Raw genomic sequence first — 144,179 nt, 5'->3', positions numbered from 1 at the left:
TCATACAATCTTTTATTATTTAAACAAAGCATTTTAGTGAATTGAGTTACTTTATTTTTTGGGGTAAGATGTCTTGTTATGTTGGTTGGCCTAAAAACAAATACAAATGAAATAAGAATGCCAATCCTTATACCAAGTCTATGTAGATTATATTTAGCTAAAATTATTATAATGATAAATTATTTATCTGTTGGTATATTATTATAATGATAAATTATTGTTACTTTCATATAAAATATAATTTTAAATAACATTTTATTGTCATTATTGGTACTAATAGAGAAAAAAGGCACTTCGTGCTTTTAAAGTTTTAAAAACTATAAATAAAATAAAAAATAGATAAATTGAATACGTGATTGTGAGTGATTATGTAACGATCTACTATAATCCATATACTCTAGTAGTAGTGAAAAAACATGCATACCTACCAAAGACTAACACAACATTTATTGAATATGCAAAAGATAATATGTACATATATGTGAACAATTAAATATACATATGTGTATGTGTGTGTTTATACAATAATCTAAAAACTATAAAATATAAGCTTAGGTTGTTGGTCAAGCTACTCAACAAAACCCAAATAAAAGTAGTCTCTAGCTGCACTGCCATCCAACAAAATGAATATGCCAAACTCTTTAAGCATATCCCTACCCTACTCTCATTGAAACATGATCATTACAGTCTAACCATCAAGAAAATATGCAAAGGTAAGCTAGAGTAAAAAAAATACAAGATGATACAAGTATAAAATAAGAGTATCACCAACATGTAAACCATACATAACATCATATAGCATATGAACAATCACAAAAAAATATCATATGCATCTACCTTAACTAATACATCATCACATATTCACTTGTAAAGATCTCTTACACCAAGGTGGCTCTTAATGATTTGATCCTACCAAACCATTCGATCTTTTTACACCTATTAGATTAACAACCAAATGAGATACCAATCCCTACAACATGATTTCTCTGATATCGCTACTAAAATTAGGAAAGCTCAATACCACCGTCAAGTATACCATAACTTGGGTATAGGCGTACCACAATCTTGACATGCATAAACCAAGTCATCTATGAAATTAGTCCGCTAACTATCATTGCGATACCAAACACTTCTCCAATAATCAGTTAAGAGTTTTAGTTGTTAATTTCGTACCTTACTCCAACTTTAACTAAGAACTTAGAAGAGACTTAACGACCCATTCTAAGAGATACGCCTGCTCAATGAGAGTTTTTTAACAATTGGACTCATAAAACACCATACCAATATTCACACAATGAGATAACCAACTTTCCAAAACATTCTCTCCTTTAACCCTAAGTCAGTTAACATATCAAAATGTCTATAATATTCTCAACATCAATACCTCAACACGTCAACAATCATTCAACATATGATGCCTAAATTCCTTAAGTATTCTCACCATCAACAATCATTCTCAACATTTTCAGCATCAACACCTCAATAGTTCAATAATCATTCAACATATCATGCATAAATGCCTAAAGCATTCTCAACATCAACACATCAACAATTCAACAATCATAAACATATGATAAACATCTATATATATATATATACATATATAACTAATAACATAAATCAACATATAACATGCAATAGATTCATCTAACATATTCATGTTCACCATTTTATCAATCAAACAACAAGAATTTCCCAAACAAACTATGTTCGACATCATACACCTAATGCTCAATAGCATTGAGGAAAGGAGTCTTTTGCCTCGTCCACACCCAACACTATTAAACCCATGCTCGATGTGGATGAGGTAGGGAACCCCTAGGCCTTCATGTCTAGTGTGACAAAGTCTATGCTCGATCTCATTTTAGGCCAAGATGAGTCTCTCTCCTCATGCCCGATGTCACAACATTGACGCCCGACACCAATTTAGGCATATCCAATTCTCTCACCTCACACCTAGTACCATTCAAATCACGCCTCACCTGACCAAGTCAGAGGCTATTCTCTCTCCTCACATCCAACGTCACCAATCCTATGCCCAACACGAGTAAGACAGAGATCCTTGAGTTAAACCACACCTGATGCTATGATAAGTTTTGCATTTGCAAACTCACGAATTTGGCGTAATCCACTTGAAAATCCAGAAAATCTCAAGCATGCAATCCAATATATTACATATATTCATCATCAACAACTCATTTTCAACAACAAAATCAACATGCAACCAAGATTGATCAACAATCACCTAAATCACCCAAACATACTCAAGTGACCCAAAAACCCCACCATGTAAGAATCTAATCTTCAAACCACCAACACAACCCACAACTTAGATACAATTCAACACATTTCACAACCAACTCAATTCAATGTTCAAATTCTACCTTCTCTTACCTCAAGTCTAAAGAAAACCAAGGAAGAAGAAGTGGAAGTCAAACTCTAAGCAACTCCAAGACTCTACACCAATACCAATCCTCAACTTCAACAACTTCAAATCAATACTCAGCTGATCAACAATAGCTTCGAGGAGGGAATTAGAGGTTTGCTATGGAATTAGAAGGAAGAAAGGTTACCTTGGGCTCCTAAGCATCTTTCTCAAGCTCTATTTCTAAGTTCTCTAAGAAAATGAGTCTATAAAACTCAAGTCTAAAAATAAACCTTATATATCTCTCCTTAAGATTAATTGGATCCCAAGTAAGATAAATTCTCAAAATCATCCAAAAACTTCTCGGCAATTTTTTAACTCTCAATATCTCTCAACTTCACCTCAAAACACTATACACCGCATAATTACAGATAAAAAACAATAATTAAAAAAGCAAAACACAATATTACATGTTACTTTAAAAATATGAACAATTATTTTATTTATGTATTTTAATAAATAAAAATATAATAATCTACTAAAAGTAGAGATAAAAACGATTATTCATAATATATCTCATAAGTATAGATACATATTTGTGTATTATATAATAACTCCATAGGGAAAAAATAAATAACTCGAGGGATAATGCTTCTTACCTAAGAATAACATGGTTCATGCGTTGGAAAGGTACATGATGCACGCCTTTATCTTAATTTGAACCCTAGTATATTTAATTATGTACGGGTTTACAAATTATTCATTATTCTCTAGCCAAACCCTTCTGTTGCGTTCCTATCAATCTATTAGTATTAGCAGTATCTTCTTTATTAGTCACGTCAATTGGGCAAGTGAAAACTAAAATATGGTAAATATAACTACTATAATTATTTAAATATAACTACTTACTAGCTACGTGCATCAAAGATATTTTGCTCACCAAATTAAAGATTGCTTTTGTCAGATATTGAATATGGACACAAACACACTCTCTCTCTCCTTTTTTCTTTTCTTTATAGTTATAAAAAGAGGAGAGGATTTGTAAGAGAAATAAAAGAAACTATTTATTTTAACTAAAAATAATAAACATCATGATTGATCATCACGACAAATCTTATACAGAAATTGTATTGATTTCTCTTTTTTTTACATCTACATTAAAACACATTTGGTATACAATTTTTTTTAATTTCACATTAAAAATATTAATTTCTTGCATTTAATATGTTATTTAAAAAATAAAATTTTAAGAAATATTGTTTCCCAAAAAATTATTTTTATATAGATTTTCCACATAATTATTTTCATAAAAGAGATGAGAAACTAACTTTCTCAAGATAAAAGTAAAATTTTAATACAGTAAAAATGTCATGTCATCTTTATTAACTTATTTAGTGCAGTAAATTTTCTTGATTCTCATGTAATATTTAAAAATATTTCCAAACACATTAATAACTAATCAAATAGATTTTCGCAATTCTTAAAAATCATGATTCTTAAGCATGAAAAAGTTTGTCATGTACAAAATGTTCCTTAAGGATATTCCTTAGTTGATAGTTAAAGATTGAAATTATCACAATGAATACAACTATATATTCTCTTGATTTTCTTCCTCAATATACATGGTTAAACATCAAATTTAAATTGATATATATTAAAAATCTCACATCAACTAATGGTGTAGTCATAATAGTATATATAAGTGAAAAATAATTTTTACCTTATAAGCTAGATTTGAAAGATTGAGTTAGGTTCCAATTTTATTTTCTTAAGATAGAATTAAAGTCTATCATAATAATTATTGATTAATTATTATTGGGCTTATCAGACTATTCATTATTAAATCGTTATTGGATTACTTGTAGATGTCCAAATTTGCAAACTTCACACTCAAGAAGCTTAGTCCTCGCTCGACATGATAGGTATGTGGTGGAGATCTCACATCAACTAACAATATTATAATAATAATGTATATATAAGTGAGAAACAATCTTCACATTATAAATAAATGTTCAAACTTGCGAACTTCATGCTCAATAAGTTCAATCTTCAATATGAGAGACATGCGTTAGAAGTCTCACATTGACTAAAAGTATTACAATAATAATATAGATATAATTGAGGAACAATTCTCTCATTATAAGTAAATTTTATATGATTGAATTAGATTTCAATTTTACTGTCTAAAAAAAATATTTAAGAATTTAACTATTTTGAAACCATTTTATTTTACTTGATTCTTTAAGATTATAATAATTATGTAGCACAACTATTTAGAAATCATCTTGTTTTAATTGTTCCTTTATTATAATAATTATGTAGTAGAGGAGCACTACAAGAAAAATACTGATTTTTAACGGAAATTTTGGACAGAAACAAGTAAATTTTCGACGGTTTTTTTTCTCGACGAATTTAAATCCGTCGGAAAAAGTGGCGTTGAAAAAAAAAATCGTCGGAAATAATTTAACCCGTCGGAAATTTCTGATGGAAAATTTCGTCAGAAATTTCTAACGTAAATATCCGTCGAAAAATTCTGTCGAAATTTTCCGACGAACATTTCTGACAGAAATTTCTGTCGGAATTTTCCTTCAGAAATTATAATTTTTTTTTAATTTTAATAAATTTATTAATGTAACAACCTTCATATTTGGCCTCTCAAGGGTTCTATTTCACGACATTTCACTGTTTAGCATGTTTTATCCTTACTTGTGCAATTTCTAGAAAATTTCCCAGATGAGTAAGCTACCGAAATGTATATGTATGTTGTCGGTATAACTTGTACAAATTAATTCATTTAAGTCATCCTCAAATAGATAATCTCACACTTGTACTATAATAATAATATATAATAATTTTATATTACGAATAATAATAATAATAATATATTTAATTATTCTTTATTTATATGTACTTACTTTTATAATTAACATGTACTTATTTCTATTTAAAATTATAATTTAAATTATTTAATTTTATAATTTATAATGATAATATAATTTATAAAATTATAAATATTTATTTATTACATACTTATAAATTAAATTTTAAAATTTTAAGTAAATTATTAATTAATTTAATATATTTATTTACCTTAAATCAAACATATAGAATTCAAAAAGTATTTATCCTTGTTTTATTTTCTAATTATCAACCATTAATAAAATACTAACTTAAAATCTTATATAATTATATCATAATATTCTCATATCAAATTTAAAACCAGATATTAGTTATACAAAAATATTAAGATTATATAGTAAATTGTCAATAAGATTTTAGTTAAATATTTTAAAATAATTAATGTTTCAATTATATTGTTAATTAGCAAATAATTTATTCCAAAGCTAATTAATTTTTTATATATTAATTATTAGTAAAATTTAATAACTTTTAATTTAAAAATTAATTGGATCGATAAAATTCAACACACACCATGAGTTATTGAGCAGAATAACTTTACCAAGAGTTATTTTGTAAGTTATCTTAAATCAAACATATAATCAAAAAATGTATTTATCCTTGTTTTATTTTTTAATTATCAACCATTAATAAAATATTAACTTAAAATCTTATCTAATTATATCATAATATTTTCATATCAAATTTAAAATCAGTTCTTATATTTTCGACAAATATAAATTTGTCTGAAATATTTCATCAATAATATAGCTTTTCTTACAAAATTTTTCTCATCGAAAATATAATTTTTTCTCATCGAAAATATAAATTTTTCGACAAATTTAATTTTGTTTTATAAGAAATCATCTTCGATTAATATAACATTTTGTATATATGATTTAAGAGTAAAAAATTTTCAATTTAACGGTTGGATTTACAAAATTCACATTTAATATAAAGTTATTGAGCGGTGTAATACTTAATAAAATTTACACCCGTGTAATTATAACCCCCTCATATATATATATATATATATATATATATATATAATTTACACCGATGTAATTATAACCCCCCTCATATATATATATATATATATATATATATATATATTAAATGTGACTTTTACTAAGTATTACACCGCTCAATAACTTTATATTAAATGTGAATTTGGTAAATCCAACCGTTATATTGAAATTTCATATCTCTTAGATTATATATACAAAATTTTATATTAATCTAAGATGATTTGATACTTCATTTTTATAAAACAAAATTGATGTAATATATTCATTTCAAAATACACTAAAATATGAATACTTTGATTACCTTTCAGTTGTTGTTCAATTTTAACAAAATTTGATATACACGTATAAAGTGATATGAACTTTCAATTTAACGGTTGGATTTACAAAATTCACATTTAATATAAAGTTATTGAGCGGCATAATACTTAGTAAAAGTTACACCGGTATAATTATAACCTCATATATATATATATGTGTGTGTGTGTAATTTTAAGCTTATTACTTCTAGAATATAAATTTTTTTTTCTTCTAAAATATAAAACTACTATTTATGTTAAATAAACTAATATATTCACTAATTATTTAATAGAAAACTCGTGAAACACACAAATATGAAAATATTCACACTTGAACTTGCTTACTATAATTTTAAAGACAATATACTAACATCTCTAAGTAGTTTATAAATATTTAAAAATAAATATTATTTATTTAAAATAATTGTTAAGATCGAACATATTAATTTTAGAAGGTTTAAATATATTTTAGTCCGTATAAGATGGGTGATTTTGATTTTGGTTTTTGTAAATTTTTTTCTTTATTTTTCAATTTTGTAAAATTTATAAAGTTTGTGTCGTACTTGTAAAATGAGTAAAATATTTTTCTTTGATTTTCATCCCTCTAAAATATAAATTTACTAGTTTGATTATTTTAAGGTAGATAAATAATATTTATTTTAAAAAACTAATTTTTTTTTAGAGGTGTTAAATATCAATACGATAATAGAACATAATTGTTGTAGGTGACACCTAAGATAATTATTTATCTTTTTTAAAAAAAATAAAAAGTAGTTAAAAATGATTACATAAAAAATAAGAATTAAAAATAAAAATTCCAATTTTAAAAATGAAAATAAGAAATAAAAAAAAAATAAGAAATTTTCGACGGATTTATATTTTCGTTAGAAATTTTCAACGAAATATTGCATCAAAAATTTTTGACGATTTATTTTCTGACAGAATTTTTTGTAGAAAAGTTTTCGACGAATTTATATTTCTGTCAGGAATTTTTGACAGAACCGACGAAAAATTCTGCCAAAAAATTCTGACAAAAATATAAATCTGTCTGAAATTTTTGACAAAAATATCTGTCAAAAATTTTCCGTCGAAAAATATAAATTTTCCAACAAATATAGATCCATCCGAAATTTTCTGTTGAAAATTTGCTTTTTTCAGTAGAGAGGGGAGGGCGATATCATGGCTTTATATATATTTGTTGCAAGCATGCATGTGGACAACTATTTCAACTAACGTAAAACATGGAGGCACTCAGTCATTCTTTATAAGTTGACAAGGTGGCTTTTAAATAGTTAAAAAAAAGTAAATTGTTTTTTTTAAATCTATAAAATATATTCCTTTTGGACTTATATATATTTTTTTTAACTGTAATATAAATAAATTTCAATTAAATAAATCTTATGGTAATGAATGAGAGAATTATCTATTATAAATAAGGTGTTTTTTTATGGATATGATTTACAAGATGTCCCAAAACTAATAACCTATAATTAATCCTTACTCGTAAGAATATTTTAAGAAATATAATACATATTTTATATAAAATTGTAAAAGTTAAATAAATTTAATTATTTTTCTTAATATATATGAAATTAATTATTTTTATTTATATATAAGTTCAAAGGAATATAATTTTTAGTGTCTATATTTTATAAGACATTTATATTCTTATATTATATTTCATAAGATTGAATATTGTTTTATTAATATTGATCAAATAAAAAAAAAATTACATGTATCATATGATATGACATCTATTAAGTAATAATATGAATATCAATAATTGAGATCAACATACACAATCACATAACAAACAAGACTTAATCCTAAAAACTCATTAAAAAAAAGAAAAAAACTTACCTTGCTTTTACGGTTTTTTTCAACACACGGAGTGGGTAAGCTTATAAAGTCAAGTAATTATTGATTTGCTACTTTATAATATGATATGAATCCACATTTTAAAGCATGCAACCTTTGACACCCGGTTGAGTTTTTGAAATCAAGAGAACTAAGATCAATTTTCTACTTGACTAAACAAAAATACCCGAATCCATTAAATGTGCTGGTGTTAGGCGTTAGCAGTCATTGGCAATGAAACCCATACATTAATGTTATTTTGTGGGTACAAGGAGCAAGAAGGGTGTGTGACAGACAAAGAGGGTGAAGGAGGGTTGGTTTGGGTGATTTGTCTCTCCAAAGGTGTGGCACAAAACAAAACAAAACAAGACAATGGTATCTATGGATGCCTCAGATACTACTTTGTGGTTGAACAAATCGTTAAGCAGCCTTGTCCCAAGCTATGTTCCCTGCTACGAAGCAGACAAATTTGAGTTGTCAATTAAACAACATATGCACAATTCCTTATATATCAAGGGCGAACATTGATGACTATAATGGACTCTTGGTTTTTGGTTTACTCACAAAAACGAATCCTTGTATAACTGTCCAAGGATATCCTTTGTCCGAGAGCAACATTGCCCCTTAATACAACAGAAACCGTGAAGTCTCAACTTGGATCACTCTCTCTCCCCCCTGTCCTTTAGCATACACATATAAGTTAGAATTTAAACAAAAAAACAACCGGGTTTTACTTTGATTGGACTTGCTTTTGATCTTCCAAGAAACAAAAGAACTAACAAATCTCCAACCTCTGAATCTTTACTCTTCCACAATGGATATGGTCCTCTTTACAGCAATATAATCTTTAGGCCGGTCGAAGGTCGACGCTTCCACCCCTCCAAAAGTGCCTTTAATATACTCGTAATGTTTTTTAGGGACTAATTTCTTAAAATATAAATATCTATTAAAAAGAATGGACAAAGAAATTACGTGTTTTAGATACGGTATGAAATTTAAAGGCCAAATTCCCACCCAAAATCCCCTATAAAAGGCAGCACACATGAGTTTGCACAACCCCCTTCCCCTCTTCTCTCTCTCTTTCTCTCTCTTGCTCTGTTAAACTTTCACGTGTTTTGTAAACTAAACTCTCACGGACAAGAAAAAGTGAAACTATGTGCCATATAGCCTCCCACCTGCCCTGCAAATGCAACTGCAACTGCAACGAGGAGACAGAGAATCAGCCGGACACGATGATCACGAACCCGTTGATCCAAAAGGATGAGCCAAGAAGAATGCGAACCCAGGTCATGAAAGAAGTAATCTCCATATCCAAAATAGCTCTCCCCATGATCCTCACGGGTCTATTACTATACTGCCGCTCAATGATCTCCATGCTCTTCCTGGGGCACCTCGGGGAACTCGCCCTCGCCGGCGGCTCCCTCGCCGTGGGGTTCGCCAACATCACTGGCTACTCCATCCTCTCGGGCCTCGCCGTCGGAATGGAGCCCATTTGCGGCCAAGCCTTCGGCGCCAAAAGATTCAGCCTTCTCGGCCTCTGCCTACAGAGAACCGTTGTTTTGCTTCTCTTCACTTCCATCCCAATCTCCCTCCTTTGGCTCTACATGAAGCACATCCTTCTCTTGTGTGGCCAGAACCAGGCCATAGCCACGCAAGCCCAAAAATATCTTCTTTTCTCCATCCCCGACCTCATAACACAATCCTTCCTACACCCCTTACGAATCTACCTTCGAACACAATCCATTACTCTGCCTCTCACCCTCTGCGCCGTTTTCTCCATTCTCCTCCACCTCCCCATCAACTACCTCCTCGTTTCCCACCTCAATTGGGGAATCAAAGGGGTCGCTCTCGCTGGAGTCTGGACTAATCTCAACCTTGTTGCTTCCTTAATTCTCTACATAGTCCTCTCTGGCACTCATAAGAAAACATGGGGAGGTTTTTCCTTCGAGTGTTTTACTCAGTGGAACTCGCTTCTCAATTTGGCTATTCCGAGTTGCATTTCCGTGTGCCTGGAATGGTGGTGGTATGAGATCATGATTCTGTTGTGTGGCTTGTTGGTGAATCCTAGAGCCACCGTGGCTTCCATGGGGATTTTGATCCAAACCACTTCTTTGCTCTACATTTTCCCTTCTTCAATAAGCTTCAGCGTCTCAACTAGAGTTGGGAACAAACTCGGCGCGCAGAAGCCCTCAAAGGCCAAACTTTCTGCTATAGTTGGCCTCTCTTGCAGCTTCGTGTTGGGTGTTTTGGCTTTGGTTTTCACCATTGTGGTTAGGAATGTTTGGGCCAGCATGTTTACAAATGACCAAGAGATAGTGAATTTGACATCATTGGTGTTGCCGATTATAGGACTTTGCGAACTCGGAAACTGTCCTCAAACAACGGGGTGCGGGGTGTTAAGAGGCACAGCGAGACCCAAAGTGGGTGCCAACATTAATTTAGGTTGTTTCTACCTCGTGGGAATGCCTGTTGCGGTTTGGCTTGGCTTCTACGCAGGGTTTGATTTTCAAGGCTTGTGGCTTGGGTTACTTGCTGCTCAGGGCTCTTGTGCTGTGACCATGTTGGTGGTTCTGAGTCAAACGGATTGGGATGGTGAGGCTCTGAGGGCTAAGACACTAACAAGTGTTGTTGTTGTTGTTGATAACAGCAAGGAGATTGGTCCAGAGAAGCCGCACAAAGCTGAAATCAAGGAAGATTCTTTATCATTAGCGGATTCGGATCAAGATAAATAATCGTGGGTTTAACTTTTAGTAATCTTGGTGTTTTGACAAAAACGAAAACCAAAAGGCAAAAAAAATGAAGACAAATAGTGTGGGAGAGAGATTGATAGAAAGAGAAATCTATCAGGAATTTGTCTTTAGCTGTATAGGGAAGGAGAGGGTAGTGACACAGGATGACTTTTTTGTTTTTATATAATTTAGGTCACATGGCTGGATCGAGGATTTTATTTTAACTACAATAATGTTAAAATTTTTCACGTAATTATCGTCGTTACCGTTTTTGTTCTCTTCTATCGTCAATTCAAATCACGATCGTCTGCTTCAGTTAAATTAACTTGCACGTTATATACAACTAATATTACTTGTTTAACTCATGCTGTTTCCTAAATGTTTTGTCCTCTTTCCTCTGTTCGGGTAAAAGAAGGCACTATACAGCTACAAGCAGGTTATATATTCTATTTAGCAAATTCCAATAATAAAAACATAAATATTTCGAGCAAGAAAACCCATATATACTCAAGACATATACCTTTCACTCCAGACAATATAAGAATTTATTATTGTCCTAAAATTGACTTGGGAGTTTTCCATTTCTTTTTATTGATTAGATTAGAGCAATCTCAATTACTGCGTAAGGTATATGTTTGGTAGAGACAAGAGTATATTAATTATAGCCATGTAAGCTAAGCTATTGTGCATACACATTTTTCTATTTATTCATGACACTAGCAGCCACCAATTTTGGGCATGAATCACTCTTTATTGTAACTCTGCACGTCATAGTGCATTACCTTACCCATGTATGTTTCAAGTTTTTGTTTCACTATTCTCAGTTTGACTCCATCCAACTACTACTACTGATAAAATTATGCTATAAACTAAAAGGAAAATGAGCCTTTCACACTCTTTCTCCGTTTCGCTTCATTTTCATTCATATAAATGACTTGTGATTTAAAGCAATGATGTGATGTGATTGAAATTTGAAAGAGAGGAGTGACATAAAAAAAAAGTATAAAGTCGGTCTAAAATAAGTGTGAAAGAATTAGAACTCCAAACTAAAATCTTTAGTCCTACCATCACTATGCCATGAAACTTTAAGCTTCAACCGATTAGTGCATTATTACGTGTAAGACTATTGAGAAAACTTTGCACGTATACACATGATCCATGACGGGAACACATAGAAAGCACACCAAAAAAGAAATGATATAGACAGAGAATTCACATGATTCGGTACCTCGTGTTTACTATCACAGAAATACTCCAACAATAAAGATTTATTATCTCAAATAAGACTACAAATATGTGAAATCTTGAAAATACTTTTCCCAAGTATGCAACACTCGAACTCGAGTATTCTTAGTCAAGAGATATAATGAATGGTAAATACTTCCCACTCCACAAGAGACACTTCAATACTCAGGTGATTTTTCTTGTAGATTCTTCACTTTTATATTTATTGTGTTTAATGCTTGTATACAAGCTCCTTCTATATTTGAAAATTGCCAACTCTTAAATTCTTTCAAGAATCGAAAGTATTAATTCTAAGAATGCAGTAACAATTTACCTATGTATGAGAAAAGCAACACAACGATTAATATCTCCTCCTTTTATTTTTTATTTAGAATACAATTGTTTTTTACTCCACAGAGATTGAAGTCAAACAGATTATTATGAAATATGAATCATTTCTGATTCCACAAATATCTCATCTGCAGAATCTTGTAGCCAAAATAAGATGGGGATCATTGCCAAAGTGGACTCACTGACAATTTAGACAGCTTGATCACTCATGGGGTAGAGTGCAGAGAGTTTGACTAATTGATGTAAGAATTTTCTATTTGTTCAAGGCTCACATTCCGGACGAGGATACGAAAATGACATTAAATGAAGTACAATATGAAAATCTATGTTTCAATGCTCAAGGGGAAAATTTTTTGTCACCTAGTTGGCAAGTCCAAGTAGTCTCTCTGAGTCATTTGAGAGAGAAACATTGTTTTTGGAGTATAAAATGTTTAGAACTTGAAATTCAAATCTACCTCATGGGTAGGTCAGCAACCAACAGAGTATTCAAAGAACAAAATCGGGTTGTAACTGCCGGACGCCGGCATGTAAAGTGACCTCTGATGACTTGGTTGTCTTATCCTCCTTCTATGATTAATGTGCCTTATATGTGTGATCTGGGTTTATTTATTATTAATATATAGAATAAGATGGACATGATTTGCAGTTTCATTATTAATATATATATATATATATATATATATATATATATATATATATATATATATATATATATATATATATATATATATATATATAGAATAAGATGCATCAGAAAACCATTTATCATGCACGAGGGATGGAAACTTTGTGGCGATAGTGGTTTCACAATGATGATACCGAAGAGTGTAAGCTGCAGGTCAAGTTGCAAACTGATAATGGTTAATCTGAATCAGCTGCAACACTTATATGCAGAAAACAATATTTTTCTAACAAATTCTTAGCTTTGTTGCTTTCATTATTAGATGGCATAATAAGGAAGACAGTTTGGGGTTTTAATTTTGGTTGGAGATCTAGTGATCTACGTATATAATCTTGGAATACGGGAATCAAATTAAGTTTAACTTTCTTTCCTCTGTTACTTTCTCAAAAAGACAATGAAGACGATTTGCAATATTTGATGTGCAATTATGCTAATTCCTTTTCTACGGAGCTAATGCGAAAGGACAAGTATATGCTTTCAATATACATTGACATGTTACACGATCGTGATCATTTGGTTTTGTTTTTTGTCCCATCCCATGTTGTAACGCTTTTTTGTGCACCAATTACGTACAAAGCATCTCAATTATGGATAATAAAAATTTAGGCAAGTAAATGTCCACAATTTTATTATACGGAATTGGCTAGAGCTAAAGATTAAGTTTGGTCAGTGCTAGTGGTTACTGGACCATGTGCGATAAAAACAGTTTTCTTTTTTTTCTTTCACCCAATTCATTTTCATATTATATGGACTTGGTCCGGCATCAAACGACAGCACTAACCTGATAATCACAAGTTTATGAGTAACATGAGACCGATAAGGTAGTGACGTGGACATTTTAGGATACCAAACTTCATAACCAGAAAGCAGAGTAAACAACACGCAAACGTTAACAATTTGGAGCCCCATATTAGGGAGGGTAGAGTGACAATAGTATATTCTTTAATATATTTTTTTTAAATATATGAGAATCAAACTCCATATTAAAAAAATTATAATAATTTACATACTCTATTCAATTCACTGATTTATATTTTTGTAATATTCTATTATTAGTTAAATTTTATTAAAATTACACGAGTATGAGCAAGATTTATTAAATAAAATTTAAAATTTATAAAAATGTATTTTTTAATAAATGTCAACTAATAATAAAAAAAAGTATGTTGCTAACATACTTCATTAGGAAGATTATAAATCACGTAGAAATATTTTATATATTGACTTCTTTTGGTGCAATTTAATATATTAAATAACTAGTAAAAAAATAATCTGCGGTGCTTACGTATTTAAAAGTCAACATATTTATTGGATTAAACGACAAAGAAATTTATCAAATGATTGCTTTGAACTGGAATGGTTGAAAATTTACAAATTGACTTTTGGATTATTTGTTTTATCATACGCATCATGTTAGTCATTTGGCATGCTTGTATTGAAATTAAAACGGCTTCCAATTGAAATTAGGAGCATTGTGGTGTTCAATGAACACCGCATTTTTTCTCTCGTTACAATAAGATGTACACCGTATCTTAATTAAAATACTTCATTTAAAATAAAATAAAATAAAGGAAAGGAAAATAAGTTGAATAACTATTATGCACATGATCTAACTATGTACTCCAACATTCAGCTAAGAGGAAAAACATGCAGAAGTTTGGCAAGCGAGAACGAAATGTTTATTCAAATTCAATAACAAGGTGTAAGAGATTAACTTTTATTTACGATAAATGTAAAAAAAATTTACATTAACAACAAACTAAAAGATAATTTTATTCCGGTAAGAAAGACACTTTAGAAAATTTTAGTGGTTGTTTAGTTTAAAATATTAAAAAAAAAAAAGAGTAACATATCATCTTAACCTTAAATCTAAGTCTTATATATGTTAGGTTGGGGAGTTTTACATCAAATAGTATTTTGTACAATGAGTAATGAGTAAATCGCATAAGTAAATTTGACACCACAATATAATCTAAAACTTTAAGGAATTATGTATGTGAGTTTTTTTTCACTTATATATATATATATATATATATATATATATTACTCAACATACTTAACTTTAACTGATATAGGAATCATTTCACACTTGAACTTTAATACACTCTCAAATGTGACTCTCTTCCACATGGTTATGCTCCTACTGAAGCGTAAGTCTTTTTTTCATCCACAAGTATTCAATGGTGGCCTTACTTACATTGTCGTTGTACACCTCTAAGGAGACTTGGGAGACTTTTGGTACAAGGGTTGCGTGATCCCCCTCTTAGATCTTCTTCCAATTTTATTATTCAAGATCTCACTCTTGGACCCATTCGTTGCCAATTCTATTGGTTAATACTCGTCTAAATTGGTCACTAGTCATGAGTAAACTACATAAGTGAGCTTAACATCAAAACATAATCTAAAATCTTAAGACATTAGGTAGGTAGATCTTTCTTACTTATATACTACTCAATATGTCTAACTCTAATTGATATAGAATTCACTTCACACTTAAACTCCAACAATATACATTCCTTTATATATATATGTCAGAGTTCAAACATTTTTAGAGACGATTTTTTAAAATCTCATACTAACCTACTTTATATTTTGGTAAATAATTTGCATATATATATGAGGCCAACCTAAGAGGTCCTTTATTCTTGTGAGATCGACTTGGAACTAATTACTGTGAGCTCAATCTAGAACCAATCATGCTACTATCATGATATTGACTTCTCTTAGTTTTAGATCAAATATCCAATAATATCGAATTAGGCCCTTACCTCAATAAGATCAATATGAAAATGACTATCCAATCAACATGAATCAATGACCTAATCAGAGTCTAATCCCTGGGGGAGCACATGGTTTAGCCTTCACTTAAGTGAGGTCAATTGGTAACCAACTACTTGGCCAACATTGATCAACAATCCTAATCGAAATCCTATACTAAAAAGTACATAAGTTCACTATCTTTGAGCATAAGAAAAAACTACAAGACTAATGATCCTAATCAGAATCCAATTCTAATCTAAGAGTACAAATTATAAATATGAATTTATTGTAATTATTATGAAAGCGATCAATCTTATTATAAATAACAATCAATTTTTTTTGTTACAATTATAAATAAAAATTTATGGTTAAATAATAGTATAAATTTTTTTGTGTAATTAAATCAAATTGTAAGAAAAAATTGCAAATGAAGGCATATCATGCAAAAATAAATAAATAAATAAAAGAAAAGATATTCAAGTTAGAAATTTAATCGGGATTGTTATTGTTTCGTTGAGTAGTTATGCATCTTAATATTTGTTTATTAATAAAAATCACGATAACAATAATAAAATTCGAACACAAAATTTTGTACATATCACTCTAATTTCGGTCACTAAATTAACTTTGGTGGCTCAGCTTCAGTTAGACTAGACAAATATGGGAAGTCTAAACAACTCCTTATCAGATTTTAAATAAAACTATATTCATTATTTTAAAAGAATTGAATGAAATTACTATATAAGATGGGTTAAGCATATATATAGTAAGATAAGATAGAGCGCGACCCGTAATAATATAACACGGTATCCATGTATAGCAATTAAAACTTGGGAGTTGCTACTGTACCCCTGATAAATGAGGGGTTTTGGTACTGTAGCTAATGTGTATATGTACACATCATCTAAATACCATGTCAAATGCCATGTCAACCTTTTAAATAAAAATTATTTTATATTTAAATTTTTACATTATTTATTTTTAAGTTTTTATTAATATTTTTATAATTATACGATCTCCTCTCCCCTCCCTCCGTCTCCCACCTCTCCCCTGCGTCCGTCTCCCACCTCTCCCTCTCCCCTCCGTCTCCCACCTCTCCCTTGCCCCTCCGTCTCCCACTCCCCTCCCCTCCCCTCCGCCTCAACCCCTCTCCCTACTTCTTGAACTCCCTCGCCACAACCATTTACCACTCCTCCCTCCCCTCCTCCTCCGCCCTCCACTATTCTCTCCTCTCCACCGTCGACCATGACTCCTCCAAGGTTACCTTTGTCTCTGACGACATCCTCGTCCTCCGCGGCACCATCGGCGTCAACCTCGGCTCCTCCGACGCCGACGCCGTCAACCAGAATCTCGTGGAGGAGACCAACCGCATCCTGGCCGAGATCCGCTCCGACGCCGACCCCAACGACCCCGACGAGCAAGCCCCCTTGAACCCTAACGTGACCTACAGCCTGGGCCCCAAGATCCGCAATTGGGACGAAGAACGCAAGGCTTGGCTCCTCCAAAACCCCGAATACCCTAATTTCGTGAGAGGTAAACCCCGCATCTTGCTCCTCACTGGTTCCCCTCCCAAGCCATGTGATAACCCTATTGGGGACCATTACCGCTGAGAGGAAGAAACACGAAGCAAACACTCCGAAAAAATATTAAAAAACGTGAATTTCATTATAATTGACGTGGATATTAAATTGTAAATAATTATAAAATTATAAGTGATTTGGATCACACATCATCGACACGTCATCGACAGTACCGGTACCCTTCTTTTACAGAGGGTACCGTAGAAATTCTCTTAAAACTTTGATTAAAAACAGTGATTGATCACAGATTCAACGTTTTTATATAAATTTTTTTCAAAAAAGAAAACGTTTATATATAATATTTTAGTAACAAGTTGTAAATTATATATACTGAAAATGAAAATTTATACTACTCTTTTTTAATTAGTGCAATATAAGAGCTGTAGCTTATTACTTTTATTTATTTATTATTATTTCCGTCTTATTAATCTATGGTTCACTTCAGAAGGACTATTTCCGATGAAACAGCATTTTTTTAGTGTTATCATGAATAACAGGACGGCTTTTGATGTTTTCCAGCTACCAAAAATAGACATTGAACTTTTAAATTCATTCATTTCTTGTATCGACTATTATTTGTATAATCAATTTTTTTCGGTGGATTAAATAACTTATTTTATAAGTAAATGTTCAATTTAGTCATTGAAGTTGTATCGCATTGTCATTTAGTTCTTAAATTAGAAAATTTCAAATAAATTTATAATTGTTTTAGTATTTCATTAAAAAAAAAAAAAGGTGTCGTTTCATAATTTAAAAATTGTTCATACTAACTTTTAAATAAAGAAGAAGTTACATCGATTTCATATGTATAGAAAATAATCAATAAAAAAATTCTTTAACCAGTGTGATCTTATCACTAACATTCTCACCAAAATATTTTTTTATAGATCAAATGTTTGTTTATGAAATTAAATTATATACTAATTTAATATGTTTTTTTTGGATGAGATTAATATGAAAATTTTGATATTTTTTCGGATGAGAATGAGATCAACAAAGAAAGGTAGATAAAGTCCAAAATAGATACAAAAGTTATTTTTTCTCTCGATTTTTTTTACACTTTTCTTGATCTTTAAAATAAATAACAAGATTACACTTATATAACTTACATTACATGTTTTTGAGAGAGTACGTGTAATCTTACATAATAAAAATAATATAATAAATTTATATTACATCATAATAAAAAATTATCACTTAATAATAAAAAATAAGAAAAATATTTAATTAGAACCTAAAACAACCGTACTTCTTAAAAAAAAAAACCGTTATGGTCTTGCAGTTGCAGGGCCCTGGTTCTCAAAAAATTGTTGTGACAACCAATTAGTACTTTGCATGGCAGCAAATTCTATTCTTTACAAACGACCAAACGCGTTGATATTTACCATTTTGTCAAAGAACATATTAAATAATTATTTGTCCACCAAGAAACAGCTAACAAATATATATAGAGGAGAGAAGAGAAAAATTTATTTATTTTAAGAGGATGTCTACATAGATTTACTTTGTTTAATAACTTATATTTTATATTAAATTTTAATATCAAATCTCAATGATTCAATTATTGAATTTAAAGTTGTTAATGTACAAATCAAATATGTAAATTTTAAAAAAGTTTAAAAATTATTTGATATTTTTTTTTATTAATTCAAATTAACGGATAATCATAAAAATATATCATTCTTCAATTTAAATTAATGAAACGAAATATCAAATGATGTTAAAAATTTACAGATTTGATTTATATATTAAGAACTTTAAATTTAACAGTCAGATAGTTAAGATTTAATATAAAATATAAATTATTGAACAGACTGAAATAAATGAATCCCTCCTCATATATATATATATATATATATATATATATATATAGAGAGAGAGAGAGAGAGAGAGAATGAATCATTTTACTCTAGGATCCAACCGTTCAATTTAAAGTTCTTAATGCATAGATCAAATCTGCAAATTTTTAGAAAATTTGAAAATTATTTTATACTTTATTTCATTAATTCAAATTGACAGATAATCATAAAATTATTTTATACATTAATTCGAATTAATGAAACGAAATATCAAATAATTTTTAAATTTTTAAAAAATTTACATATTTGATTTATGTATTAAGAACTTTAAATTGAACACTTAAATTGTTAAAATTTAATGTAAAATATGAGTTATTAAACGAAATAAATCTACCTAAACTTACTCTTAGAATAAATAAATAAATATATATATATATATATATATATATATATATATATATATATATATATATATATATATATATATATATATATATATATATATATATATATATATATATATACACACACACAAAGCTAGGAATAAGGATTAGGATGACAACTGAATTATCCGCCTAGTTTTGCGTAATGACTTTGACCGATAATTAAGAGACACTTCTGCTAGCTTTTGTGCAACTTTCTTAATTTGAATATCTGTTATACAATAGGATTAGTTCTTTGTTTAGTTCTTTGTTGTTGCACCCAATGTCTATGTGTATTTACTTAAATGTACAATGATAAAAGCATTTCTTTTTTTTTTTTTAATCCATATTTTATAATTTGGACACTAATTCTAAGAGTTTAACTATACAGAGAATATACTAACATTGGTTGAGATAAATAATTGCAACTTATATTTTTTAATTAAAATTTTTCATTTTAAGTATGAAATAGATTATATTAAAAAAAAAATATTTATTGTTCTTACCAGAGATCTGCTGTAGAGGTGATCCGTCGAGTAAGATTGGTGAGCCTCCTTCGCGGGTACGTTAGTGTTCCAAGATGGGGGTGGTACTTGCAAAAGAGACTCCGATGCTAAAGTTAGGGTTTGTATGAGTATGAATCTCGTATAAATAATGCACGTACCTTAGTGTGAATTAGGGTTGCATTGGGCCTTTGGCCTAAGATCAGTTATGATCTAATTAGATAGCGGATCTCGTCCGGACCAAGATCTCCTAAGATCAGTTATGATCTGGTTGGATTGCGGATCTCGTTTAGACCGAGGTCTCCAAATACGTGTTCCGAGGTCATTCCACGCAGCGATGCCGAGCTCGAGCTCGGCATGGCGGTACGGATAGTACACTAGCCCCCCGAGCTCCAAAGACCGTGGGTCGAGGAGTTTAAGACCGAGCTCGTCAGGGAGCAGTGACCTTTCACGTACACCTGCCTGACAAGGTGCCATGTGTCATATTTGTCGCTTCGTTCTTGAGAACGTGTGGGGTGCGTTAATGAGGAGTGGCGGTTATGTAATGATGGTCGTGCTTGCCATAGTGGGGCTCATTAAATGAGTTGCTAGTTATGCTTTCTCTCTTCGACACGTGGCATGACCGTTTGAATTTAGGGAGTCTTTTTTTCTCTTTCTCTCGCACCTCTTCATTCACTTTACTCTTTTCGTTTCTTCTTCCTCCTTAGCTCCTTGCGCATGCTGCTCCCTGGGTTTTCGCTCTTGCTATTCTCGTTCTCGTTTCCGGTAACCCCGTTGTCGTTAGGGTTGTTTTCTGAGGGAGAGTACTAGGTACTTCCTTTCTGTAATCTTCTTTCTCCTTCTTGTCAAATCTTCTCTCTTTCTTGATGGCTGGAGAGGGTGGTGCTGGATCCTCCGCGCCTGCCAAGGGCAAAGGTAGGGCGCGGGGCAAGGCGGCGGCCACCGGAACGGCCACCGCTGAGAAGAAGAAGGTGGAGAACCCGCCTAAGGACCTCGTTCCAGGAATTCCTGGGTACGATTGGGTTCGGCGTGAGATGGGTGAAGCCCAGAGTGTGTTCCGATCTTTTTTTGAGGTCAATGCGATTTGGAAATCGTATAGAATTTGTGACCATTCCATCTCCTGAATGATCCGGCTTAAGCCTTGTCGGGCCGGAGAGGGTGTGTACATGGGGAAGTCTACTGACCCTCCCTATTTTTATGTCTTCCAATGCTTCTTTAGAGATTTAGGTGTCTGCCTTCCCTTCACTCAATTCGAGTGTGATTTTTTGAATTTTATCAACTCGGCTCTTTGCCAGTTGCACCCAAACAGTTGGGGTTTTTTGAGGGCTTTTCAGGTCTTGTGTTCAGCTCTAGGGATAGAGGTGTCTCTTCCCGTCTTTCTTCATTTTTACCAGCTAAAGATAGGCGTTCCGCCTTACGGCATACTGTCTCTGAGTGGGAGTAGGGATGAAGGTTTATTCACTCTTTACTCCCAGTCATACAAAAATTTTAAACAAGAGTTTTTCCGGGTTGCTCTTGTGGACGTCGACCCGTTGGAGGACGGGGGCATTCTATTTCGGCGGGCTGCCGAAATTCCCCTTCTATTGGTGCCCCAAACCATCTAGGTTTCGCGGGGTGGGCCAATTGAAATTGACGGCTTCGGAGGCAGCCGCCATTGAAAGTCTTGTAGCGCTTCCTCACCCGCTGGATTGCAAGCTCGTCTTGTCGCTTGCGAATTCGGCGTACAAGGAGAGGGGCCTGGAGAATGAGTATCTCGTCCTCTTTAGATTGTTAGGGTTTGTGAGATCCTCTTTTGATGATGTGCTTTTTTTTGTGCTTGTAGGTATAATGGGCAGGAACAAGTGGCGTGAGCTGAAGCACCGCTACAACATTGCCGAGATCGAGGTCCCCGAGCCTCAAGAGGAGGAGATTTCCCCCTGAAGATTAACCGAAAAAGAAAGAGGGACGAGAAAGAGGTCGGGGGGATCTCTGCCCCTCGTGGCACGGAGGAGGTGACTTCCAAGGCTGCTGACGCCGATGCAGTCGACCTTACTGGGAGTCCAACGCCTGGGGAGGCTCCCCAAATGGCCGCCACGGCGACTGCTGAGCAAGTTGCTCCCTCTGCCGAGGTAAGTGTCTTGTTTTCTTTAGCTTTTCTTCTATGTTGATTTTGCTTGGTTTATTGAGGTGCTATTGCTCTTTGCAGGTTGGGATAGCTGCCGAGGTGGGGGCTCAGGTTGCTGAGGAAGTCGCACAGGCCGTCGTGGTGAGTGCCTCGTTTTTCGTCTTTCCCTCTATCTTGTATGCTGTTCTTTTTTTTTTGACATGGGGCCGATTTTTGCAGGCAAGGGACGCTGCCGAGGCTCAGGTGCCCCCAAGGTCGGAGGTGCCAGACGTGGACCCTCCCATTTCCGAGCAGGGGACGCCTGTTTCTCCCTCTGTCGAGGCTCGCGGCAAGGGGTCGAGTTTCGAGGTCCCCACAACTATGCCTGCAGCTTCAGCGCCGGCGTCTGGTTCATCGCAGGGGGCTTCCCGGAGTCAATATATAGCTCACCGCTTCGGGAAGGGCCGCTCGCAGGTGCGATTGGACCATGTGAGTGCCTCCGCTGATATGAATTTGCTGTGGAGCGCGGGGGTGACTGCCGAGAAGTTCTTCCACCAAGGTTCGTTGAGCTTGGACGACCAGGGGCTGATAGACGAGGTCGGGCCCGTGAAAGGCTTTGACGCCGCCCAGGTCTTTCTGCAGAGGACAATGGCGATTGTGGACCACTGGAAGCGTAAGTGGTCCAAGCAGCAGGAGGACCTGGTTAGGCTGAGGAGCCGAGTTCAACCTTTGAGGGAGGCGAACAAGGCTTTGAAGGAAGAGAACAAGGTTCTGAGTGCTGCCCTTGGTGAAGCAAAAATGTAGCGGGCCGAGCTTCGAGCAGCGAGGGGGGACCTCGTGAGGGTCCAAAAGTCGCTGAAGATCTCCCTGCGTTCCAATGAGAATTATGCCTCTCAAGTGAGCGAGCTGCAGGAGCTTGCTGCCTCATCCCGAGATCGGGTGCGCTTTCTGGAAGACGAGGTGACGTCTTCCCGGGGTCGGGTGCGCTCTTTGGAGGATGAGGTGACATCTCTGAAGGGTGAGTTGGTGGTGGCGGCTGAGAAGCGTCTCTGCGACGAGGTTCTTCTTGGTGGTAAGGAGGAGGAGGTTGCCGCCTTGAGAGTGGACCTCGCGAAGCTGGAGGAGGAGAGGGCAACGTTGGAGAAGAAGCTTGAGGAAACCGAACGATCTATTATAGTTGAGCATAAGAGAGGTTTCCTCAAGGCAGCTCGCCAGGCCAGGTTCCTTGCGCCGGGGTTCGACCTCTCTGCCATGCATGTGGAGAAGGTTGTCCGCTTCAGAAAACTGGTAAAGGAGGATGACGTCGAGGACAGCTCCAGCGAGAATGCCTATGCGTAGGCTAATTTTGTAATAGCCTAGTTTAATTTTTGTTGCTTTATTTTTCTTCTGGAATTCAAGTGTGGAACTTCGAAAACATTGTTGTATATGTATATATATTTTTCGTCTATTTGCCGTTGCGCTTTTCTTTGCCTTTTCGGTTAGGCTTGATTTTTTCGTGTTTGCGCGTTTTGAGGCTCACGTTCAATGTCTGTTGTGTATTTTATTCTTTGTGATATTCAGACTGAGTTTCGGGACAGAGTGGATTGTTCCAAGATTCACTCTCGACCTTGAGTTAATCATGCCGAGGTTCGAATTCGACCTCAGATTTTCGTTAAGTAACTCTTTGTGAAGGTTCGAACTCGTCCTTGAGTTGATCATGCTGAGGTTCGAATTCGACCTCGGATTTTCGTTAAGTAACTCTTTGTGAAGGTTCGAATTCGACCTTGAGTTGATCATGCTGAGTTTCGAATTCGACATCAGATTTTCGTTAAGTAACTCTTTGTGAAGGTTTGAATTCGACCTTGAGTTGATCATGCTGAGGTTCGAATTCGACCTCGGATTTTCGTTAAGTAACTCTTTGTGAAGGTTCGAATTCGACCTTGATTTAATCATATTGAGGTTCGAATTCGACCTCGGATTTTCGTTAAGTCACTCGTGTGAAGGTTCGAACTCGACCTATTTAGCATACAACATAAAATGATGCGGAACTAAGAGAATATGAGTTGAACAGAATGAGTCATTTTATTGATTGTGTAAGTGTGCCTCGTTTAAAACCCTCTCAGCCAAAACCCATTTTTCTATTTTTTGGGATAAAAGACTGAGGCGAAAAAAGAGTGCACAGCTCATTCGTACAAAATTAGCTAAAATAAAACTTGAGATGCATAGCATTCCAAGTTCGCGGTACAGGTTTTTCGTTGAGCTCTTCTAGTCGGTACGCTCCATTTTCCAAGTCTTCTATCACTCGGAATGGGCCACCCCAAGTGGGTGCAAACTTCCCTTCTGATGTGTCTTTCCGTGCTTCGCCTAGCAATCGCCATACCAAGTTGCCAACTCGGAAAGAGCGAGGTCGCACTCGCGTGTTGTATCTTCGGGAAGCCCAGAGTTTGCAGGCTTCTTCGTGGATTTGAGCTTCGTCTCTGAGCTCGTCGACCAAGTCGAGGTCGGTTGCTAACTCTTGAGCGTTTTGCTCGCTGTTGAAAACTTGGCGTCGGTGGGACGTCTCTCCGACCTCCACTGGGATCATTGCGTCAGTTTCGTAGGTCAACCTATAAGGTGTCTCTTGCGTGGTTGACTAGGGGGTGCAATGATACGCCCAGAGGATGCTTGGGAGCTCGTCGGCCCACTGTCCTTTGGCGTTCCCTAGCCGCTTCTTAAGTTCCCGGAGAATGACCTTGTTGGCTGCTTCGGATTGGCCATTGGTTTGGGGGTGTTCCACCGAGGTCGGGAGATGCTTGATACCGAGCTCGCGGAGGAAGTTCTCGAATCCTTCTGCGATGAATTGTCGGCCGTTATCAGTAACGAGGGTGTGAGGGATTTCGAATCTGCAAAGAATACTCCTCCAGGTGAACCTTTGCACATTTTCAGTGGTGATTTTGGCGAGTGGGCATGCCTCGATCCACTTGGTGAAGTAGTCAATCGCCACTAGGAGGAACTTGAGCTATCCTTTCGCGGGGTAATGGCCCGAGGATGTCCATTCCCCATTGGGAGAAAGGCCATGCCGACATCATATGGTGGAGAGCTTTGGGAGGTTGCCGGTGTGTGTTGCCGAACTACTGACACTCTTTGCATTTTTGTATGTAGTCCTGACAATCCGATTTCAGAGTGGGCCAGTAGTATCCAGCTCGGAGTACTTTGGTCGCCATTGAGCGAGCTCCAGAATGCATGCCACATATGCCCCGGTGAATTTCCTCGATGACGTAGGCTGCCTGAGGCGCGGTCAAGCACTTGAGCAGTGGGATGGAAATGCCACGCTTGAATAGCTCATCCCCGATAATGACGAACTTAGCCGATCTCATCCTCACCTTCCGAGCTTCGTCCTTATCCTCGGGCAAGGTTCCTTCTTTCAAGTAACTCCAGATGCTTGTCATCCACCCCTGGTCTTCGTTGTCGCTAGCGTTGACGACTTTGTCGTCCAAGTTAGGTGAGTGCAAAGTCTCCTGAATGATAGTCCGGTGCTGTTCAGGCCTTTTGCTGCTGGCGAGCTTTGACAGGAGGTCGGCTCGGGCATTTTGTTCTCGCGGCACATGTTGTATGGTGAACTCGTCGAAGGACGAGATCTGATGGGATGCGATGTGGAAGTACCATTTTAGAAGGGTATCCTTTGCCTGGTACATCACACTGAGCTGCTCCACCATGAGCTTCGAGTCGCTGTTGCAACTCACTCTTCGGGCTCCGAGGTCGCGAGCCAGCCTCAGTCCTACGAGAAGTGCCTCGTAATCCGCCTGGTTGTTGGTTACCTTGAAGCTGAACTTGAGAGATTGCTCCAAAATGACCTAGTTTGGCCCTTCCAATATGATACCTGCACCACCTCCCTTAGAGTTGGAGGACCCGTCAACGTGTAAAGTCCATACCTAGGGTTCCTCGGCAGTAGCAGGCGTGAGCTCGACTACGAAGTTGGCTAGACATTGAGCTTTTAGGGCACCGCGACTTTCGTACTAGATGCCGAACTCGGACAACTCGGCCAACCATGCAATCATTCGCCCGACGAGCTCCGGCTTTCTCAGAATTTGCTTTATGGGATAGTCGGTTTTGACTATCACTTGGTGGCTCTAGAAGTAAGTTCAGAGACGTCGGACTGCGGTGACGAGTGCCAGTGCCAATTTTTCGATCATTTGGTACCTTTTTTCCGCATCTTGGAGGACTCGACTAATAAAGTAGACCGGCGTCTGCACTTTTTGATGTTCTTGCAGTATTATCGCGTTGATGGCATTTTCTGCTACGGCCAGGTAAAGAAGGAGGTCGGTTTTGTGATCCGGCCTCTGTAGGATCGGCAGAGTCGGTTTTGTGGAAGGCTTTTTTGCACTGATCCGTCCACTAGAAGTCTTTTGGCTTCCGTAGCAGAGTGAAGATTGACCTTGCTTTCTCCGCGAGTCTGGGGATGAAACGGGACAGTGAGACTAACCGTCCGGCCAGGCGTTGGACTTCTTTCACCGTTTGCGGACTCTGCATCTGGATAATGGCTTTGCACTTCTCAGGGTTGGCCTCGATTCCTCTGCTAGTGATCATGAAACCGAGGAACTTGCCTCCCTGGACGTCGAAGACGCACTTCTCCGGGTTGAGACGCATGTTGTGTCTCCTGATCTAGGCGAACACCTCGGAGAGGTCAGTAGTATGGTCAGTGGCCGAGTTGGTCTTGACCACCATGTCGTCGACGTAGACTTCCATGTTCCGCCCGATCTGCTGGTGGAAAACCTTATCCATCAGTCGCTAGTAAGTGGCCCCTGAGTTTTTGAGACCGAAGGGCATCACTCGATAGCAGTAGTTGGTGTGGTCGGTGATGAAGGATGTATGCACCTCGTCAGGTGGGTACATCATTATCTAGTTGTACTCGGAGTAGGCGTCGAGGAAACTGAGGAGGGCATGCCCGGATGCTCCGTCGACCAGCCTGTCAATGCTCGACAAGGGGTATGAGTCCTTGGGGCATGCTCTGTTCAAGTCGGTGTAGTCGACGAACATGCGCCACTTCCTCGAGCTCTTCTTCACCAGAACCACATTCGCCAGCCATGTGGTGTACCTTACTTCACGGATGAAGCCGACATTCAGCAACTTTTGTGTCTCGGCGATGATGGTCTCCCGCCTTTCACCACCGACCTTCTTCTTTCTCTGGGCCACTGGCTTTGCCTCCTTGTGTATCGCTAACCTGTGACAGATGAAGTCAACGTTTATACCAGGCATGTCGGCACTGGACCAGGCGAAGAGGTCGGCGTTCTTGAGGATCTCAACCTTGAGCTACTGTCGCAACTCCAGGCTCAGCTGCCTGCTGATTTTTGTGCATTGCCTGGGGAGTCTCCCGATCTGGAGGTCGTCAAGCTCGTCAATGGGGCTTGGCCGCTCGTCATGGGAGTCGGATCTCGGATCGAGATCAGCGATTTCCACGTGGGTGATGTGAGCCACAGTGGGGGGATCCTTCTTGCTTTGCTCGCCGGATGAGGAGATCTTCAAACTCTCGGTGTAGCACTACCGAGCCGTCTTCTGATTCACTTTGACGGAGATGATTTTACCGTCACTTTTTGGGAATTTCATGGTGGGGTGTGGAGTGGACACCACTGCTCCGAGCTGATTCAACGTCGGCCTCCCAATGATGATGTTATAGGAGGTGTTGGCTTCCCCGAGTGTCAGCAGGTCCACATATCCCCGAGTGTGTACCACTCTCCTGCAAAACCGACTAGGGGCTCTATGCGAGGTTGGATGAGAGAGTAGGGGATGTCTAATGTAACAGCCCAAGCAACCCGCATGTGGATATTGTCCGCTTTGGCCCACGGCCTCACGGTTTTGCTTCTGGCGATGACACGCATGCCACCCCAAAAGGCCTCCACACAAGGAAGGTATCCACACCCATATATATGGCATGCTTCGTTCTCCTTCCTAACCGATGTGGGACTTCACAATCCACCCCCCCTCAAGGGAGTCCAGCGCCCTCGCTGGCACACCGGCCCGGGTCCCGGCTCTGATACCAAATGTGACACCCTCTACCCCAACATCATTAATAAACATAAACTATATTTATAAAAGATTTTCATAGAATGATATAAAACAATAAGTATCATAAGGTAGAAGATGCACATTCATAATTCATACACATAAATATTAAACTCAAGAAGTTATTATAAAACAAAGATTTTAAATTAATCCCAGTAAAGGTGGCAGTGCCTCCTAGTTAGGAATCAATTTATAATTTATTAAATTACACAAGAAAAGAAAATATTTTTTTAGAACAAGAAAGACATAAGAGAAATCCTAGCTAAACCCGATGTCACATCCTATCAGAGCATGCCCCAAGAAGCCTTTAGGCCTCATCACCAACATCCTCATGATGATGATTACCTGCAACATAAATTTAAACATATACAAAAAAAATAACAAGGGAGTGAGAAACATCTCACTCAGTTGTAGATGAAGAAATAAAAGTTAAATAGCACACACACATAATCATTATCATATATAATTATTTATCATGCAATGATGTCATAAACTCAACTCATAAATATATGCATGTGGCGCCATACGGAAGTTCACATATCATCATTGGTGACCCTAAGGCACACCTAGTTAGCATATCATGGGTGACTCAAAGGTACACCTTGTTAGTCGTGGGTATGCGGCCTCAGCGGCACACCTGGAGTATATATGCATATGATGCATGTCATACAATCATAAACTTAACATTTAACATGTTACAGAATTTCCTATAATACACCATATCATAAGCATAATTCATACTTATATTATATTTTATTAGTCCAATAGTCCAAAGGTCCAATAATTCAATAGTCCCATAGTCCAAAGGTTCAATAGTCCAATAGTCCATTGTCCAACAGTCCAACAGTTCAACAGTCCAAAGGTCATTAAGTCAAGGGTCCAATAGTTCAAAGGTCTTTAGGGATCATATAATTTATATTTCCTGGTATAATTATATCCTTAAGTAAAATAGGAAGCTTAATGAAAATAAGGAGGCTCGGCCTTCCATTTAGATAATAAAGTCTAAATTTATAAGTTAATAGGAGACTTAGTCTTCCATTCAATGAATATTTTAGAATAGTAAAAGTGAAGTTATCCATTAATTATAATTATTAATTACCGCAACAAGAAAATCAAGTAGTACAAACAAAACACAGTAATAATGTATATTCAAATAATCAAACAACAGACAAGGGATCGGGAGCCAATCCAACAAACAGACTATTTAACAATTATTTCTACACCCCCAAGCAAGGTTTCCCACTCCCCCTTACCTGGATAAGTAGGAGTTGGAACTAGCGCAATATCTCTCTAAAACTTGGGCAGAATCTCCTCTTCTCTTTCCTTAAAAAGGAATCGGAATTAGGGCAGAATCTCTTCCTCTTTCTCCTTAAACAAGGCACTGGAGCAGAACCTCCTTTTCTTTCTCCTTCTCTCTCTTACTTTCTCTCTCTATTTCTCTAGAATTTCCTTCTCTCTAGAATTCTGAATTTTCAAAACCTTAGGCCCCTATTTATAAAAATTTTGAAGTTACTATGCACTATGCACTATTCATTAAAATAATAATATAATTACTATTCATGAATAGTAAAATACTATTCATCCAAATAATTTGAGTTCTGACGTAAGTGCTTACGATTTTTTTCAAAATTACTATTCATATGAATAGTAAAATACTATTCATAAATACGTATACATAAATAGTAAAATACGTATATGTAAATAGTAAAATACATATACATGAATAGTAAAATACGGGAATAAAATACTTATTCACATAATAAATAACTCTTTTCATTTGAATAAAAATTTTGGGATATTACATCTAACCCGAGGAAGGTCGGCCAATATAGGACGTCTGCCGAGCTCCCTTGGTCAATCAGTGTCTTGTGAACCTTCCAATTAGCTACCTCCACGGTTATGACCATGGGATCATCCTGGTTAGGACTAACGTCGACATAGTCGTTATCGGTGAAGGTGATCGACGGTGAGCTCTCGTGCGAAGCCGAGGTATCGGAATGGACATTGTTGATATTGCGTATGTGTCTCTTCCAGGCCGAGTTGCTAGCGCCTCCCCCTACGAAACCACCTGCAATTGTATTGATTACTCCCCGTAGGGGAGCTGACCTTGGTTCCTGACTTACCTCGGCTTGCACCGCTCCACCGAAATTTTGTTGAGAGCCAAAGGGTTGGTCCGTGCGAGCTCCTGAACCACGACCTCTGCCTCGTCCTTGTCCACCATGGCCTCCTCGATGACCCTGCTGTCGCTGGATATATTGGCCGAGGTGGCCTACCTGGATGAGCTCTTCAATATGGTCTTGGAGTGTGCGGCACTCCTCAATGGTGTGACCGTGATTCCTGTGGTACCGACAGTGCTTGGATTTGTCGGCACTGTTGGGGGTGTGACCTGGCGGGGGCAGGGTGAGTAGGTTGCTGTTACTGGCCTCCTCTAGGATATGTACTCGGGGCGTGTTCAGGGGAGTATAGAAGTCATATCTCCCCCCTCTTTTTGCTCTAACCGACTTCTTGAACTGGCTATCATTGTTGAGCTTGATCTTGTCCTTGTGATCCTGTTTTGGTTTCATTAGTCCTTTACCGCGAACCTAGTCATGGAAGGCGGAGTGTTCCTTCATTTGGATGTAGCCCGCAGCGCGAGCGCGAAGCTCGTCCATGTCGCAAGGTGCCTCACGGCATAGGCTGTCAACGAATGGCCCAGGCTTGAGTGCCATGAGCATGGCATGTAGGGCGACCTCGGGATTTAGGTTTCTGATCTTAACCGAGGTGGCGGCAAATCGCTCCATGAATGCCCGGAGTGGCTCGTCGTCGTTCTGTCTGAGACTGGCCAGGACGGCAGAAGTGATGTGGTGAGGTCGGCTCATTGCATATTGCGCCGTGAATCGCCTAACCAGAGTGCTGAAACTGTCGATTGACTCAGCGGGAAGCTGGGTGTACCAGTTGAGCGCGGCCCCCTTGAGCGAGGTCGGAAAAACCCTACCCAAAATAACATCATTGTTAGTGTAGAGGTTTACCTGTGTAGTATACAAGTCGATGTGCTCATCGGGGTCCGTCGTGCCATCATAGCGATCGAGGTGGAGAGGTTTCCATCCCTGAGGGAGTGGTGTCTCCATGATGCCATCCACAAAAGGATGACGGCGGAAGGTTGCTTGACCCCCCGTGGCCTGAGTTGGGGCCTTGCTGACTTCGTGGGCCGACTTGTTCATCGGTGCATGAGACCGATGTGTGGCAGGTCGCGGGGTCGGTGCCCGAGTTGCAGTCCGGGGTTGGGAGACCGAATGTCCTTCTTCCTCGTGGAGGTTGCTCGCCTGAGGCTGATGATCAGAGGGGCATCGAGGGAGCTGAGCGCGAATTCGCTCGTTTTCGGCACGTAGTGCCGCTAGGTCAGCTTCATTGGTGGTCCTCATCGTCGTTAGGTCAGTTTCGTGCTGGGAACGCATGTTTCGTAGATCGACATCGTGTTGTTGCCGCATCTGTTCGACCTGGTCGATCAGTCTCCTCAATGTGGCTTCGTTATCCATGGTAGTTGTGTGATCTGCGTCGTCTGTTGCGCGTCTACTATGGCTTCTGGTGAATACCATAAGCGTGACCGATAAGAGCTGTCTTGATCGGCCCCACGGTGGGCGCCAAATGTTCTTACCGGAGATCTACTGTAGAGGTGATCCGCCGAGTAAGATTGGTGAGCCTCCTTCGCGGGTACGTTGGTGTTCCAAGATGGGGGTGGTACCTGAGATCAGTTATGATCTAATTAGATAGCAGATCTCGTCTGGACCGAGATCTCTTGAGATCAGTTATGATCTGGTTGGATTGTGGATCTCGTTTAGACCGAGGTCTCCAAATGCATGTTCCGAGGTCATTCCATGCAGCGATGCCGAGCTCGAGCTCGACATGACGGTACGGATAGTACATTTATTTTATATTCATTCACGATCTTTAACTAAAATTAATCATTAATTTTAAATAATAGATATTTTGTATCAATATCATAATTATAAAAAAGAGAAATTCTACGATACCTTTATATATTTAAAGGATTTTAGAATAGTTTTTTTTTTTTTTTAATATTTGAATATTTGATTTAAATTTTTTTGATTTATACCATGTTTATATTTTCATTTCAATACATATTTTCTTCAAATTCTTAATATATATAGCAAATGTTTGAATTTAGGAAGAATATTTTTTATTTATTAGGAGTCATTGATAAATTAAAATTTTTATATTTGTGTACAAATTATAAGGGATAAATTGAATAAAAAATTTACAAATTTTTTCTCAACTTCAACAAATAAAATTTTATTGTATTCTCCTCAAAATTATTTTAATTTCTACAAAACGATTTAAAATACTTAGACTAATATTTGATATAAAAAAAATGGTAAGATAATTACTTAGATCATATATAATATTTTGTATTGGTTGAAGATATAAGAATCAGTGTGTACTCATTCTCTAATTCTATAACAACACAACCGATTAAAGGTCTTTTTTAGATAACATAAAACTATAATAATCTCTTATAAAAGAATTAAAAAGTAAAATAAATGAGCTTTTGTGTGAAATATATAAAGTCAATTTATGCATTTTAATTTTATAAAAAATAATTTCTCCTAATGTTAGATTGTATTTTGCATAAATACAAACTTTAAACATAAGGTTTCCCAGTTTCCCTGGACAAGAAGAGTAACTAGAATTTTTAATTTTTAATAAATTTCTGTTAATAACAGAACTGGTATTAAAAAAGTGGAGTTAACATTCCTTTTAACTTGAATTTAAGTTATAATTCATCATCATGTGGAGGATTAGTCCTTGTTAGACACAACTATCACTTCCTCTTATTTATGTTTGTTATCTCTGTAAAATCATTTTTTTCCTTTCTATTTTCTCTTCAACTAGGTAAAAGAAAACACACACACACAATTATTCGTGTTTTCTTTCCACTCTATCTTTTCATCCAATCAAACATATATAGGATAACTCTAAAGCTTGTAGGTTGCAAGTAAATTATCACTATGAATGAAGTTAAGGCATGCATGATATATATTTGATCTCTGAAAAGTAAAAAAAGAGAAAATGAACAATGGACAAAAACAAGTTTGGCGAGCCATATACCCTTCGTTAATAGAAAAAACTTAAATATAATTATCTGTGTCGTGCATGTGAAAGATTCGCAACAGAATTTCCCATTTAATTTTTTTTTTATTTTTGTTGACAAAAAAAAAAAAGGCTTTGTAGGAGTATTCTCTCAGCAAATTGTCTCGATACACGTGGATCTTGCTTATCCCGTTTTAAAATATACGAGACCGTACAACTCAGAATTATGCTTGCATTAATATAACGCACGTGCAGAATGCAAGTATGTGCATCATGAGCACATGCGGTGAGTTCTCATGACTGGTGTGATGGAAAAGAAAGCAAAACTGTAACCAGATGTTCTTCAACAGCATAATGTTATTACTTATTAGAAATAAATTCTCCAAATAAAAAATTATTTAAACGTTAAATTTACCTTTATTAATATGATTTATATTCAATAAAAATCAAATAACTAATATAAAACGTTATGAATTCATATTAATAAAATAACATATTATATTAATAATATATACTAATTATTCATAATAAACAAAATATTTATAAATATGCAGATAAATCATATTATTAATATGATATATTATTGACTTTGATGATAAGTAATATCTATTAATTAATCCAGTTGACTGATTTTTATTTTTAATAATGTATTTAATTTTATCATTCAAATACTTAAATTTAAAACTTTTGTTTTCCTTTAAGGGGTCTTATATATATAAATTACATCAAACCATCATGTAGGTGATCTAAAATTGTTTAGTACTTCATTTAATATATACTTTGATTTTTTTTTTAAATAACATTTAAAAAATTGGTGAATTCTAAGGTAAGAACCAAAAAAGACCCTCATACATATATGAGATTATATTTAAATCATTGGATATATTATTAAAATAAATAAATAAATAAATGAGAATGAATCATTTTCCATTCTACCGTGTCTGCCATTTATTTTAATATATATTCAATAATTGAAAATGATTTTACATGGATGATGGTGTTTTTTTCCTCCTCATCTTAACATAATAATATATAATACAATTAAATTTATAGAACAAAATATTTTATGTTCCAATTTTAAATTTTCTAATCCCAATTTAAATATTATTTTTTATTAGGTTAAAATTTTCTATTTTGGCTTCAATCCTCGATTACTTATACATTGAAATACATTTTATTTATATTTTTCAAATTATTACTTTATTTTCTTAAATTTGAATTCCTAGTTTTTTTTACTTAATTTATATAAAAAACATGAGTATTTTACGACATATATGCTGTTTGTGATAAATTTTGAACTTCATTAAACATTACATTTTACTGAATTTTTCTTTTTCTTTTATATTTACTGAATTTTTCTTTGATGAATTATTCAATTGGCATAGTTAAATAGTTTTGCAAACATTTATATTAACTATACGTATTTATATAAATATTGTGTTAAAATAGTTTTTTTTTTGTTGAAAATGTGATAAAATATTTTACAAATATATTTTTTATAAAAAAAATTGTCCTTTTAACATAAAAATTAAAAATATTAAGAACCTATTATATTCTATTTCTACAGATGACATAATATAGATGATAGATTGGTTTAGTTGGTGTAGAAAGAAATCACTCTTACCCCTTTCATTAACTTTTTTACGGGACAAATGTATATCAAAACTCATTAATAGTGTATTAAAAAAACAAGCTTAAGATGTGTCGCAACAACTGGCAACTATGAGACTATGAAAATAAATTAAGAAAATAAAGGAGACATCACAAATATTTATTAAGGATTTTTTCTTTTAAAAAATAATTTAGAAAAATAAATTTTGGTTCAAGTTACGTATAGTGAGATGTTGAGAATTATCACTCAAACATATTTTCGTGTCGATATAATATTATCTAGTCTAAGTCTTAAAAAAAAAAATTTATATATTTATTAACTCTTGATTCATCTTATTATATTTCAACGCAAAAGTATATATATATTGACACTCACCACAATGTCCTTTAAAAAATACTCACCTTTAGTTGATTAAACAAGTTAGTATTTATAACTTTTAAGATAATTAATATCTCATCCTAAATATATGAAAATGACTTTTTTATATTGTTTATTTAATTTGTGTGCTTAATTTATTTTGATGCCGATTAAATTTTATTATTACTATTAAAAAATTGAAATGTTAATATTATTATTATTTATCTCTTTAACCCCACTTTATTCCAAATTCTATGTATTTTAAGAAGCAATAGCCAATCAGATTTACTTAGTTTATATATATATAAAAGATACTTGTGTATTAACATTTTTAATTTATTTTAATTTTATTAAATCTTAAGATTTATAAACTACTACAACTCATGTGTTTTAAATATAAAATTGACAAATATATATACCAAAATTAATTTGTTAGAATATCTTAACTTTAATTTAACAATTTTATTTGATAACAACTTAATTTTAGTTTAACATTTTTTTCATTTCAGAGATGATTGAATCAAAGATGTTTAGTTATTATATCTTGTGTACCTTAAAACTATAGAATTAGAAAAAATATCACATTCAATTAATCTTGTCTCTCAAAGTATTTTGTTATAGTAATTTAAAATATTTGTATTTTTATTGTTTATGTTATTAATTTAATTAATTTTAATAGGGTAAAAAATTATAAATGACTATATACGATAAAATTATTGACTTATATAATAAATATATTAAAATATAATATCAAATATTTGTTTATTAATTGATAGTATATAAAATTGTCATGTTGCATTTTTGTTTTCATAGAATTACGTACTTTGAGAAGGGTCCAAGAACTGAATGGGAATAATTAGCGGAAAAGATTTATACTTTGCGTACAAGTATTGATCCCAATGAGATGTTTAATTTGCATAAGCATAAGAGTTGATTGATTCGAGTGCAAACAAAATGAAGTGTTTTGCTTTTGCAGCAAATCTTGCAGGCATCATCATCTTTAGGTCAGCACTGATATTAGGCTGCACATACTGCCTACCAAGATATTACTCATATATTTATAATTATTAACTATTAATAATCATATTTTGGCTTCTCTTTTATACTTGGGACACATGCTATGAACTATAGGCCTTAGGCACCTAACCATATGTATATTAAAAATACTGAGACAAAAAAAAGGGGGATTAAGGTATTGAATTCCCGATGTGGAATCACGTCCTAAGTCTTTAATTAGTTCCGTCTAAAAAAAATCACATCTTTTTATCTACATAATCTAACTTTATATATATATATATATATATATATATATATATATATATATATATATATATATATATATATATATATATATATATGAGGAAGAATCATTTTACTCTACCTAGACTTATATTTTGTTCACTAACTCATGTTCTATATCAAATTTTAACGATCCAACCGTTCAATTTAAAGTTCTTAATGAATAGATCAAATCTGCGAATTTTTAAAAAATTTAAAAATTATTTGATACTTTGTTTCATTAATTCAAATTGACGAATAATCATAAAATTATTTTATACATTGATTCGAATTAATGAAACGAAGTATCAAATAATTTTCAAATTTTCTAAAAATTTGCATATTTGATCGATGCATTAAGAACTTTAAATTGAACGGTTGAATCGTTGAAATTTGATGTAGAACATGAGTAGGGATGGCAACGGGGCGGGGCGGGTACAGGTTTCATGATACCCGTCCCCGTCCCCGCGAGCCAAACCCATCCCCGTCCCCGTACCCGTACCCGTCGGGTATGTGATTTTCATCCTCATCCCCGTCCCCGTCGGGTATCGGGTATACTCGTACTCGTACCCGTACTCGTCAATTTTTTTTTTTATAAATATAATATTTTAAATTTTTTTAATTATATTATAATTATAATTAGGTTATTTCTCTATCTCATATTATAATAAATAATCACACATAAAAAAATATTAAAATTCTTTAATATAATTAAATTGAAAGTAGGTATTAAATTAAAAATTGGAACGGGGACAGGTATGGGTACGGGTATGGGGCGGGTAAGTACATACCTGTACCCGTACCCGTACCCGATTTAATATATCGGGTTTTACCCGTACCCGTACCCATACTCGGTCAAACCGGGTATTCCCCGTCAAAGTCGGGACGGGTTCGGGTATTACCCGCGGGTACGTGTATATTTGTCATCCCTAAACATGAGTTATTGAATAGAATAAGTATAGGTAGACTTATTCCTAGAATAAAAAATCTCTCCTATATATATATATATATAAACAATATTATATCCAATAATGAGTAACAGTCTTATGATATCTTGAAATTCTTAGGACCTATAAAGCTATAGCGATCAAATATAAAAATTCTAAACTTAGAGTAAGGATGGACAAAATACACTTTTGATTGTTCTATCTTTTGTTGAGCGGCTAGATTGGTCCTAGTACATTTTCTAGACCAGAAAATTTTGACGTCCACCGTGACTTTAAAAGATAGAAAATTTTCTTAATTGTCAGGATAATCTTAAGACCATTACATAAGATTTCAAACCCGTAAATGAAAGCCTAATTATTGTGGTGTAGTTGAGTAGGTGCAATGTTTAAAGCCCTAAGCACCCTTTCTCACATTCAGTCAACGACCACCTAACCCTCAGTTTAACAATTAGTGTTTCCTAATAAAATGTGAACACCTCACCACTCGATCCAAATCCTATACACACAAGTTCTTTGTCCACACATAGCTCACAAATAAACTTACTCATTCCCATCCTGAGATACTACATGTTTCCTGGTTACACTCCTCATCAAAAGCAAAGAGTCAATAATAGATTCACACTTCAAGACATCATCCTTAACCTATTTATACATTTCCTCATAACTTATAAATGCCATATGAGATAATCTAGCAATGCTTAAATACTAATAAAAGGAGTGGAATGGGAATGCAAATGAATGAACAACGTACCTAACAGCCTCTAAACACTTTCCCTAAAAGTCCCATTGGAGTTCGTCCCATGAGACAACTAGAGATGTAGCACGAGAGACACTTACTCCTTTTATGCTTGACCTTGGTGGACAAGTGTACCTTCCTGACTATTTCCCAACAGAGTCATACTAATGTGGTCGAGCACATTGTGTATCCAAAAGATGCTTCAATTAACCTTGGCACTTTTTAGGCTTAAGGCTGGTAGACAAGTGTATCCTCTTGACCATACCAAGTGGGGGTAGTCAAGAGCATGCGCTTAAGGACAATTAGAATTAATTTGAGCTCTATGACTAGCATGTAACCAACCAAGTTGGTATTAACTTAGTTGGAATTAGTCTGACCCCTGCATGTACCACGTACTTAGGGGCAATTGAAACTAATTCGACTTTAACACCCCGCATTTAACCAACCAAATTGGTATTGAGCCAATCAGAATTAGTCCAACCCTTATATCTAATACAAAATCTTATCTTTAATAATCAAAATTACACATCGAGATATAATATCCAATCACGAGTAACGATCTTATGAAATTCCAAAATTATTAGGGTCCATAAACTCACAATGATCAAATATAAAAAACCTTAATCTTAGAGTAAGGATGAACATAATACAATTTTGAATGTTCTTATTTTGATTGAACGACTATATTAACTCTAATAAGTTTGTTTGATATTGAAATAATTATATAAATTAAAATATTAATTTTATCTAAAAATAAATTTGTAGGTACAATGGATCATAAGGCAAACTATATATCACTTGTTTATAACCAAAGAAAAAATAATAATAATAATAATATGAGATTGTGGATGTTGGATCACTAAACCCAAATAAGCCAAAATGTATCTAAATATTTAGGTACTATATGTTAACTTTAGCAACCTAGTTATCATTTCTTAAGAAAATTAGTGTATAGTGATAATAATTTTATGATCACTAAACCCAATAAGCCAAATTTTACCTAAATATTTAGGTACTGTTTAACTTTAGCATCCTAGTTTAGAGAATTAATGTAGCATACACGTTTATATCACTATTAATTTATTTTTGCAGGTTTTTATTTATTAGTAAAAGACTTCCAACCCATGTTCGTACCTAATGTTATGAAGGGACTACAAAATTAGTTTAAATAAATAAATAAAAATCCCTCAGTTGCAATACAAACATCACTATCATGCATATTGATAATCATGATCCGAAGAAAGGCAATAAACAAATGAAAGAACCTAAATTTTGACATAGTTAAAATTATGAGGTATTGTGATCATGATGACTTAAATTAATCTTGCGCATGATAGGAGACATGAGGAGAATAGCATTACGGGATAAGTGGCAACAACAAAGGCAGTGGCTTCCTCTGATGCAAACAAAGGTAACAAAGCCATACTCGAAAATCGAACCTAGCTGCATTACATGGTCAACTATGAATGGATCCCATAGATAAGGTATAGGGTTGGCCTCTGAATATGAGACAGGTGCATTCTGCATACCACTACCCTTTTAGGATTTTGTTTGGTAACCTTACCCGGGTATTCCGTCTCAACTTGGCCTGTTGTTGCTGAAAGAGACGCATATACACAAACTATACCACAAATATTGCCACCTTTACAAATAGGGCACTACACTTTCCATAAAGTCACCGACTCATCGCACACCTTTCTACTTTCTCTTTTAATATAGATAAATTACGTGTATCTTCTAGAGATTATTTTCTTCCATTTAGATAGGATTTGTACTTTCTTTGCCATTTTATTGTCTCTTTACTCACAAACTTAATTGGCATAACATATGAAAATAATTTTTTTTATAATACCTGCAAGTAATTCAAAATAAAAATAAGTTAAATATTAGTCGATCAATCATTAAATTATTAAATAATTGTTTTAAAATTTTAATACTTTTTATGTGTCCCTAATATCGGTACAATAGAGAGTATGTGCTTCATCATATAATAGTTGCACTTATGATTATAAACACTATAATTTGGTGAATATAAAACATAAATAAATTATAGTTAGAATATATTTTAATTCAACTACAAGTATATTATCTCTAATTAATGTGAGACTAAGATTTTTTTCAATACACGTCGTCGTATTCAATACTATTTTTACTTGATGCAAGGATAAATAATGATTCTTTTTAATAATTTAGGATATGCAAGATTTGATTTTTTTTGATACATCCATTCAAACTCAACATTATTGAACTTAGTGTGTGTATAAATGATGGATGACCCTTTTCAACAGATTCAAATGACCATATCAAATAATAGTTCAAATGATCCAATGTTTGTAAGGTCTATCCTAAAATACGGAAGATCAACCTAATACTTTTCAAATCGATATCCATTAATGTTAAAATAATATTTAAGGAATTGAAATCATATTTCATAAACATAAATTAAGTTTTGATTGTCAACTTTGAAACACTCTATATTTATATTGAAAAAAAGGTAATAATAACTGTTCATGAAGACATCGAAACGCAAAATTAAAAGTAACTTGGGCTATAAAGTGAAACTTAAGGATAAGTTTTAGTTGACTTCTGTTCTAATTATCGGGTTTAAAGCATGATTAATATATTCATTAAACATAGAAAGCAGAAACATTGACATTAATTTCCTTAATTATTTCATACATATACATATAGGATAAGGATATGTGTTCGTTTATTTCAATGGTTGCGGAATTTAATCTTTACGCATTTACAGGGTTCCAATTAGAATAACTGGTGAGCATTGTGGAGTGGATTATGCATGGCTTGGCAATCAGATATTCATATCATATTGTGAAGAGTCACCAGCATGCTGAGTGTTCCCGCACATTGAAACAAGCCTCACATATATTGCTTAATCAGTTTACTGTTGTCGGCAGAACAGTGAATACAATGCATGCACCATTTTTCCCTTATTGCCACATGCACACATACACACACTTCTCTCATATATCCATCCATGTTATCTGTGAATATTATTAAATAACAAAAATTGAAGCATGTACTGTGTTGAAAAATAAATTTCACCAAGTAAAGTTCTATTTAATTACTCGACGACTACCTAGCTGGTCTTTATATCTTTATCTTATCACAGAGTGTACTCCTATGTATTTGTGTCTTCAAAATAATTTTGAGTCAAATTAATGATCAGTATAACTTTGATTTATTTATCTTATTCTTATATACGTGACTTTAAATAAGAACCCATACGCGGTCTTTATCTACTTGTTTGAAAGATTGAAAGCAGTCCTGCGTGTAAGTTATTCTTGATAACATCGGAAGACTTTGAAGCATATAGTGGCGGCAAAAGCTAAGCAGAAAGGAAGAGACGTGATGGGAATCAAATCAACACACTCCAACTTGTTAAGATTAGAATATATGTGTTACAATAAAGGCAACATGCCTTTTATTTTTAAAATAATTAAAGGACTTAAAATTCTAATTGAACGTGGTGGCTGTATATTAACACACGGTGGATTGGATATTGGATCATGACTCAAATGTGAAAAGCACCTGCAATTTTTTTTAAAGAAAATGATATTGTATGTCAATCATTTATCATATATATTTATAGTGATAAAGATGAATTTTAGGTAAAACAAGATTAAACTTACAGGTTAGATTCTTATAGAATTTTCTTTTAAAAAGAAAAAGATTCTGTAAGTAGTTCTACAGTTTGCCTCTTTTTGGTAATATATCTAATATTTCTGTTAGCCTACGGCAGGCTACATAAACAGTTATTTTGTGTCCATAACAGTTCTTTATGAAACTCTTTTCGCTTTGTGATTTGGACCGAGAATGTCTGGGTTCCACTCTCACAATCCTAATGGACTTTTTGTATGACTAAGGGCCCAAGAAAAAAAGTTTTATGACTTTATTGTACAAGTCTTTCTTACAAGGTTCATGATATATACACCTCCTTTTTTCTATAAATACACCTCCTTTTAAAAAAATTAAAATTTTAAAATATTCTTAATTTTTTGTTTTAAATTTTTAATTTTACATCCACAACATTTAATTTAGTACTTTTTTTTCACATATCTTTCCTCATTTTTTTAATTTTTACATGCACCTCCTTATTTTTCTCACCCCACCTATTTTGGTAGCATGTGAAAATTGAAAGAAAAAAAAAAGTGTGTGAATAAAAAGAAAAAAGTAACAAATTGAAAGTTGAAAGTGTAAAATTAAATTTTAAAAAAAAAATTATAATATTTTATAAATTTTTTTAAAAAAAAGGAGGTGTACTTATAGAAAGAAGGAGGTGTATATATAATGAACCTTCTTAGTTCTTACAAATGTTTACCTTTCAACATGGGCTCATGAACAAACTCAGAATCACAATGAACTTTTTTGTTTTGATAAGCTACAGAATCTCAATGAACTAAAATTAATCTTGCATTTTCTGTTTGACCCAAGGCTTTGAATAAGGCCTAATAATAAAATTCTAAATCAAATTTGTGCCCAAATATTCTCTAAACTAAAAAAATCATAACAGTATCCCACCGTGTCCAAATAAACCAAGCTTCTTCATCAAACGGTTATAAAAACTTCTGTACCGGAGAGACCGTATCGGTCACGTGGGCCAACACGTGCCATTTCGTCAGACACCCATGCATAGCCACGAACAAGCATCACTGTCAACGTCGGCTCGGCATGAGGCCGAGAACCGACATCAGTCTGGTTAATGCAAATATGGACCATCATCATTCATCGAGTCGGCTCGGTCAGGTACCGTTCCGACATAGAACATACCGGAAGTATACAGGCTGCCGTATACGGACTAGACGGTTCGGTCATTTGCCGTTCCGACTAGTATTGATTAGCCGGCTCGGCCTCTTGCCGAAGGGTTAAGCAAGTCATAACAAGTAATCACAATCAAGAAAGGTAAGTACATGATTAAAGCCTAAACGACCAATTAGTACCGTATTACCTAATTTGGTAAATATCTGAGAGGGCCCATCACGCTCAGGCCCATGTCAGATGCTATAAATAGGTCACACGTAACAAGGTATGTCACTGTTCATTCATTACCCTAGAAAATTGTGCCCACACTGACTTAAGCATCGGAGTATCTTTTGCAGGTACCTCCCCCTCCGAAGAATCCACCTAAAGCTCTCGTTCGGTCCTCATATTCCCCTGAAGATTACGAGTGTACCCTCAGGCAGGTACATTTTGGCGCCCACCGTGGGGCCGAACCGATAGCTCTCGAGAAAGACGTATTCAATAGTTTCGACGTCATGGTGAAGACAAGGAAGACTAACGCTGAACACCAGTCCGAGGAGGAGCATCAGTCCGGGGCCGAAACGGTAGAGGAGACAAACTTGACCGATGTGGTACGACAAATGAAAGAGGAAATGATTGCCATGAAACAGCAGCGAGAGAGAGATGCCGCCGAAATGGCTGCATTGAGAGAAGAGAATGCTGCCCTGAAAAACCAATACCGAGATCCCACATGGAAACCATCCGAGACGACCCATACTCAGGGGTCGTTTCATTCACACGGACACCACACCCCTGCCAACCACACCTCTATTGCCACCCCAGCCGCTCATGCTTCAGCTAGTAGGCCGATACTGCCGATGCCGGCCGGAGCACATCGGCATCCCTTCACATCAAATATCATGCAGACCGCGCTTCTTGATCATTGGAAGTCGTTGCCTCTCGACAAGTACGATGGGACCACTGATCCCGATGAACACGTAGATGTGTTCTTGACTCAAGTCACCTTAAGCACAACCGATGATGCCGCCCTTTGTCGAATTTTCCCAACATCGCTAAAAGGACGAGCTCTGAGTTGGTTCACTCGGCTTCCGGCCAACTCAATTGATTCGTTTAGTACATTGGCCTCCCAATTCACAATTCAGTTTGCTACCAGTAGGCCTCACCAACTGACCTCGTTGGCTCTGGTAAGCATTCGTCAGGAGAAAAAGGAATCCCTTCGGACATTCATGAGCCGATTCAACAAGGCGGCATTGGAAATCCGAGACCTAAACCCGGCCGTCGCCCTGCATCATCTGACTACCGCCTTGAAGCCAGGTCCCTTCGCCAACAGTATTTGCAAGAAGCCACCATCCGACATGGATGACCTTCGGCGACGAGCCGATAAGTATATGCAAATGGAGGAGCTAGCTGAGTTCCGCAACCAAGCTAGAGCAGAAGTCGCGGCAAAGCCTGAAAGGCCAGTCGAGAATAATTTCCGAGGTCGCCCGAAAGAATTGGTACCTCGGGAGAGACCCCCTCGTGGCCCAAGGTATTCCCAGTACACACCACTTAACACCAACAGAGCAGCCATACTCGAGCAAGCGCTGGCCTCGGACGTGTTGGCCGTTCCAAAACGAGCTTCTACCCCCCCAGGGCCGACACAACAAAATCTTGCCGCTACCACCGCAATCGAGGGCATTCGACAGAAGAATGTGCGGCTTTAAAAGACAAGATCGAAGACCTAATCAAACAGGGCCAGCTACAGGGTTTCATCGACCGACCGCACACAACTCGGCACGCCGACCGGTCAAGACGGCACGACCCTGAGCAAAGGAGAATGGAACCACGTCCGTATAGAGAACAGAGCCGGTCCAGAGAAAGACGAGATGTCGAACCCTCGTCACAGCCTCGGCGAGTCATCAATACCATTGCAGGTGGATTTGCTGGTGGTGGCTCATCTTCCTCATCCCAACGGAGGCATCTACGGGCCGTTCGGCATGTTCACGCCGTTGAAACAGTCCGTCGGCAATTACCTACTATCACCTTTACCGAAGCCGATTTCAAAGGCATTGATCCGGAGCAAGATGACCCAATGGTAATCAGTGTAGAAATCCATAACTGCATTGTGCGTAAAACGTTGGTAGATCAGGGAAGCTCGGCAGATATCTTGTACTGGAACACGTTCAAACAGTTGGGTATTCCAGAATCCGAATTAGTCCCCTACAACGAGCCACTGGTGGGGTTCTCTGGTGAGCGAGTGAAGACAAAGGGGTATATCAAGCTGTCCACACGGTTCGGATTTGATGAAGCTGATCACCGCGATATCCCAGTCAAGTACGTAGTGGTGCACGCCAACACATCTTATAATATTCTGCTAGGACGACCGTCCTTGAATCGGCTCGGAGCCATTGTCTCCACTCCTCATCTGGCCATGAAGTTCCCGGCTGAGTCCGGACGAATCGTCACCATACACGCTGACCAAAAAACGGCGCGCGAATGTTATTTTAGTAGCTTAAGGTTGCTGAGAATGGAGGAGCCAACCGAACCGAGAAGGGTGCACTCGGTTTCGCAGTAGTCGGCCATCGACCTCGATCCACGAATCGATCAGGAGGAGAGGGTAGAGCCCATTGAAGACAAACAACCCTTCCAAGTAGGAACGGCACAATCCCAAGTTACTTACTTGGGAACCTATTTAACCGAAGGGGAGCGCCTAGCCATTCAGCGTGTGGTCCTCGAGAATAGAGACTTGTTCGCCTGGCACCCATCTGATATGCCTGGCATTGACCCCAATTTCCTGTGCCACAAGCTCTCCGTTAGCAAAGAGGCTAGGACGATTGCTCAACGGCGCCGGAAAACGGGGGAAGAAAGAAAAACCGCCATCGAAGCAGAGGTGACCAAGTTGCTAGACGCTCAGTTTATCCGAGAGGTGCACTACACGACTTGGCTGGCTAACGTGGTCATGGTTAGAAAGTCAAATGGGAAATGGCGTATGTGCACCGATTATACCAATTTAAATAAAGCTTGCCCAAAAGACGCCTACCCACTCCCGAACATCGATCGGCTCGTCGATGGGGCATCCGGCCACAAATTCTTGTCTTTTCTGGATGCTTACTCGGGATACAACCAGATCCGGATGCACCCCCAAGACGAAGAAAAAACGGCATTCATCACCGAAACAGCCAATTACTGTTACCGGGTGATGCCGTTCGGATTAAAAAATGCCGGGGCCACATATCAACGTTTGATGAATAAAATCTTCCACAACCAGATCGGCCGAAGCATGGAAGTATATGTTGATGATATGGTGGTAAAATCAAGTGATGAATCGGCACATACGCATGACTTGGCCGAAGTGTTTCACGCGCTTCGCCAACATCAGATGAGACTCAACCCCGACAAGTGCGTATTCGGGGTCTCAGGCGGCAAGTTCTTAGGGTTTATGTTGTCCAGTCGCGGCATTGAAGCAAATCCTGACAAGTGCCAAGCCATTCTAAGCATGAAAAGCCCAAGTACCCTGAAAGAAGTTCAGAAGTTGGCAGGCCGGCTCACTTCGCTCTCCCGCTTTCTTCCTTGCCTAGCTGAGATAGCTAGACCCATCCTCCTCCTGCTCAAGAAGACCGAGCGATTCCAGTGGACCCAGGAGTGTGAAACATCATTCCAACATTTCAAGCAGCGCCTTAGTACACCCCCGGTCCTTTCCAAACCAGTTGCCAACATTGACATGATTATATACTTAGCGGTTTTCGACAGCTCAATTAGCGCTGCGCTAATACAAGAAAACCGAGAAGAGCAACAACTAGTGTATTTCATCAGTCGGACTTTGCAGGAGGCCGAACGACGATACCAGTTAATTGAAAAGGTAGCCTTAGGACTCATCTACACTGCTCGTCGACTGAGACAATACTTTCATAGCCACAAGATAATTGTTCGGACCGATTGTCCAGTGGCAAAAGTATTAAGAAAACCAGAGATTGCCGGCCGAATGATGGCATGGTCGGTCGAGTTGTCAGAGTTCGATTTGTCCTTTGAGCCGAGAGGTCCAATCAAGTCGCAGCACTTGGCTGATTTTGTTAACGAGCTTACCCCTTCGGGGTGTTTTGAAGACGAATCATGGACCTTGCATGTCGATGGGTCTTCTAACGCCCAAGGCAGCGGAGCAGGAGTGATACTGGCTAGTCCCTCAGGCGTCACAATTGAGCAGTCTCTCCGGTTCGGTTTTCGTGCCTCCAATAACCAAGCGGAATACGAGGCCCTACTAGCTGGGATGCGGTTGGCAACCGAGATGGATGTGAAGCGAGTCATATGCTGGACCGACTCAAAGATAGTGGCCGAGCAGGTCAATGATAATTTCCAAGTTAAAGATGCGAACTTATTACAATACTATCATCTATTCCAAAAATTGAAGGATGAATTCAGTGAGGTTCAGGTTCGCCATGTTTTGCGTAGCAATAATGAACGAGCGGATCAGTTAGCTCGGCTCGCCAGCAGCCGGAAGCCGGGACAGCTGCGCACCACTATTCATCTTGAAGTTCCCTCCCCAAGCGTAACAACCGAGTGCATGGCAATAGATGAATCACCCTCATGGACCACACCCATTCGGAACTATATCACTAACGGCGCAGTACCAGCCGACCCGATGGAAGCTAAGAAGTTGCGAACACAGGCGGCTCGGTACTCCATGATAGCCGAGGACCTCTACAGACGGGGGTTCTCCACCCCGCTGCTCAAATGCATAGATAGTCACCAAGCAGATTACGTGATGAGGGAAGTCCATGAGGGTATTTGTGGCTCCCATTCCGGAGGACGAACCTTAGCAGCTAAAGTCTTGCGGGCCGGTTATTATTGGCCAACTCTGAAGGGGGACTGCGCCGACTTTGTCAAAAAATGTGTTCAGTGCCAAAAATACGGGAACCTCATCCATGCTTCAGCTGCTGAACTGCATAGCATCAGCTCTCCATGGCCGTTTACTTTATGGGGCATTGATGTACTCGGCCCATTTCCGGTGGCGAAGGGACAAGTTAAGTTTCTCCTCGTAGCTGTCGATTACTTCACAAAGTGGATTGAGGCCGAGCCGCTTGCCTGCATCTCCGCCGCTAATGTCCAGAAATTTGTCTGGAAGAACATAGTTACCCGTTTCGGCATCCCATATGCCATCATCTCGGATAACGGCTTACAATTCGCGGACAAAAAGTTCAACTCTTTCCTTGAAAACCTTGGCATCCGGCATAGGTTTACATCAGTTGAACACCCCCAGTCGAACGGCCAGGCCGAAGCGGCCAATAAGGTTATCCTCACCGAATTAAAGAAACGGCTCGGTTCGGCAAAAGGGGCATGGGCCGAAGAGTTGCCAGAGGTCCTTTGGGCGTATCGATGTACACCACAATCAACAACAAAAGAGACACCCTTTCGCCTGACTTACGGCGCAGACGCCATGATCCCGGTTGAAGTCGGAGAGCCATCATTCCGAAGACAGCACTTCCATGAGGAGTCCAACAATGCTTCGCTCCGAGCCGAGCTTGATGTCCTCGATGAAGCACGGGAAAAAGCACAGATTGTGGCCGAGGCATGTAAACAACGCATGACACGCCGTTTCAATTCAAGTGTTAAGCCGAGAACATTTCACGAAGGTAATCTTGTATGGAGAGCAACCGGGTCAGCCATACGCAACTCTTCAGAAGGGAAGCTATCAGCCAACTGGGACGGCCCTTTCCGGATACGGCATGTCCTCAACAATGGAGCGTACAAGTTAGAAGAGTTGTCCGGCAAGGTCGTTCCTCGGACATGGAACTCTACGCACTTGAAGACTTACTATAGCTAGTTGTCTATTTTCACAAACTTGTAAGCGTTGTAAGGGTGCACTCTTTTCCTTGAACCGGTCTTTTTCCCTCTTAAAAAATAGTGAAAAGAGGTTTTGGCCGGCAAGGTTTTTAACGAGGCATCCATTTATCAATAACAACACGATTCAATCACTCATGCTTTAATTAAATTATTCAAGTCTTCCCTCCCGAGACGTCTCTCGGCCAAGGATGTGGCTTTAATTAATTATTCAAGTCTTCCCTCCCGAGACGTCTCTCGGCCAAGGATGTGGCTTTAATTAATTATTCAAGTCTTCCCTCCCGAGATGTCTCTCGGCCAAGGATGTGGCTTTAATTAATTATTCAAGTCTTCCCTCCCGAGACGTCTCTCGGCCAAGGATGTGGCTTTAATTAATTATTCAAGTCTTCCCTCCCGAGATGTCTCTCGGCCAAGGATGTGGCTTTAATTAAATTATTCAAGTCTTCCCTCCCGAGATGTCTCTCGGCCAAGGATGTGGCTTTAATTAAATTATTCAAGTCTTCCCTCCCGAGACGTCTCTCGGCCAAGGATGTGGCTTTAATTAATTATTCAAGTCTTCCCTCCCGAGATGTCTCTCGGCCAAGGATGTGGCTTTAATTAAATTATTCAAGTCTTCCCTCCCGAGATGTCTCTCGGCCAAGGATGTGGCTTTAATTAAATTATTCAAGTCTTCCCTCCCGAGACGTCTCTCGGCCAAGGATGTGGCTTTAATTAATTATTCAAGTCTTCCTTCCCGAGATATCTCTCGACCAAGGAGACGGCTCACGCAAATTAAGTTGTTAATCACCACAAGAGTTCACGCCAGTTATAACATAAAGGACGGAGAAATTTCATTAAAAAAAGAAAGGTACATTATCAATAGGCGCTATCGGCCCCATAATACAAAAGAAACATTTAAGACGCTACTTCTGCCTCCCCCTGAACTGGACCATCCTCAGGTGCAGCCTCCTCGTTCAGAGTCTCCTCTTCGTTTGGCCCAACTGGCCGAGCCGGAGCCTCCTCGTCGGCTTCCTGATCAGGTGGAATGGAGGTCATATCCACCAACTTCCCTTGGAAAAAATCTTTTGTCATGTCCAGGTGGAAGTCAGGGGGAAAGTCACCGAAGTAGCAAGCCTGCCGAGCAGCTTGAGCAAAACCGGCCTGATGCTGACTGAGAACCTTGGCGCGCGCCTTCTCCTGATAAGCACCAAAGGCAGCCTTTTCAGCATCCAGCTCCTTGCTCAGAGCTGTCACCTTATCAGTCTCGCCCTTCAGAGCAAGTTCGAGACGCTGTACCTTTAAGGCCAAGTCATCAGCGGTTCTTCCTCGGCGATCCATCTCGGACTGATACTTGCTACTAGCCGTCTGGGCGTCGGTCAAAGCAGCCAGTGTCTCTTGAAGAGACTTCTCCTGCTCAGCTAGCTGTTTGCGCAACTCATCCGCCTCACCGTTCGGCTGCATGACAATACTCTGTGCCATGGCCACAGCGCGCACTTGGAACTCACAAAAGAAGCTCGATTTCTGCGCCGAACTCATTCGGCTCAGCAGCCCCTGCCCTACCTCGGAGGTCAGGTCTTGACTCAGGAAATCCTGAGCGTTAACATTGCCAGCCAAGAAACTTGGTGCCGACAAGCTTTCGGGAACAGGGGGGCTAACCACTCGGCGCTGTTTTGCCCGGCGACTCTCCTCCTCGGCCCTAGAGTCAGGCCTTCTTTTTTCAGGTTGGGGCCGGGTGGTCTTCTTCGGCCGAGACGTGGGTCCGACCCCACTACCTTGACCAGCTGGTTGATTCACGCGCGCGGCCGGCGCAGGCCTATTCGCGGTGTTCGACGCAAGTTGGTTCCGAAGCAAGTTGCGGATATCCAAATCGTCATGAGCCGCCATTATACCTGCACATCATTAGTCAAAATCAATGATAACACTTGAATTCAAACAAGTAGGAAAAGTACTATACCGATCAATTCTTCGACCACATCGGCCGAATCAAACAATCGGACAAGAGGACGGCATGGTAAGGGCCGAGGCAACTTGTTTAACAAATCAAGACTTCCTCTCTCCTCTGGGGACATGCGTGACTTGGAAACCGTGTCATACTTGCGCGGCTTCCGGGTCCAGTAGAAGGGAAATAGTGGATTTCCCTCAGCGTCAAAGAAATACTTATTCCCTGGTTCCGGCCGAATCATCACCTTCATAAATCCCACTTTAAATTTTTTGTAGGAGGTGGTGAAAGGTTGTAGTAGACAATCACTGTGGCGAATCAAAGACAGCCACTTGGCCTTCCTCGTCGGCCGAGAAGTATAGAAGTGCAGAAATAGATGTGGAGTAGGAGAAAGACCGAGACCCAGACACAAATGCCTGAACCCTTGCATAGCGGCCCAGGTGTTCGGGTGAAGTTGACTCGGCGCCACATTCAAAAGCCGAAGTATACCCATAAAGTAATCGTCAAATGGGAGAGATATCTTCAAATCCCGGAACATATAATCGTACACATAGAAAAAGGGGTATTTAGAAGTCCCCTGACTCAAATAAACAAAATCAGGATTGGACACCCCGTCGCCTCGGCATGGTTGAAAGAAGATGGCCGAAGGCTCCTCATCTTCAGGAAAGTCCAAAAACTTCACGGCCGATACAAAATCCACCAGAGATTTTTTACTTGTATACCGAGAGTATACACTACCAACCTCACCGTGCACCCACGAATATCCGGGAGTTGATATTGGAGGGAACACTCTTGATGATTCTCCACCCCGACTAGGTTGCTCATCGGAATCTACAGCCGATGCCGACTCATTCCCGCTTTGCGACCGACCGGACCCCGAAGCCGACTCTGTGGAATCGTCCCTATTTGAAGCTGAAGCCGACGCTACCTCCTGGTGCGGCGTCGTCCTTAACCTAGATACCTCTTCGTCCCCAGAGGAGTCAACATGAACAATGTCCAGGTTAGCCATTACGTACCTGATGATTGAACTTGACCAATTGCTGTTGAGTACTCAAAACGCTCTCAGATATCTTCGGCTCGGAGCAGCTAGTAAGTTTGCGTGTGGCAATCCTTCCTCCTACACACCTATTTATAGGCGTTCTTAATAGGCAACTGAAGAGACACCCCCTCGTGCCTACCGTTGGATCATTTAGATCCAACGGTCTAGGGCGCGCAACTCTTCATATCCCACCATAACTTCCCGCGTACGCCATCAAATACCCAACGGTTACAACTCTTCATATCCCACCATAACTCCCCGCGTACGCCATCAAATACCCAACGGTTACAACTCTTCATATCCCACCATCAGTTGTAACCCTTAGCTTCTTCTTCACGACACCGACTGAAAAATTCTCTTTTTATTTCATTAACCTTTCGCGTCACTTCGTTCCTCAAAGGCTGGGGGGCTTGTGTACCGGAGAGACCGTATCGGTCACGTGGGCCAACACGTGCCATTTCGTCAGACACCCATGCATAGCCACGAACAAGCATCACTGTCAACGTCGGCTCGGCATGAGGCCGAGAACCGACATCAGTCTGGTTAATGCAAATATGGACCATCATCATTCATCTAGTCGGCTCGGTCAGGTACCGTTCCGACATAGAACATACCGGAAGTATACAGGCTGCCGTATACGGACTAGACGGTTCGGTCATTTGCCGTTCCGACTAGTATTGATTAGCCGGCTCGGCCTCTTGCCGAAGGGTTAAGCAAGTCATAACAAGTAATCACAATCAAGAAAGGTAAGTACATGATTAAAGCCTAAACGACCAATTAGTACCGTATTACCTAATTTGGTAAATATCTGAGAGGGCCCATCACGCTCAGGCCCATGTCAGATGCTATAAATAGGTCACACGTAACAAGGTATGTCACTGTTCATTCATTACCCTAGAAAATCGTGCCCACACTGACTTAAGCATCGGAGTATCTTTTGCAGGTACCTCCCCCTCCGAAGAATCTACCTAAAGCTCTCGTTCGGTCCTCATATTCCCCTGAAGATTACGAGTGTACCCTCAGGCAGGTACAACTTCCCTTAGATGTAGAGTTAGATTTGGTATTTTAATCTTCTATTTTCATGTGTGTTGAAATAATATTTGATCAGTAAAAATCACGTTCCACAAATATAAATTTATTTTTACTTGTTAGCTTTAAAATATTGCATAAATTAAATTCATGAAAAAAAATAACATAGAGGTCTTTTATTTTGTTTTATTTATCCTTAAATTTTGTATTTCTTGATTGTTACAATTTGACTATGATTCCTTCATCAAAAATCCTATATTTCTAATGTTCAAGTAGAACAACACATACTCCATATTTGTTGCTCTAATACTTATAGTGTATTTAGATTATAAGTTTTAAACATTTAGGGGATTTGAAAAATTTAAATTTGAATTATTTTGATTTCAATTTTTATCATTTTTTAAATATTTTATTTAGATAAATTAATTCAAATTTCTTAAATTTTAAATTTTAAATTTAGACATATTAATCTGATTTCTATTATGGGTAAAATTGATTTTAAATATATATATATATATATATATATATATATATATATATATATTGAGATTTTAAGATTAAATTTTATTTACAGTCAAAAAAAGATTTAATTTTATAAAAATAAATATTGACCAATTTTTTAAATGTTAAATAGTTTTTAAAATTAATATTAAATAATATTTCATAAAAAAATATTTTTAAATATTTAATAATTAAAAATTTATTGATATTTTTTATGTTAACTTTGAAAGAGAAGTAAAAAAGGTAGGAGAAAAAACAAAAAAGAAAAAAGGAGAAAAAACAAAATAGAAAGAGGGAGAGATGAAGAGAAAAAGAGAAATAAGAGAGAGAGAGAAGAGAGAAGAGAGAAGAGAGAGATAGAAGAAATAAAATAGATAAAAATTAGAGAGAGAAGAAAGAAAAGAAATTGGGAGACAAAGAGAGAGAGACATAAAAGGGAGAGAGGGGATGGAGATAGAAAATAGAGTATAAGATATGGAAGAAGAAAAAAAAAAGAAACAAAAGAAAACATGAGAAAGAAAATATATATGTGGGGTAAGAGAGAAAAACATATATAAAAAAAATTAAAATTTGAAATTCTATTATTTTAAAAATTTTCGTAAATATTTAGATTTTAAATTTTTATAAATTCTCTATTCAATCTAAACATTTCATTTCAAAGCACTTAAAATATATTTTTTTAAAAAGTCTCTATTTAAATTCCCTACCAATCACGCCGTTAAGTTTATTCATGATCTGGAAATGACCAAACATAAAATAGTTAATACTTTGTCACCAAATTAAAAAAAAACAAGAATAAGGAGAAATTACAACGGAGAAAAACATTCTACCCTCTTTGATTATTAATAATAGAATAATTAAATATATAAATAATAAGGACACATAATAAGAATAGATCAAATAAGAATACTTTCAATTTTTAAAGACTTGCATTAATATTTTAGCATGATCCAAATTAATACAGTGTAATTATTATGTGTATTATATATACCAAAATACTAATTAAAAAAATGTTATTTTTGAGATAGAAAAATATTAAAATTATCTGTGTATTATATATTAAAATATTAATTAAAAAAGTGTCATTTTTAAGATGTTATTACAGTTTTTTTCCTTTTATCCTTGTAAAAAAGAAGAAGAAAGAAATAGTGGTCCATGATTGAATTGAGCACCATCAACTATCAAGAACCCAAACACCTTATCTATCTAAGCATTACCATGCTCTTACTAAATGGTCACCAAATATATATACTCTTATCTTCTTTTGGGCTGAGAGGATTCCCTCTTGAGGAGCTATTATGGCTGCCTTAAGCTGCCAGTTTCACTCCACCAACTTGTTCAATTCTCAGAATGCCAAAAGCAGGAGCAAACGTTTCATTTCTTGCTCAGCGCAGCCTACACAAAGCAATATTAAGGTCTAAGCCTGAAATTAAATGCATTTTCAAAGTTCAACTCTTTAATTCCACCAAGTGCTTCCATTGCAATATACCCTTTGTGGAACAGGTTGTGATTAATGGAGCAACCAAGGAAATTGGAAGAGCAGCAGTGATGGCAGTGACTAAGGCCAGAGGAATGGAAGTAGCGGGAGCTGTGGATAATGGCCATATTGGGGAAGATATTGGAAAGGTTTTTCTTTTTTTGTCTTTGGTGTTATACTGTCATTGGCCAGACCAACTTACTTCTTCAGACTGTTTTTAAATATTTTTTTAAGATTGTTTTCAATTCTTCTAGGTGTGTGGCTTGGAAGAGCCCCTTGAAATACCCATAATAAATGACCTTACTATGATTTTGGGCTCTATATCTCAGGTAATACAAAGCAACAACATACTTGGTACTTTTTTTTTCCTTCTTTAATCTGTTCTGTCTTTATTTGAATTAAGTTTTGAATGGCAATTTGCAGTCCAAAGCAACAGGAGTTGTAGTTGATTTCACTGACCCTTCCTCAGTATATGACAACGTAAAACAGGTTTGATTTCTGGCTAGCTAGAAACTTCATTAGATGGACAAATATGTTTGCATTATTTTTGTAAATTGTTAACTAAACGGTTCTTGGGTAAGACTAAGAGCAATGCTAGAAGTTTAACATCGGCAATTATAAATTATTTGTGTTCAGAAAACTGTGTATCTTCTGTTCATTAACTAACCTCCGGAGTTACAGTTGTGATGTTAGACTTTGTATTTTGATACTAATTTCACATGTGCCACGTGTTGAACATCGACTTATTCTCTTCATTAGGCAACAGCATTTGGCATGAAAAGTGTAGTTTACGTGCCCCGAATCAAATTAGACACAGTAGCTGCATTATCTGCATTCTGCGAGAAGGCCAGCATGGTGAGCACGGGGTGAGACTTATAAGAAAAATACAATGTTTACTTTAAATTATTTCTGTTCTCTTTTCTATTATTTGGTCTGTTTAGTTATTTCACTGTCCATATTTGAATAGCAAATGTGGTAACTTTAATTAGTCTAAAGTCTAAACTTGCTAGTACTAAGCCATCTGTTCTTTTATGGCATATGATTAACTTTGATGTCAGGGTGTCTTGGTTGCACCAACCCTTTCCATAGGATCAATATTATTGCAACAAGCCGCGATTTCAGCTTCTTTCCATTACAGCAACGTCGAAATTGTGGAATCCAGGGCTAACGCAAATGTGAGAATTCTTTTTATGTTAATTGTTTATCAATGTTTTTATGTTTAGGCAACCTAGTTGACATGATTGATGTAATTATCATCACTAAGATATAAAAGGGAAACTAAGAGGGCCAAGACAAGGCAATCCACAAAAAAGAAGTCTCAAGAGAGTGCAAGTATTTCACTTTACGTTTTTCAATCGCAGGTATATAAAATAATGTGTTAAAATACATTTGACTTCTATTTAAGAACTATTGTAATCATATTTAAGGATGCATGCTCCATCAACCAAAATAATAATAAAAAGGAGATATATGCTTGGTAGGAGCAGAAGTTCTAGGGGAAAATTTATGAAAAAGCAAAGTACAATAATACACCGAGATTTATTATATCTGAATTGATTCCCACCTCTCATTTTTATCTGCCTTCACTGTTTTAGATATCACATTATTAACAGTTAAAAGGAACATTAAGATAACAAGGTGAAATGTTGATCCAAATGGACGCGTGTGAAATATCAGTAAACTGAATTGACCTTAGTGAACAGGAGCTTCCATCAGCAGATGCAAACCAAATTGCCAACAATCTCTCCAACCTGGGTCAAATCTATAACAGAGAAGATCCTTCGACAGATGTCTTGGTAAGGACAAAAACAACTATGTTTAGCCTTTAAATGGCTAGTGAGATATATATCTCTAACTGGGTACATTTATTTGTGACACTAGGCAAGGGGTCAAGTCCTAGGAGATGGAATTCGTGTACACAGCATGGTCCTTCCAGGACTTCCTTCCAGCACAACAGTTCATTTCTCAGGTCCAGGAGAGGTAAGTCCTGTGAACTAATCTGGTTCTATCTTTGCTGGGAAGCATTGATTTTCATCATCAAGTCAATGGTTGCAGGTTTACTCTATCAAGCATGATATCACAGATGTACAATGTCTCATGCCAGGCTTGCTATTAGCCATTAGAAAAGTAGTGCGCCTCAAGGTAGCCAATCACGTCAAGTCTCATATTAGTCTTTTTATGTCATTCTGCTTCAATTTTTTTTCATTGCCTCTTAATAATCCTTGCAGAATTTGGTATATGGCTTGGAGAAGTTTATATGAAATGACTCCACCTCTTCAATCTTCTTGCCAACAACTTTTCAGCTTGGTTGAACTCGGGGGATCTTCCATTCCAGCATGTTGATCAACATCGTATACAAAGGTTTGAAAAGAAAACATAACCTCCCCAAATTGCTTTCTAGCGGCCCAATTATTCAATCACATAATTTGGATGACCTTTTTAAAAGTGTTTTGTTTATCTAATCAGAATTCAGATCTCATGATTACATTTTGTGTCTACACGGTGTACGTAGAATTAGTAGTTCAAACAGGAAATAATTGATAAATGGACTGTATATATAAACTAGCGGCCCAATAATTGATAAATTGGGATATTATTAGTAAGATTAATGTAAAATTTACACAATCAATCAATTACAAATTATACTAAATACATTTTTTAAATAATTATTAAAAGTTAATACTTTTATCATATATAGCCATCTATAATTGAATCACGGTATAAAAAATATTTATTTTATTAATGCATTCTAATTACAACAAAAGCATCATAACAAAAGCAAGGAACTCTCTAATCTCTATAGACTATAACTGCGTGAGTTAGCACTTTTATTTCACACTGGTCACTCCTACACTACACGTAATTTGCAAATGAACACTCAAACCCACCTAAAAACGAGGGCTACTTGAGTACTTTCTAATAATACCAAACTTGTGTTAAAAAAAAAAAAAAAAAAACAATTCCTTTTTCTTTTTTCTCTTCTTATAATTAAACTGTGCAAAGTGAAAGAATTAGCTAACGTTGTTTGAGTCTTTCTCTAAACTCCTTTGGGCAAATTATGGCACTATCTACGCAGAGGCCACCCTTGGTGTGAGTGCAATCAATTTGGGCCAAGGAAAACTTGATGTTTATAAGCTCATTGGGCTTTTCAATCACGAAATCTCCTACATGGTAGTAGACCCACTCCCCAGGCCTACTCAAGTAACACTCTGAGAGCGAACGCTGGCCGTCTGATGTGGAGAGTTGGAATCGGACGGGCTTGATGTCCCAGCCATGGACTTGATCAGCGTTGCACACGCGCCGGCCCAATCTCTTGGAGGCCTTGCCCAATTGGAGTCTGAAAACTAAGCTGTATCTCCCCACAGGGAATTCAAACTCTAGCTCCCCCACCACTTCAACCCACCACATTTGTTGAAGATATGCAACACTATTGAACCTGCAGGTGTAATTACCATATTCATAATTTTAATATAATTTCCACTATATGAACAAAGATTTATAAAATTTATTAACTCAATCATAGTTTTTATCTTTGATAAAATTGTTAATAAGCTTTTAGAATTAGACGTGGCAACTCTTTGTACATAAATTTGTGAGAATAATGTATGGAAGTAATTATTATTTTTTACTTTATTTATATGTTCATTCATTCTTAAGATCGAAACAAATATTCCAATGTTTATCACAACAGAATCAAAATGACGCGTAAAAGCTATGAAATTATGAGTTGGATCGGAGTTAAAAAGATCACATGTTAGATTGAGTATCTTTACAAAGATATTTTTGAATAGGTGACAAAATATGGTATTTTTTATACCTTTCAACAAATAAATTGAATAGATCCCAATAAAGGTAGGAATAACCATTTTATGAATCGCATATTACAACTTTGGGAGAGGTTCTTATGTCATGAAAAATGCGCATAATGATAAAAGCATGCATATATCCCAAGCTTTAGTATTAATCAATGACGGAAAGCAACTACAGGCAATAAATAAATAAATGTTCAAAATAAAGCTTTTGTTGTAAGCAATGCAACTAATGACAAATAGAATACGACCTTGCTTCTCTGCTTTAGACACAATAGATATAATTTAACATCACTTTCCCCTAAACACAAGTCCTTTTCAGCAATTTGGATAGTATTTTTCTTAGGCAGATTGCTTGCACTGTTGTTTCTTTTCTTTAGTTACCTATATATTAACGGTTGAGAAAGAAAGAATAATCTGCCAGAATACGGCGAAGCCAATGGCATTTCTCATCAGCTTTGAAAATCAATGTCCACTCTTTAAGAAATTCCTAGCTTAAATTAAACATAAGGTACAAGCTTTCGTCCTAATTTATCATTTGTACAACTAACACTACTACATTTTGCTTATTTAACAATATTTATCTTTTTATATTTATTAAAATATTATTATAGATTGAGTAAATAGATTATTTTGCAACATTTTTTTTAAATATTATTACAGATAGAATAATATTTTTTTATCTCTATTAATTTTTATTATTGGTTTTAAAGTTAAAGTCTTACATCAAGAAAAAAAAATGTCACATAAATAGCACACTTCTTCAATTTCAAATTGTTTTCTAAAATTAAAGTCTCACATGCAGTAAATAAAGAATATGTATAATTATAAAGTTATAATTAAGATAAATGAATTTTGATGTGATATAAATTTAATGATGACTAATTAAAAATATTTTCCACCTTAAAAAATTTGTAAGAAACTAGAAGTCATAAAGTATAATTGAAATAATATCTATATTAAAATTAATTATTATTTTATAAAATTAAATAAAACTTAATAACATTATTAAAATGTAACAAAAATATCACTTTAATAATATTTAAAAAATATTACCTAATTATATAAAAATGTTATTAAAAATCTTCAATAATATTCACTATATACATTTGATAATATTTAAAAAAATAATAATAACATTTATGTGTTATTTGTAAATATTTTTCTAATATGGTCAAAAGCCTCTTTGTTTTAGTGTATAATAATGGGAATTTTTTAGTATGGGTAATTTATTTGACAGTGTGGGCGCCTCCAAAGTCCAAACGTTGTTCAACTCGACAAGCGTTTTCGGTTTCTTCTTTCATTTTTATTTTGGCTAAATGTCTTCAAAACCTTTTACATTATAAATAATGATTAATTTGGAGTTTTTTTTTTCATCAAATAATTTAATGATGATTTTATACATTGAACGCGTTTGGATTTAAAATTGTAATATATATGTCAAATTGCACCTTCCTTCGGTAAATATTAAACAAAAGTAGAATTTTTTCAGGGAATTTTTCTTTTGAAAATGAGTTGACATTGTTATAGATTTTAAGTGATTCGTATTACCTAGACTTATTGAACTATTTAAAAACTTCTGCTATTTTTAAAATATATTGTTCTTTTCATTTGATATTGTGTCGTACCCAAATCTTGAAAATGTCTTCCATTTGTTTCGTAGAAGTTACTGATAAATAGTTTTTCTGTCTTAAAGAATTGTTTTAATTAAGAATTTCCTGTAATGTGATATATTCTTCGATATATTCTTTTTTTTATTATTTGCTCAAAAACGACTTTACATCTTATGATAAGTTTTCTCCTCTTTAATAAAAAAAAAGTCTTATCAATGAGTTATTTACTCAAACTCTTTAATACAATTCTTTTCATCTTTTATATATACATAGAGAAGAGATTAGTGTATTTTATAAGCAAGTCTACATAAACTTATTTCATTCAACAACTCATGTTGTACATCAAATTTTAACAATCCAATCTTTGAATTTAAATTTCTTAATGTATAGATCAAATCTGTAAATTTTTTAAAAAAATTAAAAATTATTTGATACTTCGTTTCATTAATTCAAATCAATGTATAAAATAATTTTATGATTATCCGTTAATTTGAATTAATGAAATAAAGTATTAAATGATTTTCAAATTTTTTAAAAATTTGCAAACTTAATGTATGCATTAAGAACTTTAAATTCAACAGTTAAATCGTTGAAATTTGATGTAGAACATGAGTTAGACTTACTTCTAGAGTAAACGAATCAATTCTTATATCATATATATATATATATATATATATATATAATTTTATATTTTTAATATGATAAATACTTAAATATTTTGTATTTATTTCTCTAATATATAATTTTATATTTTTAATATGATAAATACTTAAATATTTTGTATTTATTTCTCTAATAACATATCTATTAAACAATTTTCAACCTCCTATATAAGAAACAAATGTTTTAATAAAATTTTTACAAATAAAAAACCAGAAAAATCTGGAAACAAATACTTTTCAACGAGCTAATAATTAATTTTCTGTAAACACAAGCAAGTCTAGGGAAAAGCAGACAATTGAAATGGTACGTGCAGGAGTGAGGACACACGATTTGACCAGAAACATTTCAAAACCCTGGACCTCAATCAGCTTCAACATAAAAACAAGATCCAACGGAAGAGAGAGAGAGGAGGGGGGGAAAATGAAAGAAGATACAAATGTAAAAGTCAAAGAAACATCAAATTAAAATATCTATCCATCCCTCACCTGGATTCTTCGGTTGGAATATAGTTCCAGTATCTCCTGTCCTCTATTCCTGTTATCTTCAAGGACTTGGATGACATGAACAAACAAACTTGTCCACTACATTTGTCCAACCAAACTTCCTACAACAACCCCAACAATTAATGGAACAAATAAAAAAAAAATTTAACTAAGGAAAACTCAAAAAATAATAACAGATCGATCTATACATCATAAGATTATTAATTAATTAAGATGGAGTAGATAATTAATGAATCAACTTACTTTGGTGGCACCATCAAAACGATTGGGTAGGCAAAGTTTGGCATAAATCTCTTTCTTAGTCATAGTAGCAATATTTTCTTCACCAATAACTTTTTTAGCAAGAAACTTGTAACTTGGTGGCAACTTGGATTCCCAGAGAAAATCAGCTGAGGAAGCTCGGTGAAAGGCCCTATTGACGGTGGCCAATTTGCATATATCTGGTGGATCAAGATTCATGAACAAGGAGGAGATGCAACTCTCAGGGATATCACCAAGACCAGGTCTTGATGATGAACAAATAGACCCTTCTTCATTTTCTAATATATTAGTTGAAGAAACACTAGCCCCCATCACACAAGGGAAAATAAATATATAATAATATATACTTAGTTTGAAGAAATGAGTGAGAGAGTGTTTATAGGTAAAGAAGGAGAAGATAAAGTAAGTGGGAGATTGAAGGAGAAAACGATGAGGGAGAAGAAGGTGCTTCCATCTTGTTGGATTATGGAGACTACCAATGGCACCATTTGGTTTTTGCTTTTAAAATGGTGCGCGCGTGTGAGAGAAAAGGCATAAAGTGAAATTCTTTTATGTCGCTTAAATCTTCAAAGTTCCATGTTGATGTTATAAAAAAATAAAAGTAAAAAATCTTCAAAATTCCAATTAAAAATGGAATTTCTAATTGCGGGGACGTGGACAGAGTGTGCATGGACATTGTTGGGGACCACTTTTTTTGTATCATAACGTTCTTTCATCACACGTGGGGATTACGCGCCAATACATTACTTCCACGTCGACTCTTGATCTTTTTAACACTTGAGCATATTTTTAATACTACTGTGTGTTTTTTTTATAATATTTTTAATATCAAATATCGCATCATAACTCTTCAATTCCACTAATTCACGTGGATACAAATGAAGAATAATCCAAAAAAAAATGTCCAATACCGTACTTTTCATCTGCATATAATATGTCATATCTTTTTTTATATATATTTCAACTTCTATACATTTATTTTTATTTGTTTTTGTTTGCATATCATATGATTCATAATATTTATTTATTCTTCTCTTTTAAAGATGTCTACATTTTTTTTAAGGAAGTGTGTGGCTTGTTTTTGTTAACTAAATAAAGGATAAGCTTTTGTTTCATCCATTTTTTTGAAATATTCAAAACTAAGCAAATTCAAGATTCAACCATGAACCATGTATTATAACCACGCATAAGTTCTTAGTATATATACATAAACTATTTCATATATGCAGAATTATTTCTATTTATTAAATTATTAGTTCTCCTAATAAGGGTAAACATTTTGTGTGGTCGAACGAATATATGTTATTGCGGTGACGAGTAAGCACTATTGCATTGCTGACAAAAACAAATTATTTGAGGGAAAACTAGTAAATAATTTTAGCAATAATTATTTACCAATTAGCTTAAATATATTTTTAATATATCAAATGAATAAATTTTGATATCGGTTTTGTAAAAAAATCTTTATTTTTTATCTTTTAAAATTTTAAATCATTATTTTTTATGTTTATAAAATTTATAATTTTTATTTTGATTTTTATAAAATATTTTTCTTTAATAGTTTCACTCTAAAATTTAAAGTCATTAATTTTAATTCCTTAACAATCATTTTAAGGTTTAATATAATTAACTTGTATTTTCCTAATTTTTTTATTAATGTTTAAATTTAATTATTTGTTTGTACTTCTTTATCTTAATATTTTTTTTATTTGATCACTCATTATATGATTTCTTATAATTGAATGTTACGATATTAAAAAACACTTTCAAATCACCGTTAATTTATAACCTTAAATCATAATACAATTGATTGATTAACTTTTGCAAGGAAATGAGATTTTGATAAAAAGGATTTTAATTTTTACATTTAAGAGTTTAAATAATTTTATTAATCGTTGGATTAACACAAATTAGAATCTAATATTCAATTGCTCGGTATAATCAAATCCCAACTTCATTATTTTTATCAAATCACAACAATTTTTCTTTATAAATAAAAATTCATAAAATTACAACTTTATTATTTACTTTAAACTTAATTTTTTTGAAATTATTGCTACAACTTCTTGATACTCTTTCTAATAATTATCAAATTAAACCTGAGTAAATGTAACGCAAGTCTCTTATATACAAGTACAATACTTCCCCATGTATCTCATAACACTTATACCTTAGAGATAATAATAATAATAATAATAATAATAATAATAATAATAATAATAATAATAATAATAATAGTAATAATAATAATAATAATAAGTTACTAAAATATATCAATTAAGATATAATAGGACATTGATCAAATTCGAATTGATATATTTCTATACTGCAATAAAAATAAAAATTGGATTTATATACTGCAATACAAGAAATATTATTAACAATAACATAAAAAAAATATTATTATAAATATAATATATACAAATATAGATCTATATTTGTCATGTATTTATACATGATTGTAGTGTTAATTTTGAATGAGATCCAATAACATATTTTTTATGGTATTATAATTTATATTTATACTTTTTAATAATATAATATATTATATTTATAATGTAGGTAAAATTAATTTTTAATAATAAATATTATATTATTATATATAAGTAATTAATATGTAGGTAAACACGACATTTAAAAAAATATATATAAGTAATTAATAGAGCTCAAGTATTTTACTATATTATTTAATTCATTACTTGGGGAATTTTGTTGAATCAGCTTTTACCATTACCAAACAGGTTTAAGGCTTCGAAGCTATCATAATTAATGATGTGTTGAACCTTTTTCATCGGAAAAGAATTTTTGTTTCCTCTGCTCGTATGACCGAAAGCAATGAGGGAGACCCCTGCATGGACCGACACAATGTCCGATTCATAGTATTGGGTAATGAATGAATGTTTGGGGTTTGATTACCCTAAACCCTAAAAATTATCTCACATTTGATTACCAACAAAACACTCTCAAGAATAACAGCAACCATATATATGAGAACTGTAACTTATATAAATTTGAACTTAGCATTCTTCGCCCCGTTTTCTCTCCTTAATTTCCATCGCAGCCTGGAACCTTCTTTTTTTCCCTGACTAACAAAAATATTTCTTTTGATGCAGTGGTTGGCGATGTTGAAACCCATTTAATAATATTGGATCAAAGATATTGAAGCATGATCTATTTCTCCTGTTTTCTAAAGTCGATTCGACTTACAGGAGATTTTGTTTCTTGTCATATTACAACAAGTTGACGATAATATCCAATGAATGACGTCGATCGTGATGGTAGCTGGCAAATGGAGAATCACGTGGTTTTCTTTTCAAACTAGGGAATATTTAATGAGGCATCAGCACCATGTGTTTTGAGATAATTTTCTTATGTTTATTTGTGGTAATAAAAATATATCACATGAAAATTAACGGACAATGTCACTCGTGATGGGTCCAGCCATAGAAAAATATTGTGGTAGGTGTGATAAGTGTGGTAGGTGAGGTAGGTGTGGTAGGTGTGGCTTAATAATGACCAAGTATCAAATCAATGGTTGTGGTGTTTTCTAGCCACATATATCCAATGGCCATGATGCATTCTTGAAGCCTATATATAGGAGGCTTGAGAGGAGGCTTAATCATCCAAGAGTGAAGCATTTCCACTCATAGAAGAAATAGAGAGAAAGCCTTAGAGAGAGTTTTTCTAAGAGAGAAAAATAGTGAGCCAATTTGTGAGTGTTATCCACAAATTGAGGATACAATATCATTGTATTTTGTATTCCCATTATTTTTATAGTGGAAGATTAAGTGGCCTACTGGTCCCGTGGTTTTTCTTGAGAAAGGTTTTCCACGCTAAAAATTTCTGGTGTGATAATTTTACGTTTCCGCTCAGTGCCCATTTTGAGTTAACAGAGAAGGGAAATTATGATGCCATTTCCCAACAGTGGTATCAGAGCTCTCAGAGCTCTTGAAGACTAAGGTGTCATTCTCATAAGAAAATTCTTAGTATGCTCTGTGGTTGCAGTTTTATCTGATCTTCCACATCAGAAAAGATTATTCTTGTGGTTGGACACTATTCAGCCTGTATAATTCAAGATGGAGAGTACCACCACTCATGATGGAGATATGTTCAAGCTAACTGCTGATAATTTCTCATATTGGAAGCCGATGATGGAAGACCATTTATATTGCAAGGATTTGTATGAGCCAATCACCCAACAAAGTAAGCCAGAGGGGAAGACTGATAAAGACTGGGAGATCCTGAATCGGAAAGTTGTAGCTGTGATCAGAAAGTATATTGATCGAAGTTTGTTCGAGCATGTATCAACTTATACCAATGCGTATGAGTTGTGGACAAAACTTGAATCTTTAATTCAAAAGAAGACACCTAGGAACAAAGCCCACCTTTACAGACGACTTGCAAAGTTGGAGTACATGGACGGTCAAAACATGATCGAACATCTGAATACCTTCAAAGGTCTTGTGAATCAACTGAAGAAAGCAGAAATAAACATAGATGATGAGGTGCAAACTCTTATGCTCTTCAGTTCTCTACCTGAAAGCTGGGACACTTTAATTATCACTCTCAGCAATTCTGCTCCAGAAGGAAAGCTCAGTCTAGATTCTGTAACAGACAGTTTGCTAAATGAAGAATCAAGACGAAGAGAAAGAGGCTTAAACAATCAGTTTGAAGCCAATGTCATTGACAATAGAGGGAGGAGCAAGAATCGTGAAAAAGGAGGACGAGGAAAATCACAAGGTAGATCCAAATCTCGTACAAGAATATGTTGCTATTATTGTGGGAAACCAGGCCATAGGAAGTCTGAGTGCAGATTCTTGAAGAAAGACCAACAGGCTGGAACAGTCCATCCTGACCAAATCGACCCAAGAAAAAAGAAGGAAGATGGAACTACTACTGCAGTAACCTCAGATGATGTATTTCTTGTCGGAGAAGAAAATTATTTGAATATTGCATTTGATGAATGCATTTGGATAATTGACTCAGGAGCATCTTTCCACGTCACACCTCATGAAGAATTCTTCTCATCATATCAAAAAGGAGATTTTGGTATGGTGAAGATGGGAAATCATGTCACAAGTAAAATTGTTGGCATTGGTGAAATAGCTCTAATGACTGAAAATGGAAACAAGCTTATGCTGAAGGAGGTAAGACATGTTCCAGACATGCGATTGAACCTTATCTCAGTAAGTAAGTTAGACGAAGCTGGGATGATAAATCAATTTAGTGCCGACAGATGGAAACTTAGTCGAGGAAGCATGATTGTTGCTCGTGGCAAGAAGGAAGGCTCCTTGTACACTATGCAGGGAAAGATATGTAAGGGAGATATGAATGTTGCTCAAGATGCATCCAAAGAATTATGGCACAGACGGTTAGGCCATATGAGTGAGAAGGGCTTGGAGATTCTCGCAAAAGATCATCTTCCAAATATTAAAGGGCAGCCACTTGAATCCTGTGAAGACTGCCTAGCAGGCAAACAACATAGAGTATCTTTTAGAAGACCAGATGATGCAAGAAGAAGAAAGCATATACTGGATCTTGTTCACTCAGATGTCTGCTCTACATCTGAAAGATCCATTGGCGGTGCTCAATATTTTGTTACCTTCATTGATGATCACTCCAGAAAAGTGTGGGTGTATCCATTAAAGACAAAAGATCAAGTTCTTCAAGCTTTCAAGGAGTTTCATGCTTTAGTTGAACGTGCAACTGGAAGAAAGTTGAAATGTATAAGAACAGATAATGGTGGAGAGTACTTAGGTCCATTCGAGTATTATTGTAAGACTCATGGGATCAGACATGAGAAAGTACCTCCCAAGACTCCTCAGATGAATGGAGTAGCTGAAAGGATGAACAGAACGATTGCAGAGAAAGTCAGAAGTATGCTTTCTCATGCTAAAATTCCCAAGTCATTCTGGGGAGAGGCAATATTAACTGCAGCTGATTTGATTAATTTGTCACCTTCAAGACCGTTAAATGGAGAGATACCAGAAGAAGTATGGTCTGGAAAGAAAGCCTACTATGGTCACCTGAAAGTTTTTGGATGCAGGGCTTTTGTACATATTCCTAAGGATGAAAGAACAAAGTTAGATGCTAAAGTGAAGGAGTGTATATACCTTCGTTCACCAAAAGATGAACTTGGCTTTAGATTGTGGGATCCTGTAAACAAGAAGATTGTTCGAAGCAGAGATGTGATATTCTTTGAGGATCAAACGATCCAAGATATCAAGAAACCTGAGAAGCCAAAGCAAAAGGAGGTTCAAGATTCAAGCCCCATAGTGATAAACAATTCAGGGGGAGAGATTTCTCAAAGAATTGATGAACCTAATCAGACAGAACAGCCTGAGTCAGAACAAAGTCAAACAATGCAAGAAGAACAAATGGAGACTAATCAGGAAGAACAAGAACCTGAAGTTAGAAGATCAATGAGAGTCAGACAACCGTCAAAAAGGTATTTCTCAGATGATTATGTTAATCTTACTGATGAGGGAGAACCTCAAAGCTTTATAGAAGCCATTGAGATGAATGATAAAGAAAAATGGTTGCAAGCAATGGAAGAAGAATTGCAGTCCCTGAAGGAGAATGAAACTTATGAACTAGTGGAGTTGCCACAAGGAAGAAAAGCATTGAAAAATAAGTGGGTGTTCAAGCTCAAGACTGAAGAGAACAACACAAAATCCCGATACAAAGCAAGGATTGTTGTTAAGGGGTGCAACCAGAAAAAGGGAATAGATTTTGAAGAAATCTTCTCACCAGTAGTGAAGATGACATCCATCAGAGCAATTCTCGGCCTAGCTGCGAAGCTAGACTTGGAGATAGAACAACTCGATGTCAAAACTGCATTCTTACATGGAGACTTAGAGGAAGAAATCTATATGGAGCAACCTGAAGGCTTTGCAGAACCAGGCAAAGAACATCTTGTGTGTCGCCTGAAGAAGAGCCTCTATGGTCTGAAGCAAGCTCCAAGGCAATGGTACAAGAAGTTTGATCTTTTTATGGCCCAACATAATTTCAAAAAGACCTCCGCAGACCAGTGTGTGTTTGTGAAGAATTATGAGAATGGTGAGTCCATCATACTATTGTTGTATGTTGATGATATGCTAATTGTTGGAAAGGATAAAACAAAAATAGCTGCTCTCAAGAAGGCATTAAGCAAGTCCTTTGCCATGAAAGATCTGGGCTCAGTGAAGAAAATTCTTGGAATGAAGATAATTAGAGATCGTTCCAAAAGAATGTTGTGGATGTCACAAGAAGACTATATCAAGAAAGTTCTTGAAAGGTTTAATATGCATAACGCCAAATCTGTGCATGTTCCATTACCTGGTCATCTCAAATTGAGTAAGAAGCAATGCCCAGTGAATGAAGAAAAAGAAGAAATGAGCAAGGTTCCCTATTCCTCTGCAGTAGGTAGCCTTATGTATGCAATGGTCTGTACAAGACCAGATATTGCTTATGCTGTAGGAGTTGTGAGCAGATTTCTATCAAATCCAGGAAAGGAGCATTGGAATGCTGTGAAATGGATACTACGATATCTGAAAGGAACTGCCAAAAGTTGTTTGTGTTTTGGCAATGGAAATTTAATGCTCACTGGATATTCAGATGCAGATATGGCTGGAGATGTAGATTCAAGAAAGTCTACATCAGGATACTTGATTACTTTTGCAGGGGGAGCTATTTCTTGGCAATCACGACTACAAAAGTGCATTGCCTTAAGCACCACAGAAGCAGAGTTTATTGCAATCACTGAAGGTTGTAAGGAGATCCTGTGGATGAAGAAATTCCTACAAGAATTAGGACAAGATCAAGAAAGCTATGTTCTCTACTGCGACAGTCAGAGCGCCATACACCTCAGCAAAAACTCGACATTTCATTCAAGGTTGAAACACATCGACGTAAGGTATCACTGGATCCGTGATGTGTTAGAAAGTAAAATGCTCAAGATTGAGAAGATACACACCAAAGACAACGGGGCTGATATGATGACAAAATCTCTACCAAGAGAGAAGATAGAAGTCTGTAAAGAAGTTGCAGGCTTAGCATCAACCCTAAACTAATCCAAGGATAATCCCTTTTTATGACTGGAGGGGGAGAATTGATGGGTCCAGCCATAGAAAAATATTGTGGTAGGTGTGATAAGTGTGGTAGGTGAGGTAGGTGTGGTAGGTGTGGCTTAATAATGACCAAGTATCAAATCAATGGTTGTGGTGTTTTCTAGCCACATATATCCAATGGCCATGATGCATTCTTGAAGCCTATATATAGGAGGCTTGAGAGGAGGCTTAATCATCCAAGAGTGAAGCATTTCCACTCATAGAAGAAATAGAGAGAAAGCCTTAGAGAGAGTTTTTCTAAGAGAGAAAAATAGTGAGCCAATTTGTGAGTGTTATCCACAAATTGAGGATACAATATCATTGTATTTTGTATTCCCATTATTTTTATAGTGGAAGATTAAGTGGCCTACTGGTCCCGTGGTTTTTCTTGAGAAAAGTTTTCCACGCTAAAATTTCTGGTGTGATAATTTTACGTTTCCGCTCAGTGCCCATTTTGAGTTAACAGAGAAGGGAAATTATGATGCCATTTCCCAACAACTCGTTCATACTTCATTGCTCAACCAAATCATTGACCCAAATTATAGTCTGGTGCGGGATTTTTTTTTTTACAAAAAGTATAATTTATTAATTCCATTCACTATCTAGCTACATGTTCATAAGGTGAAACTTCAATTCATGCTATTCTAATGTTATCATACAATTATGTTGTGTGTTTTTTTGGTTTAATCTTTAACTAATTTAAAAAAAAATGTTAGACTTACAAAAAAAAACATTTCTGTCTTACTTCTATATTAGATGGTCAAAAGAATATTAAAAAAATTTAAACCAAAAAATAAGAAAATAAATAAATAAATCTCACAATCAAGAAGAACAAGTACGTAAAGAAACTATAAATAATTTTCTAATGCACATAAATTGGCAATGCTTCACTTTTGTTATAAAACACATACAATAGCAATTCTCTGGATTTTTTTTTTCTTTAGAAAATGGATTAAAGAAATACAGGGTATATGAGTTAACATATAAAAATTTACATGAAGGCAAACTATCACTTTAATTTTAAACTAAAGGAGAGCAAGGTTATTTAAAGTCAAACCAGGAATATTGTAAGCGCTAGCTGTGAGTTAATTATGCTAAAAACTTAGTTACATGCACATCTGTAAATAACATGAATATAAAATTAAAAAGAATTGTCTAAGAAAAGAAAAGAAAAGAAATTAAAAGATATGCACTCACATATGTAAAGAGTGGAAACTTGCCAATTCCAAATTCTTTACTGACTTATGAATAGCGTGGATATTGACCCTTCGATATGTGGTCCTAAATATTTGTTTATCAAAATAAAGTATAAACTAAAATTTGAGAGGTGATAGCAACATGTTAACTTACCTTTTTGAAATCCTTTGGCATTTTGGATCTTGTTCATACAATCAATATCTTCTAACACCTGTCGTATATATAATTAACACGAATATTGAACTGAAACAACATCAATATATATAATAATGCCCCTTGAGTCAAAATATCCTTTTGTTGCTTTATGACAGTGGGAATCTTCAAGATTAATCCTTTTACAAAGGTAAAAGAGTTGTGCCAAGAAAACGTGCATATATTTTCAACAAAAGACAACGCAGATGCAATTAAATTGTCTTCTCTAATGATTTCATCTCTAGCTAATGCCAATATTGGATCGGAATTGGCATAAATTAACTTAGACCAAATGATAGCTAGTGCGTTTAATATGTGGAAGCAATGTAAATGTGAATGAACTGTTCATGTCATGCTTCACCTAGCACTAGCAGATTGGGAGGGTAAAACGATCAACATAATTATTTATTAGGCCAAAACAATGACAATGCCTCAAGACTCAACACTCAAGAGTCAAGACTCAAAGCTGCTCAACACCTACTCTCGCACTTGGACATTAATATATTCTGCATATCCTAAATCAACAAGTAAGGAGATTCAAAGTTTGATGGATTTCAACAACTATATATTAAGGTTTTTTTCCTAGATACAACAAATAAATAAAAAAGATAAAAGTAGAATAAGAATAAATAGAATAAAAGACCATAAATTTAAATTTATTTAATGTTTGGTGTTTACTGAATAATATTACTTTGTTATTTTAATTTCCTGTATTTGACATAGATTAAATATATAATGAGAAAATAATATATAAATCATGTTTAAATAATAAATTACTCTTTTATTAAAATTATATATAATTTCTTAAAATTAATTTTTCATTTAACCTTGTTAATGTGTATAAATTATAAAAATAACTTTTAAATAAATTATAAAAAAATTCATGATATAAATATGATAATGAGATAAGAGAATTATACTTCATTAGTAACCCAAATAATTTATTACAATAGGAAAAAATAGTTATCTTATTGATAATGACAAAATATGCATACAATTTTTTCTTAATTTAGATAATTATTAATATGTCTTATGTTTATAAATTGTTTTTATCATAAAACATTTAGTTAAAAGTTAAATTTTATTTTAGGATTTAATTGTTAAATATTAGATATTTTTAATACTTTTCATTATTGAAAATATGACACATGAAGAGTATCATTTGAAAGTTACACACATTATAGGAGAACCATCGTTTCAAGTTATATAAATGTACTCTAAGTGAGACAAATTCGCTTAAAGCGCCTCAAGGGAGCTAAGTCAGATAGAATTTTCAAAAGATGGAGTTAGTTAGCTTAAAACAAGAAGGTTGCTCTTGCTTACTTTGAGCAACAACATGGACACTTCGAACAAATTAAGTTAAAAAGTATCTCTAAAGGATCAAATAGGCCCACTAAGAGCAAGTTAATTGGGCACTCTAAATGAACATATCTAACCTAAAAGTCTATTAGAAAATATTATAAAAATAAGGTTTGTAAGAGATTTTTAAATCAATCAATACTTTTTCAAGCACAATTTTAGAAAGATTATAGAGAATTCTTATGAGAGCATTCTTGTAATCATGGATTGATCGAGGATTATATTCTCTTGTGTAATACTTAGTTATAAGTGACCAAGTTCTCTACAGTTGGAAATTGATATGATGTAGTTGTTATACTCATATAATCTTTTTTATTCTCATTCAACACAAATTGGCCCCATATCCGTCTCATACCCGCACGGGTATCCGTTATTATCCGTAACAGATTTTACCCACAGATACCCGTGAGTGCAGGTGTTTTTGTCATCCCTACTCTATTACATATTTTTTAATTTCATAATTTTATAAATTTATTATATTTTATGTTAAATAATTTTAAATTTCTTTAATTCTTATTTCTAATAATAAAATTAGATTAAATAGTTATAATTTAATTTTTTATAAATTTAATGATTTAAATTTTTATCCAATTTATTACTTACAATCAGTATACTTGTTAAATGCATATTAGTGATATCACTTATCCTTTTATCATATATCATGATCACAAAGCAAACTCATAAGTATTTATTTGTTTTAAGATTTGGTATAATTTTTTTATAAAATTATTTTAAATTATTGAACGCGATTTATAAGTATGTATTGTACTAATTAATCTCAACCATATATTTATACTAAATTATGCGAGGAATTGATTGGTGAAACAACTAGAATCCCTTTGAAGGAGATTTGATACTTAAAATTAATTAATCTCAACCACATTATGGATATATATTTTGATTAATTAACAACTTGTCGCAATTAGGGAGCCAACTTGAGCACTCTGACATTTAAGCTTACGTGAGATTTTTTTTTTTAATATTTGTTTCATTTATTTAAACAAATTAAATTTAAAATTTGAACTTAACTATGTTAAAAAATTCAAATTTTAAATTTGACTCATTAGCTAGTGTATGACTTGATTATTATTTTTAATTAAATTTCAAAATAAAGTTTTGTTTATTATTTTAGTATTTACCAAATATCTTCATGCTAAAAAAAAGTCAAGGAGTAAGTCTATCTAGTCTTATTATGTTTAATAACTCATGTTTTACATCAAATTTAAATAATCCAACCGTTGAATTTAAAGTTCTTAATGCAAATCAAATCTCTACAAATTTTTAAAAAATTTGAAAATCATTTGATACTTCATTTCATTAATTCAAATCAATGTATAAAATGATTTTATGATTATCCGTCAATTTGAATTAATAAAATGCAGTATCAAATGATTTTCAAATTTTTTAAAAATTTATAGACTTGATTTATATATTAAGAACTTTAAATTCAACGATCAGATCATTGAAATTTAATATAAAACATGAGTTATTGAACGAAATAATTATAAGTAGACTTATTCTTAGAGTGAATGGATCCCTTATATATATATATATATATATATATATATATATATATATATATATATATATATATATATATATATATATATATCTATATCAAGTCTGTGAATTTTTAAAAATTTAAAAATTATTTAATACTTCATTTCATTAATTCAAATTAACGAATAATTATAAAATTATTTTATACATTAATTTGAATTAATGAAATAATGTATCAGATAATTTTCAATTTTTTTAAAAATTTGCAGATTTGAGTTATTAAACATAGCAAGTCCCTCCTCATATATATATATATATATACATATATATATATATATATATATATATATATAAGTTATTTGCGACTTGTTAACGTTAAATTGACTTATTTAAATAATAAAAATATACTTATGAATTAATTTGTTTAAACCAACATTTACTGAGTCGAGCTTACTCTGAGCATTTGCATCCATGTTGCTTTCCTAAATTTTTGGAGTTCTGAAATTGTTTGCTCGAAATCATCCCTGCAATAAAAAACACCAATAGAATTATAAAAAAAAAATAAAATAAAATATAATATAAAATAAAATAAATAAAAAAAACTATTTTGAAGGTTACAGTATACTGTTTTCCATTCATTCAGGGACTATAGATGATAAAAATAAAAAATAAAAAATAATTAAAAAAAGACACAAGCAAGAAACACGACTCTTGTTTTCAGGACATTAAATGTACATTTCTCTCAAATTCATGTGAGCTTCTTTTATGAAGGTTATAGACATCTGTCCAAATATAATCGGGAAAAACTTTATATGAGAAAGAAATATTTACTCATTCCAAGAGTTATAAAAGGAAATTAAATGGCACTGGAGTAACAAAATCAAATTGCAGACAATTAATCTTCCTACGTCATCTCCTAATCGAGGTTTCTACATACTGGTTTGGTTTTGATTAACATGTTAACTAAAAGTCTTCTCAATAATGATGCACCGATACGATACGCGTATTGAATACGAGACGTATCCGATACGGCGATACGATTATTTTAAAATATATAGGATACGTAAGATACGTGTCATCATATGTATCAATGTTCATATAATATAATAAGTGTGTACTTGTAATTTTGATCAAAATTCATAAACATTAAATATATAATTGTTATTTTGCAAATTCAAATTAAAAACATATTTATTGTACATTACTAAAAATAAATAAATTATAAATCATTTCATCATAAATTACTTTTTATTATTTACAAATAGAAATAATATTACCAATTTCATTCTTTTCTTAAAATTATCTATATAGAAGACAATTTTTATTTACAGTTCATCAAGGAACAATATTTCTATGTTTCTATATTAAACATGTTTATATATCTTATTTAGCTGTAATGGATATTCATAATTTTTCAAAAATTTGAATACTTTATCGATACGTATCACCAATAAGTATCGGTGAAATATCTGAGAGTATCGGAATGGAAAAAAAATTTCATAATATTTTTAAAAGCTAAGATACTTTATTGATGTACCGGAAGGACCCTATCGGTCACGCGGACCAACAAGTGTCTTGCCGTTAGACACCCACGCAAGGTGAATAACCCTAAAAGCCTTAACATTAGCACTGGCTCGGATTACAACCGAAAGTATGTTATGAGTCGGATAGCGCGATCGGCTCGGTGTGAGGTCGATACGAACAGAACCGTGGGCTTCGCAAGATGACATACACCGGCTCAGACAGAAGCCGATCAAGTATAACAGCACAGTAAACATGTAACGACTCGGCCGAAGGCCGGGCCGAAAGGTGCAGCAAACATGTAAACGGCACGGCCTAAGGCCGAGCCAAGGGACGAGATAATAATTATAGCCTTCACCGTGATTAATGAGAATAAGTACGTGATTAAAGCATAATGAGCCTATTAGCGGCGTATTACCTAATTTGGTAAACTTCAGGAGAGGCCCACTACTGACAAGGCCCATCAGTGGTAGAATAAATAGGTCACTTTTGTCAAGGTATGTCACTGTTCATTAATTACCCTAGAATATCGTGTTTGTCCTGACTTGAGCGTTGGAGTGCATTTTGCAGGTACCTCCCCCCTCGCGCAGAAGAGCCCACCTGAAGACCCTCGTTCGGCCCCTTTCCCCCACTGCAGAGTGCGAGTGTGCCCCTAGACAGGTACAATTGACAAGTATCGGTGAAGTATCCAAGAGTATCATATCCGATACGTATCGGATACGGATACGTGAAGCAAATTGAAGTATTGATGTTTCATTCTCATAAATAGGAACCATGACCAAAAATCATGATTCTGCCATGTCTAAGACTCCTAGTAATGTTTTTTAACTTATGTTGAGCGATACTCATTGTTTTAAATCAATAGTCAGAAACCACTTTAAACACGACTCAAAATATGACAGCAATATTTGCTTGAATAAATTTCAAACGACTAAAATGTGTCAATGTCACTAACATATAGAAAATAGTGTAAACACGGTAACATAATGAATATTACTAGTCTTCATTCGTTTTTTTCTGCTTAATTGTCAACATAAGCAATAGATCAACAGAACCTAGTTGGTTTCGTAAAACTAATTATAATATGCAGTTTAATAAATTGAAGAGCTTCCTTATTTTACGATAAAATTTAGCCTTTGCATCTTAAATGTCGTGCGGATTTTGTGTATAGGATTGCATTTTCTTTAGTTAATAGAAAAGGCAAACAAATATAAATCATCATATATCGTTTCGGTCGCTACTGCTTAATTATTGTTATTTGGTGCTAATAATTAATTAGTTGTAGTTATCTAAAGTTTGGAATGCCTTCTACGAAACACATATCAAAATTTATGGAGAACATGTATCTTCATTCTTCAATTTGTTATTTTGAAAATTGTTTCCAAAAGAAGAGGCAGTTCTTGTGGGTCAAGAGGTTCAAGGTCCATGACAAACGGTAGTATATTTTGAGCAGTCCAAATCCAAGTTGGTCCTATATTCTTTCCTTCATTCTTACGCCGCATAAAAAGCAATTTCTCACCTAACAGATGGATCCAGATTTAGGTCATAGGTTCTGTATTTTTTAACTACAGAACAAAACAGTCCTCACAAAATAAAATACACAAAACTATGTGAATAATAATGTTATTACCAACCACATCAACTACGTGTCATGGGATCATTCATAGTATAAAGTCTTCTAGTGAAAAATATTCATCCTATCCTTTGCCAGAGTTATACTCTATCATTCATGATGAGCTGCAAAAGAAATTAAATCATATACTAAAACGGCGATAATTACGGTTACCGTGTATTTTTTCTTCTTCTTATTTTCATAGTTATTGTGGTGACAGTTATACAAAATGTACTGCTTGAATGTAATAATGAAAAAGGCATATGAAACCCATCAAATTCGGAAGTAGCTGAGAACAATTATTGTTGTAATGTTGCCTGCGTAGCATTTGCTTTGAAAAAGATGTTTAACATTTGTCACGTTTTTATTCATTGTATGTCTTCAGTTTTAAAAACTAAACTTCTCACGTCTCGGAAATTCGGAATGTTTAATTCTCAATTGAATTCGACGGACAGTCATTCTAGCTATATCAGCTTTATTGCTTCTATGTTTGCTTAGATGAAAAATGACAATAGAACCACCTTATATATTTCCCTTGTAGTTTGTATTCAAACTTCACATAATTAAAAGTAAAAATGCTTTATCTATCCACTTGTAATGTTCTAAAGTTTAAAATCTAAAGTAAGCAAATATATTTTGTATTTAGAAGAAAAAAAATGTAAAATAACTTTATGCAAAAAAATATATATATATTTATAGCGTGTATACCAAAAAAAAATTTATCCATTTGTAAAAAATAGGAAATTCATGAAAATACACCAACAAATAAAGATCAAGTCAAAGAAGCCTTTGTTGAAGTTGAATAAGAACCTAAGTAGAGATAAAATAAATTTTTTTAAAAGGTTTCTCAACTAAAAATAATTTTTAATAAAAAAATATTAAAAAAAATACTTTTAACTCATCTAAATAGACTTTATATATCCTTATCAAGACCAAGTCCAAGATGTCTTTATTGAAACTAACTAGAAGATGTCAAGATCAAGATGTTTTAGTTAAGGCCCAGTACATGAAATACTTTTTTTAAAACAAAGATATAATTTTTTTTCATCATATTAATTCCAAAATTAAAGTGATAAAGCGAAAATACTGAGCATAAATTATAAATATTTCTCAAATAAATTGAGAAATATATTTTTAAAATAGTCATGATGTGAGCTAAGTAAGTTGTGTAGATTGAGAACTTTTGATCCCCTAATTAGGTTGGCTAAAAGGCCCTAGAGCCATTATAACGAGGCCTGAAGCCGAATTTACACCTAATCTAGAGCGTCAGCTTGCTTCCATTCACAGTGGCTTCATTATAAAGTATAAACCCTTCTCTGGACAACTATTCGCCAATTCTGCTTCTTTGCTAGTAGGTTATCTAGGCGTTAACGGAGATCCAAATCCACATTCTTATTTACAAGCAACATCTTAATAGCCTGATATTTTTATTCTTTCAGCAAGGCAATTAAAAATTCACCATAAAAACACATTTGTTGAACCCCTAAATATCAAGGATTGAATTCCTTCCTAATGACCATAATGCTATCCGTGCGCCCTTGTGCAAATAGAGCCCTAAAAACAAAAGACCGTTTGATTTATGAAGTTATTTCACTATTTTTATATAAACTTTATACAACAAAAAGAAGACAAGATAACATTTTTGAAACTAAATAAAATATAAAATGTTTTCTCAATCTAATCATATCCAAATATTGCCTTGCCATCATTTTTCATTAGGGACGGTATAACTGATATTTCCAAAATGTTCCCACAAAACAGTAAGAAACTAGAGAAAGACAACAAGAAGCTTACTAGAGAACAAATATTAAAAAGTATCACTCCAATCTTCGTTGAGCTAGGGGTGTCCCGATAGTTGATTTGAAAAATCAGAACCACTATTGAACGCCTAGAGATATATTGTATATATAAACAAGTTGAAACAGAGATTACACCAACAGGGATACATAGACATCGCTGTAAGCAAAGTTTAAGGTGGGGAATCATAGATTAGTATCAACCTCAATCAAGCCAAAGATAAAAGATATGAGAAGACAAATATTAGTGCCTGTTACTCCTCCCACCTCTGTCAACAATCAATCACCGCCCACTTGCCTCTTCCAGGAGTCTTCCACAATCAGTTCATCAACTCCCCAGTCTTCATAGCTGGACAATTTTAGCAAAAATGACAACAGTCAATATGGCATAAAGGATGTTATCATCCTTAACTCCCCCAGCCAAGAAAAAGAACTTCCTAACTCATATAATGGCCAGTATTTACCTTCCATCAGGCAAGTAGCGCCGGATTGTAAAGGGTATCTTCCGCTCTCGAAGCTCCTTCATGGCAATCTATTAAGTTAGAAGAACATGATATCAGATATTCAGATGTTATATAGCAGAGGTAACAAACAAAACACTTGTGTTCCTGAATCCTAGTAAGGAAAATTTTGTGAGAACTCTCTACAAGTCTACAACAAATAAATAAAATTACAAGACAGGCAGGAAGAAAAAAAAAGTTCAACATGACATATTGAAGGCAAGTAAACATGCTCAAGAGGCAAGCTGTAAAGCAGGTAATATTGGACATCGTTCTTATCAGTGAATAAAATCAGAGATTATAATCAACTAATTCCAAGAATGGCATGCAGAGTGCATTCTTCAGGAAACCAAAGAACTTGAGAATCAAATAACATTAAACAATAACAGAACACTACTTCAATAATACAAGGTGCACTGCTCATCTAAGAAAATTTTTACTTAAATCCTAAATAAAATAAACGTGACAAGATTCAATATTGGAAGACTGAAGTAGTTCGTAGAACTTATCAGTTAAGGTCAATAATGATGATAAACTAGTCTTGCATAGAAAACAAGAGTTTCACATAACATTGGAATATTAAAAGGAGGAGCAAGCCATTGGCCAAACAGAAAAACAAACTATTTTAAGCTATGAACAAATCCCAGAACCAATTCTTAAGGGAGCCAGAGACAAAGGAAGGCAAATTATGATGGGGGAAAGTAATCTCCAAGCTTATTAAAAAAGGTTATAAGTATAAGAGAAAAATGAACATATTTTGATGTAAACTGATCCTCCCATCTTAGGAATATCTATTAATTAAAACAAATATATGAAGAGACAGAATTCCATCTTTTACCCATGCATTTAGCTGCAGATTTGTGCAATTGCAGAGTTATAAATGAAATTTCAATACATACAAGCCCAACGTCAGCAGTGTGCATGCCATGGCAAGCCATTCAATTAAGGAGTTAGGAGATCACTAAAGTTGTAAAGTGGAAGCTTCTCAATGAAATATTCTCTACATTTTTATATGAAAAACATATAGCTGTACCAACATATATTTGGACATTCAAAACTGCATACCAAGCAAGATTGGCAATGAAATACTCACAATGTGCTCAAACACAGTAACATTGAAAGAAACACAGTATCAAAGCAAAGTGAAGTAGTGAACCAAAGGTTCTTCTATTACCTCAAGTGGATCAGTTTCCCCCTCCAACTCGACCATGACAGGTGCATTCATACTGCTCAGCCAGAAAGGTAACATGTTACAAAATATTGAATAAGCAGAATCTTAAACTCACAAAAGTCCTGAACAAAACCTGATTTGAAGAGCACGGGTACCCAAAATCCTGGCACGTTCATACTTAGTCATATACTTTGATGTCTTCCGAGGCCGCTCCACCGGTTGTCCTTCTTCCTTATCCTCAGCTTCGAGTGGCTCTCCAGTTAACTCATCGTTTTTGTTGTTTTCCGCATCCTCCTCTGCACCTTCCTACCCATCAATTAATCCACCAACAAATAATTCCATTAAATCTTTCAACTTAAATCTTTCAACGATAAGTTCCATAACATGTATTTGTGGTGCAAATACAAAGAGAGGACACAAGTCAATAAATTTTTTACCTCAATCTCAGGCTCTGGGGGCTCATCCTCGTACCTGCATCACCACCCGTGAGGTATCATTCAATGGAAATATACAGATTACAATAGACAGGGCTCTAACCCTGGCAATTGAAACATGAAGCATAATTTTTTGTTGACGAGGAAAAGCAGACGTGATCAACACCAGTAAAGGAACATTTGAAAAGTTTTAATTTTTGCTTAAATATTTACATAGGGAACAAAAGGACATAAGTTAAAAGACTCTCGTCTGGATTTCCAGTGAGAGTTTTCAATAAGCAAATTGAATTGGGAAAACCCTAATTTCTGTGTGTGTGAGAGGAAGTGATAAAAAGAGAGTACCCCATGTCCATGTCATCATAGTCGTCGTCGGCCATGGCGAATTGCAGAGAATGAAAGAAACCCTTTTTCCCTGAGGCCTAAGCTGTGTGCCTTCAACTAAACCCTCACGAAAAGCCAAACTTCGAAATTAGATTTTATATATGTGCTAAATGGTGAATGCGGGTTCGATAGATAAATCCCACTAAACCCCAACACATACAACCAAAATCTATTTGCTTAAATATATGTTAGTTTTTTAAATTTATATTTTATCTTTTAAATTTAAAATTATTATTTTAAATTTATATAATTTAAAAAAATGATCTTTAATATTTAAATTTTGTTAAAAAATCTATCAAATATTATCGTATAAAATTTATCTATGATTATCCTAATATTGAAAATTCATATTAAATAAAATTTATGTTGTATAATTGTTTCAATTATCATTTTTAGATGTGTTATTAGTGATATAAGAGACTAAAATTAAATTTTTAAAAATTTAAAAATTAAATACGATAATTTTAAATTTGAGAGACTAAAAATAAATTTATCTTATATTTAAGGGATTAAAAATATATTTAAACTTATTTTATTATAAATATTATTTATTTATTATCTATTTATTATATTTTGTATAATTTTTATTTTACTAATTTTTTATAATAATTAAAAAAATAAATTAAATAATTTTATTACTTGATTAAAGCTAATTAATTGAATATGTGTCTATGGTAGCATTTGACAGTAGAACGAAACATAATGGAATGGAACAGAACAATAATTTATTTATATTGTGTTTGGTAACAATAAAACAAGACAGAACAATGTGTTCTATATTGCATTTAGTGCTTGTTGAACAAAATAGAATATTATGTTTAATTACATATATATCCCTATCATGTTTAATGTTTGACTGAGTATAAAAAAAACTAAATAGAACATAATAGAACATTTTTTCACATTTGTTATTTTATGATTATTATTATTATATAATATTTTTATAAAATATTAATATTAATATTTAATATTAATATTTTATAGAATATTATTTTATAATTATTTTTTAAATACGTAAATATTAAATATTTGATAAAATATAATTAACTATTACTATATAAAATAGTTTCAAATAAAAATAATAATATTAAAGTTTTCACTTGTAAAATTTTAAATAAATGCATTCATCATAACAATAACGACATTGTTCTCATCTCCAAAACAAAATAAAACATCAAGATTCAATATCATAGGAAATAAAACAAAACACCATAAAATAAAATAAAAATTTTGTAGTAATGTATGTTTCAACCCATAAGCACCCTATGAACAAATATTGTTGATAGACTAAAATACAAATTATATATATTTTTTACATTTTCAATACACTTGAGTGTTTATATTTTTTATTGTACGAAAAAAGAAAGTAATTTTGTCTCTTTTACGCTAATTTTTTTTAAATTTAAAGTTTTAATAATAATGGAATAAACTATTTTTTATTATGTAAATTAAAAAAAAAACTTGCACACATATTTTAAAGTAGATTTGTTGACTTATTTAAGTTAAATTTATTGGTTTGTTGATGTAAAATAGATTTTAGGTTAAGTTAAACTTAAACTTTAATTTTATAAAATAGATTCACTCTATATATCCAAAGTATGGTCTCATCACTATGTGCAATTCACAAATATGTTTATCATATATAATTAAACATGTGTGAATATGTAAATAGATATGTATGAGTGTTTCCTCTTATGTTATTTTTTAAAAAATTTAAAATTTTAATAATAATATAATTAAAAAAATTATCATGTAAATTTAATAAAAATAAACATGTACTTAATTGTTTAATAATAATAGAGTTAATTTTAAAAAAGACTATATTTGAAACATTAATAGAGATATAAAACTACTATCAAATATTGCTTCTTATAATTTTATCTACTACATCGTCTCGTGCAAATGTGACTACTATGCTCTAAAGGTCATTCTTGATTTTTTTTAACAAATTCATTAATCAATATAAGTGTTGTCCCAAACATTGTAAGAATATTAATGTACATTTTTCAACAATAAAAGAAGGCCAAAACACGAAAATGTTCCATTCAATGCCTATACTCATAGTTTTAAAAATCGGACCGGTCATCGAACCGGTTAAGGTACTGGATCAGCGGGTCAAAGGTTGAACCGGTGGGTCACTAGTTGAACCGCATGACTCGATTTTTATTTATTTTTATTAAAAAAATATTCATATTAAATATATTTTATACTTATAAATTTTAATAAATTCATATATTATTTTAAATTTCAATTTTTCTATCTTATTTAAAATTATTTTTATTTTATTTTGTAAAAAAATATATAAAAAAATTACATGTTAAATTGTATATTAATACAAATTAAAAATATAAATAATATGTACATATATAATATGCTTGCAATTGATATCACAAAATAATATATGTAATATCTACATAGATATTATATTATTAAATATATAATTTAAAATTAATAATATACTATAAAAATTATTTAAGTTGTATATATTATAAACAAATACATTAGAACAAGTAGTCATTGTTATATTTAATAAGAATATTTGTTCTTCCATTAAGAGATTCAATTTTCATTATTATTTTTGTGGTTTATGGTCCCTTAAAAAAATTTTAAAAAAAATAAGAAAAAAAAGTGGTTGAACCGGTTTGACCTACCGGTTCACCGGTTGAACCGGAAAATCCACCGGTTCAATCTGGTTTAAAACGGGTCGACTGCATAACCGATCCAACTTAAGATTCGGACCGGCTGGATCACCAGTTCCCGGTCCAACCGGTCCGACCGGCCGGTTCGAGCCGGTTTTTTAAACACTGCCTATACTAAAAAACCAAAATAAAATTGTACAACAAATCTAACAGTCACACAAATCCAATTTACTAAAAGAAATACTAAATTACTTGTTGATATATATATATATATATATATATATATATATAATCAACATTGATTTATATAAATCAAATCAACGTATATATATATATAACAACATTGATTTGATTTAAATGGGTCTAACATTTTCTCTATTAGCAAATGATAGTAATTCAAATGATCAGTAATTTATATGATGCAATTAGCAAAACACAAAAATTTCAATGATGCAAATAGCACAGTAAAAGATTAAAAAAACTTGTATTGTCGTTGTATGTAGTGGGAGCAATGAACAGTGCAAGGAGAGGGAAAAAGAGCGGTAAATAGACGAAAAATAATTGCACCAAAAATTTTATTTTTTTTAGTTGGGTGTGCGGTGAAAGAGTTATAAAGATAAGAAGTGGTAATTTTGTCATTAAAAAATGTTTAATAAAATGTTTTGTCCCATACTAGTTGGTTCCACCCTTTTTTAGGAAACAAAAGTGTTTCACTATTTTAATCATGTGTCTGATTTTGTTCTCCCTTTTAATTTTATCAAACAGGAAACAAAACTCATATGTTTGTCCCGTCCCGTTCTAACGTGTATTCCAAACGCTACCTATAACTTCATATCATATTGTATGTGTATATTAAATTTTGTTAAAATTTTAACAATTTTAAAGTAATCAAAGTATTTATATTTTAGTAATTTTAAAATATATATATTACGTTCATTTTGTTCTATAAGAATGAAATATCAAATCACTTTTGATTAATATAAATTTTTTGTATATATGATATAGGAGTAAGGAACTTTCAATTTAATGATAAGTTTTGAAAAATTCACATTTAGTTACATTAGGGATACTTTGTTATATTTGGTGTTATTTGTATCTATGGTATGCTTGACTTTCTTGTATTATTTGTATTTAGTTACATGTTTTTATAGAATTGAGAAATTTTTCTTAATTATTTATTTTGTTAATTTTTTAAACAATTACACAATAAATTCAACTTCTTTGATTAATTAATAAATTATTTGTTAATCACAATTATAGGAGAAAAATATATTTACAAATTTACGAAAAAATAATTTGTAATTTGTGACGGATTTTATTTATCACCGATGAATTTCATTCAGTACAACGGTTTGTGACAGATTTCGCAATTATTCATCACAAATTTAGTCAACAAAGATGCCCAGTTTGTGAGGGATTCACAACCCAGTTAGTGACGGATTTTATCCGTCGCAAATTGTGACGGATTTTGTGACGGAGTCACATACCTCTCAATCCCTCTCAAACAGCGAGGGATTTAATCCCTCTCAAATAGCGAGGGATTCATTCATCTCTCAATCCCTCTCAAACAACGAGGGATTTAATCCCTCTCAAATAGCGAGGGATTCTTTGTGAGGGATTTTGTGTCATCACAATTTGTGACGGACTCACATACCTCTCAATCCCTCTCAAATAGCGAGGGATTTAATCCCTCTCAAATAGCGAGGGATTCATCACAATTTGTGAGGGATTCATACCTCTCAATCCTTCACAAATTGCGAGGGATTTAATCCCTCACAAATTGCGAGGGATTTTTAATCCCTCACAAATTGCGACGGATTTTTATTAATTTCTAAACATATATTGTTACAAATTAGTGACAGAAATTATATTGTTTGTGATGCCTTAATTCTGTCACTAATTGTGACGGAGAAAATAATCCGTCACTAAATATTTTGTGACGCCAAATTTTGTGACGGAATCATTTCCGTCACAAATTCCGTCACTAACTTATTTGTGACGGATTTTATGAAGATTAGTGACGGATTTTTTCCCTCTCTAATTTTAATTTTTCTAGTAGTGTACCTTTTGAATCCTCTCTCTTTATATATATATATATATATCGGGTTTAAATAGTTACAATAATATGATATTTAAAATGTGTAAATATCCATTTTTGGATAATGTAACACTATTAATTTCATGTGCTTGATTTAAGTATATGTTAATTGTTCATTTAGTTTTGAGTTGGTGTAAATGTTGTTATTTTAGAACTTTGGAGTCAAGGGACTCTAAAAGTTAGGTTGTCTTTGAGGTAGTTTAGTCAGAGTTAAGTTGTCTCAGCTTCAGGAAAGGTATATAAAGCTTTTCTTAAGACGTAAGTTCATAATTTAAGAAATTTTAAAGAGAAGTCAGAGAGAAATTCTCTAAGACTCAAAACCTTTTTTTTCTTCCATTTTTCTAAAAATCTTTCGCTTTTATTTCCTGTAGCTAAATCATTTAGTTAAGTTGGAGATTCGAAGCTTGTAGAGTTAAGAATCTCAAGTCAGGGTCATAATGTTCTTCCTTCTTTTTTCCTCTATTCGGTTTGGATCACAAGAGGTAAAGAAAACTTTGTGTTGTTCGTTGAAATGGTTTTTCCTCAAGTTGACGAGTTGTTAGATTTTTTGTTTTCTTGAAATGGTGCATGAGTTGGATATGACGATTCTTGAAAGATAATGGTTGCATGTATTGTTGGATGTTGGAATTGGGATCTAGATGTTGTTTATATGTAGTACTATGTAATGCATGTTTGCTAGTTGTTGTTTTTCAGGTGGATTGGGCGAATTTGATTTTTGCATAAGTGCAAAAATTGATGTTGGATGCAACTTCAAGGCACTAAGTGTAGCTTCAACCAGTGGGTTCTGTCTTTCTCACGTAGAGTATAGGATTGGTGACACCGAGCATGCAGAGAAAGAATCACCTCAGGTTGAAATCACGTCAGATGTGATTTGAATGATGTCGGGCATGAAGAAAGAGAATTATCTCTATATGAATCCATGTTGGGTGTTAATGGAGTGGTGTCAAACATGAGTCTTGTAGAGGTTTTTTTTACCTAATTGGGGTCAAGCGTGCCTAATTGGGGTCAAGCGTGGGTCTTACCATGCAAGACACAAGAGAGTGGGAGGCTCCTTACCTGGGTCACATCAATAGCAGGTGGTTTAGCGTCAAGCATGAGTGAGACAGGAAGCCCCTCTGCCTCAATGGCATTGGGTGCTCAAGGGATGACGTTGCGGGCAAGCTGCATGATTTTAATACGATGATTAAGTTATTTTATAATTGAAAGGTGATGATTAAGTTGTGTGAAGAAGATGATATGATGATAACTCATTTTATTTTAAGTTTTATACTATATAAACACAACTCATTTTGTTTCAAGTTGTTATACTACATGATGATAATTATGTTACTAAGTTGTAAATAGATAGATGATTTATTTGAGAAGTTGGATGCTGTTATAGATGACTAAAGTTGTTAAGTTATCAGATATGTGGTGTAGATACATGTCTTTATTAAAATACAAAAAAAATAAAGGAGAGAATTTTTTTTTTATAAAATAAATATTTTATTATGTGGATATAAATTGTGGTGCTCGAGAATCTAGTTGAGAACCCTTAAGTAAGTAAGTTAGTTTTTAAATGAGTCGTTGTTTTTTAAGTTGTTTCCTCTAAGTTTTATGTAGCATCTGTATATGGATAATACCAAGACATACATATATAAAGCGACCAAATGAGTATAAGGTACAAGGTTGGGAGCTTAGTTTCCTAGCTAAGTACTGGAAGTACGTAGTATTTGAAGGATAGTCGATAGGTTAATCCTATAAGAGACTTAGTGTTACAAGCAAATGTTGTGGTAGACTTATACCCAAATTGTTTTACCCTAGTAGTAGTACTAGACTATATAGTTTAAGTGGAGACATTTAAGGAATTAAATTAAGTTGTTAAACAGGTTCTTTGAGAGGCTTGAAGTTGTTTATACATGATCTGATTGTGATAAGTCAAATTGCTATAATTCGATAAAGTTTAGTCACTTAAACTACTCACATATATTGTAGGAGATCTTCATAATTTATATGCTTGATGACATGTTTATTATTGCTTATGTTGAATTTGTTGTTGAGTTGAAGTTGATAAGCTGTATTATGTTGTAAGTTGTTTACGTAGTAATTGACGATAAGTGAAGTTGCATATTGCTACTTAAATTGTCATTAAGTTACTACTTTTGTTGTTGATATGTATGTTGTTTCTTTTCACAAACTCATCCTTATTTTCCTTATAGTTGACACTGCAATGAATACTTGATCTGGGAACGAACAAGATTAACATGATTGAATTGTTTGGAGAGGGAGTGTCATGCTATAGATGATCGATTTTGTGGTGACACTACTCATATGTAGTTTAGGTCGTGTGTAGACGTTTGACTAACAAGTAGGGTTAGGGTTTATTTTGTGTAGATTGTGTATATGTACTTGTACAATTTTGAGTTTTTCCTATCCTATACATATATTTATGTGCATGAGATCAATTACCTGTTACTAAATAACCCTAGGTTAGTTTTTTTATTTATTATTCTTTCTGCTACGTAGTGATTCAACTATGGTAACTATAGTGACTTGTTAGTTGGGGTGTTCATGAGTTTGGTTGATTCGGGTTTGGATAAAAATCCAATTCAAATCAATTAAATTTAATTGGTTTGGATTGGTCTAGATTTCATAATTTTATTTGCTTAACCCAAACCAAAAAAATTTGATGTTAATTGGTTTCTAAATCCGATACCTAACCCAATTAACATCATATTTAATTAGTTTGGTTCAGTTGGACCCGAATTTTTTTTATAACCAAATTAATTAGTTCGATTCAAATTGTCAAATTCATTAGATTGATCTGATCCAATGAACACTCATACATGTCAAATTAATATAGATAACATATTTAGGAAAGTTTAAATTATGTATATATAATATCACATAATTCAATAGATAAATTGTTTAATTTTGTAGTATACAAAAAAGTTATTAAAAGAATAATGGATGGATTGAATAACTTTCAAGTTAGATTATAATAGATCAAATAAAAATAATTCATTAATTCATTTAGATCCACTGAAAAATCATTTAAAAATACAATCCATTTATGAGAAAAAAAATTCAATCCATCCCTAGATACGTCTTATTAAATCCTTCCATGTGTTTAAATGAATGGATGAATTTAATGGATGATGAATAAATGAATTGTTATACCATCCCTAAATACATCTTATTAAATCTTTCAATGTGCTTAAAAAATTACAAGTTAAATAAAATTTATATTTATAGTATAACAATTGTTTTTCTTCTAAGTTTTTTTTTTTTAAATTAGTGCTCTCGGAATTGTAGTTAAAAGCTTTGCATTAAAGGTAAACATTAATGATTTTTATATTTTTGATATAATATATTTTTCTATTACTTTTTCATTTTTTTATTTAAGATCAATGTTAACAAAATCATTAATTACTATATATGATTAATGTTAAAATCATATAATTGTATTTGATATTTATAATTTTTATTTATAGGAATCAAGTTTGGTAGATAATAATTTCCAATGATTCACACATACAATATCTAATCAATATGAGGTAAAACTTATTTGTATATATAATATTTATAATTTAAATTTGTTCTAATATAAAATTTAAGATGACCCTATCCAAAGCATAAGAGAGAGATTATCGACAAATACTTAATTGTCTGATCTTATTATATAGTTCGTTCATATTGATCCAAATATGACCCTTATCTTTAGCTTATTTATCTTTATATTATTAAGATTTGCTTATCATGAAAATGTTTATCATAAGAATGATGTATATCTTTTTATGACCAAATGAGTCAAGGTCATAAGTTTAGTAAATAGTAGACCAATTATGAGTCGATCATATTGATCAGTTTGAGAATGATCAATTATAGACTTATAACACAACTCTCTAGTCTTAAGTACAATGAGTTAAAAAAAGATTGTCTATATGTAAACAAATCACAAGTTTAAGATGGTCAAAAATCAATATACACTTTTCAAAATGAATATTGTATATATATAAAAATTAATAAACATATAATATTTAGAAAATCTTTTTCAAGACTTAAAATATTATTATTATGAATTTTAAAGTATCTATCACAAAATTCAACAACCAACTTATATTATATGAATGTTAATTTGTAATTAAATGATAAAGATAAAAAAAAGTATACTATCAATATGTATTATTTTTTCATAAAGTAATAAAATATGATGCACTAATTCATAAAAATATATAATTTATTAATTAATAACTCAAGACAACGAATAAGACATTCTTCATTTTTTTAAAATAAAAAATTGCAACAATGACAGTTAGTACCGAATCGAAACTAAATCTTTATACTTACTTCGACTTCTATTATTAATATGACGATAGCAATTTGACGTTCTTCGTATGATTTTGATACGTAAAAAAAAAGTTATATTCTCATTTTTATTTTATAAATTTTGTATACTTAAAGTCAGACTAATTCACAAATCATCTAAAAGAATGTTTTGGAAAAAGAAACCTCTCATTTTATTTTATTTCTTCTATTTTTTTTTTGGAAAAAATAAATAAACAAAGATTATATTCACTTTATAAAAGGTAATATTTATTAATTTTAAAACATTAGTAATAAAAATTAAAGAGAAAAGGAAATGAATCGGATCTTACTACCGGTACTTTCTTACCAAACATCTCGTTTACCAAATAAAAAAATTATATTCCTTTTAGATTTATCGAAATATTAAACATATTTGTTTTTTATAAAATATTTTCTTTATAAAATATTTATAAAAAAAAGGCAACAAAGTATATTATTAGTTTTTTTAAAAGCTGTCAAAATTAATGTAGTCTTCGGTTTTCCTCGCTTAACTTAGGAAAAGAAAACAAAATTAATAATCGAAAAAGAAAGCGAACTACTAGTTTTTTTTACATCCCATAACAATAAGTATTCTAAAATTAATAAACATCACGTATTTTTATCGCTATTTTTCAATAAATAGTTGAGTGTTATTAATTTGGGTAATATAAGTTGACATATAATATTTTTTTGATTATAAGTATTAAGGTGGTAAAAAAAATTTAATTAAAAGTTATAATTATGATATTACGCAAGTTTTATCTATAATTATAATAATAAGTATATACGAAATAAATATTTTATAAAATTATTTTTATTATTAATATTATTTTCTAGAAATGATTTAATATATGAACAATTTTTAGCTTTAAAAAAGCACCAATTTTTTTTAAAAAAATATTGCTTCCGCCTCATAATAGCTGTAATTTAAGCATTTAAAAATATTTTTAATATAATAGTAATTTTTTAATAATATAGAGGCGGTTATTGTAACACCATGGAAAATACTAAGTTATTTAGTATATATGTATGTATGTATATGTTATTTATGTGGATTTGGAATGTACTTACTTCTATGCATGTTGTATGTTAATGTGATTTTGATTAGTTATTTAAGCATGATAGTGATTTTATAGTATGAGATGAGAGGTTGATGTTTTGATAGTTTGTATAGGCATGTGTGTGCATGAATTTGGTGAATGATGCATTGTACACCATTATACTGAACTTGTACTAAGAGGGAAGAAGACTGATCACCTTCCTCCTCATCTTGGTTAAGTGAAGTATTATGGCATGCAACTCATTATTCCAAGCATCTATATCTGAAAGTGATATTTGTTTGTGTGTTGACACATGTTGCATTTCATATGGTGGTGAGTTGTGAGTATTGCATGGAGAGGAATAAGATGGGTAGGAGATCGAAGGATAGGAACATAAGATAAATCTGGTCTTTCTGAGTGAATTTGAGGTTGTTTCAGAGCTTAGGGAGTTGAAATACTTCAAGGAATAGGATATTTGAGGTGAATAGGTGCTAAGGGTGAAATTTGGAAATTTTGAAAAATGGCTATATATAGGGACTTAGGACCGGAGGATTTCATTTGTCAGACAGAGACAGATTCTAGAGAGAGAAAGTAGAGAGAGAAAGGCTCTGGTCCGGAGGGAAGCTGAGGACATATTTGGGAAGCTTATCAAGCCAGGATCAATCTTCACAACTGGAGTTTCAAGAGATTTGGCCTCTAAAGCCTTGAAAATTGAGATTGAAGTTTGAATTGGGAATTTGGGGGTTTGTCCAAATCTTGCATTTCTGAAGTTTCTGAGGTAAGGGTAGTACTTATAAGACTTAATCTAGTATGTATGGGTTTGAAATATCATATTAATTTCATGATTTAAGCTTGATTAAGGATGGATTGAGGAAAAAGGGGTTTGATAGGGTTTTCATGATTTCTTCATGATTTCTATGGTATAATGGTTAATACTTGATTTTATTGCTTAAAATATTGTTTTTGGATAGTGTTTATGCTTTGTAATGGTTCAAACTCGTATATTTTGGATTAGATTCATGATTGGAAGGAATTTTTGAGGTTTTCGAGGGTTTCTGGTCGCTAGTGCGCCGGGCTCAGTTCTTCGCGCCGGGCTTGAATTCATCAGAGACCATCATTGCAAAATCACGCCGGGCGCGAGGCAAGTCGCGCCGGGCTCAATTTAAAAACCGAGGTCTCTGTTTGAGTTTTGCGCCGGGCTTGATATTAGTGCGCCGGGCGTGCGTGTTTTGGTTTTGAGGTCTTCATGAAAGTTTTAGCCTTGGATGTTAGCTTTCCAATGGCGTTGGAATCATCCAAAAAGGAGGTCTAGAACTCCATATATGACTGTTTTAGTGAACAGGGGTCAAGCTGTCAGCATTGGTTATAGCTGTTACGGTTTTTAGCATTTTCAACAAAGTAAATGATGGAATTAGGACTTGATGTCTTCATACGAGTTGTAGGAAATCTTCTTATCTTTCATATGAGATAAGTATGAGCATGATAGGAGTAGTATAACTCTTAATATGCTATTTTATGTGAAGATTGTCATTTCATAAAGGGTAATTTGGTTAAGTTGATAGTTGTTTTGGGTGTTTAATTAATTATGATGATATATATTGGGTATGGAATGTGACATGATTTTGGAAATGATTGCATGTAATTGTGGAATATGCTATGTGCATGTGGTTTGGAAAAAAAGTAAATAGGACTTAAAGGAGTAAGGTTATGGTATGGATTAGATCTCTTGGTGAGATCAGGATATAATCTTTGGAAAAATATGAAATTGGGAATTCCATGGTGAGGATTCCAATGTGGAACTTTTCCAAAGGTTATATGATAAACCACTTCAGATGTTAGGTGGATTCTGAAGTACTCCTTTAAGTATTCTATTTGCTACCGGTATGGGGGCCAGGCCGAGTCATACCGATGGATGAAGTGGCCATGATCACCAGGGTTACGTGACGACGTAATTCCAGCTGTATAATTCCATGAGAGGTCAGGTGTGATTCCTGGGTTGCTGATATGTTTCAGCGTGCGTGTCAACACTTGGTGGATGGTGTTGAGGCCAACATTGTGAGGATATGTTGGTGTGAGATCATGGAATAATTATACAGTGGTGTGACTTTGTTTCTGGATGTGGAATATGTATACAAATGGTGTGGATTGTATGCATTGGATTTTAGATTTGATTTATATTTGGCATGGAAATAACTATTTATAAGGTTTATTTCCTTGGTGCGGATATATATATATTATGGATAAATATCTGTTTAATGATATTTTATCATGTACTATGGTTGGTTTTATATGTTCTAACCCTTGCATGTTTTCCATGTGGTTTGGACTGTGATGATCTCACTTTGTGGGGGAGCAGATCAGGTGTGAGGCTTGGGATAGCAAGAAGTCTTCTGATAGCTGCTTTGAGTAGTAGCAAGGTTTAGAGCTTGACCAGCACCTAGGGTGTCTATATTATATTATCTTTTGGATTACTGTATAACTTTACTAAGGATGATGACTCTGCTATAGCAGATTATATTATATATTTTGGAAACAATTTATATGTTATTGTATAATTACACTCTAGCGTAGCTGGCTTTTGCTCTATTTTCTATATTATATATCATTTTATTTTAGTTTGGTTATTGATGTGACGGCCTAGGGTGGGTCGTTACAGTTATGGTAGTAAAATTGTGATATATTTATTATTCTCACAGAAATCTTAAAGTAGAATTATTAATATTGTGAGAGGGAAGGAGTAATATTAAAGATATAAATAAATGAAAAAGTAATTAATATTATATTAAATAATAAAAAAGGATTTAGATTTTGTTAGAGAATACTCGAGGAGGAGTAACCGAAGAGATGGCATGAGTAGTGAGTAGTGAGTAGTGAGTAGTGAGTGTTACGTGAAAGTGATTTTCTTCTCCATCCCAAGATTCTCCAAGAATCCAAAAGACCCATGGCCAACAATCATTTTTCTTCTTCTTTTTGTTGTTGTGCCCGCTACGGCAGCGTTTTGAAGTCGAGAAAAACACACATCTACGCACTCATTCTCCTTGCCTGCGTGGCCTCCTATCTCCTGGCCGCGCACCAGCAGGAAGCGCGGCTCTCCGCCCTGAACCTCTCCGTCTTCCTGCCGTGCGACGGTTTGAATGTCTCGGCGCCTTCCAGAAGCTTCCCTCGGTGCAGCGCCAACTTCACGGAGTACACGCCGTGCGAGGATCCGCAGCGGTCGCTAGCGTACAAGCGGAGCAGAATGATATACAGAGAGAGGCACTGTCCGCAGGAAGCGTTGAAGTGTAGGGTTCCTGCGCCCTACGGATACCGGAACCCCTTCCCATGGCCCGCCAGCAGGGACCGAGCGTGGTTCGCCAACGTCCCCCACCGCGAGCTCACCGTCGAGAAGGCCGTTCAGAACTGGATCCGCTCCGACGGCGACCGCTTCATCTTCCCCGGCGGCGGAACCACCTTCCCCAACGGCGCTCAGGCCTACATTGAGGACATCGGAAAGTTGATTAATCTTAAAGATGGTTCCCTCAGGACTGCTCTTGATACTGGCTGTGGGGTAACCATTTCTAAATTATTATTATTATTATTATTATTCTCCTTAATTTCGCTTTAAATTAATAATTATCATTTTGCATTTCATGGAGATTTCATGACTCAAATCTTTCAATTCTGCATTTTATTTTCATCACCACCATCATCATCTGTTTGAGTGTTTATTGCCGGCAGAAAATCAAGATTTTTATTTTTTATTTTTTAGATTCTGAGAAAATATCATTTTTGTTGTGAAATTCTTATCTGTGTTAGTGAAAGTTGAACCGGATTTCGATCGGATCAAAGTGACTTTCTTAATTTTCTTAGTGAATGTTGAAGGGGTAACTTTGTGACTACCTGAGTTGGCTTATTTCTTAGTAATGAAGTCAAGCATGCAATTTTTGAAAATAAAAAAATAAAAAGTTGAAATGATATTGCTTCCATAGGGAACTGAGATGGCATTTGTCTTTATCTGGAATACGTGTTGGATATTGTTTAAAACCAAGGGATGTTTTCATGCAGTTGTTTTCGGAACACTAGTCAAATACAAGGAAGTGAAACTGCCTGTCTCCTCACTGCATGTTATATGTTCTTTTTAACCATGTTATTCATTTAGAAGTTATTTTCACTCGAATCATGTTTTTTTTTTTTTTTTTTTTACACAAAATCTTAAATTTAAGATATTATATATTTAGGGATGGCAATGGAGGCCCATCAGGCGGGTGGATGAAAATTGATCTCATATCCATTTCATATCTGCACGGGTATTTTTTAAGTGAATATTCATGAATTTCTTGAATACCCAAGGATATCCATGGATATTCATGGATATTTATAAATTTCTTAAGAAATTAAAAAAATTATATTATAAATAATTTTAAGTTTATATTTAATATCATTAAAATATTAAAAATAAAAATTCAATGTTAATTTTGAACTTGTATTTAACGTTAATTTTGTTGAAATAATAATAAAAAAGCAAGATAATCAATAACTTAAAATACATCAATCTCACAAGTAAGTGAAAGTCTCATATCACAAAGATGAGAGTGTAGTTTTAGGGTTATGCGGTACAAGGATAATTAGGATATTTAAGAAATATTATTAAACGAGTACCCGATATCATCATACTCGTCCCCGCCCTGTTTATAAACGGGTAAAAAATTATTCGTCCGCATTATCCACGACTATCTAATTAGCCTATGCATTTATTATCCGTAGCGAATTTTACCCACAGATACCTGCAGATGTGAGTATTTTTGTCATCTCTATATATATTGTTGGTTTTTAAAATAATTATCTTAAAAGGTATGCATATCATAATTTGTAATTAATTTATTATGTAAATTTTAACATTAAAAACACTTAAATGTTAAAGTGTTAAAATAAATATGTATAGAAATTTATGTAAACTTTGAAGGAAAGAAATATCTCATGGAATACATTCTCTTTATAGTGTTACTTATTCATGAACTTGGAAATTGGAAATTAAAAGACAAAACAAATTAGAAGAATTGGACAACATTTGATTCCTTTGCTTTTTTTCTTAAAAAACGATTATAACAATGTGCTAACTGGCTTGGTCAACAAATCGTCGGTTTTATTCGAACTGATCAACTTGATTTTTTTCAATAAAACTTTGAGTTCATCTATTGTGAATTATATAAAAAAATTGAAATGAGAGATTCTATTAAATATAAGAAACTTAATTTTCTAAGATAAATTAGTCAACAATAAAATCAATTAATCATTTACATTAATATAATGATTAAAAAATAAAATTGCTAATTGGCTTGGAGCAAATGATTCCAGTTTTTTATTTATTTTTCTCAACTCAAGTATGTTTTGGTGTATAATAGTTACTAACTTATGAATTTAATTAAAGTCTTGTGTGTATATATATTGCTTTAACTTCTCATCATTCTTGATCGTCTAACTTAGTGATTCTCTCTGATTAAATATTGATTTTTCAAAAATATTTTTAAAATGGTATAATATAATCTCATGTTTTTTAATGAAAAAACCTTTGTTTTGAATCTAAATCTTCCATTTTTGGAAGAAAAAAAAAACTTCCATATTATTAATCTAAATACTTAAACAAGGTTTTTAAATTTATACTCTTTTTTAAGAAGTCGTGTGATCAATTTATTTTTACTATTTGAATTCCTCTCAAATATAATTTTTATTATTTAAATTTATTGAATTGAGATTGAAATAATTGATTTTGATATTAATGATTTTTTGTGTATATGGAGGTTGCTAGCTGGGGAGCGTATCTTCTATCACGTGACATCGTAACAATGTCTATTGCACCAAGGGATACCCACGAAGCACAAGTTCAGTTTGCTCTGGAGCGAGGAGTTCCTGCATTCATCGGAATCCTAGCCACTAAGAGGCTCCCTTTCCCTTCCAGAGCTTTTGACATCTCCCATTGTTCTCGCTGCCTCATCCCTTGGGCTCAATATGGTACTATGCAATACTATAATCTTAATTACCCACGTACCACACCACATAACTATATATATTATTAAATATACAGATGGCATTTTTCTGAACGAAGTGGATCGAGTTCTACGCCCTGGCGGCTATTGGATTCTATCTGGCCCACCAATCAACTGGAAGAAATACTGGAAAGGGTGGCAAAGAAAAAAGAAGGACCTGCAAGAAGAGCAGACTAAAATTGAGAACGTTGCCAAAAGCCTTTGCTGGAACAAGCTAATCGAGAAGGACGATATTGCTATCTGGCAGAAACCCAAAAACCATTTTCATTGCAAGCCCACCCAACACCGCTCTTTCTGCACTGCAGTTGCACAAAACCATCCCGACAAGGCCTGGTTTGTCCAATCACCTTCCATATATGCATTGCATCTCTTCTGTTTCTTTCCATAATTCTTTTCGTCATCTTCAGGTATACTGACATGGAAACGTGTTTGACTCCTCTTCCTCAAGTGTCTAGCAAACAAGAAACCGCAGGTGGGCTACTGGACAATTGGCCAAAGAGATTCAAATCCATCCCCCCAAGGATTTATCAGGCTACAATACAAGGGATTACACCTGAAACTTATTCAGAAAATTCTGACATGTGGAACAAAAGGATATCTTATTATAAGACACTCAATAATCAACTAGGAACTGGGAGATATCGCAATCTTTTGGACATGAATGCCTATTTGGGTGGATTTGCCGCTGCACTAATTCAGGACCCTGTTTGGGTCATGAATGTGGTTCCTGTTCAGGCTAAGGTTAACACACTTGGGGTCATATATGAACGCGGATTCATTGGAATATACCATGACTGGTTTGCACAATTTATATAACCCCTTGTTCTATATTTCATAAATTTCTCCCACTTTCTCTCTCTCTCTCATATGCTTTAGTGAATCGTCTGATTCTCTTGCAGGTGTGAAGCAATGTCTACTTATCCTAGGACTTATGATCTGATTCATGCTGATTCACTGTTCAGCCTTTACAGTAACAGGTAATATATGTTATGTTTTATTTTTCTAGACAAATGTTTTGAGTGTTGAATTTATATAATTTCATGAGTTCTTCGTGTAATGGTTTTTACACTCTCAATCATTAAAAATATAGTAGAAATGATTTATAACATTTAAAATGATCGATGATCATAAAAGTCACCATTGGAATTCATGATTTGAAAGATAATGTAGAAATTCATTACACTCGAATTAAATTCTAACTTTAATATGTAAAACAATTAAACTCGCTTGTTTTAATTGATGTTAAAAATGTATTCATTAGTTGAAATAAATGAGTTTTGAAATATTCAAACGCCGTAAACTAGCTTAATTCTGTGTTGTAGATGTGAATTGGAAGACATTATGCTCGAAATGGATAGAATTCTTAGACCGGAAGGATGTGTTATCATCCGAGATGATGTTGATATATTGGTAAAAGTGAAGAGCATCGTGAATGGACTGGAATGGGATAGTATAATTGTAGACCACGAAGATGGTCCTCTTGTAAGAGAGAAACTTCTATTTGCTGTGAAGAAGTATTGGACAGCTCCAGCAGCTTCTGACAAGACTGATTAATTACTTTTCTTTTTCTGCTTCAGGTTTCCTTTTTTTTTGTTATTATTTTTTTCAATTTATTCCCTTTGTCTTTTAACTTAAATATTTTTTGGAGGGTAGGGGTATATGGAAGCATTTTTTGTGGAATGCAAATTCACTCTAATTGTGCATAGCACCAAGTCCAGAGATTAGCATTGCTGTGTTAGTAAGAATTACCAGAGTGATTAATTTCATATGATTTCACTACAACTGTCATAGTTACTTAGACAATGACCTTAGAAAGGCGTTAAGTGCTTAATAATTCTTGAGGACTTAGTGAGTTTGTCTGGTGATTAATACCTTAAATAAACGATAGTAATTAGTAATTTTGTTGCTTTAATTTCATTAAGTTAACAGTTTTCAGAAAGTAATATGAGAAAAGATACAGACTTTTTATCAGTACAGACTGGTTTGAGAATTTTTTTAAATAAATAATTACAAGCATATAATTTTATTTTCACTTTATTTTTTATTTAAAAAATATGTAAAAACATTTAAAATTTTCAATTTTTTTATGTTGTCGATCAATGATTTAACTTTTAAAGTTATAAAAGTCCACAAAAAAAAATCATCGTATAGTATGGAATGTTTAGAACATAAGTGTATATTTTTTTTTTTCATATTTAAAACTATTGAATAAAATGAAATAATATAATTTTTTTATTATTAAAAAACTAATAAAATATTTTTCAAACCAAATATGTCTTCTAAAATACAAGAGGGGCATTTATTGAACCAAATGATAGACTTGACACTACCTTAAGTTTTAGCTCAATTGCAAAGTAAACTACAATGAGATAAGTACAAAATATAAATTAAAATGTAGCTCATATATATTGTGAGGTTCGTAAATATGTCTACTTTTGAACGCAGACAAATTCTGGAACAAAAGATAAAAAGAAATTAAAATCTTGAAACAAGTGGAATTTGATGAAAGAAAATAAATTGACTGAATGACTGCACTTACAATTAAGGGTCAAATCTGAATAAGTGATTAGAGCTGGTTTGTCATGATCCCCATATAGGCATATATAATGCTCCAAAATGATAATAAAAAAATGAATGTAGCCTAAACACACACATAGAAAAAGAAATAGAAATGACTACTAAAAATTGAAGTTGGAAATTAAAGGAATGAAAATAATCTTCCTAAAGCAAAGGATACCCTTCATTTAGTATGTACACCATTTAAGCAATATTAAAATTCACAAGTGTTCTCTAACATGGTTCCTAATGTCATGTGCAATCCAAACCATTAATATGTAACAAAAGGACAAAGCACACTTATACTACATCTCAGTGAAAGTTGAATAATAGATAATTAGATATTGCCATACTTTTTTGTTTTCTTTTTGAGTTAAACTATACTAAGAATATTCAGAAGAAAAAACAACATTTCAAACTTAAAACATGTTAAGTGGTCCAAGAAAGAAACTATTGTCTACTACTCAGTAGCTATAAACATATTTAGTAAGGAACATAAATCATTTGAGGTTAGCCAGTCATAAAACCATTGCTGGTTTTCCGACATATTAACATATTCATCAAGTGATTTTGAATTAAAAGAAAAATTTTCAAAGCAATATGATCCGAAAGTTACCAGGCCATCCTTGAAACTCCACAAATACTGCACATGGCCTTACAATAGTTCAACACATGCCCGCACACAAACAGAAAATGTAGTTTAGCTACTTATGATTTCGTGAAAGTATTTTAAAAGCTTAGTTGTAACTAAACATTCTTGATCAACAACAGCAATATTTAAATCAAAACAAGGAAAAGCACAAACTAGAACTTTCTTGAGGTTGATTTCAGTCGGAACTTTCTCTTTATTTGTGATGGAGGAGACTCATGGGCTAAGGGCCCAACTACTAGGACTATGGCAAGGATGATGCATGAAGAGTGGGCCCAAGCCCAAGGAAGGTCTACCACTTTATTTTGTTGGGCTTTGTCTCAAGCCCATTAGATTAGGGATAATATAGGTTTGGGCCTTAGTGCCTTGTATTTTCTTTTAGGCCTTGTATTTTCGGCCTTATAGCTTAGGATTTACATTTAGAGGTCATTGGAATTTAGGGTTAATTAAAGTTGTATGTGAATTATCATTAGCATGTAATTAGCTTTGCATTTGATAAGCATTTTCGGCCATGTGCACACATGCACATGGTGTGACCTAAATACAACTCAAATGAGAAGCGAATCACATGCCAAAAGATAAGCACATGGGAGGTTCTGGGTTTGGCTCCCAAAATTTGAATTTTGAATTCAAATTTTGGGCGCCTAAGGTTAAGTAACCATACCATGGTTTTACTTAACCCTAGGCTAACCCTTGGTTCACTTTAACCTAATTTTTCCCTATATATTCTATATAGTTGAGACTTGTAGCTACTTTTGGATTAATTGAATGAGTTTTCACCATTTGAAACCTCTCCCTCCGAAAGTCTCTCAACCTACCTCTACTCTCCTTGAGCTCCTCTCCTTGTAGAGTTAGGTTGCTAATCTTCTTCCGGACTTAGCTTGTTCAAGTTTAGGTCACATTGTTTCTTCTTGGAGCTTCCTTCCTTGCCATACTTCCAAGGAACCAAGAAGGATTTGAAGGTGTTCTTGAGGATTCACCAAGTGGAACCTCATCAATTTGTGTGCTTAGGTGACAGAAATTGAACCATGGTATTTAGTTGCAATAAACGGGTAAAATTGACTATATCATTTCTTCATTGTGTTGCTATATATGATGCCTCATCTGAAGAGCAGGATCTTTGAATTGAATGTTAGGAATCAATTAATAGTAATAAACAAGTATCTTTTATGTAGAAAATGTATCTGGACAACGAAGCTAACAGAAAATCAAAACCTTGAAGCAAAAATCTTGATCAAGTATTTCTACGAATCGCGAAAACTAACAGTATTTGGATCGAACCAAAAGAGTGATGACGTGAACCTTGTTGAATAACTCAATAGTTACTTTGAAATGCAATGTATGTAGCAAAGGACCTTGGTCAACTCCTTTCTCAAATGGATATCAGTATATCACCAATTTGGAGCAATGTTAGTATATGTTTGTACCGATTTTTGAATGCAATTTTTTCTTGTCTCCCCCGTGTCTAAATGTCTAATTTATGTAGAAATTATTATTTATTATTTCAAATTGAACGTGAAAAATCATCCAAACACATTATTATGTGTTTCGAACCAAGATTTTGACTGTTTTTGAACCATTTAATAACTTATATTTGTCCAAAACTTTAAATAAAATATTTTTGATAATAAATTTCGAAAGATGTGTCATTTTTCCACCCTAAAAATGTTTAGCAACCTATTTAGTACCGTAAATAAAAAGAAAAAAAAAGAAGAAAACAATACAAAAGGTTATATTTTTTAGTAGTATATATAATAAAAAAAATAGTTCAATTCTTAACTTATATGACTATTGCTATAAAAAAAAATATTTAATTGTTTATTGGTCAATCATGTTTTTACACTCTTTAAGAAAGAATAAACTCACACAATTAAGATATGTAAATGTTAATGTATTACAAAATTATCACAAATAAAACAAAATGAGTGATTTTAATGATGTAATATGGGAGAATACTTTCAAAATGAGCATATTATTGACATTTATATTTATATATACACTAAATGAGTGATTTTGGAGGCTCATAATTGCAAGCAATCTTGGAGATATCATTCTCATATATGTAACAATTCTTTTGATTTCCTTTAATGTTGTACTTGTCTCAAAGGATACATGAGGGAGTCTGAGATTACACTCTGGGTTCTAGCTCGGTTGGAGGCTCCAATAGGTGAAGTATATGTAAAAACATTTTAATGCTCAAGTTAAGAAGAACACAAAGATCTAAGTGGATAATAAATAACAATAATTTTATCTTAATTGGTGCAACTATTTGTACTAATTGTAATGGAATTGAATTTGATGGACTTTACTTTCTGATTATCAGTTAGATAATACGACTGTTGATCAGAAGCTAATATTCTAATCTTTTACTATCATTATTAGTCATATATTATGACATGTTTCAAAGAGATTTTTAGTGACTTCGACATCTTTAATAGCTAAAAATGTCAAAACATAGCTCATGGCATATGTGATTTGATAGAGATGACTTTGACATTCTTGATGGTTGAGGGTGCCAAAATATTGTACATTACTTGTGAGACTTGGTCAGGTTAACTTTGCACTCTTCAATGACCAAGGGTGCCAAAGTTTTCTCAAAGTCACCAAAGTTGATCAAATCCGAGAGGATTGAGAAGAGTCATCATAGTAAATCTATTTGGTACAATTGCGCTAGTTGTAATTACCTTTGATTTCTTCATGAGTCAATTTGATTGACTTAACGACTATGAAGTGTGAATTAAGACATGTGTTCATTAACTCTCTTTTAATACAAATGTAAGAAAAAAAATTTCTCCCTTAAAAATTTTATTCAAAATTTACTAACATAAATATTAAAATAAAATAACCTTACTTATCAACGATCAAAATTAAGTACAATTTATTAAGAATGATCGAATGTGACTATTTCAATAAGAATTAAACTTAATAATATGTCTTTATATTTAATATTGATATCGATTAAAAATAGTAATAATCGCACTTACAGAACTATTAGTAAAAAAAAGGCATTCCGTGCCTGTATTGTATTAAAAAAAAAAGGGAAAAAATGAGAAATTATTTATAAAAAAGATAATTATTGGAAAATAAATAAAAGATAAAATGGGTCATGTAAAAATAGAAACCTAAAGTAGTTATTAAAAGTGATATATCATTTATATATTAGTATTAGTATAGATTTATTAGTTTTAAGTTCTTAAATTTGATTAAAAAATAAAAGGGTATAATGGTCAAAAAAGTGAAGCTCAAGGTGGTTACCGAAAAGAGTATCTTCTTTATAGATTAGTATAGATATACTCAGATTTTTTGTTGTTGTTAAATTTGTAAAATGAACTAAATTTGATTTGTATAAAAAAATATTATTAAAACTTCAATAAAAAAAATCTAAATGAGTTTTTCTGTTTCTTAAAAAAAAAAAAAAAAAAAACGGTGCCACTAAGCGTTTCTTAACTGTTAATCTCAGAAGACGGAGGAGCAGGAGCATTTATCAACAATCGTCTTCTCCCATCGTGTTAGGGTTTACAGATTGGCAATTCCATCTGTTTCTCCGCACTCACCAACTCTCTGGAATAGAAGCAGTTCCAATCTCCAAATCACTAACTGCATTCGAATGCATCCAACGACACAGCACGGCGTCGCTGTTCCTCCAATATTTCGTTTCGGTCATATCCCTAAGATTTTGGACACTGTCGTGCGTCCACTGCACCATGTTTTGTTCCTTCCCGTCGATCACGTCCTCTGCCTCTGACCTCGAACCCTAATTTTTCTCTTCGTCGTCTCAGTTTCCGGTTACTTTGCTTCTCTCTCTATAACTACTGGTAAGGGCAATGAACATGATCGATAATTATTCATTACTCTGTGGAATCTGTAGTGTTTGTCTTTTTCTTCTTTTCAAATTTGATGCATGTTAAAGCTTTATTGTGTTGCAATTTTGGAATTGAATGTGTCATTGTGCAAATGCAAAGTGAAGTTAGGTTGGTTTCAAACATTGTTTGTGGATTTGGTATGAGATAAGTTCATACCGTTGTTGGGTTTATTTTTTGTGATCCATTTCTTTTTATGAACTAAGTAAATTAAATTGACTTGCGTGTTTCTCCCAATTTGGTGAAGGTTTTTAATGGATGGGGATCGAAACGAGTTGGGTAGTGTGCATGAAGGGAATGTTGATATTAGACCTCAGACATCGAATAACTTGGACTTGAATGTGGAGCAGAACTGTTATAGTAGCCCAAATGTTACTCATGCTAATGACATTCAGCCCTCTTCTCCTTCTTCGGCTCATGTATTCAGTGCCGATACTGTGTTTGGAATTGGTACGGAGTTTGAGTCCGATGATCATGCATACAGATTCTATAACAAGTATGCAAGACTGGTGGGTTTCAATGTTAGAAAAGATTGGATCAATAGGAGTAAGGTGCATGGCCAGGTGGTGTCTAGGAAGTTTACCTGCTCCAAAGAGGGATACCGTAGGAAAGACAAACGAGATGTTAATGTGAAGAAACACCGGAAGGAAACAAGAACTGGTTGCTTAGCACATATGATTGTCACGCGGCGACCAGATGGTAAATACCTGGTTACCCATTTTGAAGCTCAACATAATCATGACAATATAAACCCTAACAATGCAAATGTGTTAAACTTGCAAAATGAATTTAGTGTTGCTCAAGCGGTGGAAGCTGACTCAAACAATAGTTTAGGACCTAAATCAAAGTCAGCATTAGATATGTTGAATAAAAAGATAAATGCTCGTGAATCTCTTGATCTACTTTCAATGAATTATGACAATTGCCTTCATTTTGCAAGGGAACGAGATATTAGCAAAGGAGAAGCAGGGCGTTTGCTTGGTTACTTCCAGAGGCAGCACTTTGAAAATCCAACATTTTTTTATGCCATACAGCTTGATGTTGATGACAAGGTTAGCAATCTTTTTTGGGCTGATGACAATATGGTGGTGGATTATGACCATTTTGGTGATGTCATTTGCTTGGATACAGCTTGCAGAACAAATAAAAATATTCGGCCACTTGTACAGTTTTTGGGTGTTAACCATCACAAACAAGTGTTAATCTTTGCTGCTGCTTTTCTGTATGATGATTCCATTGAATCATTTAATTGGCTATTTCGAACTTTCACTAATGCAATGTCTGGGAAAAAGCCAAAAGTCATTCTCACAGAACAAGAAGCTGTAATTATTGAAGCAGTCAATACAGTGTTACCTGACACAAAGCATTGTACATGTGTTAGGCAGTTGTATGAGAACACTTTGAAACACCTCAGCCATGTTGTTAAGGATGTTAAATCTTTTGCAAATGATCTACGGAGCAGTATTTATGACCCCAAGGATGAGGAAGAATTTACTCAAGCTTGGGAGGCTATGCTGGAGAAGTATAATCTCCAGCAAAATGAATGGCTGAGATGGATGTATAGAGAAAGAGAGAGCTGGGCTGTTGTCTTTGGTCGGAATACATTTTTTGTAGACATCAAAGGCTTTCATTTAGGAGAGGTTTTGTCTCAAAAGTTTAGAAGTTATCTAAATCCTGACCTTGATGTACTTCAATTTTTTAAGCATTTTGAAAGGGTAGTAGATGAGCAACATTATAAAGAAATAGAAGCTAGTGATGAAATGAGCAGGTGTTTGCCAAGGCTAATGGGTAATGTGGTATTGTTGAAGCGGGCAAGCGATATTTATACTACAAGAGCATTTGAAGTATTTCAGCGAGCATATGAGAAGTCTTTAAATGTTCTTGTTCACCAACATAGTGGAAAGGGATCATTGTTTGAGTACAAAGCAAATATATTTGGGCATACCAGACAATACAGTGTTACCTTCAATTCTTCTGATGACACAGTTGTCTGCGGTTGTATGAAGTTTGAGCATGTTGGATTTCTGTGTAGCCATGCATTAAAAGTTCTTGATCATAGAAACATAAAAGTAGTTCCATCTCGGTACATATTGGAGAGATGGACAGGAGATGCAAGGTTGCGAAAACTTAGGGAGATTAGGCAATGTAAAATGCAAGATAATCCTAAAATGATTGTTGCAAGCTGTTACAAAGATTTGTGCCACAGATTGCTCAAGTTATCAGCAAGAGCCTCTGAATCTATGGAGGCTTATCAATTTGCCGTGAGGCATCTTGATGAAATGATGGTAGGAGTGGAGAAAATCATGACATTAAAAGTTGAGGAAGGTCAAGTTATCACCTCAAATAATATTGATGTAAATGCTTCAGAAAGTGAGCCTGCAGAGATCTTTATAAATGGACATGCAGTTGAGGATCGGGATGAAAGTAACAGAGCAAATGGAGGAAAAGACAGGAGAGCTACATCAGATAGGGGTCATCTAACAACCATGACTTGTAATGGAACTGATTCTGATACGATTCTGAATGTAGAAGTATCTCCACCAGATACTGTAGTCTGCATTTCTAGCCCCTCATCTGCATATGTTTCATCTCAGTCTGCAACACCAAATCCCATTCTGCAGGTCAACTTTTATCATTTATCAGATATGATAGTTTATACTGTGATCATATTATTTGTTTACAAATATCAACAAACATAATGCTCATTACTTTTAAGAAATTATGTTTTCTCTCTCTCTCTCTATATATATATATGTGTGTGTGTGCGCACACGCACATGTGTGTACAAACATGAGAATATGACGTGTTGATTCTATCATTTTTGTATAGGGTTTGTACAGATTTGAAGCCAATCAAGTGGTTCATTGCATGTATGAACAGCCTAATCTTGTGCTGAACCATCAATCTAATTCTAACATGTTACAATCGCCAAACTTCTTTTCTAACCAGCAGGATTCTCCTGGTCAATCTCAACTACTGCAGGTGTTTATTTTTCCAGTCATCAAGTGTTTTGGTTGTATCCGGAATATGCATCTATGTATAACATGTTAAGAAATTTTTACTCAGGAGCCTATAATCCAGAGCACATACCATGAGTCCATGCCAAGCAATAATCAGATGCGACAGGTAAACACTTCTTGGTCATAAACCATCACCAACTCCACCCCTAAAAAAAAAAAATTGTGATGGATGGGGTGGATTCATGTCGGCTAATTTTTTAAATCTGCTTTGTGTATATTGGTTGTAGGGGATGGATCTTGACATCCAAAATCCACATTCATCTTCATTCTTGTTGTATGACCATAGATACAGAAGTTCCGAGTCTGCTTGAAGTACAAGGGAAGAACATGCTTGAATCATTTCTCTAATACTGTTCTGGTAGTGCCAATATTTTTGCTGTACAGTGGGGATCCATCTAGATAAGCATTGAGAACAGAGTCAACCTTCTCTCTTTGTAGATAACCAAATATTAATCATGTGATATTGTGTAGCTCATATAAACGTTATATAATTTAATTTTTATGGCTACACAACTTTTTGGAGTGAAAGCCAACATAGATGTACAAATACGTTCATATTTTTTGGTGGATAATACATTCCTTTTCATCCTCTTATTTCTTGTCTTGAATTACTTTTGTTCTGCTGTTGTTTTTACAAGGAATGCAATTAAAAGATAGTTGCCATTCTGAACTAGAAAAACTTTTGGAAACTCTAAAGATGTAATGCTTGATAAATTGTGCCCGAGAAGATTCTGAAAATTGTTGATACTTCTGAAACACCGTAAGTTGATATACAATGAGAAAAGTTATTATTTTAAAAAAGTCATGCCTTTATCTTTTAAGCTCGATAATTTAAACAAGAATCAATGACTTATATTATTCTTATTTCTCACAATAATTTATATATATATATATATATATATATATTATATAATTTTAGTTGCACGATATTAATTATTATGGATCTGGATTCTCTCACTTTAGCTTATAACATTTGCACATGACTTCGTTATTTTAAGAGATACAAATTCAACGGTGGGACATTCTGCCGAAATTCGGGACCCTGTCCAATTATAGGTTATTTGGTTCATGACCTTGTTCTTGAGTCTATAGTGTATTCTACATCTCTTCTAAATTGATAAGGAAGTATTTGGCCAAAATTTTCCCCTTCCCCTTTTGGAAATTTGATGTTGTCAACCAATGGGTGTCTCCGATACCCGTTCCTCAGATTGCCCGAGTGAATTTTGGACGAGATTCATGACCATTTTGGCATCATAGTTTCATTTTTCCTGCTTCCACACTGTTTGTGTTAAGATCGTTTGACTACTTTGAAATAAATTCTACCGTACGCTACTTTTATTTTGTTTTATTGACTTTCCTTCTGTAGAATTTTCCAATCGTTAAGCCACATTCATCACTCGTCCACATGTTGAGTCTTTTTCTAATGTTCCCATTTGCTGACTTTTCATTAATGTGCTTGACAAAATATCTGAACTAAACGGTAAACTAGGATGTGTAAATTGCAACCACCAAACTCAGCTGTTGGAGCATCAACGATACAAATTGGCTTATCATTATATATTTATAAAGTGATCCAAACTTAGATGCTCACATGATCGTCAGAATTTGCACATAAATTTTTATTTTTTTTATTTTTTTTTCTGAAAAGAGCAAAACAAAACAAAAGATAAACGCACTCAAGGTTGCTTGAATGTGGGGTGGGAGGTTGGCTATTTTTAGAGAAGCAAGATGGTATTATGCATGTCTTCGGCTTCCTTGAAATGACAGAATCATTATTAGCCAAAACATTTGTTAGGGAAGGAGAAAATAAAGATGTACCTTTCTATTTAATATTTCGGTTAAATCAATTATTTTCAGGATTTTATTTTTTCAATCCATAAAAAGTGTTTTAAGTCAACATTTATGCATAGTGAGCAGAGAGAACTTATAATTCTTATGCAAGTAACATGTTTATCATACATAAGAAAATATTGAAATAATTTATATACGAATTTTTCTTATTTAAATATTTTAATAAATCTTAATTTTTTATTTAATAGCGGGTAATATTTTTTATTATTCAATTTTCACTCATTTTTATTTTCTGTTGTTAGAAAAGTTTAGACCCAATGTTACACATCTTTCATACCCATGTTATTTCAAAAGGTTGTGTAAAAAGATTTACTGAGTTTGTGTTTTTGGAAATACAACACGAAAGATATTATGTTTTTAGAAATCATATTCTCGAAAATATTATAACACGAAATTTTATTTCTAATAATATTTAAAAATAAATTTGACTAGATTTAAATATTTTTATAAATATTTAAAAATTTAAAATGATTAAAATAAAAATAGTTGGAATGAAAATTATAATTGAATTAGAAAATAAATTTTCACATTTTCTATGAAAATTATTTTCACTCCTCTCGTCATGAGAATAGAAGTAACTTAAATCATAATATATTTACTTTATTGGAAATAAATAATACTCAAATATTTTTTTAAAAGTCGTAATAATTATAGGAATTCCACTAACTCAAATTATCATAAATGGATTTTTAATCCTTAAAACAAACACATGGTAATAGAAAATATAAAATAATATAAAATTTTTGTTGACTAGAGTTTTTAACAATCAATTCACCAAATAATGAATACAGAAATTTTATATTTTAAAAATATTCCTCACCCATTTGCTTAAAACTAGTAATTGATAAATAATTAGAAAATATAAATTATTGTTCAATCTCAAAGAAATATAAAGATAATGTATATAATGTTAAACAAAAAATATTCTATTGTTACCGATAAGATGTAATATAATCTTCTCTCTTGCTCTTAACTACTTAAAGTTCCCTTTTCAACCAAATTACACGGATTAAAAATGTTAAAACATAGTTGATGACTAGATTTTTGAAAGAAAAAAAAAAGTACTATTAAACTACTGATATACTAAGCTCCCCTTTACTTAAAGTCAAAATCTTCAGTCATATTAATTGCAGAAAAATTAGAAAAACTTAAATAGTCATGAATGACAAAATGAAACGGACAATAAATGCTTTTAATACTTTTTGGTAAAAGTCTTGTATCAAACTCCATCAAAACTTTTTATAGTGTTATAGATAAGACTCGTCACATATAAATTATACAATTCTCAATAAATGTGAAACAACCACGATATATACATCGTGTGAACATTACGTGCTTAACGTGTATATAATTATAATTTATCGTACACAGTAAATTTATTTGATTTTAATAATAATTTATTTTAAATTTGAATTAGTTAATAATATAAATGTTTTCATATGCATATAAATTAAAGTCATTTTTCTCCCTTTTATTATATATTTTGTTACAGGAAGAAAGAAAATTCATAAATACCAGTTACACCCTTGGTGGTACTGCTGGTGCAGTTACATTATGGCCAATTTTGTAAATACACGTAGGAGTGTTTTTTAGGTAATAGTCATTCAGCGAATCCTCGTATACTTTACTACCATATGGAGCATTAACAATGACGGAAAATAATTATTTATACTTGGTCGGTAAATAAAAAAAGAAAAGCGAGTGAAGTGTTAAAAAAAGAAAAAGAAAAAGAAAAAGAAAATAATTATCTAAATCTCCGACACTCTCTCTAACTACAAAATCCACACTTGTTCATCTTCTTCTTCTATCATCATTCATCATTCTCTCTCCACCAATGACTTGACTTCACAAATGGGCTTTCTCCGACGACTCTTCGGTGGCGCCAAAAAACCCTCCGCTAAGAGAAAATGGCCCTTCTTCAAACACACCGTCAACAGCAAGTCACTCCCAGCCCCTCCCTCCACCCACTTTCATTCTTCCTCTCCCTTGGACGCTAACAAGCATGCCATCGCCGTCGCCGCCGCTACCGCCGCCGTCGCCGAAGCCGCTCTCGCCGCCGCACACGCCGCTGCCGAGGTTGTCAGACTCACTAGTGGCGCCTCCGCCGCCGCCGGTGTTAGCCAGCTGCGGTGCTCGGAGGTGACCGCCGCCGTTAAGATACAATCTGCGTTCCGTGGTTATTTGGTAAGTACATAAATACTAAAAACTGAAGAGAAAAAAAAATGTTTTATTTTCATAGTTTATGATGTTTGATGACGATGTCCTGTGGCCATCGTTTTTATTCATTTTGTTCTTTTTGTTTAAGAAAATTCTTCCGTGGTCATAGCGAGTCAGGTAATTTCAAATTTGTTGACTCTTTTTTTTTTTTTTTTTTTTTTTAATTTCTTTCGTTGAAATGAAATTTTTCCTACGAATTTTCGACAGTGGGATTTTATTTTAAAATTAATTTTGGCACTGAAAGCAACCTGTTCCGTGGACATAGGTGTTGGTCCCCTTCCACCACCACACCACCACATCTTTGCTTCCTTCCAAAATTTATATGAATTAAATTTTAAATAATTTAATTATAGACTCTTTTTTTTTTTTTTATATTTTTTTATAGTAAGATTCTGGAAAGTGTTCGTTCTCTCTGTCCTCTGGAGTTGGATACTGCTGCCGAATGCTGACAATTTGCTATATGGGTATCATGTCATCGGATTCAAATTTACGATTGACTAATTATACACTTATAATAATATATCTTATAATTCATTTTTTGCTTTATCCTTTCTCTTAAATTATAAAAATTCTTTACAAGTATCGTTCTTCTTTCTGTTTTATTAGAGTTGTTGTTACCTCTTCTTATCACGTGCTAGTGTGATCCGTTTTATTTAATTTGTTTTTGAGTCATTTCTGCCATTTGTGTTTGAGCACCTTCTATTCTGCCTTATCTCCTGAACTTTGGCCCTCAACTGCAAGAATGTAATTTCCATTAGAAAATTTTGCTCTCTACTCTAGTCCCTATTCAATTAGTTTTTCCAATTTATTAGTTTGATTGACAAAAAAGAACGATGGGAAGGGAAATAGAGACTCCTGTGTCTAAGGTGGAGAAAATACCCTAATCGCTTGAGATGTCTATGAAGGGGTGAAATTTTAGGCGAGCAACAACAAACTAGGTTTTAGTGGTGAGGTTGATATAGTATGCACATGATTCTAACTTCAAACTTTGTTGTTATTGTTATAATTTATATTCATTAATAAAAACAATGTTAAGTTTTTTTTTCTTCTTTGAATAACAAGTGCCATTTTTGGAATTTGAGTGTATGGAAATTGGAGGTGATTGTGGGGATTGAAAAGAGGAAAATGGGACGTGTGTGAATAGCATAAGAGAGGACCCACATAGTTGGTGAGTTATGATAGTTACCTTTGCAGGAGGCAAATAAGAAATGGCCCTGTTCCAAAAAACATCAAAGGTTAGTGGCCCTGTGCCAGCCCATCAACCACATCTAAGGTCATGGCCTTAACTACTCATTGGTGGGGGTTGCTATTACTCAATGTAATGTATAGGAGAGAGAGAGAGAGAGACCAGCAAGTCGGTAACCACTAATTTTGTTTTTGGCCGAGTATGAGGGGAGTATTTGTGATCAAGTCTTCTTCTTGCCAAATCAAAAGAGGAAAAGAAAATGCCATTCCTTTGTGGGAATAAAAGGGCCTTTTCACTTCACTTTACTTTAAGATAAACACATTCTAACTTTAATGTGAAACAAGTTACTCTAGTTAAAGGTCACTAACCCACTATAATGCATTCTTTTGTTTGCAAAGGTAGAGAAAGAGAGAGAGAAGAAGGTTACAATATTCATTGAACTAATGAGCTAAACTCTTCTACCTTTTTGCCTTTCTGCTGGTTATGCTAACCAAGTGAAAAGGGAAATGTAGCATTAGCATAGGAAGCTTCAACGAATAAAAGAGTAATGACCTTTACACAACAAATTTTTACATTAATTTATACATGAGGATAACTTTTACACAAAGGAAAGACATAAAAAAATAGGTTGAAAATGAGATAAAATAAATGATCCATATAGGAGGGCTTTTGACGGTGTGTGTTTAATAATGATTGTGTCCAGCAGCCCCCCGTTGTGGATATTTCTCATTTACTTAAGAGTGTTGTAAGATTTGGATTTCCTTGCTTGTCAGTAATATAAATATTATTTTATTTCATTATGTAGAAGGTCCTAAGTTATGGAAATTGATTTTTGATTGGTCATGAAGATATGGATTGTTAAATTAGTAAAAAATAAAAATGTTTTTGGGCAGGCAAGGAGGGCATTGAGAGCACTTAAAGCATTGGTGAAATTACAAGCATTGGTTAGGGGCCACATAGTGAGAAAGCAAAGTGCAGATATGCTGAGGCGCATGCAAACATTGGTGCGACTTCAGGCCCAGGCACGTGCAAGTCGTGCGCACTTGTCAGATACTACTCCTTCTTTCAACTCCTCCCTTTCTAACTACCCTGTAAGCATTAAGCAACACACTTTCTTATTTCACATTTCTTTTTCTTTGCTAACTTTTTCGTTTTCGTACCAAGTTCAGAAACCCTACATGCAATGCCAATGTCAATTTATTCAAACATGTTTCTTTCCACCTTATCTGCTACGAAATTTCTTTCCACCTTGTCCGAAAAGCGTGTAGTAAAAGCTGAGCCAGCGTAATACCAAATTGCAAAATATATATCATGTTTTAGGTTGAATATGAATTGTGATTAATGTGAATTATATATTTAAAAGTATTACTCGGCAAAGAATGACTCAACAACTATTAACCTCTCTCATTCATTTTTTATTGATACTTAATTGCAGGTCCCTGAAGAATATGAGCACCCACCTCGTGCCTTCAGTACAAAATTTGATGGATCATCTATACTTAAGGTACACGATTCTTCCCCATATAAACATGATTGAGTACAGCTTCCACAATGAGGTTACGCGCTCAAAAAAGTTTTTATTTATTAGTAATAATTTTAGAAAATTATTTGTTAAATAATAAATTATTCAAAATTAAATATTTTTTTTCTAAAAAAAGATCCTCATCCTATTATAATTTTTATAAAAAGGACTCTATTACTTCCTTAACTCCACTGATGTTCTTTCTCTTGCCTTCTTACTATCTCAACAAAACATGATTTCTGATTGTATTTTCCTTTTTTGCCTTTTGTTTTGCCAGGTAAAAGGCTTAACAATATCTTGTATTTTCCATTCTGTTTCATTTCTTCTTCCTACTTCAAATGCATTTTTCTTTTAAAACTTGCAGAGATGTAGTTCCAATGCCAATTTTAGGAACCATGACTCAGAACGAGCCCGGTTTGACTCAAATTGGTTAAACCGTTGGATGGAACTAGATAACATGTGCAACCAAAGTGGAGAGTATGCTTCATTGAGAAATGGTCGCCATGATGATGATAAAAGTGACAAGATTCTTGAAGTAGATACTTGGAGGCCTCACTTCAAGTCCCACCATAGTAGTAGCGCCTCCTTTCAGACAGCACATTATTATTTGAGTTCTGAATATAATAATGACAACTTTGAGTCTCCATCAAAACGTTCATCAAAGGCTCTAAATCAAAGTCTAAACTCTTTGAAGTTTCACAAAGGAAAAGAAGAAGCAACTTCAAGAACTGCTGACAATAGTCCACAAGCATTTTCTGCCACCTCTAGAAATGGAAGCGGTGCAAGGAGAGGACCCTTTACCCCTACCAGGAGTGAGTGTTCGTGGGATTACTTCAGTGGCTTCTCGGGTCACCCCAATTACATGGCTAACACTGAATCTTTTCGAGCCAAGGTGAGATCACAAAGTGCACCAAGACAAAGGGTGGAGTTTGACAGATACGGTTCCATTAGGAGGCATGCTCAGGGTCTTTGTGATGTGGAGCATGATTCAGATTTAAGGAACAAAGTCTTACCTGCCTCAAACAGTGTGAACAAAATTGGGAGCACCAATTTAAGGTGACATTGAGTGCATGTGTTATAAGACAGTCCCACTTTTTCCACAAAAAAAAAAAAAAAAAAAAAAAAATGTTTCCTCTTTTTGAGTTTCTTGTGTGTGGTAGCAGTTGAGAATGTAATTATTTTTCACATGTAATTCATATAGTCCATACATGATTGTTCCCGTTGTTGACGTTTTCTGTGAGTGGATTTGTAAATCATGACTTGGTTTGACTGTTTGCTTAGTGGAGTGCATGTTTTGAATCGTAACTTACATGGAACTAGCCCCTTCATGTGAATAATTTAATGGTGGTGGATCGAAGTAATCATTTCTCGTTAGGGACAATTGCTTGGCAGTTGGCACATCATAATGTTTACGACAAATACTTCAGTTTTTTTAATTGAAGGAGGGAAAAAATCCATCATTATATTTCAATAACACTTGTTCATAAACTATACATATTTTTTATTCGTATTGTTACTATTTTCAGATAAATGCATTAATTCATTTACTGTAGAGTCACTAAAGGTGTGTTTGATTTGACGTTTAAATCGTGTAAACATCTGTTCAACTTAAAGCAATAACTTTGTTGCTTCTCAATTCTTGCATCGAAAAGTGAAAAATTATGGTTACATTTACAAAAACGCATACCCAAACACTCTGTAAGTGTCTGTTTTTAAAGTTGAGTGCAGTTAAATTTGACAGAATTGGTTTTGAACCTTTATAGATAGTAGTAATGTTTATTGAAATTAATTTCAATCATAAATTTTGCATCGAAGGATTCCAGAGGAAATGATTTTATTGGTACAACGAACAAGCACTATTTTTTTACACTGTACTTAGAGGTTAAAGCTAAAGCTTATAATGTTGTCAAAATCCAATAAGCTGGTTTTGCTTTTTTTGAAGCTTTCATCTAGTCTATTCCAGAAAACGGGTTTTCTTTTTGCTATCAAATTATAAATTTCTTATCATGTAATAAACTTATAATCTATATAACTTGTATTCCAATTTTGTCCTGCACTTCAAAAGTGGGATAATGTATTTTATATAGATGTACAACAAGCATTTTTTTTCTTCTCTCTTTAATTTGCACAGGTGCGACCAACTTCCCTGATCATTCTCATTTTTTTATATTTAAAATATCCCATTGTGCATAAAAGTATATATATATATATATATATATATATATATATATTATTTTGTTTAAAAAGAAAATCTTGTGTGGTAATTATTTAAAGAAGATCTGTTTCTCCTAGACTGTTGATTTTACTTGGTATTCCCATTTTAATTTATTCACTGTTAATTCACGGAAATTAGCTCTAAGCTTTCTTTCTAGTTTAGCCTTTCGGTGGTCCACTTAATCAGAAACGGACATGAAACAAAAGGACAAAATAATTCATATATGACAGCGTTACTCACCTCTTTGGATCTTTCCCTTATCATGTTCTGTTCTAGTTTTTGTTTTTCTTGAGGCTACGAAATGCAACTGTGTCCTTGGATGCTCATTGCAGACCATGCAGTTGAAATAAGTGATTATATGGATCTGGTTATGAGAATAATATGGAATTAGTACTTCTTCTCATTTGCCCTCTATGATCTAGTTTTGGCCCACTAAAACACCCTACTTCTCCTTTTGTGTATCAAATGCCTACTTAGAAATTAGAATACACTTTTCTTTTACTGCTTTTATAACGTGTGACGCCCTTCATTATGCCAAAAATTATTTCCTACTAGCGAAGTTCTCCTGAATTGAAAAGGTAAAAAAGAGAGGAAAAGTTTATGTTATATCCGTGTTGGCTCTAGGCATTGGTAATTATGAATTGGTTAAATTGCTTTCACCTGGACATATTGTAGCATGAGAAAGAGCAGTGTCAAATAAGGTGGATCATAAAATAGTACTCAAGGAGTGACATATCCATGGCAATGGGTCCAATCTTTGAAATGTATAGTTTAATTAATTGACCTAGGCACAATGGGGGCATTTGAGGATGGGATGGGAGAGACCTTAGATCCAACGACCACCAGACATATTAATATTTTAGGGGTGGGGCATAGCATTGTGTGAGAAATAGGTATGGAATATCCGCGTTTGGCACGATGGAGGATTTGTTATTGGCTATGGGTGGTGTGTGTTTAGAGCTTCATTGTGCCACACACTACTTGTCACGTGATTAATAATGTCCATTTGTGCAATCAATTCCCCTACCAAGCAAAAATATGAGGTGTGATTCTCAAGCTCATACCTGCATGTATGATGCTCATGACCCCATTAGAGTATATACAAAACTTTGTTTGATGATAATTTTTTATGGAACTAAAATGTCATGTATCCTTTTATTTAGGTAATATGCATTACACTGATGTACAATTAAAATGTGGCATCTCAAATTACAAAGTCCATTCAATCTTGTTGGAACTTTTGATAGATTCTTCAACAATAATTTCTAGGTGACCCTGCAAAAGCAAATGAAACACACTTCAAAGACTGATAGTATAATTGGACTGTTGGCATTTAGATTTACTTAAAGCCAAGCCCATAAGAGTAAGAGGGAGAGACTTACAAACTACAGTCTGTATTGGGAGCAATGATGAAGCCCAAAGAGATTCCGCACAGGCCTGGTAAGGTAGCTATGGCTGTGGCGTTTGGGCTGAAAGCGTCAATGAGGCCCATTAAGCATCTGCAAACATATTGCCTGTTATCGCCAGAGTTAGCAATGTTTTTCACTCCAGACATGGCATCACAACAAGGGGACCCTGGAATGGGGTCTGGGGAGCCATAGGTGATGAAGATGGAGCATGCTGAGAAAAATTGAGTAATTGTGGAGCATTCTATAAATGCACATACAAATGGGGCCGAGGAAAGCAACATTAGAAGCCCAATTATTATTGAAGCCTTCTTGTACCTTCCCATTCTACAAAGTTCCATTAGAATATGCTTCTAAGAAAGCCTTTCCTTTTGTCTCTTCTCCTTGCAAAGTTAAGTGGACTCCTATACTACATTATAAAACTATATAATATATGCCACGAAAATGCGCGGTTGGTGTGCAATGTGGAGCTTGTGGTTTCACATGAATTTTTAATGAACGCTGAGGTGTGCATGATGCAACTATTTCAGAAATTAGATTCAAGCATTTAATATCTTAAATTATATGTTCATTTTGTTTAATGTTATGAATTAAATAAAAAATCAACATCAAAAGGTGTCGTGGTGTAGTTGGTTATCACGTCAGTCTAACACACTGAAGGTCTCCGGTTCGAGTCCGGGCGACGCCATTTTCATTTTTTTTTCTTCAGTTTTTAATTATATTTTACTTAGAAAAATAAAATGGGCCACACTAGTCCTTTTTTTGGAAACACAGAAATAGTGGGGGAACCAAATTGAAAGATTTTGGGTGACCCATGTCGTGGGTGAGCCCAAGTTTACAGTGTAAGTAATGAATGGGAAATAGCTTTTATAGAGAGACAAATTAGGTGAACCCAAAGGGTACGGTTTAAGGAATGAGTGGTGATTCTGGTGAGGGGTCCAACCTATACGTTTTCACCAATTGCTTTCCTACCTAAATTGTCTCTTTCTAAACACATCATCTTTTCGATGTTCAAGCCTAACCTACGGATAAATTTTTCTAGTTATCGTTTCTTAAAAGACATTGATTGTTGGCCATATTTTGATTTCAACATGCTTGTGGTTGTGGTACCAAGATCAAATAATTAAACAGGAATACTACCAGTCTTCCTTCCAAATGATTGATCAGAGATCTTACTTGAGAATTTATGAAAATAAAATTGATTACATGGATACACATTAGAGTATAAATGGACAAGAAGGAAGCCAGAGAGGATATATAAGGCGGAAAATGACTTCATATACAAGCAATTTTTTTTATATATCATAACTATGTATGTTTAAAAAAAAAAAAAAAAAAAGTAAGCATAAATCCACAAAGGCAAACCAATTATTTAAAGGTGAAAAAACGAAAGAGACAAAAAACAAGAAAGATTCTAAGTGCTATTGCTATAGCCTATACACATAAGAAAAGAAATTGCAAGTAAACATTTTCTCTTTAGCTGTCATCGCTGCATTCCCATTTAGAAGTCGGTACACATGTTAGGTAGCGACACCAATGGCAGTGGTCATACCCTTTCTCACCCCTGAACAGCATCACCAATGCAATTGCTAACCTGCCATTAAATAAATGCATTTCAATGATTTTAGAATTTTAACAAACTAGAAAAGTACATAAATTCATATAACAAAGTGAGAGGAAAATAGCCTATTAATGTACCAAATGAAAATAATATACTTAATTTTATCTCTTTTGGCAAAATCCTTATCAAAATATGGACATTCCTGGTTTAAGGAAGGAACTAACCCTGCAATCAAGAGAATGAGAGACACAATCCAAAGAACATATTGGTAAGGCTTGTACTTTGACTTCAAACGAACACCAGCTGGAAGATGTCGCTGCTCTAACCACCCAAACTGAGGACGTGGCAGCATAATAAAACCTAGGAGAAACCCCACCAGGAATCCTCCAATGTGAGCAAAATTATCTACGTGTGGTAAAATGCCAATGCCAAGGTTGATCACAATGATCACTAGAAGGGTGACTAAAGCCATTGCCTGCAAAAAGGAGTCAAAAATAAAACTTAACTCTTGCCATACTGTATAAAAACATTAGTCTACTTTAAAGGTATGAAATTAATTGATGGCAACGAGCCACGGTATACAAGATTAGATGTGTTTTTCATTGAAGAAGAAATAATAAAAAACAGAAAGCCATATATTAGACATGAGGACTAACTAATCATCTACACTCACTTTATTGGAATATATAGTCCAGTTTGTGATAAGTTCAGACAGCATTGCGCCAAGAAGTCCAAAAAGGGCACCAGAAGCACCAACGGAGATGTGGTCTCTGATAAACAGAGATGACAATACACTTCCGCCAAACCCAGACAACAGGTATATGAATCCAATCTTCACTGCCGTCATTTTGACAAATGAAAAATGTTAGGTCCATTTTATAAAGTAAAACTTCACTGAAGGAGAAACTAAATTAATTTTCCTAACGAGCAAATGATAAACATAACTTTGTTTCCGTGTGCATGACACTAATGTAATCACAAGAAGACAATACTAGTTTGGAAGGAAAACATACAAAATCCGAATTGCTGTTCAAGACGAATGCCAATGAAGACGAGGCTCAACATGTTAGCTAGCAAATGAATGATTCCAGCATGTAGCCAAATGCAAGTGACAAGTCTCCACCCCTGGTGCCGATTCACAACATTATCCCACCGAAGGGCTCCCATCTTGGTCAATCTTCAAAAGTCAATACAACATTTCAAATCAATAAATAGGATACCATTTAAACTGTTACATGAATAGTGCAAATAAAGAACTGCAAGTTACAAGAGAATAACCAAGTCATGGGCCCAAATGAAACAAGTCAGCCACGATAGTTTAAAGCCTTTCATAAAACATTCAAGCACGAACAAAGTACAAGTCAATACACCAATTAAGAACCCTTGATCATTTACTTGTTTGGCCTTAATAAAGGGTGATACAGAAATTAGTTTAAAAAACTTGCATTGACATATCATATCATATAATAATATAAAAACATGAAATTTAAAGAATATAACTTCATAGTGTGGTTCATGGTGGTTAATTTTTTAAGACCCAACAAATGTCATAGTCCTAGCCAAGTCAAATGAGAGTCAATCACATAAGATGCACCCAACTTTCTCAGTTCACTCGAGGCATTTAACCACGCAAAGAACCTTTACGTTTCACCCTATCCGGCTTTCTTTTCTTTCCTTCATTACTTATTCATTCCTTAAAAAACCAAATACGTAAGTACTTTTAAAATATCCCATGAATTTGTTATTTTGCATGTGAATAGGTCATATTAAGGATAAGATAGATTTAAAAATAAAATGATTATCAAAAGGAAAATTAATTTTTTTATCTCAAAAAACATTACAGACAATTCAGTTTATAATAAAATTAAAATTAAAATCCTGCCCCTAAATAACTTATAGCTCTTATTTCACTTTACGCAGCAGCAAAATCAGTCTTAAGATAAAAAATCAAGAGAGGAGTATGGATATTAATTGCAAAAATAAGAATGAGATGTCATCGAGTTCACCAATATCTCCAAGGGAAATAATCGAAACATGCCATGAAGAGAGAGTCGTTTGAAGTATGAAATTCATCTCATAGAGTTAAAGCAAACAAATTTCAAATACCAGAAAGGCATATTTAAAGAGACACCCAATTCACTAATTTGAGCAAAATTTTCCACACCAGCACCTAAAAGGCTAAAACCAAAACCCCCCCCGAAAAAAAAAAAAAAAAAAGTCGAAATAAGATTCTACTGAAGGCAGGAAGCATGAAAAAGTTCCCTTCCAAAGTGAATCACCAATAAAAGCAATACCAAAATCACCCCAAAAGAAACGAATAACTTGTAATAAATAAAAAAAGGAAGTGAAAAGAATGAAATAGAAGATGGGTATTGAAGAAAAAAGAAGTGATTGAGGTCATACGTTGAAGAGGAAGGACCAAGTAAGGGATTCTCCTGCATAGGCTGAAAGGAGAACCTTCCAAGGAACCTGGCTACGCAGCCACCTTGTAGACCGAGGTTGTGCTTAGGACAATTGTTGATGTACATGGTTACAACGAAAACAGCAATATTAGCAATTACAAACATAGGCACAAGCCATGATGTCCAATGGGTCTCAGCTTCGTAAACATGAGGCGCAGAGTAGTTTTCGTCTGTTCTATTGTTCTTGATTCCAGCACCGCCACCCTCGAGATCTCTCCTCGCCATGCCCACCTTTCAATCAAAGTCTGAAACTTAATTCCGTAACGGTGCTTTATAGGAGAGGAAGAGGTGGAGTTGGTAAATGGGGAATGAGAGAGAGTTTGAAGTTAGTAGTTGGTGGGGTCAGAGGTCAGACAGAACCATTTCACTCTGTCATTTCATTTACTAACTGCCACACCCCACAGTGATGCACAACCAAACTCACGCGGTTTTGCACGTGAGGACACGCTCATGACGTGGCGAGTTTTCATTGGTGCTAGGGTTTGGGTGTTCTGGTGGTGGGACCAGCGGATTGTGGCCTCCTACGTGGTGTTTCGTTTTCGTGGATGAACCGGGAAGGTTCGGTTTTGTGCTAGATTTGTGTTTTTAGCGGTCAACAAGGTTCCGTCTGGGGTCACTTTATCTTAATTCTTTTTCCACCTGAAATGTCAATCTGTTCATATATTTCTACCCAACCTAATTTTATATATAGAGAGAGAGTGAGAGAACATATGTAATTCTTTCAAAATATGTAAATTTTTTATTTAATGTAAACTTTGGGGTTTTAAATTTCTAAACTGGGGTTTTGTTTATAAAGTTTAACAATCACTTAATAAAGTTGGATTTTGTTATGAGATATTTCGGAGCTTTAATTTTTTTACAAATTAGGTTTTTTTTGGGGGGGGGGGGGAGGATGGAGTTTAAACAATTGAATCATCAATTTGGAGATAAATGAAAGAAACCATATACCTTAATAAAATATCGATATTGAAAGTCATTATTATAAAATAATTCCTCAATTCCTCATTTGTATTCTTTAATAAAAAATAAGATTTAATATTTGCTTTGAATATAAAATTAATATTCTTTTTATATAGGAGTTGACTTAATAATAATATATCAAATTGAACTAATTCAGATACTAAATTAGTTTACTATAAGTTGGTACTTTAAATAGGTTAGAACAATCTAATTCACTTTCTGATATGTTAGAAAATTGTAATATAACTCAACTCACTATAGTTTGATGGGTTAGGTGAGTTACCTCACCAAATCTTTAAAAATAAAAAAATAATAATTACATATTTATATTTTTAATAAATAAAATAAGGAGTTACAATTTTTTCTAACAAAAAAATTGTTAAATATTGATTCAAATGCAAATACAAAGAAAAATATTAATCAAAATTTTAAATAACAATTATAAAAATCATAAGCATAATTTTTTTTAGTTATAGTGTGTTAATTGAGTCAACTCGTCTCACTTGATCTCAAACTCATTTGACTTTTAAAGTTAAGTGAATCAAGTTATAATTTAGCAAAAAGTTGGTAGACATTTTTATTTTCTTACTTGGCTCAACTTGAGTCCATGGTGAGCTAGATTGACGCACATGGTTGAAACTCACCTTGACACTTCTACTCAATGAGAATGAATTATACCTTTTATAAAAAAAAAAAAAAAAAATTGTGAATAGGTTTTTACTACATGTTTATGTAACACCGGTAGTTTTGTGACATTTAATTTAAATGTATGAGTGATTGCATGATTTGTGTTGTTTAGTTTTTAGTTATGGTTTAGGGACTTTGGGGTCTAGGCACCTTGAGAATTAAGTTGGTCTTTGGGGTAGTTAAGTTAAAGATAAGTTGATTGAACCTCAATAAGGGTATATTAGATATTTTTTTAAGATGTGGACCTTGTAAATTCATGTTTTAAAAAGCCTTAACGAGAAGCCAGAGAGAAAATCTTTGAAAATTGAGTGAATTGTCTTCGCTTCCTTTACTAAAACCCTTCTATTCTCCCTCCTTGTAGTTGTCCAATCTCATTGAGTTGGAGATTCAAAGCTTGTAGAGCCAAGAATCTTGAGTTTTTGGATGTGCATAATTTTTCTCTTCTTTTCTCTTCGATTTGGATCGTCAAAAGGTAGGGCAACCTTGTGTTTGATCGTGGTTGGGTTGTGTTGGTTGATTGTTGTAAATTAATCTATGATTGGTTGTCTATATTGATTAAACTGAGATGGTGAGTTGTGGTGGGTCTTTGGTTGCTTGGAGTTGTTGCATAAATTTTGATGATTCTTGTTTTAAAGTTGTTGCATGGTGTTTTTGATGATGGAAATGAATTGTTGGTGTTGAATATATATTGTATACCTTGTTGCATGTTGGCTTTTGGTTGGATTTCAAGTAGATTGGACAAATTTGGTTTATGCATAAGTGCAAAAATTGATATTCATCGAGTGTACCTTCATGGTGTCGGGCGTGATTCGAAGTTAAGGGTTCTCATTCTCTTAATGTTAGGCATGTGACTAGTGACGTTAGGCGTGAGGAAAGAGGATCACCTCTGACTTGGCCATGCGAGATGTGGGTGCGAATGGCATCAGATGTGAGGAGAGAGACTCAGACTCGTCTATGCTTGGATTTGCACCAAGCTTTAGTGAAGTGACATTGGATGTGAGTCAAACAAAGGTCATTTGCCTAATTGAGGCCAGACATGGGCTTTTTCCATACTAGACACGAGAAAGTGGGAGACTTTCTACCTCAACCACACAAAGTGTGGATAGTTTGGTGTCGAGCGTCTTGTGAGTGGTGCCAAACATGAGTTGCATGATGAAAACTTGTTGTTTTAAGATGTATTATAGTTGAATCATGAGGAATAAGTTGTGTGGATGGTGATGTATGATAGTAAATCTATATGATGTAAGTTGATACATGAATCATGATGTTTATATTGTTAAGTTGTGAGATGATTGAATTGTAAAGTTGTGTGTTGTTTTAAGTTATTGAGACGTTAGGCATGTGGTGAAGATACATGCCTTTGTTAAGATACATAAAAGCTAGAGGAGAGTAAAAGTTGTTTTAAAAATTCGAATATCTCATTGTGTGAATATACCTTGTGGTGCTTTGAGAGTCCGGTTAAAATCATTCAATAAGTAAGTTAACTTATGAATTAGGTAGTTGTTTTCAAGTTGTCTTCTCTGCATTTTATGTGGTATTTGTATGTGGGTAAGGTCGAGGCATACATGTATAAAGTAATCAACCGAGTAAAGTACAAAGTTAAAGATTTAATCCATAACCAAATATTGGAAGGACAAAGGTAGTCGATGAACTAATTTCATAGGTAGCTTTGTGTTGTAATCTAATTTCGTGGTAGGCTCATATTCAAGATGATCTACCCTGATAGTAGTATTAGTCTCCTGAGTTTAAATGGCAAAACCTGAAAAATCAAATTTAGTTGTTAAATAGGTTCTATGAGAGGCTTGATTGTTGACATGGTTAAGATAGGTTACAATTTGTGGTTAAGTAGGGTCTAGCTACTTAAAGGTGTTCACCTCTATTAGGAGATTTTCTTAGTTGATACATGTGACGACACATTAGTTAAATAATGATGTTGATAATTGAAAATGTAATATGTTGAAGTTATTATATGCTATAATAAGTTGCAAGTTATTTGTGTAGTACTCCATGATGTGTGGAAGTTGGATGTTGTTGCTTTGTTGATTTAAGTTGTGACTCAATGTTGTTATTACATGTTAATTCTTTCATAAGTTTACCCTATGTTTTTCTTGTAGTTGAAACTGTAACGATCATATTTTGTATGAGAGTATGACACAAAATATGATTCGCAAATTAGTTTGTCTAGCTATGGAGGGTCATGTTGGAAATGACTAATTTTCTTTTTAGTGGTACTACTCCTATGCAATTTTGATCTTGTACAAGTACTTGATTGGGGGTAGGGTTTTTCTTGTGTACAGTGGTATTTTATGTAGATGGCATAATTGTACAAGAGTTGTTTTAGTTTTCTATTCCTTACATATACCTATATGCATAAGATATATTACCTGTGGCATGATAACCTTAAATTAGTTGATGATAACCTTAAATTAGTTGATTTTTTTTCAATGTATAATAACTTAACTATAATACGCATAAAACCCGTCAAATCATTAAAATTATAAAAATCAACGACTTTCATAAAAAATTGCGATTATTTTTATATTTATCGTATATTCTTACCCAATGATAATTTTCTTGAACTTGAAAAATAAGCATAATTAACATAATTTATATTAAAAGTAAACTTCTAATTAAAGAATAAAATATCAATTGTCATTACAACTAATATTTCAGCATGTGTATTGTAGAAACTAAATATTTATTATATATAAATAAATTTTATAATAATTTATATATAAATAAATGTTATATATGAATATATAAATTATATTTTAAAATTAATATAAATAAAGATTTTAAATATATAAATTATATTTTAGACTTAAGATAAGTAAATATATTATTTTAATTATTAATAATTTATTAAATTAAATAATTATGATAAATAAAATTTTGAATTAAATAAAAAGTTAAAAGAATTATTAAAACTCTTCCTTGGAATAACAATTCCAAAAATATTTTCGCATAAAATAATTAGAATTTTCGCGTAAAATAATTATTCACATTAATATATAAGAGATAATAATAATTTTTTTTATAATAATTAATATTAAAAAGATATCATTATAATTACATATTAGTTTGTTTGTATTCTTCATTATTTACTGAATAATATACGTAGCAAATATTTGTCCGGTAATTTAAACATTTATATCGTTAAGTTCTCCTTATTAAGTATTTCAATGTGTAAGTAGCATCTAATATAAATAAGATATTAATTTATTTAATTTGTAAAACAAAACCTCACCCGACTAATCCACTTTGAATCAAACAAATATAGGAAAAACTCTTGTTCCAGATAACTCCATTAATTATTTAATTTAGAAAAAGACTTATATTGACTTGATAGTGAAAGTCTATTGTCTATACATAAATCCTAAACAAGAAGAAACCCATCCGTACATGACAAACTCATTGAAACAGATGGCTCTCACAAAAATTCTATTGTCTCAATTTAGAAATTCCAAACATATTGGACATCAACCACAACCGTCCATCCATTGGGCCTCTCCCGAAATACCCATGGATAGGCCCATTCAACTCTAATTAAAGTTTTTTTTTTTCTTTTCATTAGTTTCTCAACATATTTGTAAACTTTCAAATATTGACTGTGACAGTGAGCCTCTAAATAACAAATTCAAATACAATAATGGGATAAAGGATTAGTCTTGCCTACAAAATGAAAAATGCAGTTTTAACTTATATATACTTTAATAATTCATACGAATGCCATATAAGCAATATAATTTCCATGAGCTACCATATAAGTGTGATAGCTATCTCGGCAAGTTGAGACTAAATGATTTAACGCACTGGATTTTAAACTCAATAATTTTATGATTATAGAAAACATTTTATTTCATTTTTCTTACATTTCTTAGTATTTATGTTAAAGTTCAAGAAAGAAAAGGTCAAAAAAAACATATGCACAAAACATAGTAAAAAAGTGCGAGAATTGAGAAGTGGGGAGGAAAAAAAATAGAAGAGAGAATAAATAGATCGTAATTTATTTTTACTATATTTGATCTCAAATTTTAACCGGTAGAAACAAAGGAATTTAACAAGTAATTATAAGATTAATAGACTATAATTAGATTTTAAAATTATTTGATTTGAGAAAAATTAATAGAAACAAAAAGAAGTTCTTATACCGATCTACCAGGTTCCCATACTTCGTAATTCAACAACTAATAGTGAAAAATATAAATCTAACTTCTTGGGATTAACATGCAAACAATACCTAGACATACATACAATAATATAACTAAAATAATATAATAAAACTCTCAATGGGACTGCAACAATAATTATACAAATACACATATATAATAATCTAATAATGAAAGTGCAAACTAGGTTGCTTGTTAAACAATAACTACAAAAGAGATGCTACACCACGGTAGCACAAAACAAAACCGTTGTCCTCCGATATAATTCCCAGGAAAGTACTCCTCTTCCAACGTAATCTTGTCATGCTCCCATACCAACATGCAATGGTAAACTAACATTCAAAAGTATTCGATAAGTATAGAAGAATTAATCAACTATATTACACTTAAACAATTCAATATGGAACAACCACTTTAGGTAACAACTCTCCAAACATAGCCACTTGCAACACAATTACACAACAATTTATTAACTTTCAACGCAATCATAAAATCATATCAACGTGACGTGTGAATTACACAACATACCAACATATCATATGCATAACAGAACAAATACATGCATTATCACACATTTCAACTAAGATATCTCTTACAATACAAGTGATTCATTTAAGTGGTTTAACCTTACTGAACCAACTAACAACACGATCTCTTTAAGTTAGTTAAATCAAAAACTATTTTGGATAAAAATTCACAATACAATATGATTTCTCGGATTTTTTCGCTTAAACTATGAAAGTTTAGTATTCCTATTAAGGTAGAACAACTTAGGCGTGGTTCTACAACGACCTTATCATGTATAACTAAGCCTCTTATGTGATTAATCTATTGGCTACTCTCTAAATATTACATCCCTTCCAATACTTAGTTGGGAATTTTGGCCTCAACCTTGTACCTTACTTTATTTTGGTCACTCCATACACATGTGACTCAACATTTCCCTCATACGAATTTATATTGGTCGCTTTATACACATATAACTCAACCTAACCCTATATGGATCAACATTTGACCACTTATAGGCAATATGACTCAAACCATCCCCTATATCCCATCAACTAAGGTTCAAGAGGAGACTCAACAATCTACTTTAAGAGTCAACTTCTCGATAAGAGCTTTCAACAACTAGGCTCGAAGAGCACCATAACATTTTTTTGTCTTGAAAAATTTGAATTTTTCTTTATTTATTTAATAATTTATTTTATTAGATAACTTCTTTATTTTGTGATATTTTTTAAATTGTAAATACTCAAATTGTTGTCAGTCGTGATCTTGTTAAGATAAATAAAAAAAATTCAATTTTATCTAGACAAAAAAAAATGTTAGCTAAATTTTTATTTAATTTGGTAGCACTATTTTTAAAATATTCAATTTGATTCCACTATTTTTAAAACATTCAATTTATCTGATTTTCAAAATATGTTTAATATTGTAATTTTTTTATTTTCATTAACGTTGTTAATATAAATTTGGATAAAAAATAACATTAAATATATTTTAAAAAATAAAATATCCAATTGAATCTTTAAAATTAAATAAATAAAGTAAAAATATAATTTTGAGAAGAAAAAAAATAGTAGAGCCAAACAAAGGGTTATAATTTATAAAACGATACTTTAAAATGTACTTTTAAAACATTGAAGTCCCCTTCTCAGTTCTGCAAAGCTAATAAGAAAAACAAAATGGTTTTTTTTTGGGGGGATTAAGAAGATTATTTTCTATGCACAAGCAACCCTCATCTAGTGGCTTTCTTCGACCATGGCAGCAAAGAAACGCAACAAATCCAATCAATACCTTTGACTCTTTGAGGAATCCTTAAATGACTAAATGCATCCAAAAGAGTCTAGAAACTAAAAAACCCACTATTTCATCTTTCCCAAAAGGGATACTCTTAAACAAAACAATCAATGTAGAAACGCAAAAGTCATAAATCCATTATGACAATCATCAATTCTCATCATCCTTCAAACACCAAGGACCACTCGTTCGGATCCAGAGTCCACCCTTTATGTTTTATATAAGAAACACTAATTTCATTGTCGCACTCAAACCACCACCTTTCTTATCGTACTCTAATCAAATTCTAATAATTAAACTTTTTTAGCTGAAAAGCTTTTGTTATAAAAGGATCTTTTGAAATGCAGACTGTATCATTGTAGGCCCAAATTCATTCTCAGTAACGTTTGTGTAGAGCGAAGTTGGGTTTGATAGAACAGAGGCCCAAATTCAATGAGGCCTACCATTATCCAATTCAGACCCTATTCTTAAACAATTATTTTGGTTCACTTTTTTGCATAGGGTTCAAATCCAACATAATTTTGCATGTTATAGGTGAACAAAATTATTTATTGATTTAAAATGAATAACTAAAATATGATCAAATATATTTTTTTACATGTTTTATCATATTTGTTCAATTTTTAAAACATTTTACTTTTATATTTTCTAACGCAATTAAAGTTCATTCACTTTTGAAAAAGTGGGAAAATAGAGGCTCTTTTCCATGTTTCAGCACATAGGCGTGATCAATATATGTATATTTAGTTGTACCATGATCAACAAATTCACGTACCTATTTCATAGATAATCATTTCAATCTGAATATCAAAAACTTAACATTATATATTTATCTTTATTTTTTTATATTATATTTATGTAGAAAGAATCTATAGTCAAATTAGTGTTAAAAGACGTTGTCCCAACCATTAAACTGAGTTATGTAGTGTGTTCATCCAATAAATCAAACTATTTTAACTAGCTGTCACGCGTGCTTCAAAGTGATTAACTGCAGAATAATATTTGCAAGATCTTTCACATAATTTATTTATGGTTTTGTAATAAAAATGATTCATTTTCATGCCATTAAATCTGAAGGCATTTATATTGAACCTTATAAACAAAGTAGGTTATATAGGCTTTTAATTAACTTAAATGTTTAAAACAAAATTAATAAGAGGTTATTACCGTCATTGTTTCATTAGGGAAAAATAATCTTCTTGCATTCGTGATTAAAATAAGTAAGTATTTTTCAAAAAATAAAAATAAAAACTAAGTGAGTAGTCATTATTTTAAAATGAAAGGTTATTTTATTGTATGCTTTTACCGATATCCATTTTATATATTATTATACATAAAGATATCTACTTATTCCAAGAGTATATATTGTTAGATTTTCTCTATTAAATAATTCATGTTCTACGTTAAATTTTAACAATTCAATTGTCAAATTAAAATTTCTTAATATATAGATTAAGTTTATAAATATTTAATTAAAAAATTTAAAAATTATTTGATATTTCGTTTTATTAATTCAAATTGACGGATAATTATAAAAATATTTCATATGTGCATTTGAATTAATAAAATGAAATATCAAATAATTTTCAATTCTTTAAAAAATTTACAGATTTAATCTATATATTAAAACTTTTAATTTAACGGTCAAATTATTAAAATTTGATATAAAAGATGAAATATTTTATGATTATTAAGAGTGTGCAAATTGCATTGATGTGTTTATGTTTTATTATGCATGTTTGCTTTGTACATTGTAAGTAACTTAATCATATATTTATGGTGATTGATGATGAACAGATTTTTAAACTTGTTTAAAACTTGAAAAAATCGAGAATTTGAGTCTGTTACTCTGAATAATCGATTATCCATTTGTAATAATCAATTATTTACATTGCTTTTCTCGTTTTAAGAAGTTCACTATAATAATTGATTATTATTATACAATAATCAATTATTTCAAAGTCATCACTTTATAATAATTGATTATTCCCGTAAATAATCGATTAAAGTGTTGTTGACTAGTTTCTAGATTTGTTAAAAAGAAAATAATTGATTATCAGTGAAAGTAATCAATTATTTTAGTTAAAGAGTTCTATAAATATCAATTTTCAAACTCAAGAAAAATAACTAAAATACTAGTAACTTTGTGAAATCTCATGCGAAAAAATCTTTATGAAATTCTGTATTTTCTTTGTAAAAAAATCCTTTGATCCTTTGTGGATAATTTAAAGAAAGGGTTCAAAAATCATCATCATCCAACTAGAAAGAAAGACTAAGCTACTCTAACTTTGATTTACCTCTTTAATTGATTATGTATCCAGGTGAATTCGTTCCAAAACTCTCTTTATCATTGTTCTTGAAGGTTTCTCAAGATTAAAGATTTTGTAGTGGGTGACTACAAGGGGTATTTATTGGGGTTCAATAAATGAGTTTATCTTTATAATTCTATGAGTTTATTGCATGTGTGTGATTGTAATACTCTGAATATAAAGATAGTGAAAAATCTCAATTAGGTTGACTGAGAACTGGATGTAAGTTACAATGCTAGTGGCTAGACCAGTATAAATTCTCAGTGCCATTTCTCTTTATCCTTACACTTTATATTTGAATTTTTTCTAACATTAATTGAATGTGTTAAGTCTCTTATATTTGAATTTTGCATATCATATACGATTCAATATATAATTTGCTCTTATATTCTAAAATCAATATCAACATTATATCCCATATAATCTAAATCAATAGACTTTTTTTTGGAAAGATTTTAAAAACAAATTTAAAAGTTAAAGATTCTAAAAACAAATTTTAAAATATTCGATTCACCCCCTTTTAAATAGAGCCATGTTTTATAACATTTGGTATCAAGAGCAAGGTCTTTAAAAGTTAATCAATAATTTTTAAAATGGTTAGTAATAATCTTCCACATATAGTAAAGAAGTCTTTATTCATAAACCTCCAGTTTTTAATGGTGAAAACTATGTCTATTGAAAAATAAAAATGAAAATTTTCATTAAAACTATTGATATAATCATATGGAATATTGTTAAGAATGATCCATATATTCCTAAGATTGAAAAAAAGAAGAAGAAAAGAGTGAGAGGTGAGAAAAATATTGGAGTGAGTAAAATGATGATGAAAGAAGATAACATGACATTTAGTGATGTGATTATTTGATTATATTATTATTTATAAATGTTTTCTTAATTACATCAACATTTTTATAATGTATACTAATAGTAAGTACCAAAAAAAATGTAAACATCTAGAAAATTCAAAAAGACTACAAAATAAAAAGTAAATGTAGGATAAATAGAAAAATAAGTAAACATAAGGAAGTAGAAACTTATTTAATTTTAAATAATTTTTAGCGAAAAAGATGTTATAAAAGACTTGCAAAGTTTAAAGGACAAAATTTCATTCATCACTAATTTATCGATCAAGTTTCCTTTTTATGTGATGATATATCACTTAACCATGCACATTGATGTTTGTACAATGAGGTTTTATGCGTTTTATAAAACTCATACCTGTACAATAAATGATGGCCACAACAAATAAAAAAAATCTAAGACAACAAAAATTGTTACAAATTTATTTATAAACTAGCGTAATATATAGAGTCACCCGACTTATCGGAGAAAAACCGAAGTCTCACATCACTATCCTAAAATCACTCTATTTTTTATTTTTATTTTGTTTTTAATGAAAAGTTTAGATTAATATGTGACTCTATTGTACTTACCCATTCGAATGGAAAATTATATCGAATAAAATCATATCTTTTTATTATTTCGATTAAGGATTTGTTTTTGTATTATTAATCTAGTAATTTAAAAGTTAAAACAGTTTGAACGAATATATGACACCCTTAAACAATTTAACTAACGATCTTGCATACAGCAATAGCCCAATAGCTCTTTTGTTTAATTGAGAAGATAATCTCACACATTCTAAAAGGATTTTGGTATTTTTCAAATGACATGATATAAAATAATTTATTTGATTAATAAATGATAAATAATATTTTTTTTACAAGCAATTAAATTAATTAAATAAAACAATTAATGAGTCTATGATTAATGATTGAACAGAAAACTTTTCAATTAATGGCATATGAATAAATAAATAGTTAATGTATGTGTATTTAGTTGGCTGTGCAAATGAATTAAAATGAAACGTTGTATCGATCTATACAATGTACTTTTTTAAGCACTAATCCACCAGTAAAATAGTAGATCCGATGGTTCTACGCGAATTATTCACTTAATTATTTTACCAACATTATGTTATGTTAGCATATAAGTGGAACTAAATTTAAATCTTCTAGACTGTAAAAAATTATATATACTTAGGAGAAAAAATTATATTAAAAATGATCAATCAAAACTCAAGTAGAAATTATAAACTGAAAAAATCAACGAGTATTTTTTACCTGTAACACGACAATAAAAACGTTCACGCAATTAATTTTTCTTCTTCTGGGCTTATTTATTTTAATGGTTTGAAATTCCTCGTAAAAAAATAGTAGATATCCAGTCACAGGTTAGCTACAACACTATATATATATAAAATATTTCTTATCATTACGTAAGGAGTCTATTTTATATTATTATTTAATTATCATGTGATATATTATAAGACTTTGATTTTCTATATTATTATTAACATAGGTGAATTATTTTATTGTTTAAATTATATGATAATTTTTTAAAACTATTATAAAAATTATAATTAAATTAAGAAAAAGAAATTCTGAGCATGATTAATTAGTTTCCAACGTATTTTTTAAAATAATTTTCCTATTAATTTACAAAAGGCATACTGAAGAAATGTTATTTTTATAATCATATTGAAAATGTGTTACCACAAAGAAAAGTAAACTTTCCAACTGAAAATGAAAAAACCAAATACACTTGGGATTCCCAAGTCTTCAACACTGTTAACGCTATGATTGTTTTCAATTGTAACCGACGCAAGAAAAAAAAAACTAAAACAAGTGTGAAAATTAAATAGTCTTGCTGACAGGAATCAATAAAAAAATTCGTTAAAAATGACTATAAAGATATACCCAAAAATATGTAAATATATATTTTTAATAAATTTTTTATTCCTAAACTAGTATCTTTAAGATATTGATTAAATATTTTACAAAATTAAATTATTTTAATAATTAATTATTACTAATGAGAATGGATTTTATTTGAATAATATTTAAAAAATGATTTTAAAAATTTACTTCGTTTAGATATTAAAAAACTTAAAATAAAATAATTATGACCTTCAAATTTTAAATAAAAAAAAATTTCAGAAATTATTTTTCAAAAATTTCTGTTGTTAGATCATATATATAATAATAAGAACCAATAAATTATTGGTGTGAAATAAATTATTTGAAAATAGAAAAGAAAAATTTTAATTATTTTTTATGTCTTTTAATTTCAATAAATTATTTTTATTCTTTTTTAAGTTCTCATGTCTAGTTTTTGTAAGAACTAGAAAGTAATGGTTATAAAATTATAAGGAATATATGTATAAACTAAAATAAAATTAGTCATCTTACACTAATAAGATGAATATGTAAAATAAAAGATAATAGACTTAATTATATTTTTTATTTTTTTAATATTATAATTGTGTAATTAGAGTAATTTTAATTATTATAATTATATGATTTTAATTTATTAAATATTATGATTATATAAATTTTTATATAAGTTATATATATTAGTAATTTTAATAATAATAAATATATAACAGTAATATTTAAAAGATTAAAATTATTATAATATTTGAGAAATTAAAAATAGTGAATTTTAAAAAGCAAAATTAAGCGAAGATAATAAAAAGCAGGTAATGAGAATTGTATGACGATATAAGTTTTGCAGCCGAGCCCCAGTGTTGTTAGTTGTTACACAAAAGCTAAATCCAAGAATGGATAAAACTTAAAAAGGTTGGATACACAAGATCCAATCCTCACCCTCTCATTGGTCCTTCTCGTGTCTTACCGTGGACCGCCAAACACCGGATGAGGCCTTTCTAAAGGACAAAGCGAGTAGAATGTAGTTGACAATAGTAATAGCGGAAGCTGGCGCGTGAAACACGCGCTCCATGTTGAATTGTGATTGGTGGCGGACATCACGAACCCCCTTCTTTCTAGCATGGACCCCACTCTCTCTCTTATGTAATACATTTCCTCACATTGAACAAGGAAAAATAATGAAGTCTGTAGATGTAGAGAGTAACAACAGAGAAAGATGTGGTTGAACAAGCACCTATATTAACAGCAACTTGGAATGGCTTTCTTTCAGTTTCAGTTATCAAAAAACAAATATCTTAGAGACGAAAACCATTGACTTTCTCATTACCCCATAGTCACTGTAAGTCAGCTCCATCCTTTCTTTATTCTTAATGTTAATCAATCAATATATTTAAATACTACTACTATATCTTATTTTATCTGTCCTTTTCTCTTCCACCAATCTTAATACTAGTAATATACAGTGATCAATTTTTTTTTTTTTTTTTTACCTTTTAAAATTTAATGTTTTTGCTGTCAAATTTATCAACCACGAATTGGATATTTATTTTAAAAGAGAAATCATAACTTTCTTAGCTGTGGAACCCAGTGACTCTGTTTGTTTTTTTTGGCTCTTTTACTTTGCTCACTGTCAAATTAAAAGGTATCGTTTTCTCCGTACCATGGTTGGTTTGTATACCATCTAACTTTCTCCATTTCTCAGTTATATGAGTGTGGGGGTGGAGAGAGAAGAGAGAATGGTGGGGGTGGTTCTTTTTGCTTAGATTTGGTGTGATGCATTTGACAAGTCAGAGCGGTGTGTGAATATGACTATGAGATGAGATAAGGTTTTGTGTTTGTTGCTGTCCTTTTTATGCATATATTTATATATGTTAAAAGATTCTTAATCTTTGTTTTATATATTTTTTTTTTCCTGAGGGACGTTTTGGCTTAGACTTCTTTGGATTTTCTCCCTACTGGTGTCTTTTTCAAAATTCTCAATACTGACAAGGAATCGGTCAAGTGTGAAATATAGAAAAACAAGTGGTTCTCCCTTTTATGTGTTTTTTTTCTGCTGTTGGGGTTGCAGACATGAGATGCAGGTGTGAACCTTGGATCAGAAAGGAAGATGATTTTCTTGTCCTGTTCCTCTTTTCATCTGTTTCAGGAATAGCCTTCTAGAGAGAGAAAGGGGGTGTCGACAAGGAAACAACTTTTTGGCCACGTCTACTTTTTCACACCAAAATTTCAACCTTGTCAGTGTTTAGCTCAATCTGGTTTAAAGGTCAAAAAGTTAAGTGTTAGAAGAAATCAAAAAACTGAAAAGTTCCTTGCAAAAGTGACAGTGACAATTTCGGGTTATAAAAAATAGAAATATAAAAAAGGGAGGAACATGAGAGTCAGCATGGGAGGAATTGAGGCACAGAAATTTTTGGGAGATAAAAGAGACAGGGTCAATCCATTTTTTTAAAACTTCTTTGTGGGGTTCGAGCCTAGGTTTGATTTTGATTACCAGTTGCTGTTGGGGGTGCAAGAGTTGAGACTGATATATTTATTTCTCAATCCATTTCCAGTTCAATGCAAAATTCATCTTCCTTCTCCTACTCAACTGTATGGTTTTTGTCTCCATCTCTGAGCATCTTATGTTATTGTTTACTTCTGTATGGACATTGAATTTGATTTGTGCATCTTATTATTCGTATCCCTCTTGTTGATAACGGGGTTGTTATTATTTTCTACAGCAAAGGAAAATGGAAGGCCCCAGTGAGATGGGTCTCATTGGGGAAAATTTTGATGCTGGTTTGATGGGAAGGATGAGGGATGATGAATATGAAAGCCGTTCTGGAAGTGATAACTTTGAAGGCGTATCTGGTGATGATCAGGATGGTGGTGATGATCAGCCACAGAGGAAGAAGAGATATCACAGACATACTCCTCACCAAATTCAAGAGCTTGAGGCGTATGCCTTTAATTTTATGATGATACTTTGCATCTTTTTTTATTTTGTTCCCAATTTGCTTCAGTGATTGAATTATGTGGTAAGGGTGGTTTATGCTTTTGGTTTTGCCTTTATTGGTTTTTAGTTTCTTCAAGGAGTGTCCTCATCCTGATGAGAAGCAAAGGTTGGATCTCAGTAAGAGGCTTAGTTTGGAGAATAAGCAAGTCAAGTTCTGGTTTCAGAATCGACGAACTCAGATGAAGGTGAATTTGAAGACACATATTATTGCACTTGAATGCAGTTTGCTGATACAGGTTGGATATTGTACTAATTGAAGTGATTTTTTTATTGAAGCAGACTCAACTGGAACGCCATGAGAACATAATGCTTAGGCAAGAGAACGAGAAGCTGAGAGCTGAGAACAGTTTGATGAAGGATGCGATGTCAAATCCAGTGTGTAACAACTGTGGTGGGCCAGCTATTCCTGGCCAAATTTCATTTGAGGAGCACCAGATTAGAATTGAAAATGCTAGACTAAAGGATGAATTGAACCGTATATGTGCCTTAGCAAACAAGTTCCTTGGCAAGCCAATCTCATCATTGACCAGTCCCATGGCCCTCCCAACCTCAAATTCTGGTCTAGAACTTGGTATTGGAAGGAATGGGATTGGTGGTTCAACCACTCTTGGCACTCCCTTGCCAATGGGACTTGATTTGGGCGATTTGGGCACACAACCTGCAATGCCTGGGATTAGACCACCATTGGGATTGATGGGAAATGAAGTTCAGCTGGAGAGATCTATGCTTATAGATCTTGCATTGGCTGCTATGGAGGAATTACTTAAGATGACTCAGGCAGAGAGCCCTCTTTGGATTAAGAGTTTGGATGGCGAGAAGCAAGTGTTTAATCATGAGGAGTATGCAAGGTTGTTTTCTCCTTGTATTGGTCCAAAACCCACGGGTTATGTAACTGAAGCTACAAGAGAAACTGGCATAGTAATCATCAACAGTTTAGCCCTTGTGGAAACTTTGATGGACGCGGTATGACTATGATGGTCAACAACCTAGAACTCTAATTAATTATAGTTTTGTGAATTGCCATTGATGCAGGGATCAAAGCAATGTTACTAATGGACTATGACTTTACTTTAGTCTAGAATTGGCGCAGGTTTGTTTAATATTTGTTTTAATTGATTATTAATTTGTTTGAATAGAATCGATGGGCAGAGATGTTTCCTTCAATGATTGCTAGAGCTATCAACCTTGATGTTATATCTAATGGCATGGGTGGAACAAGAAATGGTGCTCTACAAGTGGTGTGTTTCTTTGCTGTCTATTTGCTTCACTTTGTCTCAGTGGTTGGCCGGAACTGACTAGGATTATGTATTTTTCAGATGCATGCTGAGGTTCAATTGCTTTCACCACTAGTCCCGGTTCGTCAAGTAAGATTCCTCCGGTTCTGTAAGCAGCATGCAGAAGGTGTATGGGCTGTGGTTGATGTTTCTATTGACATCGGTCATGATGCTGCTAATGCACAACCATTCATGAGCTGTAGGAGGCTTCCTTCTGGCTGTATTGTGCAGGATATGCCCAATGGTTACTCTAAGGTAAGTGCTGATCCAAGTTCTTTTTAAGACTTCTTTCTTTTCTTTTTAATCTTTTTGCGTGGCACTGTTTATTGCTTTTTGTAGTGTTCAGATTTTTCTATTTTTAAATTGAGGGTATCTTACTTCTGATAGTGAATGGGGTGTTTTGTTATATTTGATGTTATAATTTTGCAAGATGTTGCACTTGACTTCTTTGTTAACTGAACTTTGTTTTGACTGCTATAAATAGAATAAGGTTGAACTTTGTCTGAGAGATCAGCATTTTTTACTAGTTTATTTATTTGAGGAGATGCTTCCTTAGTTAAAGTGTATTATATTCTTCTAACTTCAGAGTAAGGGTTACTTGTTGTCTGTACTTAATTTGTTCAGTGCTATTCCTTGAGAATAGTGAATCAAGGCTTACATTGTTTAGCGAAAGTTTGAAACTTCGTTTCTGTTTCGCATCTTTTAGTATTTAAAAGTGCATGAAAATTTTAAATCTTGGATTCTTCATATTCGTTGTATAAACAATACTCTTGATGCTTCTATTCCTATCTCCTTTTATATAAAGTGTACTACCATTTTTTTACTGCATACGAGACCATAATGACCTGGATCCAGTCATTTTCTGCTATAATATAATGGTGACAGGTGATGTGTTAATCCGTGCCCTTTAATATATTCATATAGGATTTATAATGTTAAAAAAAATTCCATAATCTGCTAACTGTATTGGGATTCTCCTCCATCCCGTTGACATCTGCTCCAATTTTGACATGTCACGTATTCCTCTACAGACTTCTCTTAGTTTGGGGTATTAATTTATAATTAGTCTAGGGTTTTATACATGTCAAAACATTTTTTTTTTAATTTCTTATGTAGTTTAATGTTGAGTTTTACTTCATTCAATAATCGCCCTTCTAATTTACTTTTTTATATTCATACACTTAACATCTCTTCCATTATTTATATTCCATTTAATAATCACTCCATTTTTATGGGTAGAAGGAAGAAAGAGATAAAAAGAAAAATAAAGAGAGAAACTAATAGATGTGACATTGTGACAAATAATGTGATCTATGTCCAACTCAAAAAAAAAAGTTTTATCACTTCATTGTCTTGTGATTCTTTACATTACATAAACATCGCATATCTTTAAGTAGTTCAATCTTTTCTTTATTATTGCATTGGGTTTTTGAAAATTGACATAAGGCAAGGTGCACTGTTTGTAGGTTACTTGGCTTGAGCACTGGGAGTATGATGAGAGTGTTGTCCACCAACTTTATCGGCCATTGCTTAGTTGTGGCGTTGGATTCGGTGCTCATAGATGGATCGCCACCCTCCAAAGGCAGTGTGAATGCTTGGCTATCCTCATGTCCTCTTCTATCTCAAGTGATGATCACACAGGTGTATATTTATATATATGCATGCGTAGATTTTTATATTTGAATTCTATTGCCGTCAAATAAAAAAAAAAATGCATGCATTGGTTGTTGTATGCCTTTTCATCACATGTAGTTATGTAGCACTATAAATTGTTTAAACTTTGGCACTTTGCAGCATTGAGCCAAGCTGGTAGGAGAAGCATGTTGAAGTTGGCACAACGCATGACTAGTAACTTCTGTTCGGGGGTGTGTGCTTCTTCGGCTCGCAAGTGGGACAGCCTTCACATAGGGACTCTCGGTGATGACATGAAGGTTATGACTAGGAAAAACGTGGATGACCCTGGTGAGCCTCCGGGGATTGTGCTCAGTGCTGCAACTTCTGTTTGGGTGCCAGTGACTCGACAGAGGCTCTTTGACTTTCTGCGTGACGAACGCCTCAGAAGTGAGTGGGACATCTTGTCCAATGGCGGACCAATGCAGGAGATGGTCCACATTGCCAAAGGACAAGGACATGGAAACTGTGTTTCTCTCCTTCGTGCTAATGTAAGTTACAACAAGATGACACATATAGATTAAACATTATTTTATGTTCTTAGTATTATATATGTTATAGGTATTCTGAGAGGAAATCTTGGTCAAACCAGGTAGGACTATTACAAGTAACAAAATTCTTATTTCATGTTTTAACTGTTGCATAACAAAAGTGTACTTAGTATTTTGTTGTTTTGTGGTTGTCATGCATTATGGGGTGTGCTATATGCAGGCTGTTAATGCGAACGATAGCAGCATGCTGATTCTGCAAGAGACATGGATGGATGCGTCGTGTTCAGTGGTGGTATATGCACCGGTGGACGTGCAATCGTTGAACGTGGTGATGAGTGGGGGAGATTCTGCATACGTAGCACTATTGCCTTCAGGGTTTGCCATTCTTCCGGATGGTCATTCCAGCAACAGTTGCAACGGGACTATGGCGAAGGGTGGCGGCGACAACAGCGGCGGAAGCCTTCTGACAGTTGGGTTCCAAATTCTGGTGAATAGCCTCCCAACGGCTAAGCTCACAGTGGAGTCAGTTGATACTGTGAATAACCTCATCTCATGCACCATTCAGAAGATAAAAGCTGCTCTCAGAGTTGCATGATATATACCATTTTGTTAATGCAAGTTAAGTTAATTACCTTACTTTGTGTCTTTTTTATTATTAAATTCTTTCTGAGATGAATTTGAGAGAAGGGTGTATAGGATTAAATTATAATATGATAGAGTAGTGGAAGAGGCTGAGGCAGAAAGGGTCGCGTAAGGAAGGTTTCGAGTCAAGAACGAACCGCGATGGAGGAACTTGATGCTTAGTTTTCTGCTCATAGTGGTTCGGGTATTGACTCGTTCACCTGCGAGTTCCTCCCAGCACTCTTGTTTCGATTAAAAAAAAATATGTGCGTGTTAGTGTTACTACTTACTACTTACTAGTGCCCATCCTATACTGTTGCAAATTCCTGAACTAATGTATTTTCCAATTCATTTTCATATTTTGCTCTTTTCTTTGTCTTCGTCGGGAGGTTGGGGACTTCCGGGTAGGTGGCGCCTTCTGAATTGTCATCATAATTTTTAAGTAGGTATACCAAAATTTGTTTTTAAATTTTTTTACAAATTTAAGCGATTCTATTTTATTTTTACATAAATTCCTAGATCTTATAATTGTATTTTCTCTTCAAGTTAGGCCGCCTAATATTTTCATTTTTAAAATATATTCAAATTTCGAATTAAAGTTGGAATTATTATTAAGGGTTATGCTATTTTTACACCCATAAATTCTAAATTATAAATATGTATTAATACCTTCTCGTTTCTCTCTCGTTTTTGTTTTTTTAACTTTACAATAACCCCTTATAAAAGTACACAATATAAACGTGTTTTTCTAATAACAAGGGTATCAATGATTCAATGTATTTCAGAAAAAAAATATAGTAATGTTGGTATAATTTGTTCTATATCAATAAGAATGAATGATGATTTCGGTAAACGATTGTTACTTTGTTGGAATCTAGTCTAGAGAATTATTCTAGCCAAACTATTTTGTTTTATTTCTTGATTATAATTTTAGCAAAAGTTTAGGACGAGTAGAATCGAGTATCAACATATATGTTAGAGAAATAGCTGATAGATAAAGAGAGAACTATTATTAAGTATTTCAGAATTACAAAATTAAGGAAAGAAGAAATATTTTATGATCTCCTAAGCGGGTAGAGGAGAAAAGTTTATAACGTACGCGAGTTTAGCTTGAAATAAATGAAAGACACGAACACAAAGTTATACTTGAAAGTGACAATTTAAGCTATTATTTATTTAAGATTAAATTATATTTTTGTCTTTTATCTTATTTTTAAAATCTGTTATTTGTTAAAATATTATTTTTATTTTTTATTTTTTATATTTAGATTAATTTGATCATTTTAAAATAATAATAATTTAATTTTAAAATATAATTTCGAATTAATTCATAATATAAATTTTGTAACATTAAATTCAATTATATAAAAAAGCATGAAATTCAATTGATACTCGAATTCAAAAGACTATAAACATAATAAAAATTATATAAAAAAATATGTTTCATTAGTAATTAGAAAATAGTATGAAATTATATATATTTTTTAAATTTTTAATTTTTTTAAACTTATTTTTATGCAATTTTTACAATATTTGTAACATTTTTTTATTTGAAATTTAATTACGCTTAATAATTTTTATATAAGTAAATCTAATAAAATAAATTCAAGTCTTTAATTAATAAAAATGATTTAAAATCATATTTCAAAATTAAAAACAATAATTATTTTAAGAAGATCAAATTAATCTAAATTTAAGAGATAAAAAATCAAAATAAAAATTTAAAAGATAACGAACCAAAATAAATTTAATAAATAAAATAAAAAATTAAAAGTATAATTTAACCTTTATTTAATTAAATATTTACAGGTTTCAGGTTTCAACAACAACAAAAACAAATCCATAAGATTCATCATTTAAAATTGGAATATCAGTGCATTAATTTTTAAAACAAAATGCCATATTCCAAAAATAATTAAATTTATCAAAATTACATACAAAAAGTACGAGTACGTTCCAAGTATTTGATTTAGGTAAACTGCGATTTGGGTCAAGTATTAGAAGAAGCAACTGCTCCTACTTGTTCATTTGGGCCTCCAAATATACACATAAAACTCATGGACCATGGTATATATTTATAAATGATCCACCAAA

At 33.4% G+C, this 144,179-nt stretch overlaps 12 protein-coding genes and 1 non-coding gene across 23 annotated transcripts; 8 read left to right on the top strand and 5 right to left on the bottom strand.

Moving 5' to 3' along the window:
* Positions 1-9,449: 9,449 nt before the first annotated feature.
* LOC109812742 (protein DETOXIFICATION 49) lies at positions 9,450-13,387 on the top strand. Its single transcript, XM_020376781.3, has 2 exons — positions 9,450-12,587; positions 12,883-13,387. The coding sequence occupies exon 1, from the start codon at positions 9,599-9,601 to the stop codon at positions 11,174-11,176; it is 1,578 nt and encodes a 525-aa protein (XP_020232370.1). The 5' UTR covers positions 9,450-9,598; the 3' UTR covers positions 11,177-12,587; positions 12,883-13,387.
* Positions 13,388-25,666: 12,279 nt separating this feature from the next.
* Positions 25,667-26,251, bottom strand: LOC145950080 (uncharacterized). The gene has a single exon (XM_083061009.1). It carries the CDS (start codon positions 26,249-26,251, stop codon positions 25,667-25,669), a length of 585 nt encoding a protein of 194 aa, XP_082917135.1.
* An 18,936-nt stretch (positions 26,252-45,187) lies between these two features.
* Positions 45,188-45,925, top strand: LOC145950079 (uncharacterized). The gene has a single exon (XM_083061008.1). It carries the CDS (start codon positions 45,188-45,190, stop codon positions 45,923-45,925), a length of 738 nt encoding a protein of 245 aa, XP_082917134.1.
* An 8,954-nt stretch (positions 45,926-54,879) lies between these two features.
* Positions 54,880-58,782, top strand: CRR1 (Dihydrodipicolinate reductase, bacterial/plant). 2 transcript variants are annotated; one of them, XR_002239534.3, is made up of 11 exons: positions 54,880-55,087; positions 55,176-55,298; positions 55,404-55,478; positions 55,573-55,638; positions 55,909-56,004; positions 56,208-56,324; positions 56,853-56,945; positions 57,031-57,129; positions 57,205-57,291; positions 57,378-57,510; positions 58,226-58,782. XR_002239534.3 is itself a non-coding variant. In XM_020354572.3 (10 exons), exons 1-10 carry the CDS (start codon positions 54,971-54,973, stop codon positions 57,408-57,410), a joined length of 906 nt encoding a protein of 301 aa, XP_020210161.1. In that variant the 5' UTR covers positions 54,880-54,970; the 3' UTR covers positions 57,411-57,647. The 2 variants fall into 2 exon arrangements, 1 of the variants encoding a protein (XP_020210161.1); XM_020354572.3 differs by lacking the exon at positions 58,226-58,782 and having other exon boundaries at positions 57,378-57,647.
* LOC109795152 (F-box protein PP2-A13) lies at positions 57,871-62,556 on the bottom strand. The gene is made up of 3 exons (XM_020354573.3): positions 61,981-62,556; positions 61,720-61,838; positions 57,871-58,585 (listed from the first exon to the last, which is right to left on the bottom strand). The coding sequence occupies exons 1-3, from the start codon at positions 62,308-62,310 to the stop codon at positions 58,165-58,167; spliced, it is 870 nt and encodes a 289-aa protein (XP_020210162.1). The 5' UTR covers positions 62,311-62,556; the 3' UTR covers positions 57,871-58,164.
* Positions 62,557-79,271: 16,715 nt separating this feature from the next.
* Positions 79,272-81,859, bottom strand: NRPB6A (RNA polymerase Rpb6). Of its 2 annotated transcripts, XM_020348218.3 has the most exons (7): positions 81,710-81,859; positions 81,371-81,404; positions 81,067-81,239; positions 80,937-80,988; positions 79,727-79,794; positions 79,530-79,611; positions 79,272-79,422 (listed from the first exon to the last, which is right to left on the bottom strand). In XM_020348218.3, the coding sequence occupies exons 1-6, from the start codon at positions 81,742-81,744 to the stop codon at positions 79,542-79,544; spliced, it is 432 nt and encodes a 143-aa protein (XP_020203807.2). In that variant the 5' UTR covers positions 81,745-81,859; the 3' UTR covers positions 79,272-79,422; positions 79,530-79,541. The 2 variants fall into 2 exon arrangements, with proteins under 2 accessions (XP_020203807.2, XP_020203800.2); XM_020348211.3 differs by having other exon boundaries at positions 79,272-79,611; positions 81,710-81,858.
* Positions 81,860-94,628: 12,769 nt separating this feature from the next.
* On the top strand, positions 94,629-99,635 carry LOC109794170 (putative methyltransferase PMT16). Its single transcript, XM_020353649.3, has 6 exons — positions 94,629-95,398; positions 97,629-97,839; positions 97,913-98,207; positions 98,282-98,671; positions 98,774-98,851; positions 99,197-99,635. Exons 1-6 carry the CDS (start codon positions 94,793-94,795, stop codon positions 99,426-99,428), a joined length of 1,812 nt encoding a protein of 603 aa, XP_020209238.1. The 5' UTR covers positions 94,629-94,792; the 3' UTR covers positions 99,429-99,635.
* A 4,878-nt stretch (positions 99,636-104,513) lies between these two features.
* On the top strand, positions 104,514-108,553 carry LOC109818339 (protein FAR1-RELATED SEQUENCE 9). 4 transcript variants are annotated; one of them, XR_014427990.1, is made up of 5 exons: positions 104,514-104,894; positions 105,187-107,560; positions 107,769-107,809; positions 107,922-108,065; positions 108,187-108,276. XR_014427990.1 is itself a non-coding variant. In XM_020383787.3 (5 exons), the coding sequence occupies exons 2-5, from the start codon at positions 105,194-105,196 to the stop codon at positions 108,268-108,270; spliced, it is 2,664 nt and encodes an 887-aa protein (XP_020239376.1). In that variant the 5' UTR covers positions 104,517-104,894; positions 105,187-105,193; the 3' UTR covers positions 108,271-108,553. The 4 variants fall into 4 exon arrangements, 2 of the variants coding, with proteins under 2 accessions (XP_020239386.1, XP_020239376.1); XM_020383787.3 differs by having other exon boundaries at positions 104,517-104,894; positions 107,769-107,921; positions 108,006-108,065; positions 108,187-108,553; XR_014427991.1 differs by lacking the exon at positions 107,769-107,809.
* A 2,927-nt stretch (positions 108,554-111,480) lies between these two features.
* IQD23 (IQ-domain 23) lies at positions 111,481-116,040 on the top strand. 2 transcript variants are annotated; one of them, XM_020378642.3, is made up of 4 exons: positions 111,484-111,994; positions 114,107-114,304; positions 114,649-114,717; positions 115,100-116,040. In XM_020378642.3, exons 1-4 carry the CDS (start codon positions 111,662-111,664, stop codon positions 115,793-115,795), a joined length of 1,296 nt encoding a protein of 431 aa, XP_020234231.1. In that variant the 5' UTR covers positions 111,484-111,661; the 3' UTR covers positions 115,796-116,040. The 2 variants fall into 2 exon arrangements, with proteins under 2 accessions (XP_029126462.1, XP_020234231.1); XM_029270629.2 differs by lacking the exon at positions 114,107-114,304 and having other exon boundaries at positions 111,481-111,994.
* Positions 116,041-118,048: 2,008 nt separating this feature from the next.
* On the bottom strand, positions 118,049-118,773 carry LOC109812699 (Bifunctional inhibitor/lipid-transfer protein/seed storage 2S albumin superfamily protein). The gene is made up of 2 exons (XM_020376725.3): positions 118,333-118,773; positions 118,049-118,225 (listed from the first exon to the last, which is right to left on the bottom strand). The coding sequence occupies exons 1-2, from the start codon at positions 118,695-118,697 to the stop codon at positions 118,216-118,218; spliced, it is 375 nt and encodes a 124-aa protein (XP_020232314.1). The 5' UTR covers positions 118,698-118,773; the 3' UTR covers positions 118,049-118,215.
* A 197-nt stretch (positions 118,774-118,970) lies between these two features.
* Positions 118,971-119,044, top strand: TRNAV-AAC (transfer RNA valine (anticodon AAC)). Its single transcript has one exon. It is a non-coding gene; the product is annotated as a tRNA-Val (tRNA).
* A 568-nt stretch (positions 119,045-119,612) lies between these two features.
* Positions 119,613-122,720, bottom strand: LOC109814270 (RHOMBOID-like protein 2). Its single transcript, XM_020378653.3, has 5 exons — positions 122,321-122,720; positions 120,931-121,094; positions 120,591-120,754; positions 120,142-120,392; positions 119,613-119,950 (listed from the first exon to the last, which is right to left on the bottom strand). Exons 1-5 carry the CDS (start codon positions 122,602-122,604, stop codon positions 119,833-119,835), a joined length of 981 nt encoding a protein of 326 aa, XP_020234242.1. The 5' UTR covers positions 122,605-122,720; the 3' UTR covers positions 119,613-119,832.
* Positions 122,721-136,216: 13,496 nt separating this feature from the next.
* On the top strand, positions 136,217-142,442 carry HDG7 (homeodomain GLABROUS 7). Of its 5 annotated transcripts, XM_020384065.3 has the most exons (10): positions 136,719-136,859; positions 137,586-137,622; positions 137,754-137,971; positions 138,096-138,213; positions 138,308-138,991; positions 139,165-139,266; positions 139,345-139,557; positions 140,769-140,943; positions 141,097-141,464; positions 141,685-142,442. In XM_020384065.3, the coding sequence occupies exons 2-10, from the start codon at positions 137,590-137,592 to the stop codon at positions 142,057-142,059; spliced, it is 2,286 nt and encodes a 761-aa protein (XP_020239654.1). In that variant the 5' UTR covers positions 136,719-136,859; positions 137,586-137,589; the 3' UTR covers positions 142,060-142,442. The 5 variants fall into 5 exon arrangements, with proteins under 5 accessions (XP_020239681.1, XP_082916220.1, XP_020239673.1 ...); XM_020384092.3 differs by lacking the exons at positions 136,719-136,859; positions 137,586-137,622 and adding an exon at positions 136,217-136,372; XM_083060094.1 differs by lacking the exons at positions 136,719-136,859; positions 137,586-137,622 and adding an exon at positions 136,571-136,675.
* The last annotated feature ends 1,737 nt before the right edge of the window (positions 142,443-144,179 follow it).

The sequence above is a fragment of the Cajanus cajan genome, chromosome 7 (assembly GCF_000230855.2).
Source record: "Cajanus cajan strain Asha chromosome 7, NIPB_CcT2T_4, whole genome shotgun sequence".
NCBI lineage: Eukaryota > Viridiplantae > Streptophyta > Magnoliopsida > Fabales > Fabaceae > Cajanus > Cajanus cajan.
The sequence above is the reverse complement of the archived record's forward strand: the minus strand, read 5'-3'. Positions and strand labels throughout refer to the sequence as shown.

Excerpts from the sequence above, each read along its gene's own strand:
- LOC109812742 (XM_020376781.3), top strand. The coding sequence starts at position 9,599 with ATGTGCCATATAGCCTCCCACCTGCCCTGCAAATGCAACTGCAACTGC.
- LOC145950080 (XM_083061009.1), bottom strand. The coding sequence starts at position 26,251 with ATGGTGGAGCAGCTCAGTGTGATGTACCAGGCAAAGGATACCCTTCTA.
- LOC145950079 (XM_083061008.1), top strand. The coding sequence starts at position 45,188 with ATGGAACCACGTCCGTATAGAGAACAGAGCCGGTCCAGAGAAAGACGA.
- CRR1 (XM_020354572.3), top strand. The coding sequence starts at position 54,971 with ATGGCTGCCTTAAGCTGCCAGTTTCACTCCACCAACTTGTTCAATTCT. Across the intron at positions 56,005-56,207 it reads TCTGCGAGAAGGCCAGCATG|GGTGTCTTGGTTGCACCAAC; the intron begins GTGAGCACGGGG and ends CTTTGATGTCAG. Across the intron at positions 57,292-57,377 it reads GAAAAGTAGTGCGCCTCAAG|AATTTGGTATATGGCTTGGA; the intron begins GTAGCCAATCAC and ends TAATCCTTGCAG.
- LOC109795152 (XM_020354573.3), bottom strand. The coding sequence starts at position 62,310 with ATGGGGGCTAGTGTTTCTTCAACTAATATATTAGAAAATGAAGAAGGG. Across the intron at positions 61,839-61,980 it reads GTTTTGATGGTGCCACCAAA|GAAGTTTGGTTGGACAAATG; the intron begins GTAAGTTGATTC and ends GGGTTGTTGTAG. Across the intron at positions 58,586-61,719 it reads ATTCCAACCGAAGAATCCAG|GTTCAATAGTGTTGCATATC; the intron begins GTGAGGGATGGA and ends TTACACCTGCAG.
- NRPB6A (XM_020348218.3), bottom strand. The coding sequence starts at position 81,744 with ATGGCCGACGACGACTATGATGACATGGACATGGG. Across the intron at positions 81,240-81,370 it reads CCCCAGAGCCTGAGATTGAG|GAAGGTGCAGAGGAGGATGC; the intron begins GTAAAAAATTTA and ends ATTGATGGGTAG. Across the intron at positions 79,795-80,936 it reads GGGAAACTGATCCACTTGAG|ATTGCCATGAAGGAGCTTCG; the intron begins GTAATAGAAGAA and ends CTAACTTAATAG.
- LOC109794170 (XM_020353649.3), top strand. The coding sequence starts at position 94,793 with ATGGCCAACAATCATTTTTCTTCTTCTTTTTGTTGTTGTGCCCGCTAC. Across the intron at positions 95,399-97,628 it reads CTCTTGATACTGGCTGTGGG|GTTGCTAGCTGGGGAGCGTA; the intron begins GTAACCATTTCT and ends GTGTATATGGAG. Across the intron at positions 97,840-97,912 it reads CATCCCTTGGGCTCAATATG|ATGGCATTTTTCTGAACGAA; the intron begins GTACTATGCAAT and ends TTAAATATACAG.
- LOC109818339 (XM_020383787.3), top strand. The coding sequence starts at position 105,194 with ATGGATGGGGATCGAAACGAGTTGGGTAGTGTGCATGAAGGGAATGTT. Across the intron at positions 107,561-107,768 it reads CACCAAATCCCATTCTGCAG|GGTTTGTACAGATTTGAAGC; the intron begins GTCAACTTTTAT and ends ATTTTTGTATAG. Across the intron at positions 107,922-108,005 it reads GTCAATCTCAACTACTGCAG|GAGCCTATAATCCAGAGCAC; the intron begins GTGTTTATTTTT and ends ATTTTTACTCAG.
- IQD23 (XM_020378642.3), top strand. The coding sequence starts at position 111,662 with ATGGGCTTTCTCCGACGACTCTTCGGTGGCGCCAAAAAACCCTCCGCT. Across the intron at positions 111,995-114,106 it reads CTGCGTTCCGTGGTTATTTG|GCAAGGAGGGCATTGAGAGC; the intron begins GTAAGTACATAA and ends GTTTTTGGGCAG. Across the intron at positions 114,718-115,099 it reads ATGGATCATCTATACTTAAG|AGATGTAGTTCCAATGCCAA; the intron begins GTACACGATTCT and ends TAAAACTTGCAG.
- LOC109812699 (XM_020376725.3), bottom strand. The coding sequence starts at position 118,697 with ATGGAACTTTGTAGAATGGGAAGGTACAAGAAGGCTTCAATAATAATT.
- LOC109814270 (XM_020378653.3), bottom strand. The coding sequence starts at position 122,604 with ATGGCGAGGAGAGATCTCGAGGGTGGCGGTGCTGGAATCAAGAACAAT. Across the intron at positions 120,393-120,590 it reads GGACTATATATTCCAATAAA|GCAATGGCTTTAGTCACCCT; the intron begins GTGAGTGTAGAT and ends TCCTTTTTGCAG. Across the intron at positions 119,951-120,141 it reads CTCATTCTCTTGATTGCAGG|GTTAGCAATTGCATTGGTGA; the intron begins GTTAGTTCCTTC and ends ATTTAATGGCAG.
- HDG7 (XM_020384059.3), top strand. The coding sequence starts at position 137,590 with ATGCAAAATTCATCTTCCTTCTCCTACTCAACT. Across the intron at positions 137,972-138,095 it reads CAAATTCAAGAGCTTGAGGC|TTTCTTCAAGGAGTGTCCTC; the intron begins GTATGCCTTTAA and ends ATTGGTTTTTAG. Across the intron at positions 139,558-140,768 it reads TGCCCAATGGTTACTCTAAG|GTTACTTGGCTTGAGCACTG; the intron begins GTAAGTGCTGAT and ends CACTGTTTGTAG.